Raw genomic sequence first — 130065 nt, 5'->3', positions numbered from 1 at the left:
ATGAAATGACAAATATTGGCTCATGCAATTAAATCTTGAAGGCTCTGAGGAGAGTCCAGCTTTGTCTGGACTGCAAAATAAATATTCTAAAGGCAAGTTTGACTCCGGAAAATTAAACTAGTGAAGCTAAAATATGCTAAGTTGTGCAATGTTCCGCATGTCATGTTTGCAAATTAATAGGTTGCATTTGCAAAAACATTCTACCAGAGATATTTTCTCTTGCAACTCCTTGCTTGTTCCTCCTTGTTACTCCTTGTTACAAATATAACTCCATGGGAAATATCTGACTGTATGAATTGTATGTGGAAAGTCTGGTATTAGTCTGGACCAAAATCTAATGCAAAAATTCAGAGAAAAATAGAATGATCAAAGTGAGTAAAATAAAAATAAAAACATGCATATCTTTACTTCTGAGTGAAAATGGAAACATAAAACAGTTTCTTTAAAATTAAATCTTCTGACACAATGAACATTTCAACATTATTATGGCCCACAGCAGCAGTCACTGACTGCAAGGACCATATTGTTTTCGCAGATGGAACGACAACTTTGCGGCCTTTCAGCGAGAATGTGACCCCCGCCGCATGCTCGAAAAGTCACCAAAACGTGCACACATCTGGGATAAATTGCAAATGAATTTTCCACAAAGTCAACGTCACCCCCCCGAAGACGATGACATCACGGCCAGCGATCCCGTCAAAAAAATGAATGGACCGAAAATCGTGTATGGGGCCCAACAAAATGTACTTCAAAATACAGTCGCGAAACCAAAACACACGTGTCGGGGATATCCCAAAGAAGTTTTGAAATCATTACGGGGCGGCCACACGACCTACGGCTTGGCGGCCATTTTGTGGCGAACTCTGAGAATTGGCGATTTTCGTGTTTTCCCACGATATGGGGAAACGACACTTTTGTTTGAGCGATTTTCACGCAATTGCACACACTTGCTGCCAGCTCCAGTCTACAAACACTACAGAAGTGTCGTTGACCTTTGACCTTGGGAAAAGGCCGCCATCTGTAATTTTCTCAAAAAAGCACCTTTAGCACCAGATTCAATCGTAAACTTGTCGTTGGAATTTTCAGCGATCGTCTCGAAACTTTTTCCGGCATCATCGGCAAGCTACTCTGGAAGAAATGTTGCAATCAGAAGTTGTAGATTTTGAACGGCGTCTGCGTGGCGAGCTCGCAAAGTCCCGCACTGTTATAACTCCCATGCTTTTCATTGGAATACAGTGAAAATTGAATGCATGCATCCATAGCAGGGACTGAACACAATTAAAAACACTGGATATGGACATATAAGGAATGTGGGCGTGGTTAACATGACACTACTGTTGCTAACGACAACTAAAAGTTTACTTTTGCCGATTCGTCTGAAACCACCGTCGATCTGTTCGTCATCAAAAGGCGACCAAAACACAAAATGGTTGCTATGGAGATAAAATCAACAGAAAAGCCGCCATTTTGGAAAAAGTCGTTTTTTTATCAACTTATGACATATAGCTTTCACCAATGGAGGAATGTGTTTTACTGAGTCGATTGATGATGCTGATTGCTATGCTAGCACTTTTAGCTATGTTAGCATAACTAGCATAGTTAGCATAATTAGCATTTTAGGTAATGTGTTTTTCTGAGTTAGTTAATGATGCTAATCGCTATGCTAGCAATTTTACCCACATTAGCATAGCTAGCATAGTTAGCATAATTAGCATTTTAGATAATGTGTTTTTCTGAGTCAGTTGATGATGCTGATCGCAATGCTAGCAATTTTAACCACATTAGCATAGCTAGCATAGTTTGCAGAATTAGCAAATGCAGTTTTGACTAGCCCTTAATATGTGGGCGGTGAGGGCGGTGAGGGCGGTGAAGGCGGCGTTGGTGCGTAGAGTTGGGCGTGGAAGGCGGGTTGTGTCTGCGGGCCATACAACGCCGCTTGCGGCTTTAATTTTTCTTTTTTTTTCTTTTTTACAGTTTTAGGACTTACATGAATTCTACAATTTAGTTTTTGTAAACCAAAACTTCCATTTATGTTTTCCCTTAAATGACACTGGGGTGGATTTCTATTAAAAATTAGTCACAGTGTCATGGTTTGAGTTTGTTTTGTCTTGGTTTTTGCTTTTGTTCTTGTTCTGTCTTGTTTGGTTCTGTTTCCTGTTTTATTTTGAAAGGGATCCTGTCTTGTCATGTCTTGAGTTGTACTTCCTTTGGTCCCCATCTGCCCTGATCGTGTTCACCTGTGTCTTGTCTGCCCTGCCTGTATATAAGTCTTGTCTCTGCCTTCCTCTTGTGCTGGTCCATTAACTTCTGCTCATGTTGTTAACGTCTCCTTGTCTAGCATCCCTGTTTCATGTCCCTTGCCACGCCACAGTAAGTTTTTGTTTTGTTTGGTCATCCTGCTCGGCAGCGCTTTTTGTTAATTAAACCTCTAGTCCTGAACCCGTTGGCCTCCCGTCTCTGCGTCTGGGTCCTTCCGGCTCTCGAGCCTCCCCGCACATGACACACAGTTAAGATCAAAATAATTATATATTTTATTTGAAGTGCCTGTTTTACGTATTTAAAGCACACAGAATGTATTCTATGAAAAAATATGTTTAAAAAGATTTCCTGTCATCAATCAGCCGTTACAGGGTTTTTGTCAGTTGGTCATGATTGCTGAGTTTTCCTCCTTAATGGAAGCTTTCATTCAACAATAGTTTGGTTTGATGTTTCAGCAGGTCATTACAAGGGTCTGACCTTAACTGGAGGGGCTGTAGTCTATGAGTGAAACCAAATAACCGAAGGGAGCAACCGTACATGTCCGCCATTGCTGGCATAATTCATACAGCTCTGATTCTAGCATAGCTGTTTTTAGTAACACATACGACACATGCAAGATAAAACCAACAAGCATCTCTTGCTTTAGTTCTCTATAGACAACTGCAGTTTTGTGGTCAACTTTCTAAATGCTCAAGGCTAAAATAACAACGATGAAAAAGACAATTATACATAATTTTTTCTTATTTGATAAAATGTTTGCCCACACATTCAGGGACAGCTGCTACAAATAAACTCAGTGGAACATCAGATACCACTTTTGATGTGGTGGTTCTTGTAAAATCACACACCAGATGATTTAGTGCAATAATGCAAAAAACATTCTTCGTAAAGTCTTCTAACAGGCTTAATTCAAACTATTTGTATGCTAAACAAACAGCACAAAAGTTGACGCAAATACGCCATAAATCTTTACAACTATTTGGCAAGCTGGATGCTCAGCACAGTGCTATATTCTACCATAAATAAATCTACACAAATTCACAATAGTTAATAAAAAAAATAACTTAAAAGTTCCTCATTTCTTGTGTTGAATTCTTGCAATCCTAACTGCTCTTGGTTAGACATTTATCCTCCCTGATTATCAGTGAGAACAGCCTGATCCCTTACATCCACCAATCTTGCTCACTTGCAACACTTTCTGATTCAAAGTTGACCTTTCACCCTTTAAACCGTGTAATAGTTGAAAGATGATGTGTGTGAGTATGCGATGAGAGGAGCGAGAGGGTAACCTGGAGAAGTGTGTCTGTGTGTGTGTAGGTGTGTGTGTGTGTGTCTGGCTGTCAGTGACTGCATGAAAGCAGGTGTTACTGATCTCAGACTTCTCTGGTTCCTGTGCAGGAGCTGCAGAAGGCTCAGCAGCCAAGGTCAGGAAGTCACTGCTGGTTGCTTCAGAAAGCATTGACATGCTGTACCAGCACGCAACATGCAGTGGACTAGTTTGCTTTTGCTAAGAGTTAACACTAATCCTCACATTCATTTTAACGTGGATCAGGGGTGGCAGCTACTTCTCTTCGGTTATAGTTCTGTGATAACGTTAATTTAAACTTTTTAAAATAATATCTTCTTGACCTGGGTTTTTTATAGAGGTTTTTTGAGAGGGTCTATGTAAAGTAGACCTACAACAGACAGAAACTGAAATGTTTCAACCTGTGACAACTTAAATGAAAGAGAATCATGACTTAGCCATTAAATTCCACTTTTAATAATGCATCCCAACATCTGATTTATTAACAGTCTATGTGATAGTGCTTTTTTGTGTTTAGGCATTGATCATGCTTGCAGAGAGGAGATAATGGAGCACAATGAAGCCTGCAGTCAGATTCATTGGGAGGGGATGGTGCTCAGAGCACAGGTTTTCAGACGAATACTAAGAAATGTGTCGATGGATCAAAATACCGCATTGGGGTTGTTTTTTGTGATGAATGAACATTACAATACACAAAAAAGCTAAAAAAATAATAATATTGCAAGATATAGGCCAAATTATTTGCTCGGTTTGATGCTTTCCTTGTGCATCACCTTGAGAGCACCTCAGCTGTGAACAGCCACTTTACAAACAAATCTGTGAGGATTTGTTGGGTCATGTTCTCATGGCACTCTGATCTTCAGGGCAACTGGACTTTAAAGGTTGATCAAGAACACTTTTCACTCCGTTTATAAATAACTTGAGCTAACCAAGCCTAGCTGACAAAATTCCCCAACCATTGTCAGAGCAGACCAATCATTGTCACAGCAGAAATCAATCCATTAATCCTTGTGCTATCTTAGATGACCCCACCCTTCCATTGACGTGTTCTCCCTACCATGACAAAGGTGGATAAAGGTGGAAAGATTTCTTGTTATCCATGGACACCAGTGAAGATCACAAATCATTGAAGAAAAAAGGTTCAGAGCATTGTCTAGTGGGTCTATATGACCCAACTCCCAATGTTAAAGTGCCTAGGATAGCACAAGGGATAAAATGTTCAGACTCTCTTGATTTTTTCAAAATTGCTCATAAGAAAAATGCTTCCCTCTATTTTGTTCCTTCTTCTTTCTCAAAACAACAAAACTCATCTGGGATAAAACGAATGCCAACAATCTCACCTTGTAGATTTCTTTATCATTTAAACATCACTGATACACTTTCAAAAAAAACCAGCGTTTTCCATCTCGTGCTTTCAGTTTCAACCTTTCCAGTATCTGGTTTCTGTGGATTAGGTTGATCTCAAAAGGTCATGAACAGGCTGTTCAAAGAAAATCTGGACAGAGTTTTATCAAAAGTTCTAAACAGCCCACGCAGATACACATCAGCTGTCAGACTAACAGCTGCCCCCTCTGAAGATTTGCCACTTTAAAATCAGCACTCGATAATACGTGAGGATTTGCTGTGTTGCTGTTCAACTTATCGTTCCCCATCAAACGGCTATTTTATGAGCAGCTTGCATATTGTGTATCATTTCCCCCCAATTCTTGATCAACATCTGATACGTGAGCAAAAGCATGGGTGGAAGGGGTCTTCACGCTGTCTGATGGTGGTGTTGATTAATGGTGTTCATGATTTAGCACCTGCTGCTTTGATGCAGGCAGTGAGAACCTGTTCTCAACTCGCTCACATGAGCCCTGTCCGCAAATTAAATGCTTGCCTCAATTTATCGGCTTTGTGTCTCTTGAGTCCATCTGTGATACGGATATAACTACAATTGCACAGAAAAATTACTTTTTTGAATTATGTTTTTTGTATAAAATTTATTTTTGATTTGTTACTTTAGTTTAGAAAAGTTTTCATTTATAACCACAAAAAGGATGTAACTGTATCTAATGAATATGTGCTTGAGTCATAAAGAAACAGAGATCTTGTTTATATGACACAACTAGGAATATTTTTCAATTTTATTTTACTTCATGTGTCTTTTTACAGACAATTTCCCAAAAATGTAATACTCTTATTATGTAATAATCCATTTGTTTTCTTATATTTGGTCATATTTATCAATGCTGGTCCTCAAGATATTTATGTTTAAAAGAAGCCAGTCGGTTCTCAGGATTTTATTTAATAAGGGTCACACATATAAAAGCTTGGGTGAAGTTTCATAAGCTGATCAGAAATCTTACATCATGTTTGTTTTTATGTTTAGTCCTAACACAAAAATAACTACAGCTGTTCAGCAAATGCAGAGGAGTGCATTCTTTCCCACTAAAATGCAGTGTAGTATTAGAGGACATAAAGTGATACACATAGAAATACAAACACAAAGTGAAAAAGTTCCAAAAACTGAACTTTGTTTCAAAAAAGTGTTAAAATTGGGTTCTTCTTGTGCTCTTGGGACAGTTTTTTCCCTTTAATGTGTGTTCTTTACTTTGCCGCAGGCAGGAGTAAACGTTGAAAGGGGGACAAAGATTTAGTATTGGCGGCCTCTGTCCTTGATACTGCTGTCGGTGTGCCCTCTACACGCAGCAACTGTTAGCCCACCCCCCGCCGCCTGGCTGCATACCACCAATCTGGGGTCCTGTCCAGGAACAACACTTGTGTCTTAAAAAACCTAGACAGACACCCAACAACTGGGTCATCTTTTCGCAGGACACCCTGATTCAGCATTTCTCTCTCTTCAACACCAAACAGTCGCTTACTTTGTGTTCCTCAACTTTTGTTTTAACAGTGGCTGAAGGTTTGATGTGAGCCCAGCATCAAAAAATATGATCAGGACAAACATCTGCAACGGAAGGCATGGCCTTCTTTTGGCTGAGTGGCACTCACTGATGGCGAATACTTCTGTCCATCATGTTGACAGTTGTTTCAGTGAGTGGGAACAGCCCTGAAGGCATGCTTGCATGCGAAATTGTTACAAGCTTCATCGTGGTCAAATGTAGAGAGGCTTAGGCACTTGGTTCAGATTATCCAATGTTATGTGACAATCTATGTTTCCCAAAACTTTTACATTTTAAATAATGATTTTTACTCTCAGCACTGCTCAGAAATGAGCAAGACTCAATGCTGTTTTTTTCTTCCTATTTTGTATATAAGTACTCGGAGATTGTCCATGAGACCAGAGATCAGCTGTAAAACTGACCAAGTCTATATTATGCTGTTGAGTAGTATCATCACAGAAAAATAATCTCTTAAGTATTTTTGGCTGCACTACCCCAAAACCATGTAATTTAAGGTAAAGGAAAGATTTACAACTTATCTTGTAAAACAAATATTTTGCTTTAAAATGTCCTTGTAATGGAGCTCTTATTTCTCTGCCGTGTCCTTAATAATTTTAAACTTTTCAACCATCCAGAAAGAACTGCCTACATTTTTATCAGTATAATTTTTATAAATTACATTTTCACAACAAAATATGGTGTACTCCACATAATTAGTTCCATTCTACAGAGCACCTGTAGGGATATTGAAGAAGAAAAAAACCTTCGTAAAAAAAAAATCTAAGTTAAGAAAAAAAGAAAAAACAAACTAGTTAGTCTACTATGGAGCCCCTAAAGGTACATTTTAGGGCAGGGGTCGGGAACCTATGGCTCGCGAGCCATATATGGCTATTTTGATGGTCACATGTGGCTCGCAGACAAATCTTTAGTTATACTTTTATTTCATTAGACCAGTCCCTCTCGGGCGCGATGCGATGCAAGAGGCGCGCAGTAGTGGTGGTGCTTGGAGAGAAAAATCTGCGCCAGCATTTTCAGTTTACTATTATCTATTATTTCACAGAGTTTGCACCAGCCGGAAACCTGTGAATTGACGTGCCTAAAACTGCGCGCTCCCGTCTCTGAGAAAGAGCGCAATTGCGGGGACGGGACGTCTGAGGAAGAAAGCAGAGGGTGGGGCTGAGGTGTTGTGGGGACCGGCAGCAGGTGAATCGCGCAGGGATTGTAAAAACGTAAAACCCGCTTCCCGTCACTCACTGCAGCGTGTCAGTGTGTGTTTGGCTCCGCGTCTGCATGTGATAAGAATGTCTCACATCTACAGAACATTCAGACCTACGATCACGTTTAAAGTCTCAACGCCTGCGTGAAGCAGAAACTCACCACGTATCAACCGGACTAAACCATCAGCAAAACCACCACGAGAAATACTCATCATTTATTAGCAACAGCATAACAATGTTTTTAAAAAGAATCCACAGACTTATTGTACTTTAAAAATGTTGAAATTACATCAAAGCACACATTCACTTGTATAATTAGTTTTAAACATATTGTCGCGGTCTGAGTTGGGCTGGGTGGCTGTTGGGCCGCGTTAAAAGTTCTGGAGTTCATTGAACGCATCAAGCAGAGATCTGATTGGCCCTCAGTTCTGTCGCTCAGCCTGTTGTTAGGTAATTTGGACCAATGGGGTTCAGCTACGGGCCAAATAAGGAAAATGGGAGGGCTGGAGCGGGAGCAGGGGAATAAAGTTGGGAGAAGTGCTCTCGTCTCAGCGGGAGAGATTCAGGAGTTGCTGAATTAATTGTACGGCGTTTGTTGCGGTCTGCAGTAACCAGAATAAAAAAACCTTAAAAAAGGGTAGGGTTTCCGTGCCTCAGTGTGGGAAAGGGACACTACATTGTTGTATGGCTCTTTCGAAATTACATTTCAAAATATGTGGCGTTTATGGCTCTCTCGGCCAAAAAGGTTCCCGACCCCTGTTTTAGGGGAAAAAAAACAATTAAAGTAAAAAAAAATCTAAGTGGTGCTCACCAGTTAGGTTTTTTTTACCTTGATTGTTTTTTTTATTTAATTTTTTTAAACTTTGATTTTTTTTTTCTTCAATGTTCCTTTAAGGGCTCCAAACATTTCCGCTTTTCAACCTAAATCAAAGTACATTAGGATTAGAATATTATTTCGTCCCCAGCAGGGGAGTGATTCCAGATTCTGTGCTCCTGTACTTGGCTGTGGACGTCGTTTTGCGCCCCCAGCCGTCCCCCAACTCCATCTGGATGAAGCTCATCTGCTGGACTATTTAAACGTAGAGTTAGATAAGCTAAATCCTCTGCAGGAGGAGTTCTGGCACATCGCCTGTCTGTCTTGGGGAAGGATCCCTCCTTCATGTTGACACCCCTGATGTTTCTTCTTTTTACCAGAATCCGTTTATTTAGAAGGTTTTCCTTACTGCGAAGGAGGGTCGAAGGACATAAGTGTGTCTTTTGTTTCAAAAATAAAAGCGCCCTGAAGTGGAGCTGTTCTTCCAGGAGTGCTGAAAACGTTTATTCAGCAAATCAAAACTTAAAATCCTTTTCTCCATCTTGGTGGACTGTCATTCTCCTCTCTGTGTGTTTATCTCTATCTGCACCCCCACCCACCCCAACACTCAGACATTCACGCAGGACCTCCCCATGCCCACCCCCCACGCCCCCTCCCGGTTTCCCGTCGCCCCCAGCTTGCAGAGTTTTCCGTCCAGTGTCAGAGTAACATCGTAAACGAGGACCACCTGACGGTAATATCCCGGCCTGAATGGAAGCAGCGGAGGAAACTCTCACTTACCGAGATGACACCGGACTTCACGGGAAGCTGCACAAGAAGGGCAATCCGAAAGCCAGGAGCCCCGCCGCCGCCGAGACGAACCGCGCCGAGTCCAACTATGTGGATCTGGACATGAGAGCTGGGGGGCCCACCACGGTTAAAGTCACTTTCACCGGCGAGGGGAACCAGCTGTCCGTTATCAAGTGCCCGAAGCCCGAGGAGAAGAAAGAGATCACCGAGGAGGAGGAGCCGTCAGAGGACAGTCTGGAGCGCGGCCCCGGGACGCAGCCGGTGCTGGAAACTCTGACCAAACTTCCCGATGTGGACTCCGGGAACAACAAGGAGCCAAGCGGGTGCAGCGAGGATCTGCAGTACACCGACATTTATCTGAACAGCAAGACAGATTCGGACGACGCGCTGTCCGAGCATTGCGGCTCCGACGCCGTGGAGGATGAGTCCCACTATATCACGACGCACGAAATCCAGCTGACCGAGCTCGACCACGACGTGGATTACGACTTGGGCAGAGGAGCCTGCTGGGACTTTGAAGACGACAACCTTGTCTATTCTTTTGTGGATTATGCTTCATTTGAAAGCGACGACACCCAGGAGGGAACTTTGGTTCTGGAGGGAAGGAGTCAGGCCAAACAAGTGCTGTCCACTCTGACCGGAACAGTCAGCACCGAGCAGGAGGACAGTGATCTCTGTGACTCGGATAAGTGCATCAGCTCTGATGAAAGTGTGAGCAAAAGCCTGAGGGAAGACACGGGGAAAATTCACCTGTCCATACAAACCTCCTCCAGAGGTGGGAATGACCCCACGGGTGCTTTTGACGACAGAACCCAGGGGTACGCAGCGCACTTTGGAGACAGACGACATTTCTCTTTAGTGAGCTCTGGCGCCAGAGCAGGGCCCCTGTGCGATAGGGGCCAATATTTCATCCCCGCTCCAGGCCGTCAGCACCTTGCAACGAAGCTGAGACGGAACGATATCAATGACTACTCCAGCGGAGCGTCCAGCTCCATCAGTGAACTGGACGACGCTGATAAAGAGGTGCGTAACTTGACAGCAAAGTCTTTCCGAAGCCTGGCGTGTCCCTACTTTGATGCCATTAATTTTAGCACGTCAAGCGAGTCCTCCTTGTCGGAATATGGTCTGAATAAATGGTCAGCTTACGTGGATTGGAATTGTGGAAACATGCGCGCTAAAGAGCGCAGCGTCATTGCGCAAAAGAGCACAACTCTAGAAATGAATAGGACTGTGGAAAATAGGAGACATGATTCTAGGGGCGGAATGGAAGCTCCACAAACCAAAGTGGAGGCCCTGAACAAAAGTACATATTCCAAACAGCCTGCGTCCTCTACTCAGAAGATCCATCTGACAGATCCCCAGCAGGTGCAGCGTGGAGTCACGTTCAATTTCCGCTGTAATGTTGAATCTCCAAACGCACACAGGGACTCCAAATGCTCCGTGAAGGCGCGCTCGGGTTGTGCTTTGCAATATCGAAGCACAGACAGCACGGGGGACACGCACAAGAAGGCAATTTTTGCATCGAGTCTGTTGAAAAACGTAATTTCTAAAAAGATGCAGTTTGAGCAGGAACGCAAGATGGAGAGGGGAGAAATCTGTGATACACACCCAGCAGTCTCCCCTTGTTTGCATATAAAAGACCCAGATCAGCCGAGAGACAAATGCAGATGTGTACACAGGCAAATGTCAGAAACAGGCTCAGCTTTTACTGTAAACTCTCTTGATGAGGGAGGCAGACTCAGCTCCTTTGGGTCTACAGAGGAGACCACAGACAACAAAACTTCCGAAAGGCGAGAAGATGATTTAAAAACAGCTGCAGCCGAAAGCCAAAGTTATTCGTTTAATGAATATAAAGAAGACGATCCACCGCCTGGAAAAGAGGTTTCTTCTGTGGGTGATGCACAGACAACAGGAAATGAAAGACTGGACTCCAGCAGCATGCTGACCAAACTGCTTTTTGTGCCCAGCTGCCAACTCCTAACAAAGGACAGGGACATCACTGGCGATCTGACACAACACACGTGTGATAAGGGTGCAGTAAATGAGCTCAAAAAGAGAAATGAAGGAAGCCCGCAAGGCAAAGAGGGAAAGGAGAAGAACTCACCTGAAATAAAAATATGCCTTAGGAGTATGAAAGAAGACAAAGGCTGCACACTAAACATTGCACATCTATTGACCCCCCAAATTAGTAGTAATATTAACACCCTTAGGGTTGGAGATGATAATAAATCCCACGTTTTAACTGCAGGCGATAAAGTTCCAAACTTCACTGTAAGAGATATAAGAGACACCAAGTGTAAGTTCCAGACGCCGATCTATCATGTTAGGGATGTGCGGAAATTGGTCAAAAGCTCATATCGCTTCATTTCGTTGGATAAAAGTGACAATAAATGTGAAAAGGTGGAACCGAAGGTCCAAACGGAGCCAGCAAAAAATGGGTTACCCTCTACAATAAGGATCAAATGCAACTCTGTAAAAACAAACATTCAATCAGAGACAAGTCAGGCATCACACAGACAAGAAGCAGACAGGCAACACGAAAAACCCCAAAGTGACAATAACCCTTTGGCTTGTAGCAGTGGCAGACTGCCCACAGCACCAAACAAGCAGGTCAACTTGGATCCATTTGAGTCTAATCCTGAGGTCAAACTGGCAAAACAAAAGCAGGACACGTTTCTTTGTGAGACAGCAGAGAAGAGAAGTGAGGCTCCAGTAAAGCAGGGTGCACTGGAGAAGCTAAAAGCTGCAGTCAAAACAATGGAGCAGCTTTATGTTTTTGATCGAAACGAATGGAAGCGCAAAACTCAAGCCCCGCACCCGGTAACTCGCAGCCACGTTCTGTCAGTTATTACCAGTGAGGAGCCTGAGAATGCTGAAAGAACTCCCCAGTCTTTGATCAATACTACAGAAACAGAAAAGAGAAGTACAAACATCATACATGTTCCATACTATAATGACACATTTAAGACAATTCCCCAGGAAAACAAAACTTTTACAAACAAAAGCATCCTTCATTTTGGAAACAGAACCTCTGTCGGCGTTAACTCAGAAAGTGTTCCCGATCCATCAAGGTCTCCTCTGCAAACACCACCTGCTATTAAAAACTCCAAGACACCAACGGCTCCACTGTCGGTGAAAATAGAGCCGGCGAAACATGGCAAGGTGGAGCAGGGACAGTCCAAAATCAGCCCCAGTAATCCCACTGTCACACAAGGCTGCTCGGACTCTGAGAACTATTTAACCATTCCCGGGCTGGGCCATGCAAATGAAACCAAACTGCTAAATCGAGAGTCTGCTTTGATGGAGGGGTCTTCAGGCCTTGGTTGTGCTGGTGCAGATCCTTTAAAGGGATCTGAGACAAAGAAGTCTCCTTTGTTCTTGGAGCATCCTGCTGCGTCGATCTACCATCGTTCCACAGCAGTGACAAGCCCGCAGAAACAGCACCAGGTGTTATGTTTCACTTCTTCTGCCCTGAACGTCTCCCCCACACCGTCTGCTGGAGACGCAGCCCCGCAGACCCAGAGGAAGATGCTTTTAGATCCCACAACTGGACATTATTACCTGGTGGACACCCCCTTACAGGTCACCACAAAGAAACTGTTTGACCCTGATACGGGCCAGTATGTGGAGGTGCCTATGCCCCACTCACCTGTGGCTCCTGTTACACCCGTGCATCTCTCCTTGTCCCCTTTAGCCCTCAGCCCACCAGCATACACCCCCACTTACATGATCTATCCCGGCTTCATCCCCTCTCCCACCTTAGCAACTCAGGCGATGATGTCACAGTCGCCGTGTCACTCAGAGGAAGCAGCTGGAGAAAATGTCAAAAACTCCAAAGATGCATGGCTGGAGAGTGCCGCTGCAGGGGCAGAAAGCGCATATTATAGTGCAACAAGAGAAGCTCACCAAGGGCCGCTACACTTACCCGTAAGCCTGGGACACGTAACAGCCAGAGGAGACGCAGCGAGGTCGGACAGAAAGCCGCTGATCAGCATCACAACGCAACAAGGTCCAAGGATTGTCGCTCCTCCTTCATTTGATGGGAAGACAATGAGCTTTGTAGTCGAGCATCGGTGACCAAGAGACGTTGTCTTCATACATGTAAGTAAATCAACTCTGCAAGATAGTTCAGAGCATATGTTTACTGAATGCTCAGCAGTGTTTCCTCAAGTGACCTTTCTTTTGAATGATGATCAGAAAAAATTTTCATAGCTATGATGATGATGGCTGTGATAATGATGATAATCTTTTATTTCTGACATATACTTTAAAAAGGAAAATAAGACAAGAAAATAATACAAGAAATATTGAAAGGGAGTGAGAAGTTGTAAAATTATTATAAATTCTCTCCCACACGGCCCAACTTATTACCACACACGATATTTATTATAGTCCTGTTCCCTCTCTAATAAGTTCAAATTTAGTTTCAGATACCCATATACACACATAAACTACACATATAGATAAATATACACACGGAAACATCCGGCACTCATTCTGTCATGATGAACACTCATTTTGTTCCCTTTAAATATTTTTCCCCAACAAGTGCACCCACACATGATTCAAATTTATATTCACAATTATTTACAGATATATCACAGTTGATTTAAATATTGTGTATGTAAATATTTATTAATCACATATCTATATTTGTTCTTAAACTCATTTATGTTTGGATATTATTTCAACTTTATACTGGTTCTGTTCTACATATGATGCAGAACAATTTAATCACAGCTGAGCCTTGAGACCTTTCAAAGTATTAGTTAGGACTAGAAAAGTACTGAATTATCTTTTATCAAATTTTCTAACTAAAAAAAATAACCTCATGTCTAGACTTTTAAAATTAGGAGTCATTGCTAATATGACAACTTGCACGTTTCATAGGAAGCATTGTTCTAAAAACATTTCACCCCTTAAACAATTGAAAGGTTTACAAATATTAGGGCGAGTAGAAAAAGATATCACTCGTTTCCAATCAGCTTGACCTAAACTATCAAGCAAGTAAAACACAAAAGATACATAAAAAGAGAAATAAACATGTAAACCAAGGAAAGCATCACATGTTAAGATTAAAAATGTGTCACGAGAAAGAAAGAAAGAGAGAAAGAAAGGGCAAAAAAGTATTTTTTTGGTCAACAAATAAAAAAATGTGACAAAAGGAAGTAAAAAATCCCACTATGATCATATATTTTCTAAAAATAAATAAAATCAGCAAGAATTACTTTATTTAGGCAAAAATAAGAAATTAATAGAACCAAAATGAGCTATATTTGTACATTTTACAAACTTAGCCATTTTAACAGCAGCATGCCAGGCTAATAGAAATGCAGTAGCTTCTTGACAGGTAATCTGATTCCTCTGAGCTGTTGGGAGATTGGGTTTTCATGCAGTGCTCTGAACTTTTTCTGCTGTTCCCATCTGCGGTGTATTTTACTTGTGTGCAATGTGTTTGTTAACGACACCTTCCTACGTTATAATCAGTTGCTGCTCAGTAGTTTGAAAAGACTGACCTAAAACTTTATACTTCATTATTAATCTACTGCAAGTGTCCATCATAACAGGTGAAGATGTGTTGATTTAATCCAGGGTACACCAATCCCCACTAACACTCAGTTTTCATCTTATTTACTACAAGATTTTACATAATTGTAATGTTTATTATTATTTTTAGGATGCAATATTGTGAGAAAAGATTATGCAAACTGTACAGCCAGAAAAAATATTTGCATTTTAAGATTCTTTCTGCAAAATTGAAGTTTAAAACTTGGAATATACTTCAATATCTCAAATGTTGAAGCATATTATACTAACTAAGATAAAGAAGAAGTAAGATGGATTAGCAAGTTTTTTGAGATAAAAAAAACTTTCGGTGTTAGTGTTGTAGGCACTGTATGGTACACCACTTTGGACTGCAATTACATTTTGTGTGGTACTTTAACTTGTGTTGGCATTCAGGTCAAATATTTACAGATGAAAACACAAGTAATATTTTGCTATTGTTTGGACACTTTAAAATACAAAAACCCTGTAATTGAGAATTTTTTTTAAAGGAATACATTTTGCAAGACATAAATCAACCTATAATGTGGCTCAACAGTTTCATGAACTGAGATGACACTATGCTGATTATTGCTAATTCATTCACACACCAACATACTGAGCATGCTTACAGTCTCGCTATGTTTGCCCCCAGATCTAGTTTCAAATTCATCTGATCAAGCTTTTCCCTGCAAACGTCCTCCGTTTTTTGGCTCATTTTGCTACACTGAATTGGCGATAAATAAAAAATCTCTTTCGAATTTAACCATTATTAATATTATCATACTATTATGAGCATAAAATCAAGAAACATTGCACAACTTCAACTTTTATTTAACATCTCGCGCTATACTTCTTTATGCTGCCATATTTTGTCACACTGCTGCACGCTGCAGGCTAACCCCCCCCCCCCCCCCGGAAATTCAAATCAATTCTCACTTTCTGACGCCATCACATATGTACACGCACACATACACAGAAGTCCGTTTTGAGCTAATGCGTCAGAGCAATAACACAACTGTATGAGCCTGGGGGGGATACATGTCAGCTGGGTGCGTGGTAGGGAGGGGCCTTGTGGGAGCTGAGTAGAGGTGTGAGGGGAACACGGCTTGTGTGTGCGTTCACGGCGATGTGGCGGGTGGAGTGACACGGGGGCATGGCTGGGATAGTGATGCAGGTGGAAAAGGTCAGGCAATGCAAAGTATTTGTTGTGCTGATGCAAAAGCTGGGACAGCTGCTCGGGGAGATCAGATGCGGCTGCAGCTCCAGCTTGGAAGTGAGTCCACCCGACTGTGAGGGGGTCTACTTTTTATAGCCCCCTCCCCCTAGTCCTATTCCATAATGGGAAGAGGGAGGTGGAGTTCACTGCTGACCTCCATAACTTCTGTGTAATCAAATTGAGCAGCAGTTTCTCAACTGTATTTGGATAAAATTAGTTAAAATGTGTTGTCATTTCAAGAGTGTCTGATTTATTTCTTTTTTTTCTGTCTTTAGATAAATCTGCTGACGAATATATCCTCACTCACTGTAAGTGCAGTTCACCCCCCCCCCCCCCCCCCCCCCCATTGGGATCAACTCCCGGGACTGCACCAACCCGCTTTACTTTTTTTTTTATGACGTTTATCAATGTTTTTTGTGTGCAATGCAATACTTTGAAATAGCAAAATGTCAAGTCCTCCCATTGATATTCTCTGGCTTTGTGACAATTTCCATTCAGGCGCTGTCTGGGTCTCTGATTTCTGTTTCAATGCTATTTCTGCCCTTCAGTCAGTTCAAAAGGAAACAAGGCAGCGTGTTATAGTGAAGTGTTGATATATTTTAGCCAAGCTACCTCTCAATGAGATTATTGTTACCACACATTACAAAACAATCATGTAATTCATCTAAAGCATTAAATATGATTTAGTATTTCCTAAAAGATGAACACAGTGTTTGAGTAATAAAGCGGTGTAAGTCAAAACACTTCAGTGAATGTCCATTTGTTAGTACATTTACTGACTGACGTTGTAATGATGGATCAACTACTATTTACTGTTAAGAGACTTGAGTTATCAGAGAAATATGGATTATTGTGAGAAGCACCTTCTTAATGTTTGTTTCCTGCAACAAACTGTAGCGTTATTCTACAGAAGCATATTGTATTCAATAAAAAAAGGTGTTTTTGTTTTTGTTTTAAAAAGCAGAGAGCTACAAACGGGCTGGCTACCAACCTCATCTGCTCATGAAAGCCATAAGATGACCTGAAACTTGAAGTTAAAAAGCCACTATGTGTCTGTGTCCTCGACATGATCCGTGTCCGTTTTGTTAATGTGCTCGCCACAATATCGACAGTCTGTTTTGTCCTTCCTAATTACTTCATCCACGAACATTACCAAGCAAAATTTTGGGGAACCATTAAATACAGAATTCACCTGTATGAACAGTTTATTTTTGTTTAGGGTGATGCTGAAAACGAGTTACAGCCAGAGTTTTTCGATAAATAGGATCTGCTTGTTTAAAGCTGTGAGGTTTGGAGTGATTTGGAAAATGTTCAATGAAATATCTTGAAAAAACAGCAGAATTATTTAAAAAGAAATTAACAAATTATCATGAAAAAAAAACATATCAAAAAACAAACAAAAAAAAGAATCTCATAAACCAGAAAAAAATGATGACAAAAAGTTATAAAAAATATCTCGAAATACAAAAAGATCTAGAAAATCATCGCAAAAATATCTTAAAAAACAGGCTGCATGCTCTGTAATGTTTGTGGATGAAGTAAATAGGAGGAATGAAACAGGCTGGTGATGTCATGACCCACACATAATAAACAAACGGGACACGGATCGCGTCTTACACAGACACTTTGTGGCTTTTAAGCTTTTAAGTCCAGCTCATCTTATATTTTTCATGAACAGATGAGGTTAGTGCCCAGCCGGTTTGTAGTTTTTTTGTTGTTCATAAAAAATAGCTCAAAAAATCATAACAAAAAACACCTGTTTTTTTATTACATGTATTGAATATAACACGCTTCCATATTATTCTTTCCTGTCCTTTCAAATTGAAATACCAAATTCGAATTTTACCGGTTGAACACGAATGCAACGGCGAAGAAAGTCAGCAAAGCTCAATGACCATGTGATTCTTATTTGGTACCATTTCTAATTCATCACTTTAGCATTCCTTTTTGTGGTACAGAGAGCAGCCACATAAAATCCCGTAAAGTCGCACTGGCCTTCTTGTCAATTACTATCAACAGTTTGGTGCAAAAGTGTCAATTTGTGCCCGGGTTTATGCTGAGTCTGTATAGTTTGATCGAAGAACAATGAAGACTGTATGCTAGCATAGATTTTGTTTGTTTGTTTGTTGTTGTTGTTTAACAATATGTTATCAGTTCAGCTTGTTTTGATAGGTAGATGTTGGTGACCTTCAGATATGTAGTGCGTTGATGTGAAAGCTAAAAAAAATCTGGTTTCATTTTGAAATAGTGCCAACATTTCCAGCCAGACATGTTTGTTTGGGTTCTAAAAAGTCCAGAATGTTATTGTTTCTTTTTTTTTAAAATCTGAAATACAATGTGGACATTTGACGGCTTGTTCAGATATTTGATAAAGACGTCAAAGAGCACACCCAGAAAACCCTAAAGGGAAGACGTGCCCTATTGCTTCAGGGTCCTTCAATGGAATTGTTTTGTATTTTTCCTTCCCCTTGGCAGTGGATGACTGAGGAAATTGAAAACAAGTAGCAAGATCAGTTAGGGATCTGTTTATTTTATAGATTTAAAAGATCATAGATTAGGAGGAACAGAAAAACATTGCCTTTGTTTAAGATTAGATTCCGGCATTTTCAATTAAAAACAAAAAAAATAGTGCAAGATCAACTTCAAGATTAGGGTCATGGAGAAAGAAAATTTCTGAGTTTTTCTCAGAACTCTGAGATTATAGTCAGAATTTTTTTCTTTCTCCATGGTCCTAATCGTCTTCCGTAGTCAGATGTTACACCACTTTTTTAAAATATGGTTTTAACTTCACAGCACTGATTCAGTTACATATCTAAGCAGAGGGACCATTAGTCTGCAATGAGTGTCAAGTCCTACTAATAAAAAAACTGATGCATTTCAAATGAAAAATTGCAGTAATAAGCACTTAATTAATTAAAAATTTGTTTGAAAAAAATGATTTATGTAAGTGAGTAATGGAGCTACATAACATGTGTATCATGTTGCCACGCAAACGTTCACATAAGATTTCCATGTCACTCGGTGGCTCAGGTTCTACCTTAAGTAAGCTCTTTGTCGTGACTTGCAAAATGCCACTAATTCCTGCTAAATATTTTGTGGGTTTACACTTTAAAGCACACTCCTTATAAGGGACAGGGGAGAGAGAAAATTAAAATATAAGTGAGCAGTTAGAATACACTGAGTTGATCCTGATTAGTGGTTCATGGCCCATTTAAAGTTGAAGCAAAAAGAAGTGCAGATAATTTTCTCCATTTTTCTTTCTGTAATTAAATATGAGCAAATGTGTCCATGGTTGTTTGCGGTGAGCTATGTTCGGCATTCAGGCATTCTGTGAGTACTGTTTGCTGCAAACAGGGTCACAGACTAAACAAGTGTGAAGTGTGACTTTACACACCACGCGGTAATGAAGGTTTTCTGGATTTTATTTTTATTTTTTTTGTGTGTCTGAGAAAACAAAGAAATGTCCTGGCCACAAAGACTCCCCCATTTAAAAAAATGTCTTTAATGACTTTCCCTTGCACAGATACACATTGTCTGTCCTGTTTCCATTTGAAAATACTGCTGGGCTTTATTTGGCATTTTTGTTTCATTTAGGTTTTTTAACCTCTCGTGTAGAAATAAAGACTGCAGTTTTACTATTTCTCTAGTGCATGTGAAAACTATAAAGAAAGGTATGTGGAGCTGCTGGTCAGTCTATGTACTTCATGTATATTTAATCATTTTGCCTCAGTGAGAACTTGTTTTACAGAAATGAACTTCGCATATTTAACTGTTAACAATACTCTTGAAAAGACTATTGTTAACAGTTAAATATGTTTTATCCTTCAAGCTAAGTCATGTTGCAGTATAAGTAGATAGAGGGCTTTGTTTGATTAAGAGTTTAGATAAAACTCCACTGAAGATAAACTCTTTTATTTTATACTTTTAAAAAATTTGAATTTACAAAAAAACAACCAAAACCAAACAGACATTTTTTTAATTAAGTTTTTTTTTCAATATTTTAAGTAGCATAACAATAAATATTACAGTTTTTAAAATCTTTTTTTGATGCAGTGTTAGCTTCTTGATGAAAGCACTTAATGCAATTTACAGTACCACCGAAGTTAAATCCTGTATATGTAGATGATCAGGGGCAATTGATGATTTCTTATAAAAAATGTCATGGATATTTTGCACAGCAGAACAGGTGGTGTTATGTGGTTTAAACCGTCATATAATGCATTATTTATAAATAGCAGACCAGCCCAAGCACATTTCTCATGTTATTTTACAGCATAAAATGACATACGAGATTGTTAGCAATAAAATAAAGCTGATGGCAGGCTGTCATGATATATACAGGTATATAAAATGACAACATTTATGAGCAATGAGTAATTTACACAATATGTCCTAATTCCTTGATGGAATTTTTAGGCCAAAAAAACTGATAATAATAGTATTTTTATATTTAAGAGGGCTGAGTTTAGGTAGAATGAATTGGTTAGAGAGAAGTTAGTGTCTTTGGAACATAAGCTCGTGTTTGAATGACGTGTACTGATGGCTATAAATTCATGCACTGGAGAAGTCTGTTTTAATGACACTGTGGACTGTGACACGTGGCTGCCTCGGAAAAAGTAGGAGGTCAGGATGGAAGTGGAGGGAGGACTTGTCATGAGAAGTGAGTGTAGTGTTTGCACAAAAATGGAATGAAAGTAAGAGTTATGGCGAATGCGTGTTATGTAGACTGATAAGCCTACATATCCTTGTAATAAAGATTCATTTAAAATACAAGCAGTGCCTACATTTTTGTCTATGTTAATCAGTTAAAGGCCTTCTTGAAATAAAAACAGATGTTTGGTTTTTTTTGTTCAAGAGATAGGTGTGGTTTTCATGAAATATGAAGAAGTATTATTTTAACAAACTATATTCTTTAAATTGGAACCACAAGAGAAGGTAAAATCAGAGAAACAGGTAAAATATTAGGTATCCTTTTTCCAATTAAACTTTAGGTTTTTACTGCAAAATCTATCTATGCTCTGACAGTCAATCAATTGTACTTTTTTTTCAATCCTATGTCCTAACTTTAAAAAATAATTTATATTCCTATATATTTGTATGGACTGGTACATGGGAAACCAGGGTTCAAATCCCAGGGTGTGCAATGACCTTCATCCAATGTTGGTCCTTGGGCAAGACCCTTTGCGCCACTGCCTGATGTAGCCACAAGGGGGCCCAAATCTGGGCCTCCCTGTGCCGGTCCCCAGTCTGAATAAAATACATCGTTGTGTCAGGAGGGGCATCCGGCATAAAAAAAAATCTCTACCAGACCACCTGTGGAGATCCCTGAAAGGAATAAGTTGAAAGGCAAACGATAGCATTATATAACATATATTTATTTGTGCACTCAAATGACCTAGTACGCAAAAGTTAGTGTCATTAAAAAGTTAAATGTTGCCCAGGAAAACTTCAAAAAGTTACAGAAATTTAATTTGGTTTGATAATTTTTTGTAAAGGTTTACAGCATTTTGACCCCTCTTGTAGATGGAAACTGTCAAGACTTGGTTGTGAAGGACCCAGATTCAGGAGACTTGCTGACATGACCAGAAAAAAACCACAAAAAAAAAACGAAAACATTACATTTCAAAAGAAAATTAAACACAAGCACCAATACTAACAGGAACTGTTCAATTCCAAATAGGACCAAGCTAAAATGTTCAGTCAATTTTCAATAAAAGTATACGCATATTTTATACATGAAAAGCTTCATCTTGCCAACTTTATTTCGTCTGCTGCATCACATCCATCCCTGCATTCCAGGTCTGCAAAGACTCTGTGCCAACAAAAGTTCCCATCAGGCATGTGGATGCGTGCAAGGTTAGCTTTCGGGTGACACTGAAACATCACCCAACGAGGCTTAAGTTTAACCTGACAGTTTGCTGCTGTGTTGACTTGGTTGCCATGGTTGCCAGGAGACTGGCAGACACTTGTTTGCCCCCAGCTGCTCTCTGTGCTTTCTAAAGAATCTACATTAGGGCCCAGTTGTTGCGCTCGGATGCCAGCAGGGGCTCTGATGTCACAGTTATGACATGGGAAGAGTCAAGATTAATGGCCTCACCTGGACCAAGAAGCAAGTGTCGTATTTAAGCCGGCGAAGAACATTCGGACCTTCAAGACCTCTTAAAACAACCAATGTAAAAGGAACTTATACCTTTCCTTGAGACAGAAGTGGTAATAAAATGTGTACTTTTTGTGCACATTTTAGAATCCTCAACTTTGTTTATATAGTCCAATAACGTAGCAAAAGAGGAACATCGTCCAGAACATTTTTACTGGGGTGAGCAAATCGGGCCTTAGATTTGTTTTACTAAAATTGCAAATTTTATTTATTGTTAAAAAACATAAATCTGTAATATTGTTGTTCAAAATGTTGCCCCACTTTAACCAATGCACAGAATCGTTTAAAATACAAATTAAACTTTTAAATATTTTGTTTAATTCTGCAAGTGGATGCAAAATATTAATTAAAAAAAACACCTCACTTGGTTCACACAGTGCTGCATGTAAAAAGCTGACAGTGAGTCTTTAATTTAAAATAAAAAAGTGGAACGGGGATCACAATTCACAGCACTGCTGCCAAATGCCTGTAGATGTAAACATTCAGGTTTTCAAGCAAAACAGAAGCAAGAATCATTTATCAAATGAGGAAACATGAGGAAATCCCTTTAAAGATCTACTCTGATGTAAATTTTGTTTTTTGTATTTTTAACATCGAGGCATTTTTCTGATGATGGAGGACATATATTAAGAAAATTAAGCTTTAAATTGCATTCCTGAGTATATCTTTGCTTGAATGTGAATCGGGAGCTGTTAGACCTTAAGATTGGTCCACAGCAGAAGAAAAATAGGATAAATGGTATAACTTGGTATACTTGTATAATGCTTTTCTACCTTCCTCGAGGGCCCAAAGCACTTTACAGTCACAGGCCCATTCACCCATTCACACACACATTCACACACTGATGGTGGTTCCACTGCCGAACACTGGCGCCGACCTTCCACCAGAGGCAAGGTGGGGTTCAATGTGTGGGCGGGCAAGGAGGGAATCGAATCTCTTCCGATCAGAGGTCAGGCAGGTTAGGGTTGGAGATGGAATTGTGAGTTAAAAGGGGCCTAGTTTCTAGATGTACATGCTGTTGACTTGTTAGGTACCGCTTTTCTGTTTTTGCAAGGCAAGGATTAGTTTGGGTCATACTCAAAGTTCTAAATATCAATTTGAGTTTTCACCAAATTCAGCAAAATGTTTTGCCAACAAATTAGATAAGAATTGTAGATTGAGATATCATTGAGTCCTTTTTTTTTCCTCCAATGCCTATCTTCCGATAGTTGCACATTGATTGTAGGTCTTAAGGCTTTCCAGAAATTCACACATCCTGTTTCATGAGAAATTTGAGGCTTCCAAGACAATCAGAGTTTGTTTTTTCATTTAAATTATGTCTTTCAAACTAATCCATCTGTTGTAAATTATAGATAGAAAATCTTTATTTAAATGTTATATTTTATTAAGACACAAAAAAGAAGTTTCCAGGGCACATTTATTATCAGGTGATGATAAATATAAAATAAATCTAAAAATAGGGAAACAAAAAGTAATACACTTCAAAATATCTTAAGACAAAGAGCAATTATGGCTATTTGAAAATTAGAGCTAATTCATAGGCTTTACCTTTTTAGATTCAAGTTTCCGTTTCACATCTTGAATAAAGTTAAGACAATATCCACCCATATTCTGTACCCAATCCAATAAAAAAGCAGGATTAAACAAATCATACATCATAAAACAAATGTAGGTGATGTCTGCATTTCTGAGGCTCAAGTTAAGGATATAAACAGTGATCCAGTGGCGGAATAGTGTTCCCACTTCTACAAATGTTACAGCTGAAACCACAGGCATGGTGGCAGATCCAGCATTTTTGTTCATTACAACTTTAGTTTATCGTCTCCAGTGTGAGATTTAAGAAACCCGTTTTTGCTGTAACCTTGCTAAGACTAGTTGCAGTGGTGCTGTTCATGTCCAATACTACACATCAAAATATACATCCTGTATGTGCCCTTTCATAAATACATTTTTTACAGGAACCAATAAAAAGTCAAGGCCAAAAATGTTGAGTTGTAATGACTTAAATACTTGCTGGAATGTAAACATTGCCTGTGTCACATCAAAGAAAATATTTACCACTTTTAATTGGTATTTTTTAACTGCTTGAGTAAAAAAAAAAATGTGAATGTGTTGCTTTAGTCCCTGAAAGCAATAAACGTTTTAGTAGAAATAGTTCATGATGTTCTCTCTACCAGCTGGAGTCAAAAACTCTCTTGCACATGTTTGAGTTTTCCTGATGCAGAGGGAATTCAGAGCCAGAGACGATCAGCCTCCTCTGCTTTCGCAGCTGAGAGCTCTTCCCTGAGGACACGTGCTCGTACTTGGTAAGATATTCCCTAAAAGAAAAAAAGAAAAACAAAGAGTTGGAGATTGACAGTTCATTTAGGAGCAATTGGTGAATTTTTTTTTAAAATATATTTTAACAGTACCTGACTGGGAAGGTAGCTTTGTCCATCTGCATGCACACCAGAAAAGGGTATTCTGAGAACTGGACAGTGGTGATGAAGTCCAACGAAGCCTCAGTTTCGAAGCTGACCTCCATGCCTGCCCTTAAGAAGTCCATGTCCACAGTCACATTGCCAGTAACCACTAACGCGCCCCTAGAATGGCAACCAAAGAGAACTACTGTCAACACATTTGACAACACTTGAGTCATGCATGTTTGTGTCACCTGTTGTTTTTCCTTTTAAAACTTCAAAATTGGCAATGTGAGGTGATCTATTGGTTCAAACCTACATGGTACCTCTGGTACCCAAATAGATCAGATTCCTGTTATTGATAAGTGGGGCAGCAAAGATTTGATCATGTACAAAAAGGAAACAGCAGCCCTTGTGGTATAATATTATATTGTTTTAAAAAATAATGTCATTTAACAAAAATGATGGATGTTTAAACACTTCTGAACAGCAAAACTTTAAAATTCCCAACCTACTTTTTAGAGTATTCAGTTTTCCGAATAATCTTTTTTATTTAAAACCAGGAAAATAAAAAAGCTTGAAATATTATCTTTTGACATGTCAGGTCTTTAGTTGCCATTTTTAATGATCATTTATCTACTCAATTTTTCATGAGACATAGTAAGGTCACTCAGAACAGTCACTCATAATTAGGATTTTTTTTTAAATCTAATTTGTGACTCAACAGCACCAAAAAGTGCAGTGTAGTTTACCTTACTATGCTACTGAGCTTCTTCTCCATGTTTCAATTGAAAGTGCAGAAAATCTAGCCTCTGTCACTTTGTCCAGAGAAACATGCTTTGGAAAAAATGCCTGTGTGGTTTGTTCTGCCTCTATAGATAGCCCGCTCTACTATTATCAGAGTGGAAGAGGTACAACTGTGCTGAGCCATTCACCTGCTTCTGTCATTCTTCTGCACACAAGCGATCTTAAACTCTAATTTGAAGACATGAAAAAAGTTTTTCCGCCGTCTAGAAGTTGGAGTAAATGGGTAAGTAAGTCAAAAATGTGTTTGATCTGTTTCTTTAAGGGACTTTCTCTGAATTTACAACATAGTGCAGCTGGATACCTGGGTAATTTCCAAAATTGGAACAAACAATGAGCCCTACCCGCATTATGGATCAGTCATCTGCAGAAAAACCCAATTTATTTTTTGAATGTGAAAAACCGGCAGCATTACGGCTAAGCCCTGTTTCATTACCAGCTGACATGTGCCGTCTGATTCCAGAATGATGATGTGCTGCAATTTCAACTGCTGCGTGTTGACCGTGACGTATTAAAATAGAGAAAGCAAACACAACTGATGTCACTGTCACACGAGGTGAGGAGGCGTCACTGGAACATCTGAATCAGACGACACTTATAGACCCAGCCGGGTTCCCTTGTGTCCAGCATCAATGATCCTAGCTGGAGCAAAAATAATTTCCCATTTAGTGACTAAGATTATTTTCTGAGAAATATCTGCCCATCAAAAAGACCTTTGACCTGCAAGTATGTTACATCATACAGTACATAGTGTACTTTGGGCAAGATAATCCAACATGTGTGTACATACACATGTTGTCCTGGTTGTTTGTGAAAGCCTTACAGTCACTCACTTAAAATGAATACTGAACGCTTTTGAACCATACCTGTTGTTGACGCTGGTCTTGGACTCCCTGTACCAGAGGCTTATCTCCATCCCTCCAGAAATGTCAATGGCTAACCCTCCTTGAAACTCTGCATTGGCCTTCAGACCAGATTGCAACTGAAGCACCTGCAGAAGGACAGATTGGGAATAAAGCAACACAAACACGTTTTTAAATCATTTTACTTTACAACGGAAAGATAAATGAAATTCAAGAAATGTATTTAGAAAAGTCCTTGTTCAGTGTGCACACATTTCCTCCCGGTCATTACTCAACCTGACAACTGCAATGCAAAACAACTGTTGGTGAAACTGCCACAGACAGCAATGGTGTCAATGTCATGTAATACTTGATGCTGCAAATAATCCAACTTTCCCTGGGGAAATGCAGGATGTTTGAATGTCTGGTTCTCTATTCAGTCTGTAACCCAAGTGATCTCTGCTAGTATAACAAGTACTCTTTAACTATGTAAAGTCTATTTGTTATAGAAGGAGGCAGCCAAACATATCTTTTTTACTTACTGACCTAACTGCAAAAGATTCAACAGAGTTAAGATTTAGTTTTTTTTTTGTGGCTTTGGAGTGAAAAAAAAGTTTATAAGGTTTATTTGCACATTCCATGTTAAACACAAACAGAAATGGCAAGATACATTTTAAAGTTTTGTGTGTGGAATTTAACTTTTTTTTTTGTAATTTTTGCTTTCTCAAATATTTTAGATAATTTTATGAAAATTAAGACCACCTTAAAAATAAAAAATAAATGTCTCATCTGAAATTATTACTTTATTATTGTAAAATATTGACTGTTGTACTCATAATTCTATAAGTTTATTCTTGTAATAGGTTGACAGTTTTTCTTCCTATACAACTTTATTCTTGTAAATTTTTTACTTTTTCTCAAATTACGACTTCTTGCAAAATTATGACTTTTTTCTCTTAATTTAACTTGTAATTTTTTAACTTTTTAAAATAACATTTCGATTTTATTCTTTTAAATTTACAACTTTTATTCTCATAATTTCATATATTTATTCTCATCAAATCCTTTGTTTTTATTTTTATCTTGGCTCTCTTCCTCTGTTGTAATTTTTTTTTCCTATTCTGCTTTGCTGAAAATGACATAAACATTCTCTTGGTAGCTCAGTAAGACTGCCATAAATGTACAGTCAGCTTGTCACTGTTTCGTGTGCAAAAGTCAGATTCAGGTTTAAATAACAGCAAAACATGAGTGCTTAATGAAAAACACAACTTTTTCAGTGAACCTGCAAATGTAAAAAACCCCTTATATGACAACTGTGCTGTCCCGTGTTTTTTTCTCTGTTCTGGTACCTCAGAGTGATCAGTCAGCAGGATCAGTCCCTTCACTACATTCATGGGATCTCCAGTCATGGAGAACATTTTGGCCATGAGGTCGCTATAACCTTTGAAGAAAGTGACAGGGCGAAGCTGAACATCAAACAGTAGAGCTGACATCCCAGCAAACGACTCCAGCTCTTCCTCTCCTTCATCAGGCGTTGCAGCAATGAGGGACTCCAGACCCTGGGCCTCAATCGCCACCTGAGAAACAGGTTTAACAGCCGATGTTTATTACCTTGTGTTGGTGTGCAATTATGCTGTACATTTTTGAGATCTGAATAGTGTGTATACCTGCAATCCATGAAGCATTGCATCTTTACTAGCACCATAAATATTCATGTTGCTTCTTCTCAGGATCCCAGAGCCTGAATACAGGATGTCCAAACTGTATGTGGAGGTTAAGTCGCCCGATCCTGCAAGAAAAGGACTGATTTAACTAATAAAGCAAGAAAAATATACTATTTTGTGTTTTTTAAAAGGAGTGGATTTAGTTGAATTACACTTAAAGCAAACGTTTTTTAAAATAAATTCAGAGACAGTTTTAATGAAGAAATATTGGAAAAGACTTTGTATATCCTAATTAAAAATAAGAAGAGATGGAAAAGTATGTTGTCATTCTATTCTTTGCCAGGCATGTATCGAAGGAATCTTTTCACTTTTATTCTTCACTGGTTTGATTTAGTTTCTTTTATGTTCAAGAACTGGCCCCTGTTTTAGGAGAATCATGTTCTAGTAAGAAGCAAACTCCTGTTTCAAGGAGTTCAAGCAATCTGGTTCAAATGAAAATGTAACTGTGTGCTACTGTGAGTTTATCTGAATTAGTATGTATTCTTTTCCATCTGCATTTGCTTGTATGTGTATGCCAAGACACTTGATTTAAATTTACAAATACATTTACTAAAGTCTAAATTTCAAAATGGCTGGAGGTTATAATTTTTTAAATATATGCAAGTTAGATAAGATCATCTGGACCGGGTATTGAACATTTCAGTCAATGAAGAAGAGTTTATGAGTTTAAATGCAAATTGAAATGATAGTATACAAGATGTTATAAATATTTATATTGCATATTTGAGCATACATTATTTTGTTAAAAGTTATTTATAAGGAATCTACACATAAGGGGACAAAGCTTCATATTTGTATAATTAAACACATGTAGCTTTGCTGTTACCATCTATGTTTAAAATGTTTCCACATTAGTTGCAGAAAAAATGAAAAACTAATGATGTCTATTAAAAAATATTCGTATTCTTTTTTTACTTACGTGCCATGAATCCTGAAAATGCAGAAGATGACCCAACTTTAGAAAAGCGATCATAGTTATGGGAAACCATGTCCTTCAGAGCTTGTCGTATGACCTTACTGCAAAAACACAATATTTTATTATTCACAATGGTCACATTATTGCACATTTTCATTTATGTTCAGCTTCATAACAAAGTAGCTTGTGTTAATTGTCTTTTCCCTCTAGCACACCTTGCAGGAAGCTGGAAGCGAAGATTGTCTTGGATTTTTGACAGCATGTATTTGTTCATTTCATGAGGCAAGTTTCCGATGGACAGGAGCAGATTTTTCACCTCCATGTAGGAGGGGTTGCTGCTGAGAATAACATCAGCAGCAGCGACTCTGACGTTTTTCTCATAGATCCTCTGAGTCTGGTGGTAAATCCTGTTGACTGTCCTTTTGACCTGAAAGAGGGTTTTCCCATTTGTCCAGCTGCTTTCATTCTAAAATTCCTTAAAAGTTAGCTTTACCGTCACTCACCTCGCTGGTTATGAGACTGACGTCATATCTCTGCAGGGCTGTCAGTGCGATGGTGTTGTAAGATCCCACCTCTGACTCAGCATATTTGGTAAAAATTGGAATGGCTTCTGGCAGAAGAGAATTCTTCAGGGCCAGAAGGTAAACCTGGACCTTAGACTCAACTTTTGTGTTGTCCGGCCCCTCTAAGATCATTTTCTTCACCTGTACCACTGTCTGATAGGAAGACATTCAACAGAAAGTCATTTATCTGCTCTTTTCTTGCCAAATTTGGACATGTTATCGGTAAAGGTTGCAAGAAAATAAAAACAGTAATGTGTTCCTCACTGGTAAGTTGCAGCCTCCTTTCAAACAGAGCTTATGGACCAGAGCTCCCATAATGATCACAACGGATTCTTTGATCTCTTCACTGCCAATCTTTCCTTTGGAAATATCCTAAATAAGGGCAGAGAGTAAATCACACATATAAAATCGATAACTAAAAACAATTTAAAGGTAATGCAGTTTAGAATGTGTATACTGTTTTTACAGCAGTTTTTTTCCTAAAACAAAAAAATGCCATGTAAGGGCTTTGAAAGACCCACTCCAGTCGTGTTTTAAACTATATTAAAAGCACTCCCAGTGGTTTTTCAAATTATGATTTGCTAATTTTAGCCGAAAGTTTTCAAAAACTGTTTGTTTTCTGAAAAGTGGCAGTTGTTTATTAGAATTTCGGCTCTCAGTTGTGGGCGGGACATCTGATGCAGAGCAACCCCGCCCCCTTTCACCTCCTTTGTTACTGAGAGCTTGGAGTTTGGAGAGTTTGTGGTCCACTCAGTATATTTTCTATGTCCCAAATAAATTCTTTTTTAAACTGCATTTTTGCGTCTGCTCCTGATTCACAATGATTTAAATAAAGAAATACTCAGAAATACAATTTTAAGCCTAATTTTCTTTGCATGTGTCCTCTATCATCAGAAAAATTCCACAATATCAAATTAAAAAGACGATTTTCACAGCAGTGGGTCTTTAAGAACTGATAAAAAAGTATTTCTAACTTTACCTTGGTTTTTGCATAAAATTTTTAAACTAAGGAATAACGGTAAATTAAAAGGATTAAAACGCAGCATTTTAACACAAACTCACCAGCAAAGCATGAAGCATCCTCTCATTGGGATGGGAGGCAAAGCCACACGCATAAAGAAATCTCTCCTGCAGAACCAGGCCCTTTGCGTCGGTGAAGTTCAGAAACTCAATCATGGCATCCAGAGACTCTGGAGTTTGGGAGGAGGTCACGGCGTCGACCACCTGGGGTCTGATGTCAGCAGAGAGCAATCAAACAAAACAGCGCAGAGATAACAGCATCCATCAACCTGCAGTCTTCGAAGTTTAAACAATTTCAGCTGACAGCACGATGCCAGTAGAAGAAAACATGATATTGCATGAGGTGAGGGATGGTTTACAGAGAAGTCTTGCTGGCACTCTTCAGCACTTTTAGGATCTCGTCCTTGGACGCCTTCCTAATGCTCTGGATCAGGGCCAGGAAGCTGCGAGGAGCCGACGCTTTGGACAGGCTCGCTGGCTCCAGCTGCTTCTGTTCGGCCTGCCAATGCTCAAAAAGCTAAGGGGGGGAATTAAAATGGGACAGGGGATTGGAGGACATATCATCTTCAGTCAGTAATTAAAATACAAAAATTCACAGTATCTGGTTACTAATGTGCAGCTATCAGGAGTAAATTTGTAAATAACTTGAGCAGCTCATCCACACTTTTGTGCAGCCAGTTGGAAATAAGAATGTTTCCTGAAGAAAAAATAGCTATTTTATTAGTGCAACTGCTTAAGCTCCTAGTATACTTATAATAATGATTTAAGTTACATTTTTGCTGTTTTGGGGTTTCTACTGAACAGCAATGTCCATAAGATGATCTACTGAAATGCACTTATGAAATGTAGTCTACACTTCAATTAAATAAAAATTTATAGCTTCCAGGATTAAACCTTAAACATGTTTTTTGCTAATCAAAAATTGGTAATTACACAAAAAAATGTGATAGTTTGTGGGGGGGTTTCAGAAATTTTCAACAATTTACTTTGTCTTTTGCATTTCCTTCAGGCTCCCAAGTGTGGGTATATGACCTAATACACAAATCTGTCTAGGAAAGCAAAAGGGTAAAGAATAAATACACACCGTTGGACAGCCTTTGCACTTTGATTTGACTTTCTCCGCCACAATTCCAACAGCAGCGAGTTTGCCATCAACTGACTTCACAACGCTGGCAACATCTTTCCCAGCAACCTCCGGTGGGCCGGCCTCCTTACCAGTCTTGACGAGGGTTTGCCTAGAAAGGTGATAGACATGTATTTAAAAGATTAATAAGGTATTGAAGGATCCATGAATACTCATTTGTGCAAATCCAACAAGAGGAGGGATTTAAACTACTGTGGAAAAAAAGCAGTGATGGAAATCTATTTTGATAGGTAATTTCTTAGCTGGTTTAGTGCTTAATGGTGGTCTTTTGATAATTTTTTCCTGAAAGATCACAAGTTTTCCCTACCTGGACACAACTTTGGCTGCAGTGGATCTGCGAGCGTTGACAGCCAGTGAGTGCGTTTCTTCAGCCACAGCAGAACGGATAAAACCATCTTCTAGGGTGAACACCGTAACAGAGCTGGACTTCCTGCCCACACCCAACACCTGGAATGGTCATTAGAAAAAAACAAAATTAGCGACTTTTCAAACAAAACATGAAAGAAGAAAAGAATGATAAGTTGGTTTTGGTTTTTGACAAACCTTACTATGTGTGGTAAATCCAGTTTCTGAAGTCTTGCATGCGTCCAGGATCTTGGTTCTTGTGATTTGATCTTTAGCTGCCTGGTACTGGACAGTACATCTTCCAGAAATGTCATTCTGTTAAACAACATTACTAGTTTGATTAGTTGCATTCATTAAAACCTTTCTTTTTCTTTTTATCTCTTAGGTGTCTTAAATCAATTGAGTTATTATCATTCTACAATTATATACAAAGAAAGAAGTATGTAGTTTACCTCAACAACCTTCCCAGTTTGGAGCTGAAATTGCAATAAGCTAGCCAGGCCTCTTTTTAGGTTCTTGATAACTGCAGGTTCTGTCCAGTAAGAGTAAAACGCTTTTGTCTGCAAAGGAGATAATCAATAAAAGCAAGTAGTTTAATCCAACAGCCACAGTTTAAATCAATTATACCACCCTATTCTAAAACAGGGGACAATAAAACTTCATTATCAATTCCTTCCTGAATTGCATTGGTTATTATTCTATTGTGTGCAGGAAAACATTATTTTAACAAACTAGCTTTTGAAATACTTCAAGAACAAGAAATTATTACACTACGCAAACACTTCAATTCCATCAATGGTTTGGTGTTTTGTTAAAAAGTGAAAAATTAGTTTCCAAAGGAATGAATAGAATCCAAACGTTCTGTTATCAAGTAGTTTTTGGGACTAAAGTGATTGAAATTGTAACATTCTCTTGTTTTATTCACTCCACATCAAAATTGGTTAATAAGGCATCCTTAATAGGGTCACGGGACTCCTCTATTACTGCAGTGCAGTCTATGTTTCTAGGTCCTTCTACATTTTTAACAACAGTTCCAGTTAAAACAATCATGCATGCAAGTGAAAACAGCCCATGACAATAAAATTCAGTGTTTTGAAACAAATCTGTGGCTCCTAGTTACATTATCAGCTAGGACCAAAACTGAACCTATAAGAGCCTTTTTCCTCAAATTCTAACACAGAGGAAACCAACGCAGTAACACCAACGGAGACGCAGAGCTTAACGTCACATTGAACCAGACATCAAATCTTTTATAAAATGTCTCCATAAATGATGTTTGAAGTATTTTTTACTGAAAGTAAAAGAAAACCTTGATGCCTCTCCACACATCCAACACCCTTAAAAAACATACATGAAACAACCTGTTGATGGTTAATAAATACTTAAATTGATAAAAATGTGTGTTTCAATCCATTTACAGTGAAAAATACTGATAAGAAAAGATAAACGTTTTTATGAAAGTAATTTTTGCTTTTAAGGTTGAGGTTAACCCAACATTCAGACACAGTAAAGTAAAATATTAACAAACAATTAATCTGACAAAAGGGTTACCAGGCTATTTATTTTGCTTTGCAAAGCTGCAGGTACACTAAAATGCTTACACAAGCACTAACAAAACTCATTTCCTTCATTTTTAGACTAATAGTCACTTATTTCATTTCTCAAACGCAGGTTTGTCTGTCAGGATGAACTGAATTAATCGAAAAACACTGTTATGACACTATAGCGAGCAAACGCAGATGCCGCCCCAACCTCCAGTTATTTTTTTACTGCGACTATTTCAGCTAATAACCCTCTGAACCTTCTGACCTTTGCACAAACACACACACACACAAACATACACATTTCTCCATGGTATTTCCCCTGCCAGCGTCATCACTGCATTAAGAGAAAATAAGTACACTTTCATTATCTGAGCTTCTGATAAAACACTCACTTCCCACCATCCCATTATTTTTTAGAGGCTTCATAATGAGAGCTGGTTAAAAAAACGCTTAGATTTTTGGAAATAACTTATCTTAACTAATCTTTGTGTTCTGATTTTTAATAATCAATTAGAAGTGTTAATGTTCTTACCTTTCCATTTTTCAGATGCACCAGGAAAGGCTTGGTCAGAGCTGCCAGTTTGTTTTTTCCCAAAATGCTTTCAACCGTGGATCCTTGGAGGATGTTTTTCTTCCCTGATCTTGGCGACACGTGATCGATCCTCACGTTTGAGATCTGTTGAGTTGAGCAAAAGTCTTGAATAGCATTGTTTGTGTCTGCAGAAATCTCAGCCCTCCAACCAAACATTACGTTTCTTTTAGCATAATCAGTTAGAAAAAGGCAGAGGTGTGATGTAAAGTGGTGTGAGTGCTAATGTAGCGTTTACACTATTGCGTTTTCCAGGCGCAGGTAAAATCATTAGCATCCTTTTAGCATTGTAAGACATTTAACTTCCAGGAGAGTCCTGCCTATACTTTAGCTTATTTTTAATTATGTATTTTATAAATGAAAATGTTTTAAGCTGCTCAGTGTAAATGAATGGAGACTCTTAAAATCATCACATTACTTTTTGTTCTTTAAAGAATAAAACCTTCAACAGACTTTCAGCTATAAACTGCAATCAAATTTTTAAAAATACAGCAATAGTTTACTCTGTTTGACCTCAATAATGTAATGTTAGATCTATAAACTGTTTCAAAAAACCATTCTAGTTGGCTTTCATCCGTTTTCATTAACTTTCAGCCCACATACAGCCAGTTGAATCAGCTGGTCATCCTTGCTGCTTGGATCCCTCCAGACCAGGTTGATGTTGACCTCAGAGGAGATTTTGTAGCCAGCCCCGCCCTCTTTTGACCCCTTGGCCTTGTCCAGCAGGACCTCAGTGGTGTAGCTGAATTTGTACAGCTGGTTGTTGTGGAGCCGAGGTCCAGCAGCAGCACCTGAAGAAACAAAGGAAAAAGTCCTCTGTTAAAAAAAATGTACCAAACACACATGTGGGCAAAAAAAATCCTTCAAATGTCATTTTGTTTTGAATTTTATCTCAATTCTATCGACTGATGACAAATTTCTCACCTCTACCAGTTAAATAGGGTCATGAAAAACAAGACATTAGGGCAGAAGTGATTCAATCATGAGCCATTTGCTTTAGTGTTCCAGGTGAGGGAGATAAAAGCCCTTCCTGATAGATGAGAGATTCAGCCGTGAGGAGAGGATGACTGACGTGTCATTTTCTGATTTCATCAGTTTCACGTGTAGCTTCAGCTTGCTTCATCAAACAGCAACATTTAGAATTCTCCATAGATCAAAAAGGTAACTACCGATCAAATCCATTCATTTGAGGATTTGAGCCTTTGAAACTGAAAAGTATGGAAGGTTATAGAAGTGAAACCAAGTTTTCCTTAAGATGTATACCAGTTTTTTGTTGAATTACACACGTTTTCTGAAACCTATCAAACACTATGTCATTTCATTAAACCTCCAGCTCTGCTAAATGCTTCCGCACAATGTCCACTAACAAAACAAAAACAAACTTACTTTTGGCAGATGCTGAGACACAGGAGGCAGCACAAAGCAGGAACAGAACCACAGCAAACATTGTAAGCTCTCCCTGCAGCCAGATTGTTCAAACCACGAGAGAGGGTGGCTGGAGGGCTCCAACAAGGCCAAAAAAAAGAGAGGAGCAAAGCGAGTCTGAGCCTCTCCTGTTCCGCTTTATCTGCAGGGAGGGCAGACTCCAAACTCCACGCTCAAGTACTAAGTACGAGATAATGAGCAAATCATTAACGTCCTTCTGCATAGATTTGACCGGAACTGCTGCTATTGATACCAATGACAGTGATTAGTCCGCCTTCAGGTGTCCTCTTTCTTAAAGGTGAGGGGGCGGCATCTGCGTTTGCTTGCAATAGTGTCATAACAGTGTTTTTTGATTAATTCAGTTCATCCTTTCAGACAAACCGGCATTTGAGGAATGAAATAAGTGACTATTAGTCTGACAAACTCCAATGAGACTTGAGAGAAGCAGTTTTTGATCGTTCAATAATGTATCTAAACGTGTCTTGGAGTTACCAGCAGCTGGCAGAGAGACGTCCTCATGTCACGCACCTTTCACCCACTTTCCTCTCCGGATAAACGGTCGGTCTGTCATGTGCTGATTGGAGGAAATCACTAACATTGTCAAAAATAAATAAATAAGCTTGCCAGTCCTGTTGTTAAAATGCATCTTCGAATTTTTAACTATTGTTAACAGTGTATCAAGCAAACACAAGCATTTATACTGTTTATCTTTGGTTGTGACTTGGTGACCTCTCAACCCCTAATTCTTATCTAAATTATTTATTTTATTACAAGTACATCACTTAATGAAAATACAATAAAGCTTTAAGTTATGACAGTTTAAAAAAACACGTGAATACTATACTATAATATTTTTGCCTTATCAAGTAAACATTAATATGAATGGGTGATTAATGATGTTGTCATGCATAGTAGGCATTATTTTAGCACTGCTGTTTATTAAAGAAAACCTGTTTAATATAATTCTACTTTTTTTAAAGAAATGTTGATTAGTCACAGTTTATTGCATGGAAGAATGTGATCAAACAGCCACTAGGTGTCAGTGTTTGTTTCCTGACCCTCTCATAGAAATCTCATCATCTGATAGAAATTCCCATCAGTTTTTTGTGTGAAGACTTCAGAGAGCTATACCTCCAACAGCCTGGAAAATACAATGGTCAAAAGGTAGTGAAGACAATGTGAGCTTTTTGGGGCGGCCGTGGTGCAAAGATAGAGCGGTCGACCTCTGATCGGAAGGCTGCAGGTTCGGTTCCCAGTCTGCAATCCGATGAGTCGAAGTGTCCATGGGCAACACACTGAACCCTACATTGCTCCTGGTGGTTATAAGTTTATGCCAGTGTTCGTTAGCAAAGCTGCTTTCAGTGTGTGAAAGTGTGTGTGCATGGGTGAATGGGAGTGGGACTGTAAAGAGCTTTGGGCCTTCTGAAAAGGCAGTAAGCACTATATAAGTATACACCATTTAAAAACAAATTAACCATTTCTCTGATACTTCATGCATCTTACATTATGATTAATACAATTTAGAGAATTAAAAAGTGTTATTTAGACATCAGAAAAGCCTTTGTGAAAAAATATTTTTTATATCTTAACGATTAGCATCAACAATAAAAAAAACTTGCATTTTACAAGCAAATTTGAGGTATTTTAAACTCAGATACGTCTATTAAGAACTACTCAAGGATTCGATTTAGTTAATTTGATAATATATCTAATCATTTTCAAAGGGACATTTTCAATTATCAGTGAAGTTTGGAGACAAGTGTGTGTGTAACAATATTTTTATTAACAAGGACGCTATTCTGAATTATAGAGAAAACACAAAAGCGACTGAGCAAAGGTTGCTTCACAATTTTTCAGATAACGCAGCGTGCACACTGTATGGATATCAATTGAAAATTGTCATTGCATTACAGAAAGAGTGTGTGTTTACAAATAATTTGAATGGTTTTTTTGTGTGAAAGGAGGTTTTTAATGTAATTACAATCAACAGAAAAAATATGCTCTAAATTAATTATTGAGAACCTTTAAAACCTCTTTTTAGGTTTCACGGTTGTCCTTACCCCTTGTGCAGTTTACATTGGCAGTGAGGTCATCTAGACCCACTAGACAGTGCGCTAAACTTTTTTCTTCAATGACTTGTGATCTTCACTGGTGTCCATGGATTACATGAAATCCTCTTTCCCTTTATCCACCTGTGTCACTGTGGGGATTACAGGTCAATTCACAAACTATTTTTCAAACCAGAGCACATTTGAATGATTATGGAACCATGTGTGGCTCTAAATAAAAGAAACATAGGTATATGTATATATATAGGGTATACAGACCTCAGTAGAGGCTCGGCCAGGCAGGGAAGTGTTTTTTTTTCTTATGGGGTCATCTGGACTCCATAAGATGGCACAAGGGTTATTAGAGAACCATGAATTCAAAGCCTGGTTTTATGTCTTAGTTTGCTTTATTGCTACGCATAAAAGGTAAAAACGCTGGATAAACAGTTCATAAAGCCACATTTCTTTTAAATCAATTCTCTTAAAAAAAAACAGACCAAAAGTATACAAAGCACCAAATTTATTCAGAGTCTGCATATTTACATCTCCAACCAGTTCTTTACAGGAATAACAAGGACATAATACAAAAAGAAGGACTTATAATACTATGTAGGAAATCACAAACTTGGCACTAGATGGAGATAAAGAGTGTAGGAAGTCAACACAATCATGTGAATCTGCTATAGAAAAAGAACATCTGACACAATCTGCCTTGTAGAGCTCACAATTCTAAAGTATTCAACATAAGGAGAAAATCTGTGAAACCTGCTGAGATTTTACCATCCATCTGTGTGAGAAACCAGAAAATACACTGACTGGTAAGGTAAAAATACAAGGAAGAAGCTTCATGATACAGTCTCATGGCAATGTTTGCATCAACAAAAACTGCTGGTGGCAGAGCCGGTGTGCTCTGCTTTCAAGTACTGCATGTAAGAAGGCTTTACATTAACTGTACACTCACTTCAGTGTCATTAAGAGGAGTCAACATGCTGCTGAAAATCACTTGTATCCAGTAACAACTTGCATTTTGAAAGCCAATAAAAGGTACAGAAGCAAAAGTGGCTGATATAACCGATAAGGCATGGCACCAGATTCATTTTTTTACAGAGCTGCTTTTGGTCAAACATGATAAATATTTAGAAATCAAATAATTTTTAGGAGGTGCCACCTTCCAAACTGTTTCTGACCAAGTAAAATAGCCAGTAATAAGCAAAGATGAATGACCGCTGTGAGGCTTTTGATTAAAGTGCTTAAGTTGGTATTTTCTGTACATGCAACATCAGTGTATTTGATTTTTTTTTGTTTCTGACAGACCGCCCTTTAAATTCTACATTATAAACAAACGCGTTATTGAATCTTAACTGAATGCTTCATAGCTTTAGGGAAAGCATATTTAAGCAGCCAACAAAGTGCTTATCAGTCAGTTCACTCGAATACATTAAACAAAACCTGTAAAACGCTTCATGGAATTCTTTTGAATGAGCCGATGTCTCATCAGTGCACAAAAGGCGTTCAGTGCATTTCCAGAATTTTCTTTGCGTTTGGACACGATCCTTTCATGCAGCTGTTTAAAGTGCAGCTGTGAAGACTTATAAAGCTAACACTCATGTGTAACGCAGCACAACGCCTTCATTCCTCCACACAGCTGCTACCATCAGAGCTGTGGAACTGTGACGAATTGAACTGCATTTGTTTACATTATAACATATCAGAGGTACACTTCATGTTCAGAGGTTGCACTTCTTCAAGAAAATCTCTATAAGTTCTTATTTAATTTCTATATACATATGATTTACTTTTCTTTTTGCCTCTCATTGCTGACATCCAGACTGCACAAAGTTCTGTGGGTAAAAAAAAAAACCTTAGCTCACAGATCCAATAAGTTTGCTGGTTGGTTAAAATGCTGGTTGAATATAAGATCTGTTATTTCTTACCTTATTACATCCACTTTGCTGACCAAAGGTTTGTTAAGGTCTTAGGTGTATAAACTGCACAAAGAAAGAGAATGATTAACAATGGGTACCTATAAGGAGCAGAATGGGGCAAAAGAATGTGATCAAATCAGGAATGTGGATTAGATTTTGTTCGGTCATGTGAAATTTATGGACGAGTAAACCATCCAGGCTGCATCATGCCTTTCCCCAACAATGGCTAGGATAGGCACCAGCATCCCTGTGACTCCAATAGGGATTAAATGGGTTTGGATGGATGGCTGGATGGATGTGCTACTGATTCATCACCGCCAATGTGCGTTCAAGCAGCCATTTCCAATAAAAAGGCAATGTACGTGTGTTTAAAAATGCGCGTTTAGGGCTTCCGTGTTTAAAACTCTTGGGTTCACGCTTGACTCCACAAGCTTTTACGTATGTTTTAACAAAACGCATGGCCATTTATTGGGCGTTAAATGTTAAACTAGTTGAACTTTGACCAATCAGGGACTCGGATTTGATAGTGACATATGGATGGCGCCCCCTTTCAAACAAAAATATATATTTTTAACCTCCTGTCTTTTTTTCTTTAGTTAACCAAAAACATTCACGCCTGCCTGTTAAGCTCCAGTAAATTTGCCACCATACTTTGTGTTAAGCCCATTATTTTCTTGAATATTAACAAACTAACTGATTTATCTGTCGATGGACTTTGCCCAACAGTAGCTGGCTCTTTGATCCTGAAAGCAACTTAGGGGGACTAAAGATGAATGGATGGATCCGTCAATAGAACCCGTACATTTCTAAATAAGTAATGTATTGGGCTAATAAAATCAGTCATCAGTGGTTGGTTCCTAGAAAAGATTTCATCTTTTTTTTAATTTGTAGAAACCATTAAGAAGCTTTAAGGATGAAGTAACATTAATAATCATTATCTCCAAATATCTACCTTATTTTTTACCTTCTCAAGGTCTATTGGCATATTTGTCATTTGGCAGTGTGAAGGTAACGGGACCTCAATGACCTCTCTCTCAAAAAGGATGTTTTAAAACTCAGTATCCTCGCATCCACTTTAAAAGCTGCCAAATCGGATTCATGGGTCTAGAATGAGGAAATCTGCCGGAGCATGAAGTGAAGGGACATATATGCAGATATATTTTATTTTCCAAGTGTGTAAAACTGCTCCGTTGTTCTACTAAAGTCAAACCCATTTTTTTATATTTTCACCGACTTGACATTTTTCTGAAAACTTTGCTAAAAGACAGTTAGCTAATGCTTAATGCCATCAGCCGACTGTAGTGACGTGTTCATGGTGTCATCAAGGAAATCATTTCTGATGGTGAATGAGTTTAGCTGCCAGGTTATCTATTCCCACTAACACTCTATAAGTCTGATAACTAATCAAGATTGCACCATGGGTGAGTAATGTGCATCTACCAGAGTTGGATCTGAACTTGGAACCTATGACATCACTATTAGATGCAACCCACAGTGTTTGAATCCACTTTTTTTTATTGTGTTACATACCTAATTGCACAGACAGAACAAATGCATAATATTGCGTCGCCTGGATGTTTTCATTTACTTCAGTAGTGAATACTGTGGCCAAAAACCTGGGACTCTGTTTGTAAAACTAAGAACCTCTTCACAATGTGTTATTTGGGCTGAACTACAGTTCATTCATTGAGATAATTTGCTTTATGACCAAATAGAAGTGTGTAAGTTATGTAAATGTATCAAGCAAACCCAAACAACTATTTGCAAAATTCAATCCATCCCAGCTGTCTGTAAAGGCATCATGCACCCTGGATCAACCTCCAGTTCATTACAGATTTAGAAAAGATCTTGTTGAAAAAGGTGGTGCAGGATCGAAGAAAGGCCCTTAGCAGTGCATGATTATTAGCTAGCTGGTTTTCTTAATCACATTTCCTAAAACAAGCACGGGTTATAAAATGTTTCTAGAGTAGCCTGCTCTCGACAGTGCAGTGTAAGAGTCAAAAAATGAAAATATTAGGCGTCATTGGAATTTTCCACACAAAAAAAGGGTCTGGCAGACTATTCCAGAGTGTTAGGCCGGAAACTAACAACCTGGCTGTAGGCTTAGGCCTAAAGACTTTGTTTAAACTCACAAAAATTAACTGCTGAGCATTTCAAACGACAAGCCAGTTCCTGTTGATCAGTAATCAATTAGGAGCTTTTTAGTTTTTTTGCTCATCACTTTGTAACATTATATGATCATTTGAAAGCAAAAATGAGGCATAGAGGCAGAAAAATAAAGTCTGAACTGAAAATAATGCAATTTAATATTTTTAACAGAACATTCTGATGCTTATGGCATTTCAGGGTCACTGATACATTATTGCTTAGTTTCTAAATAAAACAGAGTTTGTGAAAATAAATAATTATCACATACCAACTCTCTCTCACAGCCTCAATGTCGCTCACAAGATTCTGTGCCAAACATATGCCGAATATCTAAAACAAGATAGAAATCAGATATATTAGGGGCATTTTAAGTATTACAGGAGAAGAAATGCCAGCTAGTACACCAGTATTACCTGTAGTAATGCAATTCCAATAAAGATGCCTGCCACCACGGTCAGGTTGTCCTGAAGCCATTTCTCAAACTGGGGAACACAGCCTTTTATGTAAATGAAGGTCCTCTGCTCGGAGTCCTGACAGAAAAATTCAAGACTTCAACAACCAGTCATGCCTCGCATGTTTAATGAACGCTCCCCTTTTTCACACTGAGGTCTCCTCTAAAGTCTTTTGTTGTATAGCCCCATAAAAAAGAACTTCATACTTACTGAAAGTCAGGAGTTTGTTCTTACATATGGTACAGTGGAGACTGGCCAAAGAGAATGATGGGGGGAGGGGGTTCAATTAGTGTCACATTGCTGCTGTATGAGCAATCCCAAAGTACCAATGCAGGCAGCTGCTGTGTTTTGGAAAGTGAGGAGCTGGAAACCCCTCTGCAACGGGGGTGTAACGGATGACATCATGCAGTCTAGCCAACAGCCTTATAGGCAAAGTATGCTGAAGTGCGTCAATATGACTCCTTTAGACCCATGGTAACGTGTCTGATGAAAGCCTATCTTGTATTTCTAGAATTGACTTTATCACTCACTGTTTTTGCGCGGATGTCGTATCCACACTGAGTGTTGATGACATCCTCCTGCAAAGAAAACCTTTTCAGAATATGATCATATTAAGTGGAAAATTACACTAAAAAAATCAGAAATATGAAATATATCTTTTTTCTTTATTAAAATAAAACCAATGTGATTTTTTTTTAAAACAAAGGACTTTAATATGATAAATTGGTCAAGAAAACCATTAAAATCTAATGAAATTATGTTCTACACTATCATTTTTAATCAGTTTTGGATTCTGTCACTTGCTAAAAGATTTCATTTCCGTGTGAAAAATCTATTTGAAATGGTTTATATGCAGAAGAAACATAAGCAGCCATAAAATGAAGATTGACATGGTTAGTGTGCGACTTAAACAGTTTTTTTTTAATTAAAATATGTTTTTTTTTCTTTTTTTTCTGTCAGAGCATGACCTCCGTGGAACAGGATGTTCTCAGCTCATCAGTAGAATTCTCACGGCAACTCTTATTAGAAATAAATGTTTTTCTTCTTAGTTTTACAATGAAAGGCAGTATTTTTTTTCTGCAAAAACATTTTCTTTAGGGTCTTTTCCCTTCCGCCTTCAGGCTTTGCTGTGCTGGCAGAGTAAAGGAGGATTAAACACTGAAAACTCTGCGTCTTGGACGCCAGCCGTGACAGTTGACAACGTCAGGCTGCCTTTTGGAGATAAGAAGGCTATCTGTCACCAGAAAGACAACGTCCTGTGCAGCTAGCAGCGCTCTGGAAATGTAGCAACTCAGCAAGTTAGTAGAAATGGGCCTCCAGTGCAGCACAAAGGCGTACCGCTGGATCTTTGGTGCAGCAGGAAAACGGCACTCCGCATTTCTCACGGCTTGGATTTGAGTCTGTGCAGTTAAAGTAGATGTTCAAATTCCAGTCATCAGCTCCGAAAGCCCCACAGCACTCCCACTACAACGTTGAAGAGAAACTTGCATGTAAATCAGTACATGCGGAATACTAAACAGAAGAAACCTGCAAATATTAGACTTAAATCAACCAAAAGAATGAAGAAACTGCTCTCACGTATTCCTGGGTGAAGTCAATAAGGTTTTGCAAATCAATGTCATCCCTGTAAGCTCGGATGTTGTTGTTGATGAAAAAGTTCAGCTGATCCTTGATCCAGTCTTTGAAAACAAAAGCAAGGACTCCAGCAGTCAGCTCCAGAAAGAAGATGATACCCAAGAAGACGGAGAACTAAAAAAAAAATAATAATAAAATACCAGAAATATCAGAAATCTACAGTTTCCATCAGAAAACATTGCCGAAAAATATGAAACCAAAGAGGAACATACAAACTTGAGCAGAAATGAGTTTTCCCGTAACGCTCCTATACAACCGGCAAAACCGAGGATGAACATGACACCACCCACCACGAGGAAGAGCCAGACGGGGTCAAAGCCCCCCAGATCAGTAATGGAAGAGATGTTAGAGAGAACTCCCTGGTAAGGAAGGGAAGAAAAAAGGCTAAAGTGGTTAAAAAGTAATGACATGCTATAAAATTCCACTGTTGTTTTTTCACAGTATGCAGCTGTGGGTGTCTGAGGTTCCTCGGAGGTTTGTGTTGGTCCCTTCTTTGAAAATTCTACCACTGTCCTAAATCTGATAAAACTGATGTCTTCAATTCATGAGTTACCTCCTCCTACAATCGTTTTGTATCTTAGTGGTTGTAAAAAGAAATTAGTCATTAGAATGTTGCTTTAAACTGAACAGACAGAGGAATCAGAGAGAAAAAATAACATTTTTAAATAAATTGTTATAAAGTAAATAAAACATAAATCCCTGAAGTAGCTACAGTATATCTAATGATTTTTTTAAAAAAATATATAAAAAATATATAAAAAGAAACATGAAGGAATTTTGTGTCTCTTTACAAAATCAGAAAAGCAAAATATCTGATATCCCTTTTGTCCAAAAATTAAAAAACAAAAAGATATAATTATCAGTTGTTTCATGTTGTAACATTTTTATAAGGATAGAAAATTGGAATTACCAATAAAGCTAAGATATCTATGTTTTTGAATTAATATTATCTTTTATTTTCTTGCAAGAAAGACATTAATAGCTGACTAAAGTTTTCACAACATTCATGATCACATGAAAAAAGATCATTTTTAAAATTGGTAAAGTTCAGTAAAGTCTGAGTCCTGTTATGAGACAGCAAATGAATGCCTGAACGGTGTCACATACACTATGGCCGCCTTTACACTGCATGGTTCAAGTGACCCAATTCCGATTTTTTCCTCTCACGTGGCACAGATCGGATATGATCGGTGAAAGTGTAAGCAGGACAAAAGCGCATGGATTCCGTTTTTCTCAGATCGGATACAGGCCTCTCTCATATGTGGAAATAAATCAGAAACGAATCGGATACATGCATTTGCGTGTGCCATGTAAGCAGACAGATCGGATATTCCCCAGTAAATGCGAGTCGTACGTCAGTGACGTCAATTCAGGACACCACCAACTGAGATCACATGACTTATTAAGGTGCTTTTTGTGCGCTGATTTTGCTGTCAGCGTGTTACCTTTCAGCCTCAGGCTTCAGACCGTAGTTGGAAACTGCTGTTATGTCCGGTTCGGACGCAAACGGTAACTAATGAAGCGAGCGGGACACCGTTGCTATGGAAAAGGCTAGAAGCCGTTTATTTCTTTGGGGGCGTGTATGAAGGGGACCGTGTGTGTGTGTGAGCGCGCGCGCGCGCGCGCGTGCGTGCGTGCGTGCGTGCGTGCGTGCGTGCGTGCGTGCGTGCGTGTGTGTGTGTGTGTGTGTGTGTGTGTGTGTGTGTGTGTAAGGAGAGAGGGGGGGGGGGGGGGGTGAGCGCGGATCGGGGGACTGTCGGAGAACCGTAAATCAAAAATAAGGTGTCTCGCCCAAAAGTTTTGGAGTCTTTCTTAACCCACTCTGGAGGCTGAGGGTTCAGAACGGAAAAGTGAACCCCGAGGAAATCTCCCGTGTGTTTCTGACTACGTTCAGAAAAGAGAAGTCATCGCGCAGGAAAGGTTCAACACTTGGATCAAACTGTTAGTACAGCACGTCTGCAAACACTTCCTCAATCAAAACTCAGAGAGAGCACATAAGACGGCCGACCAGCCCTCCTTTTTACACCCCGTGACTCCCCTCTGGAGCGCCCAAGGCAACGCCTCCTTCCATCGCCGCCTTGCCTCCATGACAACCGCAATCACAACAGTCTGAAGGAGGTCCGCGGAAGGCGGAAATACTGCTACGTTGTCCTCAGAACGTCTACGTTTGATAGTTTCAGCATTGTATAGTGTAAATGCAAAAATCAGATACGGGTCACTTTTAAAAGATGATGTAAGCGGGTCGTCAAAAAAATCGGATATAGTCAGAAAATCGGATATGAGCATCAAGACCTGCAGTGTAAAGCCGGCCTTAGACTCCATTGTTTCCACGGAAAACATGACATTCCTGTCTGACTCAGGAAAGGCTCTCTGGCATTCAACGAAGACGGACATGCATGAATGAGAAAGAACCCTACGGCAGGAACCCTACGGCATGCTGGTTATGTGCAGGTGTGAAAGAGAAGACAACTAAACAACAACAGATGTGTCATGCCCACCTTTTCACTCCATGCCCACAATCCAATGCCAAGGAACGCCACACCGAGGAACTGACAGAGAAGAGGAGACAAGGACAGCCGCGTTATTATGCAGCATGAATTCATCCCACCATAACATATGGGGAAAAGCCTCAAAGTTTCCAGGCAATGCTCCATATTTCCTGTCTATTAGCAGAACATGGAGGACTCTAAAACATGAGAAAGCATTCTCAAATAATTACAGAAACAATCACTCCCAGCAATCAATATATATATAAAAAAATATATATATATAAAAAATCTTATTCAAATCTACTTAAGTTTTTCTCCGTAAATACTTCAAGACAGCTAAGCTCATTTACTTAAATTTTCAATTTCTAAGGCGCGAATATTTTTACATGGAAAAGAAAATGTATATATTAAAGGTGTAAGGATCCATTTTAACAACAATTTGATTTATATCATCGTTAGTCGGTTTCCGATCCAATTCATAGTTCATAATTATTCATTTTGAATGATCCGATTGACTGACCTAAAATGGACTCAGGACATATTTAGCTAAAACCTCAGTCAGTGTGACTCAGAAAAAAATACCTGGGTACTTAACAGTGCAGGTGAAGTTTTCCCACATTTCGTGCAAGATATTTAGGTTTAAATTAAATGTGGGTACAAGTAACCCTTGTGCTATCTTAGATGACCCCCCCCCCACCCCTTACTTTGACGTGTTCTCCCTACCATGACAAAGGTGGATAAAGGTGGAAAGATTTCATGTAATCCATGGACACCAGTGAAGATCACAAATCATTGAAGAAAAAAGATTCAGCGCACTGTCTAGTGGGTCTAGATGACCCAACTCCCAATGTTAAAGTGCCTAGGATAGCACAAGGGTTAAGCAAGAATTAATGGCAAATCCATTCACATTTTAGTTTCCTGAAGTTCAATCCACTTGTTTTTCCACATCCAAACAGAACAGAATTTGAACATTCAAAGTGTTTCCACACATTGGACTGGAATGATGGCTTGATCAGTTTTTGCTCTCATCACGTGTGTTGTCTGCTGTGATTTTTAAAGTAGAATAAACCTGTGTCTCAATCTAAATGGTATTTTCTAGTATCGATTCATTTCAATTTTAAAAGCATTTCTGATGGTTTAGGTCGATTTAGTTATTAAATTGTTTTAGACAGATCGATCTGATTGGATCGAATGAATATAAATAATATCCTCAACTCAGTTTATTTGATAATAGGCCCTCTTCCATTTACCATAAGAAGGGGGGGGGGGGACTATGAATGGAATGACTGAAGCAGAAACGCTGATCAGCTAAAACAACACGCCGCCAGGTGGGTTTAAATTAAAGCTGCTGACAGCTGAAGGCCCCGCAGTGAAACGCTCCCCACGCACGACAGGACAGGAGGCGTTTGTTTTCCTTCGCAGGTTTCCCACGAACGATGACAGCCGTTTTCTCCGGCCTGCTCCCACAACAAAAGCCCAGGAGTGTCATCGTGGATGGAGGGATGTTGGGTGGATTAGGAAAAATGACCATTAGGAAAACAAAATCCCCTTTATTTAAGAAAAAGAAAAATAAAGTAACGTCGAGTTTATGCTTAACGAGGCCCCGAAGACCCAAAACAAGAGACTTACCCAGAATATAATGTTGAATCCGAAGATGAAGTACTTGATGCAGCAGCTCACCTCGTGAGCCTTGAAATGCTTTCCCGAGATCATCTGGAAGGATCTGCTCTGGTCCTCGCGCCAGGAACGGATCACATCGAAGCCTCGGTATTGTTTGACAGGTTGCTGGAGGAAACACCCTTTGGTGTAATGATGATGATGATGATGGTCAGCAAAGAAACGCACTGTCAGTTCATTTAGCGCCTCGATGGGAGCATTGCGCTGATCCCGCAAAAAAAGAAGGGGGGGGGCACAGTCAGAGCCCGTAGAGCTGCCCAGAAGAGTCCCGCGGAGGTTCTTACCGTGACATGAATCCACCCCGTGATCCAAACCCACGGACTTCCATCTGACCCGCAGTTTCCACAACAGACATGGCTGATGTTAAAGCGACATCTGCTGCAGCCAATCAGAGTCTTTCTTAGTCTGAGTGGGTGGGACTTCCTCTCTTCTGTGCGTTAGCATTGAAATAGATCACAAACGTGTTTAAAATGAAAAACAGGTGCAAATCTAAGGAAAAATAAAAAAAACAGCTTTACTAATTTCATAACCTAAATTTTCTATTTTAACAAATAAGACATTTTTCTTTTGAAAAAATCTAAAATTTGAAGTGTATTTATCAACTCAATAGACTTCTAAAGACAGTAATTCTTTTTTAACACATTCGGCCAAAAAACAAAAATGCAAATCACAAAAAACGTATGTATTTAGGGACATCACCAGGTGGGACACAATCAGTGAGATGTGAAATGACTGTGGAAACTAGGAGTTTTCTTTTTACACATGGCAATCACCCATTTAGACCTGATTTCAATTGGGTTTTATTTTGACTTTCCAAATAATCAGATCTGTCTGGAGCTTATTTTGTGACAATCCCAGGTGGGACACTAGAAGTGAAATGACTCTGTGGAAACTAGGAGTTTTTTGTTTTGTTTTTTAGAAATATGTGAACATATGAGTCAATAACACCATAAGGTGCCTTTGAGACTTCCCAATTACCCACCCAAAAATTATGTGCTGTTTTTTTTCATTTAACTTCACATTTATTGAGTGAATGTTGTGCTGTTAGAAATGCATGTTGGTCAAGCTCTCACACTTTTTTATAAATTAACTCCAAGCAGAAAATGCAAAAACAAACTGCAAAAAATGTCCACCCTGTCATGGATATTTTCAAATGAGAATAAATACATTGTAAGATTGTGGATTTACAATGTATATTTTCAGAAAGCTACTTAGTCCTTTTGTCAACACTGTGTATAAGCTAATGAGAAAAGTTTTTGGATAGTATAGAAATTAGGGCAAACAGTTTGTTTCTACACAAAATCAGCGAGAATTGCACTTTCTTTTCTAAATAAAATCTAAAAACAAAGATGTTTAGTGAAAATTTCAACCAATACTATTTGGCCCATATATTCATAAAGGAATCACACAGACAGTTTTGCTAACTTGTGAAAATAAATTGTTTATTGTCTTAGAAAAAAGAAATAAACAGAGTGGACAGTAACACGACAGGGTGGACCCTGGGCATAACAGGATTGACACATTGTAAAAGATCACTGAATGTTGGCCTCATTTAGCAATTATTAAAAGGAAATTACTACCAGAAGTCCTTTTCCCACGTAGGGTGAAATTATCAGGTGAACAGAATGGTTTTAAACCACTCTGCCTTTGTGCAGCAAAACACCAAAAAGAGCCATTGATGTTGCATTATCAATATAAACTGTGAACATCAATGTGCACAGTGAAAGTCAAACCTTCAACTGTAAAATGAGAAGAAAAGTGTTTCTTTAAGGGGAGAATGATTGGTTTGAAAATGCACAATATCACTGAGACACATCTCCAAGCAGTCTCCCTTTCTGTGGAGGAATGACTCAATTAGTTTCTGCTCAACATACTTCCATGCAGATGCCTCAGTCCGTAAAAAGCGCTTGTTCAGAGCTTGTGGTTCTGGTATTAGGCAAAGTACCTGCTGGTCATGGTACTAACAGATGTCGTCCTGGAGACATGGCCAGTGGAACATAATGCCATGGCGGGGCATACACTGAACTTTTAACATTGTGCTCTTCATCTCTGATGACACCTGCGTATGCTTCATTGTCGTAATTATCAAAGCACCCCTCTACAAAGTGGTTTACCTCAATCACTTCTGGTCTCCAAGGATTATCTGCTGTCTTTCCACATGCTTGAGACTCGTTGGAAGGAACAGGAACATCAGCTAGAGTGACCTCTTAAAGGTTAAAGCGGGGACAATCTAAAATACCTTCCCCCCATTTTACACAGACATGAAATGTTTGTATTTTAGTTGCCCGAGTTTTCGACTGATTATTTGGCAGATTCTCATAGTGCCTTTTATGGCAGCTGTTGCAGGTGCCTCAGTCCTCTCTCTCTCAATATCACTCTCTCACAAGCTCTGGGAATCAGGAATGTCTCCTCCATGGGCTACAATCCTGTCTACTGACCTCTGGAGGGCTCCATCCACACCTTCTGGTGCACCCTTGCCATGACTAACCTCAAAGAAATTCCATGTTATTTGTTTGAACCCATAGTTGTGGGGTTCTGTTGAGCAAAGAAATTTCCTTTTTTTTTTCTATACTGCTTTGCAAGCCCATCGCTGAAAAAATGAAGTATGCTGATTAGTAGGTGTCTTTCTCTCAGCATCTTCAGAACTGAATCAAGGTGGGCCCAGATGACGACAGGGTCATGTCTTCTTGAGGGTGATATGGAGCAGAAGATGTGTGGTGGTTGTTCACCAAGCATGTGCTTGTAAAACCTCCAAAATGCAGATTGTATAGCTTCACTGAACTGGCATGAGTCATTTTTGCTAAAATCTAAATGCAAGAGGGACTCATTTTGCGTCAAGCTGCAACTGAGCTTCCTGTAGGCATCAAACTGCCATTTTATGTTGGAAACATGACAGCTAAAATGGAGTAGCCTCTCTTGGAAATCTGTGTTGCAATCATACTCTGTAGTTGTCTCCCTTTTCACTGTGATACTACCCAAAAGGGTTTGAGACGGCAAAAGGAGGTGTATGAAATGTGGCCAATTTGCTTAGAGACAAATCTCATACATAAATTCTTCATTGTCTCAGTAAGCAACCTTTACTGATATAAACTGTTATTGATATAAAATGTCAGTAGGAGCTGTTGTAATGTGACATTATCAGCTTGTGACATTATCAGCAAAATGTCCTTCCTGTCCTGAACCATATCCACCCTGTTATAAGGCTTGCTGACAGGGTGGACACTGGCAGGGTGGGACATTTTTGGTTAATGTTAGCATTTATTGAGAACATTGTGGATCTTAACTAAGCTACATTATTCAGTTCGCAAGAAGACTGTGTACTGTTTCCCTCATATTTTGAATTCAGGAAAGGCTTTTTTATTAAATTATATTTCAACATAACAGGGTGGATATGTTAAGCTTGACAACATCTGACTACACACCTACGGTAATATGATTAAAATTACTAAACAAAAGTGTAAATATTTACTCTGCAACTAGCCACTGGTTCAGTCTCCAGTGAAGAAAGACAATGGTTGTGATGTAAATAAAAACATTAGCAGGTTTTTTAAAGAGACTGTTATCCCAAAATGACACGGTGGACAGCAATGTCAGGGACTATGGAGTCCTATACTGTTCATAATTAAATAAATAAATATCATGACCTCATGCAAATACACAATCAAATCTCTTATAAATATATAAAAAGATCATGAAATTGTGAAAAACCTGCACACAGATTTTAAATTAGCCATTATATTATTCAATATATTTAATTTTGCTTTAAAAACCTGTTCATTATTTTAAAACAGCATTTTGAAATAATCATTTTTTTAGAAGTTCAGATTTCAAAATCAATATTTTCCTAAGTATCTTTGTTTTTATTTAACATTGCTGTTTTTCAGAATGACTTATTTATTTCATGAAGATCTTTTTCATCAGAATAAGTCTGTCTATCAATCAGTGAAAGTGGGCGGGATCTATCGCACATTGGCTGATTCCTGGAAATCGACTCATATTCCTAGATACCTGCTCAGCGATGTGCCAGTCAGAGAGATAACATACTTCAGCGATATCCACACGGCTTTGCTAACATTAGAGGATCAAATGGAGACAAACTATTTGTCTGCTGCAGAAGATGCAAACATGGACGACTCTGTTTTTGTAGTTTGAGTCAGGAGTCTCGTGACTCTTGTTCTCATGCCATTCAGAGCTCTTCTCTGCTCTGCAGCTAACACAGCTCTGCTTTTTTTTTCTAATCAACTTTATTGCACATTATGCCATTTTAAAAGGATGTACTTTTAGGTATGCAATAAAAAACACAACTGCAAATATCAAATTCACATCTGTAACAACACAGCTCTGCTGTCTGTGCTCACAGATCTATTCTGACGTCACATCGTGCCTTACACTGTGTCGGCTCACAGGAGGCGAGCTGGTGGACCAACAGTCAGACCAGGCAGCTGCGGAAAGCGGAACAAGCCTGCTCGGGCCTCCTGAACCTTCTGATGTCTGTTTCTCTTTCGGCTCTTTCCCATCAGGGGTCGCCACAGCGAACGGGTTGCATGGTAAACTTGGCAATGTTTTACGCCGGATGCCCTTCCTGACGCAACCTTCTCAAAGCAACCGGGCTTGGGACCAGCACAGAAGTAGAGAAGGGAACAGGGAGCAGCCCGGATTCGAACCGTGGTTACACGGACAGAAGGCGCCGCAAACCATGAGCTAAACTTGCTATTTGTGTAACACAGATGGTATGGTGTCGGGTTTCAAGCAAACAGTCTGGCCTCTTATCTAAATGTGTTTCCACAAATGTTTTGAACAGATCCAGACTGTATTGCTAGTTGGTAATCACAGTGATCCATCTGGGTTAGCTTTTTTGATAGCCAAGATCCACTTTTTCCTTAAGTTTGAATCCATTGGAAACCTGCAAAAAAATTCAGTCACTGAGTCAGAAATGTATAAATCTATATTACTATAATAGCCTAGTATGCTGTATACAGGTTTAGCAAAATAAAATGTGCATTTATGTCGACAGCAAATTATCCGTACATCATGCAGCATGTTATAACAGCCCTGCAGCGTCATGCATGTCAACATGTGTATGATTAATGAAGCCCCTGCAGCATTAAAAGATTAAAATTATAGTACTTACCTGTGAAATGATATACCTTCCTCCTTCATGGACTCAGTTCTCTGATTTTGGCAGTTGAAACCCGCACAATGAACTGGTATTATGCAAAAAATGTGTTCACATGCATGCACTGCAGTAGTAACTTGACCTCACCAAGATGGCGTTGCTCTCCTCCCACGAGGAACCACGTGATGTCTCCTCTAGTGATATAACTCATTGGGATTAACATATTTGATTTGACTGTCAGGCTCTTTCTTACACAGCCTACGGGCATTAAAGACAGGAAAATCCACAAAGAAAAAGTAAAAGAAAGAATTTGAGTAATGTGTCTTAAGTTCATTGAGAGGCTACACACTTTTAAATGTTGCTAATTTTCATGGGAGCTGTGTGGAAGTTAATGACAATATGAACAACACATATTTTTTAGAACGTTTTACGCAAATAGTTTTGACATATAAATGAGCTAGATTATCCTACTTTACCCATAATGCCTATCACCCGGAAGAGTCCTCTTCTTCTGCGTTTTTCTCCGTCCTCTTGTTTAGAAACATGGCGGCGTCCGGGCAGTCGACAGTTCCAGACTCAAACATCCCTGAATATGAATACATTGGCGTTAACACCAAACCGTTTCGCATCGGCTCTGTGCGAGACGAATGGCTGACAAGACTGAGGCCCAAGGATTATTCATACCAACAAGAAGACAAAGACACATTTGAAGCTAACTTTGCAGAGGCGATGGGGATCAGTGAGGAGACCATGGCTGAGCTCAGATCCGTCTGCAGGTAGACACAGCTACCTTTTTTTACGTTTTTCAGTGTGTTTTTTGTAAAAAGTAATTTTTTTTCATATGAATAAGTATTAAAGTTGTAAAATAAACCAAGTGGCAGTCAAAGAATGCGAGTTGCGTTGATGCGCTTAAGCTAACAAACAGGAAGTGAATTACAAAAGTGTCTTTTCAACTTAAAATTAATATTTTTAACATAATTTGACTCCAAATCAAGCAACTAAATATTTAAGAGTTATTCATTTAAATAACACTTGTGTATTCACGTTTGGATGAATAAAGACTATTATTTGTAACACATCATGAGTAATATTAAAAAAATACCTATTACAAATCGTTTTAAATCGCCTTCTGTTGGAATTTTCTCCACAATCCAACAGGAAGTAGCTTGACTTCTATCAAAAAGCTAATAAGCTTGAGGACATTCTCTTATTTTTGACGACTTTATCCCAATCAGATGTCAGAATTTTCTTTTTTTTCACAGCCTGGATTCCCTTCGTTGCCATGCTGAAGATGAGCTGCCTGATACAGAAGTTGTTCCTCCAGACTCAACACTGAAAACTCTGATGTAAAAACATCTCACTGATATATCTGCTGTTTTAAGCTCCAATGCTGCTTGATGAAGTATCTGTTCTCTTTCCTCTAACAGACAAAGAAAAAAAAGGCAAGATCACAAAGCTTCTCTAAAGGTCAACAAGAACCGACATGATCTCTATGCTGATGAGCTGGTGGGTTACTTTAAAGTCATTCAAGCTAACTTGATGTTAGGGGATGAGAAAATTCACTTCAGAGTTAGATTTAGATTTGCTTTATTTTCATTGTGTATAGTGCAATGAGATTTAAGCATCGCCATCAGTGCAAAGAACAGCAAGGAAGGGAAAAACAAAAAACATCGTAATACAATAAAATCAAACAAACAAACAGTATGTACAAGTGTGCAAATGTACACTGTAATGAAGAGTGCCGAATAATTGTGCAAAATTGTGTACAAAAACTGTGTGTAAACATGTCAAAAATGCAAGAGGTGGTAATGAGGTAGAGAGTTGACACTGTGGACAGAGCAGGTAAGCAGGAATATGGATTTTATCTGTGCATTTGGGAATAGAGGATGGTTATTGCCTGTGGAAAGAAGCTGTTTTTCAGTCTGTTCGTTTTGCTTCTGATGCCTCTGTAGCGCCTCCCAGAGGGCAGCAGGTGGAACAGTCCTTTAGTCCTTCTCTGTGCTCCGATTTCCTTAAATATGGGTACGGTTGTTGATCGACTTGCATGTGAAATCGATCTTAACCCCCATTTTAATCTGCCTCTACAAAAGCCTGAGATCCTGCCAGTGTCTGCTGTGAAGGAAGGCAGACTGCTGGACCGTCCTCCAGTGTAGCAAATATCAGACTTTCTATCAGTGAAATAGTCATTTTGGTAGGTTTTTTTGGGGGGAAAGAATAGGTAAAGAATGCCAGTTTCCAATATCTGCAGGGGTAAGTCATACGTCGTAAGCAACAAAAACATTTGGAACAAAAACCCACTATTTAGCATTAGAAAAACAACCACAAGCTGAGAATGCAGCATTTGCAGTAGCTGCGTTTACATGGGCAAAAGTAATCGAAAGACCGCCTGATCAGAAGAAAAATGCGTCATGTAAACACGCCGTTCGGAATACTCTGCCCCGATCAGATATGTTCGGATCAAAATTTCTTTCCGATCCATCAAGATAGGTGGGTTATGCCGATTGTTTATCCAATCGTGTGTCACTACTGCTCTGGTTTAACGTCATGCATAGGCGGTGTTTCGCTCCAGAGAAAGCTTTGGAGCTCAAACAGGACCGACCAGCTGCTCTGCAGAGGCCCGGTGTGAAGCTGGCTATTCGCCTATCTCCTCTTAAACCCCTCACGAGGGGGTGCGCTTTGTGCCCCGTGACGTCTGAACCCTGCGCGGTCCGGGCTCGGGTGCCGGTGGACCGTGCGAACTGTGTCTCAGAGCAGAGCAGCTGGATTAATAACTTTGTGTTTTAGGGGAAGGGAGGATGCTTTGTTACTTGTGCGTTTTATTGTTTTGTTATGTGTGGAAGAATTTGGACTGCAATCTGGGTTAGCGGCTGCCGGACTCAGGATAACCGTGTGTCCGAGCAGAGGTCGGAGTCGGACCGCCAGGTCACACACAGCGGCTTTGTGGCGGTGAGTGAACTTTTTAAAGCAGAAATGTCGCTCAGTCCTTAGAAACCGTTCAAACAATCACGTGGATTTGTGTTTCCAGTCGTGTCCTGACAAAGTAAAGGCTGATGATATTCCCACATATTTACGTGCAGCCAAGATGCAGATTGCAGCGTTTCCCGCATGGATTTTGTGTTCATCAAACAAGGCTAATTTTGTTAGCGCGTGTGTTAGCCTCTCGTGGGAGCTGGAAGAACCCTGGGTTCCTCCAGTTCCTCCATCTTCCACAAGAAAAGCACTGACCACACGTATTAAAAATAAAATGATGAGCGAACAGGCGCTTCATAATATCATAACATTAATAAAAGCAGGTTTAGAAGATCATCTCGAATATTACCGAGCTGCCAGTTATCTGCTGTGGCAGTTTGATTACAACGGGACTCATTTCCCCTTTTCCGGTATTTTCAACACTACTACGCATACCCAAATGATTTATTCCGACCAAAAGCGTGACCATGTGAACGTTCATTCTAATCGGAAAAAAGTTTTCTGGGCCCGTGTACATGGTTGAATTCTAATCTGACCACTGATCCAATCAAGATATTTTGCCCATGTAACCGCGGCTAGTGATCAGGCTACGACCAAGGGAGGAAGAAGCAGAGGTACAGTCAGCGTCTCTTGATCTTATGGCAGTGAAGTGAGCAAAGCTACAATGAGGAAACTTGAAGTGTTTGTGGAATACAAGTCTTTTTTAAAAAAACCTTCAGAAACTGGAATCAGCAGATCAGCCTTGTTCTAGGGTGAAGACATGTTTAAAAAAATGTGAGTCCCATTTGTGCAAAGTGTGTTATTTGAGAAGAGTAATCTAAGACTCTTCTGTCTGTGTGAAAACCAGGAGCGTCTAATTGTTGGCCGGACACCAAAAACAGAGAGTGACCGGATTCCTGAAGGGGAAATCATTCTGACCATCAACGTCTACTACCCTGCTGTTTTTGAGAAGGTACATTTTAGTCGTCTCTGACTTACAGTCTGACAAGAAAAAAAACATTTTTTTGGGATTCCTGAGAAGCAGATCACCATTAGTTTATCTTCCACAGTTTAATTACATCAGACCCCACATGACTCTGCTGATGACGGGCTCCCACAACCTCACCGAGCTCAGAGATGCTATCTGCTGCATCAGCGACTTGCAAGTGTGCGGCGAGTTCAGCAGGACACCAGACATGGCTCCAGATTTCCTCTGCAAGGTGACTCTGATCTGACTTTACACCAAACTGCTGCGGTGATTGTGATACTTGAAAAGAAGCTTAACCTGAAGGTAATACTTTGACATATTCTGTTTCAGGATCATTTCAAGTCCGCCTTTTTTTTCTTTGAGGGAGTTTTCTACAATGACATGAGATTCCCAGAGTGCCAAGACATCAGCATGTATGTGTTGTCGTCACACATAACAACAAAACAAACTTTTTTTTTAATTTATTTTAAAATTAATTAAAAAGCAATAAAGTCTGTTAGTAGAAATGCTCCCAAAGATGTTTAAACAAACCTCAAAATGCAGAAGTACATCATATTTAAAGCAGTTCTGTTGGTGAACTTTCTATTTATTGTGGTGCAGAACTACTATAAATTGGGCCAAATCCCATAACTTCCCACCATTCACTCAAGCCAAGATGGAGGACACGCTGCTCCAGGATCTGAAGCTGAAGGTGGGCTTCCCGTACCTGTACTGCCATCAGGGGGACTGTGAACATCTGGTCATCATCACAGACGTCAGGTCGGTGCTTCCAGTGTTGCTCAGCAGCCGCTTTCACTTCAAGAAGGCTCCACCTCTTTTCATTAGTAGAAGTGGCATTTCACTGGAGCTCCAGCTGATGCCAATAACTGACGCCGGATGCCCTTCCTGACACAATGCCACTCTGGACATGCCTTACCTCACTCAGGTTAAGTAGGACTGGACCAGGTTAGTCCTCAAAGAGCAGACAATCTGGGACTACCACATGCAGTAAGTTACAGGGACCACATGGGGGCACTCTCCCATGCTTACATGTGCCAGGGGGTTGAGTCAGGAAGTGCATCCGCTCTCCAACTGAAGCCCAAACACAAGAGTGAATTCTGGTGTGATTGATGGTGACAAACCACTGAAGGAAGGCGCTGAAAGAAAACCCAGTAAACAGTAAACTGTTGAGTTTTGGCACACTGGCTTGGTTTGGTCTCATTGGTTTTCTTTGTTGGTTGTGGCGTAAATGAGCAAAAGCTGAAGTGAAGCTGCCTTGCATTCATCTAACCACAGCTGAAAGCAGCTCTTGGAATCGTGGAAGTGAACACCTCAAAATCCTAACTTTCTTGACTCATTACAGGCTGGTCCACAAATACGATTGCTTGGATAAGAAGCTGTACCCTATGCTCACACACAAACACAAAGTCCTCACACAGAAGTGTGCCGTCTGCCATCTCTTTATTGCCAGGTTTGGAAAAACAAACATTCCCAGTAATATTAGTCTTTTCTTAAACTAATAATTCCATCTTTTTGACACTTCTAGATGGTACACCACTAGTGACCAGTTTGCTCCCAGCGACCCGTGTCTCTTTTGTGACAAATGCTTCCGGATGCTGCATTACGATGCTGACGGCAACAAACTGGGAGAGTTTTCAGCTTATCCTTATGTGGATCGAGGTGCTTTAAACTAAAGCTTTTCTGTGCTGAAGCCTCAAGGAATTATGTTTGACTGTTGAGCAGTAAAATCTTCTTTATTTCTGAAGGAAATGTTTGTTTTTGTCTTCTAACAGGCTGTAGTAACATTTTTCCAATAAAGTTATTTTGTTTCTACACTTGTTTTTCTGTAACATTAATAAACATCAGCAAAAACATCTTTGTTGTTTTGGGGTCACCTTAGGTTAAAATTTTAGTTTAGGGATTTACTGTGAGGCAAAATAAGAATGTTATGACTTTATTTCAGAAGGACACAAACACAAGTCTTAAGTACATCTACGTTGAAAACAAAACTTGTACATGGTTTAAAAAAATAGCTTTGACTTTGGCAGTTCCACAGTTGTACATCCATCAAAGTGCTCATCCAGCAACCGTTCAGACATTCTCATGAATTCCAGATCATGTGAACTGAAGGCCAGAGCAGATTCAGCAGGAAAAACCATGCATCCAAAAACAGGAAGTGCACGGCTCTAACAGACCAATCAGGTTCCTGATCACAAACATTCTGCACATTCACTCATTTCTGCTGTGGGTTAACTATGTAAGGTAACATAATAAGGTGTCTACAAGTTTATTTCCAACAAATATGCAGTCAGTCATTGGGGGGGTTGCTGGTTCATGTAGTGACACCTCAAAGCAGCAACTCTTTATCTGGAACCCAGTTCTAGAAAATGTGGTGTCAGCACAGCAGCCAACCTCTGCAGGTGAGCCAGATGCTCAGGTGGCCTCTTCTTGAGCCTTTGGACCTCTAGAGTAAAAAAAAAAAAAAAGATACAAAAATATATCCTATATTACCAAACGTATTTGCTCACGTGCCTTTACTCCCACATGAACTGAAGTGCCACCCCATTCCTAGCCCCCTATTACACCTTCATCTCTTCTGGGAAGACTGTCTAGAAGGTTGAAGAGTGTGTTTATGGGAATATTGGACCATTCTTCCAATGAGGTCACACACTGATGTTGGTGGAGAAGGCCTGGCTCTCAGTCTTGGCTCTACGAACTGTTCCCACAAGGTTGAGAGCATGGAACTGTCCAAAATGTTTTGGTATCCTGAAGCATTCAGAGTTCTGTTCACCAGAATTAAGAGGCCAAGCCCAAGTCCTGAAAAACAGGCCCACACCATAATTCCTCCACCACCAAAATTTCTCACTGGGATTTGTTGCACAGGTGGAGTCCTATGACAGTTCCACTCTGGAATACACAGAGCTCCTGAGAGCGGCCCATTCTTTCACAGATGTTTGTAAAAACAGTCTGCATGCAGAAGTGTTTGACTTTATGCAGAAGTGTTTGACTAAGTGATTAGAAAACTGATTCTGATCATTTGGATGGCTGAGCCAATACTTTTGGTAATATAGTGTAGGCACTAATGGAAAAAGAGGATAAGGCTAAAACAAATGTCCTTTAACATTTAGGATCCATTTATTGAACACTGAAGTTTTCCATCAAACATCAGTGGTTTTCTGCTGCTGAGGAGTCTTCCAGGAACTTCTCCTGCTCCATCTCTTCCTTCTTTTCTGCAGGACTCATCTCACCGTTGGTCACCTTGTCAGTAGAGTCTGAAACAATCACCACTTCAGTCTTGATGAAATGTCATTTCACAATTCCAACTACCACAGAAAGAAAAGCATGTGATAACACATGCAGCACTCCAGACTTCCATTCAAGTGAATGATTTTACACCAATTAGCTAAGCTTTGAACCCAAAAAAAAGACCTCTGACTAAACTATGGACCCGTGTTGGAAAAACTGAATTCCAGCAAGGATGTGGCTGGAAATCTTTGAACTGCCTCTGCCTGCAAACCACAGAGACCTTCTGATCTCCCCTGGAAGAGGACAGGAAACTGCATGAGGCACTTTAAAGGTTTCTGGTCTTTGGCTGGTTTAGATATGACTTACTGCTCATAATTGATTTGTCACTAAAGAACATCCTTTTTTCTATAAAAACATTTTCATCCAAAGTTTGTTTTGGCACAAATAAACTTCTAAAAAACCATTTGTTTGATGAAATGTCACAATTTCTTTTACTTTAGTTTCCTGCATTGTTTTGTTAATTAAAAAACTGACATTTTTCTCTAATTGAGAAATGTTCCTGTCCTACTGTTATAATCAGACAGCAACAACAAAGAAGAAAGTGAGATTCAGATGGATGTTTCTAAACTCACAGAAGTATTTGAATGTAACAAAAAGAAAACAGTAAATCTATATTTTGTACCTGCAGCATTTTCTTTGACTTGCTCAGCTTTCTTCAGCGCCCCTTTCTTTGCTTCCTCGTATTGCCGCTGTTCAGCTAAAGACTTGTTGAGCACTTGGCTGAGCACACAGTCCCCTTCTCCAACCAGGAACATGCTCTTGAACTTGTTATACAGCATGGTGGCTTTGTCCATTATGTCTTGGCTAGCTTTAAATCGGCGGATCTAAAACACGAATCCCGTTTTTTGTCAGCAGTGGGATGAGATTTAAAACATTTTCTTTAGAGGTTTACCTTTTTGAGTGTGGAAATGAGATCACTGTGTTTCTGAAGATGCTGAGTCGTGACCTGAAGAGAGCTGATCTCATCTAAAGCATCCAAGCATTTCTTCACATCCTGGTAGGGGGAAAGGCAGGACCCAACATCAGACCAATGAAAGTGCATTTCAGGTCAACATAAAGAAAAGGAAATGTGGTTAAGCTGTAAGGAAACAGCACAAGATGCTTTCCTTCATTCCAGGGTAACACTCTGGTTTGAAAAGATCAAAGGAGTTTTAGCATGTGATATAGATTCAACAAATTACCGGGTTGTCTATTTTCAGGGACATTTTGATCTGCGTGTGGAGCCTCTGGAGCTTCATGTCAGTAGACATCTCTGAGTAGAGGAAAGAAACCAGACAAATTACTTAGAAAAACCAAATTTACTGACTTCAGACGACAGACGCTTAGGTTCTGAACTGAAATGCCAAAAAGATTAAACTCCTGCACACCTTTTTTCTTGACCCCTGCCTCAGTTTTCTTTGCGCCGTCTTTGTTTGGTCTGAAAATCAAAAAGAATCTCTCATAATCCAGAGTTTAGGTGGAAGTGCAAAAGATAAGACACTAGTTGTCTCATTATTGGAGAAAATGTATGTTTCATTTCTCATTTCTGCTTTTTCAATAACCATCACCTCTGCAGCCTCATCTAAGTCTTTGAATTGTATGAAATAGCCATTTGTGACCTTTATGTAATCCTAGTTCTAGCACAGATACAGACTCAGAATGCAGAATTTACATTTTAGTTTTACAAACAACTGATTTTTACTCTTTACCTAAAAGGAAAAAAACTATAACAAATCACAATATTAAATCAAATTTGATTGAATTAGAACGCTATTCAACTAAAGACCTGATTGCTTTTGCATCAAGCAGTTTAGTAACTAAGTCCAAATGGAACTATCAATAACTGTCATTAAGAAATGAATTATCAGTCATTGTGAACTAACTACTTCTGCTTGAACTACAAAGTAAAAACACGGGGGCTTTTAGATTTCACTGAATATTCTTCACATACTTACTCTTTCCCTTCATCAGCTTTCTGCCGACGCACGTCTTTGTCCATTTCTGAGTTTTGTTGTTTTTTATTATTACCTTTGTTTTCCTAAGATAAAAATAAAATGGATGGCAGGAGAATATTAACCAAGAATGTCTTCATGTGATGAGCATAAGTCATCGTGTGTGTGATCATGCTGAGTTGCCTCGTCATCGTCAGAGCCAGACGAGCCGTCGTCTTTGGTCTGCCTCTTCTTCTTGGCTTCCGGCTCTTTGCATTCCAACTCCTTGCCTTTACTACCTTCCCTCTTCTTCCTCCTTTCTTCTTCACTGTGGGTCTTGTCCTCCGATGCCCTCTTCCTCTTCTTCTCTGGTTCTGCTGTTTCCCTAAGAAAAGATGCAAAGCTTTACTGACCCATAGAAGGACAGCAGTTGTACACTTGTATTTGTCTGCATCATTTGAACATTAGATATGGAAGTATGTTGGAAATGCAGCACTTCTTTTTTGGGAGGTACTGACATTTCACTTCCTGATCCGTGATGGTCTTGTTGCTGAAGCAAATGTAACTTCTCACTTTTGGGCTTCCTGCCTCGTCGTTTAAGAGGATCTCCACCTAAAAACACCAAGAAACACATTCAGAAAATACTTCCACTTTATGGATAATTGCAATAATTATGAGAAATTTTCATTGAAATCTGCTTTGAGTTTTTAGTGTTTGTTATTCCATTCTCCTGCAGCAGATCTAAACTATTCTGCTGTGGACTTCAATGGGCCTTTTTAACACCGGGAAGATGTCAGCATTGCACATCACACTTACCAGACGGACTAACAGGACTTGCAGGGGCTTCATCTTTTTCATTTTCTTGTTCTGAGTCACTCTGGAAAGTAGTTAATGTTCTCCTTAGAAAGATTTCCAACTCTTTCATAGAGACAAAAGTAGAAATGTTCATGACCAACCTTTTTCTTTCTTCCTCTCTTGGCTTTTGAAGCATCTGTTGATTCTTTCTGAGATGATCCCTGAAAGATTAAATTATTAATGATTAAATTGTCTTCTTCCCGTCTGTTCCTTGTGAGCTACTGCCCTGCATGCTTTGCAGCTAACCCCGCTGCATTTATAACTGGTCACCTGGATCAGGTGAGCTCAGTCACGCAGAAAATGGGAACTCTCAATCCAGCTCACCAGCATTTGCTGAAGCAGGGTTAGCTGCAGAACAAGCAGGGCAGCAGCTCACAAGGAACAGGACGGGAGACGCCTGAGACTGATTACAGATCAACAACGCCCTCTGGTGTTTAGCTGGTGCATAACAGTGGAGCTGTATCCCATCATGCATCACACATATCCCATGTGGCATGTACCAACTAGCCTTCTGATGTAAAATGACTGCTAAGGAGTATAATGCTTTTGTAGAGCTTTTTAAAATGTATAAATCTGATCTCTAAACATCATCCGTGTCTTCCATGCAATGTAATGAGACACACAGACAGAAATGTGAAGGTGTCTGCTGTAAATATAACTATTGCTCACATCCATGTTTATGAATGACTAATCATTTCATTCACACAAATTAATTATAGTGTGGGAACAAGATATTTATTATTTTACCCATGTCAGTTCACGGGCTCCTTAGTAAGACAATAAAAAGAAGAACTATTTTTAAAAAATACCAAAAGCCTAAACAACCCATGTATAGAATACAAGCTTTGATAAAGAAAAGACACCAAGGCTAGAAACAGACAGTTCTTTGTGGCTGCCAGCAATAACTGACATATTATTAAAAAAGACTGAAGCATCAGCAAGTGTCATGCGCTTTGATGAAAGGTTTGCACCACTTTATGCTATCCCAGCATGCAAAGCACGTACATCCTGACTCTGAGACTCAGATATCAGACACCTCTCCTCTTCGTCATCCTCCTCCTCCTCTTCATTCTCATGCTCAGCCTCACTTCCTGGAACCTGCATGCAGAGACACAGCATGGGATGGTGGGATTAATGAAGTCATCAAAGGGAGAACAGTTAGCAACTTTTGTTCAGCATCATCCAAACTTACATGACATTCATTCTAATGCAGAATAATGGTCCCATTTCTACTAAGGCTGGGTTGATAAAAATCGATCTGAATCGATCCAAGATTAACAGATCAATAATCGATCCGTAAAAGTAGAGATCGATCTTTTCTGCCTTTCCTTTTACGGTGACCTAACAGCAGTAAAGCCAAAGCCTTCTAGCTTGATAACGTATAACGGAACTTCCCATTGGACGGCTAATGCTAACGCTCGGTCTTCCTAAACATACATTTGCTGACTAAATGAACAGCTTTATATACTCACAGGCATAAATTTTCCAAACTTTTAATGAAATGTTTTTTTTAAGTAACCTTTTGTGGTCTAAGCACAGTTTTTGTCTCCAATCTTCTGGAATAAATCATAATACTAAAGCGCGAGCTCCATCTACCTAGTGGCCAAACAGAAACAGGAGACATCCAGAAGAGGCAGAACATTTATTTTTGTAATCTGTTAATGATCTGTACATTTTTGTTGGAGCTTCTCCATTTGAGAAACCATGGAACACCGTATGGAGTTAAAAATCTCATTGATTTATTATTGTTTTACATTTATACAGGATGTAAACTGTATTAGGTCAATAGAAAAACATATGTAGATTATTAATGTATTTCTAGACAAATATGACTAAATGTGTCAAAATTGAATCCAATCAATCCAGGCTCTGGTGAATCGCATTTAAATCAATTCTGGAAATTATTGATTCTATTAATTATAGCCCTTATTCCTACAGCATGTCAGCTAGTTCCTGCTGTCATATGGAATTCATTTGGATGTAAAAATCACATTTAAATAAGCTCTGAGGGGAAAAAAGTGAGATGAATTTCTAAACCTTACTTTGGATTTGACTTTTTTGTCACCTGCATCCTCCTCTGCCTCTGGACTGCTGTCTGAGTCCTTTTCCATAAAAGAGTGGGGGGGAACCGGCTGAAAAACATAACGCTCATCAGAACATCTGTGCATGTTTGCAAAGCTCAGATAAGGTGACAGTGTCAATGGTGAAGTAATGATGGAGGAATAAATTGTTAGATTATTTAGCTTAAAACATGAGATAGATGCAAACTGGAGTTTGATCAATGTTAACTACAATCAAACCAGCTTTTCTTAGAGAAATTCATGTGCAATGATTTTATGCATTGATTTGATTTTCACAGACAGAAGACATTTTAGAAAACTCATAGTTTTGTTGAAATACCGTATTTGTTTACAAACTATCTTAATCTGAAATCAATGGACACATTTTGAAAACTACCAAACAATAAAACAGAAATAAGAATATGGAAAAGATTGTGTGTTTTTAAAATGACAGAATGATATCCTGGGTCAAATCTGAGATCTTCTGTCAGGGTTTCTTGGGTCACAGAAACTGTTAGCTGTTATTTTTCTTTCATGAATTCATGTTTGTTTGTTTTTTAAAGTATTTATTTAAAAGAAAATACCCATTTATTGGCAGAATGGTAAAAACACAAGCATGCTATATGTTTTAAAGTGCCTCACAATGGTTCTAATGTGGAAAATAGACACTGTCTGGTTATGATGAATGTCTGACAGCCAAGAAAAAAAACATTTCTGTTAGCAAAACTATGATTGTGTTCATTTACATGAATAATTAAACTAGAACCGGTTAACTCTTTCATTTACAATCAAAGCCTCCCTGAACCTTAAAGCAAGAATTAGTGCAAAAGAAACACCTTGGGTGCTGTAAGCTCAACTTTTGGGTTATTCTCAATCTCCCACAATCCTTCATTGAAGCCTTTTCTTTTGTTGGGCTTTGCATACTTCTCTTTGTTGAGCAAGTACGGGAAGATGTCTTTTGGACCAAGAAACGCTCTGTAAAAAAGAAAATATCAGGTATGAAAAGACTTTCAGTAGCTTCTGCCTCATCACATAGATGTGTGTGTTTGTGCATGTAAAAATGTTCAGTTTAGCGAGAAGACGGTCATTTGTTAGCAGATAAAGGTTAAGTAAAGGAACAACACAGCAAGTTCGTATCTGTTGAAAGACATTGAATTTGAAAGACATATTTGTATGTCCTTTTTGCTTCCACATTAAGTATTTATTACTTTTCTAATAATAAATAATTAGATGCATTGGATACACAAAAAGAGTTTCCTGAGAGTTTTGTTTTTGTATTTTAGTGTATCCAGGTAAACAGTGCATGACAGAACAAAAATACAAAGAACAGGACACATCTCAAAGATCACTTTCTAATGAATGCAGCTTAGCATCATGTTGTCACTAATACTACATTCTTATGACTAAGAATCACTTTAATAGCAAATCAAAGTTATGTCTTGGTTAGCCTGGTAATTATGTCCAGATCTCCCCACAGAAACTGTAAGATAATATTTCTATAGTGTCAAGATATAAGTATGCAATACGTTTTATTTGTAAAAACGACCAGGCAATGAGAGCTGACTCCATGGCTAGGAATCTATTTTGTCACAACAGTCGAAACTTCTGGAAAGAAGTGAAAGTTAATACTGCTGGCATAAAAACAATTCCCTCTGTGGTAGACGGGGCCTCTGGCACTGAAAATATTTTAGAGCTATGGCGACAACACTACATAAGAATATTTAAATGTGTCCAGAGTGATATTTATGTAGCCAATGATGCTGATACCACTGGTATAATCACAACACATAATGTTCACCAAGCCATCTCCAGACTGTCTAATAACAAAGCTACTGGACTTGATGGGGTATCTTCTGAGCATGTGAAGTTTGCCAGTACAAGGGTAGCTCCACTACTTGCCATGTGCTTTACACCTTTTCTTGTTCATGGATTTTTACCAGATTCTATGATAGCTGTAATGCTAGTACCAGTGTTAAAAAACAAAGCTGGAAAGATTGGTTGCACTGAAAACTGCAGACCAATTGCTCTGGCTAGTATATTATCTAAACTCTTTGAAATAATCCTGCTGGACATGATTACAGAGTTTGTGAAAACGACTCACAATCAATTTGGGTTTAAAGAAAAGCTTGGTACTGACATGTGTATATATTCTCTTAAAGAAATGATTCACAAATATAGGAGTCTAAATTCCTCTGTTTTTTGTGTTTTTTAGATGTCTCTAAAGCATTTGACAGGCTAAATCATAAGAAATTATTTATGAAACTGACGAAGAGAGGTGTACCCAAATGTGTGGTGCGTATTCTGGTATATTTGTATGCTCAACAGACAATGCAGGTTAAATGGGGAAACCAGGTGTCAGAACCTTTTAAATCCACCAACGGGGTGAGACAAGGGGGCATTCTCTCTCCTATTTTGTTTAATTTATATTTGGATGAATTGTCTCTTAAACTTAATGCCTGTCGCACTGGCTGTGTGGCTGGAGATCTAATTATCAACCATTTGATGTATGCTGACAATATAGTTGTGTTGAGTCCAAGTACTGGTGGCCTTCAACAATTGCTAAACATCTGTTCAGCTTATGGGCTTGATAATGACATCATTTTTAATGCACAAAAAAGTCTGATTGTGATCTCTCGGACAAAAGAAGACAAAAACCAAAAATTCCCTGATTTTTACCTGTCAGATGCTGTGCTTGTGTGTACTAATAAGATCAAGTATCTTGGGCACATCATTTCGGAGGACTTGTCAGATGACGCAGACATCTACAGGCAGTGTCGTGTGGTATATGGCCAAGCCAACACTCTTTCCCGAAAGTTTGGTATGTGTACAGAAGGAGTCAAGGTGACATTATGTAAAGCTATTTGCACTCCTCTGTATACAGCTCATCTTTGGGCGAATTATAAAAGTGCCAGTATGAGAAGGCTGCAGGTGGCGTACAATGATGCTCTAAGAGTGCTTTTTAATAAGCCAAGGAGGACAAGTGCTAGTGAGCTTTTCGTTTCACTCAGAATTAACACTCTCTGGGCTTACATGCGCTCGCTGATGTTCAAATGTATCTGCAGATTAAACGCTTCAGAGAATACTCTCATCCTGGCTATAAGCAACATTAGATTTAGTGCAATACGTTTCCGGTCAAATCTATGGAAACACTGGAGGGACTGTCTTTTTACTTGTCTTTGTAATTAAGGTTTTATAGTGTGGTATGTATATGTAATCTTTTTATCTTGGTATTTATTCTTATCCTTGTTAATTAATCTAGTTTTTTATTAAGTATTTTTTATTAACTTTTTTATTAATTGTAACTATACACTGTACCTCAGCTCGTGTATTTCTTTTTAAATGTGGTGGGTTTGTGTACTCCTTTTTACTGATTGGACCATGAGTCTGGAATAAATTCTATCTATCTATCTATCTATCTGTCTATCTATCTATCTATCTGTCACCTAATGGAAAGAGTCAAAGTATCATGCAGTGAGTCATGCAGTGAACAAATCCAAATCTATTTGACCATGTCATATTATGCACATGTTATATTGCTCTTTGGTTTGACCTCATTTTACATATTGTATTGAAGTGTGGGGAAATACATATGAAACTAATAGAATGGCCTTAATTCTATTACAAAAGAGAGCTATTCCAAGTATTCACAAAGCTAAAGTTAGAGATCACACAAATGAACTTTTCACTAAACCAGGTATATTGAAATTTAAAAATGTAATTGAATTGCAGAAACAGAGATTTAACAGAAGACTTACACAAGCTTTTTAGTTTTACTACAGCAGATGAAAATCATAGCAGAAGATTTGATTTCAAACCACAGTTTGCTCGAACAACACTAAAGCAAAAGTGTTTGTCTATAGCAGGGGTAAAAATGTGAAATTCCCAGGAGATTCAGTTAAAAGATTGTTAAAACATTATTCAATTTAAACGGATGTATAAAACTAAACAAATTAGATTGTACAAACTTGATAGTTGAATGTATGTAGTAAATGAAGGGAATGGATTTACTGTGTTTATTTGAACTGTACATGGTGATGTGTGAGAAATGTAAATATGATGCAATGTTTAAAAGGGAACAGACAATTATAAGAATTGTATTCTTCAATTCTGCTCCTTTCCAATCATGAAAACTTTCAATATTGTACAACAAACATTTTGAACCATTAATATTTTCATTAAAGTGAAGAAATAAATGAATGAAAAGAAAATGAGTTGTAACAAGTGAAAGTGTGTTTCTAAATCTCATTTGTGAAAAGAACATCTGTGTCTGAACTGCATTACAATTGTGCAAAGTTTGAGTTTTTGCATTTTGACTTGAACAGAATAAGATTAAACATGAACTGTTCTGAAGTAAAATCGTTTTTTCTTCCTTTGAGATTTAATATTTTGTTGTCACTTAAAAGCAAACTCATAAGCAAGATAAATGTTGTACACTGCTCTACATAAATGGGTGCAAAGCCATCAAAAGGGTGTTTCACCTACGTTTCATGGGTGCCAAAGAAAAATATGGGGTACTTGACGTTGGATGGCTTTACAGCCCCATCCGGGACCTCATCGATCTGGAAAGACAACAGTTGATATTCCACACACCGGCGTTTTGCTAAATGATAGAAAAGTGTCGAGTTGTTTTATATTTGCTTTGGACTTACTCTTGCAGGCCAGTGAGGATACCCCTTCATTTTAGCAAAAATAAGGTCCCCTGGTTTCCAGTCTTGAGCCATGCTGCCGGACGTGATGAGAAGCTGGAGAATAAATAAACACGCCAAAATGCGATGAAATTCTGCTTCGTTAATGGTTTGACACGAACGCGTAGACCGTGTGGCAGCGATGTTCACAACAGAAATTTTAAACATGCAATGTTAGTAAAGCTTAAATGCTTAAACATTTCTTAAATACATTAAGGTGCAATGGAAGGGTTGTTTACGGTGGCTTTATCAGCAATGAACAGCTAGGAGCTAGCTAGCTTGTCTGCATGGGGATTTCTTAACTAACTGGTGTAAATTGTCTTTACGATTCAAGAATCAAGGACGGTGTTTGCGACACCTAATAGTACGGCAGGTTCTTCAAAAATGTATATTTTATGTGAAAATGCACCGCTACCTACCTCTTCCTTTCTCCGCCGGATGCACGTTTTCTGCTCCCGCGCGGAACCTCAACAGACTGTACCATCACATGGTTTCAATTAGGGGTGTTTCAATGGTCCGTTGCCGAAAGTGCTCAAATGCACGAACATTTAGCAAAAACAAGTAGAACAAAAAAAATGTATTTTTCATAAAATAAATGCCAGGAACATTTCTCAAATTTTTATTTATTTATTTTCTACAGTACATAAGTAGATGTTAAAAAAGAGACCACCAGACTATAACACAGTTATAGTTAGGACCATCTGTTGAAACATGTTTGTAAACCCTAATTTCTGATGTAGTCTCATCAAAATAAAAATAACTTTTGAAATTTACATTGCATTAACACTTAACTTGAACAGAATGAAAGGCGAGTCAGATAAGAAACTGGACTAATTGAGACAAGGACCAAATTTGTAATTATAAAGCCAAGACTCATCCTGTAATATCAAAATCAGAAATATTTTGTGGATCCCTCACGTGGGAAAAGTGTTCGTTACCGTAGCAGTAAAAGAAGAATAGTAGGCATGCATTGATGACGCTGAAGTTTTTTGTTTTTTTTGAAAGACAAAAGTTTATTAACCCTTGTTAAATGACCCCACCCGTACATTGACGTTTTCTCCCTACCATGATAAATTTGGATAAAGCTGGAGAGGATTTCATGTAGTCCATGGACACCAGTGAAGATCACAAATCATTGAAGAAAAAAGGTTCAGCGGGCTGTCTAGTGCAGTGATTGCCTCAAAAGGTTGTGCAACAAAATATTAAGTTATGGGTACCATCATTTCTGTCCAGCCCTATTTCATTCGTTTTTTTTTTTTAATAATTCTGTTAATCAGCAACTCAAAAGTAATGGCTGATTTTGATTATTTAATTTTCAATACATTTTTATTTATTGTTACTTTTGTATGGTGTCAATATAGTGTTTAAAGAATTGCGCAGCAAAACAGTAAAATCGCGTATCAAAACTTCAAATCTGAGAATAAAAATGCATAAATTGAGAACCGAAACCTATAATTTGCAACCAAAAGCTATAACCCAAAGCACAATCATATTTCTCAGTTCCCGATTTGTTTTCTCGCCTTTCTGAAATCCTGTTTTTGAGTTGCAGTTTTATTTTGAAGTCGTCTTTTTGAGTTGCGCTTTTATTTTTTTAGTTGGGCTTTTATTTTTTTGCGGTTTTGATTCTAAAACCTGTCGACACGTAAAAACTTTGTCATGTCAGTCAAGGGGAGGGGTGGTGGGACATCACTGACATCCAGAACCTCATTGGATACCGAATAACACTGAGTCTTACTGTAAGTGTCACTGAAAAGGTTACAAGATTAGTTAATTTTTGGTTTAAAGGAAGAAATACCTTTGGTTGAAAATTGTGATATTAAAATGTGTAAATTGTGTTTTATTTGATTTTATACTGTTTAGTACTGTTATATTACAATGTTATATGAAGTTGTGTATAACGCTAATAACGCGAGAGTTCCTGAGAACTCGCGTGATTTGATGTTGCGCTTTTTTTTTCAACAAACTTTATTGCAAATTCTTCAATTTACAGAACTTCACAGTCACTTGCACAATAACAATTGTTAATATCAAACACACATATAAGACCGAAAAAACAGTAAAATTTTTAACAATGTATGTACCTCTTTGTTTTTTTTTTGTTTGTTTTTTTTGTTTTTTTTATAAATGTACATATACAAACCAAGTTAGGGTGAACAAACATTATAAATGTACATATAGAAAAAAGAAATAAAATTAAAATAATAGGCAAAGGCAAGGCAAAAACAATTCAAAATAATAGTACTTTTGATATATTTTGATAAATTGCTGTAGTTTTCTTGTTTTTGTTAGGAATGCATTTAAGACACTTATAATAATCAGAAAAATAATTTAAAAAAATACTAAACAAAGGGCATGTATTTTTCCATTTACATAAATGAATTAAATGTTTGCATAAAATAATAACAACATTAATGACATCAGAAATTCCTGGGGCCAGATTTTCCATATAGAAAAGAACATCACATTAGGAAAAAAAGGAAAATTTAAAATTTTGAGTGACAACCAATCGTGTAATCAGACCAAAATATTTTAACCTGGTTGCAACTGTTAAAAAGATGTTCTAATGTTTCAGTTTCAGATGAACAGAATATGCATGGTTCGGATTCAAATTTGAATCTTTTATGTAAAAAAATCTCCAGCAGGGTAAATTTTAGATATTATTTTAAAATGTGTTTCCTTCATTTTAGGTGGAAGTGGGTACTTTGTGTATAAAGAAAAAGATTTTTTTCATTTGGGTGCTTTCTAACTCGTATCTATTGTTTATACTAAAGTTGCAGAAAATTAATTGTTTAAATGTTAGAGTTATTAATTTATTGTTGCATTTTTTATCTTTTAGGGGAATATTGTTAATTTTCAGCTCTGAAAATTGTGGTTTGATTTCATTGTATTGTAGTATGTTATGAATAAGATTAAGTAGAGGTATGGGAATTGCTTTACAGACTTTGTTATAACAGTTACTAGAATCCTTAATTTTGTATTTAGTTACTAACTCATAGTATGATAACAGCCTTCCATCAGTACGCATCAAGTCATGAACAAAACACACACCATTATCATACCATTCAGACATAAACAAGGATTTCTTGTTTACAGTTATAAATCTGTTGTTCCACAAAACAGTGTTGTGAGGGGAGAAGTTATGGTTGAAAAGCATCTTCCCAAATTCTAAGGCTTGCTTGTAAAAGTTTGATAGTTTCATTGGTATTTTTGATGTATTATAATCACACTTCAGCAAAAACTCCAGTCCCCCGACCTGACCGAAAGGTTTGTTTGGGATATGATACCACATAGAATTAGGCTGGGAAATACAGCCTTTCAAACATTTCATTCTAAACGCTACAATCTGTGATTCGACATCTAAAGCATTTAAGCCGCCATTTTTACAATCTCTGACCAATTGTGATTTTCGTATATAGTGAGTCTTAGTTTTCCAAATAAATTTAAAGAGAATAGAATTAGACAACTTGATGTTTTTTGGGGATATATATAATGAGTGGAAGGGATACACAAGTCTTGACAAACCTTCCGCTTTGGATAATACAATGCGGCCAAATATTCATAGGCCACGTCCCAACCATTGATTTAAAGTTTTCTGTATTGTTTTTAGTCTGGGAGTGATATTTACACTTTCTCTATCATTACTGTTTTTTGTTATTATTAGACCAAGATATTTCACTTCACTTTTTACAGGTATGTTTTAATAATACTTTGATTGCAGGTATGTATAGGTAAGATTTCACATTTTTTGAGATTAAGGGTAAGGCCAGATGCTCTTGAAAACAAAAGTATTTTATTGACAGGTACCATATTTTTATTCTTTAAAAATAAAGCGGTGTCATCAGCAAATTGACTAATTTTAAGTTCCATGTCTAAAATGTTAATACCCTCAAAATCTGGAGAATGTTTAAGAAAGATAGCTAGTAATTCCACAAAAATTATAAACAACAGCGGGCTAATTGGACATTCTTGGCGAACACCTCTATTAACAGGAAAACTGTTTGAGAAACCTCGGTTGATGGCAATGTTGCTATTTATGTCTTTGTAAAACTGATATGGTGCCGCTGTCAGACTCCTCCCCCTCTCCTCTCCACTTGGCTGTTTCTCCATCCCAGCTGCTGCCACTTACTTCATCACCTCTTCTGCCTTCATAAGGAGCCTCTGGATCACCAATCTTCGCCAGTCCGTTGCCCCTGATGGGATCCATTGTCACAAGTGGTCGCCTGCATCAACCTCTGTCTGGAACCTTCCCTCCGTTCGCTCCTGCTGGTCCCACCTCGAGCCTCTGCCGTCTTCTGCCATCTCTTGGACCCCCTCCGACGTCAACTCCTTCCGACTGCCTGCAGAAAGATCCAGCAGTGACGCCACTCAAGTTCGATCTTCACTCTCTGGGAACCCTAGATCCTGCCCACGGTTTTCTGTCTGTTCACTATTAAAACCTCTTACCTGCCACGCTCGTCCTCCTCTGTGTTTCTTCCGGGTTCCAGCGTCTGGGTCGAAAAGTGTTCTGTAGCCATGACAAAAACATTTTTATTATGTTACAAAATTTTGATTCAAAGCCAAAGGTTTTCAAGGCATTAAACAAAAAGGCGTGTTCTAATGAGTCGAAAGCCTTAAAAAAATCCAAAAAAAGGATAAGACTTTCCTGAGGAATAATTTGGTTGTAGTCTAATACATCTAAGATTAAGCGAATGTGGTGATGAATATGTCTCCCCTTAATAAAGGCTGATTGTGATTCGTCTATGATCTGAGATATTCCTGATTTCAGTCTGTTAGCATAGATATGTGCTAGTATTTTATAGTCACAACAAAGAAGTGTGATTGGTCTCCAATTATCAATTAATAACACATCTTTGCCTGGTTTGGGTAAAAGGGAAATAATGCCTCTTTTCATTGTAGGTGATAACATATGTTCATCGATGCATTCATTGAATGCCTCAAACAACATTTCTCTGATGTCAGTCCAAAAGTGATTATAGAACTCAGCTGTGATTCCATCAGGTCCGGGTGATTTACCACTGGCCATCTGGGAAACAGCTTTATTAAGCTCATCTATAGTAAGTTCAGATTCCATGAGATCTCTGAATGTCTTGTCTATTTTAGGGACTTTATCATAAATTAACCTTTCAAATAAAAGTGTGTTTTGATTTAAATATTGACTAGTGTAAAGGTTTTTATAGAAGTTAGTGATATAATCTTTAATATTGTTTTGATCTTCTACTAGAGAGTTTTCTATCTGTAACTTAGTGATTGTTTTTTTCCTTTGTCTACTTTTTTCCCAAGTTAAAAAAGTAAGTCGAATTTTTTTCTCCATCTTCCATCCACTTTGCCTTTGAACGAATAAATGCTCCTTTGGCTTTTTCGGTATAGAGTTCAGATAATTATGGCCCGCAGCAGCAGTCACTGACTGCAAGGACCATATTGTTTTCGCAGTTGGAACGACGACTTCGCCGCCTTTCAGCGAGAATGTGACCCCCACCGCATGCTCGAAAAGTCACCAAAACGTGCACACACCTGGGATAAATTGCGAATGAATTTTCCACAAAGTCAACGTCACCCCCCCAAAGACGATGACATCACGGCCAGCGATCCCGTCAAAAAAATGAATGGGCCGAAAATCGCGTATGGGGCCGAACAAAATGTACTTCAGAATACAGTTGCGAAACCCAAACACACGTGTTGGGGATATCCCAAAGAAGTTTTGAAATCATTACGGGACGGCCACACGACCTACGGCCTGGCGGCCATTTTGTGGCGAACTCTGAGAATTGGCGATTTTTGTGTTTTCCCATGATATGGGAAAACAACACTTTTGTTTGAGCGATTTTCACGAAATTGCACACACATGCTACCAGTATGGTTCTACAACTACCAAAGAAGTTTCATTGACCTTTGACCTTGGGAAGAGGCAGCCATCTTGATTTCTTTTTAAAAAGCACCTTTAGAAACGTGTACAAACGAAAACTCGTCCTAGGGATTTTTATCGATCTTCTTGAAACTTCTCGGCATCAATGGCAAGCTATGGACAAAATGTTGGAATTAGAAGTTGTAGATTTTGAAAGGCGTGCGTGTGGCGAATTCGCAACCGTCGCCGTTTTAGCTAGCTTGCACATATTTTATCGGAATGTTGTGAAAATGAAATATGCGATCCCCTGGCCCACACTGAACAAAATTATGTCACATACGACAAAATCGATAAAGGAATGTGGGCAGGGGAAACAAAAAACGATCGCAAAAAAAAGTGCTGACTCGGCAAAAAAAAAAAAATCAAGAAACCAAGAATCGTCTAACGAAACCCAGATAACTTTGTCAGGTATATCCAGACAAAATTTTGAAAGAATTACGTGAAGGCGACACGACCTACGGTTTGGCGGCCATTTTGTGCCAAAATCTGCCATTTTGAGATTTTTGCGTTTTTACACAATATGGAAAAAGGAACTTTTTTTCGAGCGATTTTCACGAAATTTTGACTCGCGTGTCCCTAGCCTAAGTCTACAATAGCCTCTGGAGTTTCGTCGACCTTTGACCTCGGGAAAAGGCTGCCATCTCGAATTTTCTATAAAAAACACCTTTAACACTGGATTCAATCGTAAACTTCTCGTTGGAATTTTCAGCGATCGTCTCGAAACCTTTTGGACATCAACGGCAAGTTGCTCTGGAAAAAATGTTGCAATCAGAAGTTGTAGATTTTGAACGGCGTCCGCGTGGCGAGCTCGCAAAGTCGCGCACTGCTATTCCTCATACCTTATTATGGCATTATGGAATTAGAAGTTGTAGATTTTGAACGGCGTGCCCTTGGCAAGCTAGCAAAGTGGCGCACTGTTATAACTTCTATGCTTTTCATTGGAATACAGTGAAATTGAATGCATGCATCCATGCCTGAAATTGAATACATTGAAACACACTGGATATGGACATATAAGGAATGTGGGCGTGGTTAGCATAAAACCACTGTTGCTAAGGACAACAAAAACTTTACTTTTGTAACTTGTTTAACAGCATCTTTGTTCTGTTGCAGTTGAAACTCATATCCTTTCAGATATTCGCTTTGAGTGTCAAACTTGAACTCCTCCTTGCGTTCTTGTGGAGCATTCTTTTTAATCTTTTTAGGGTTTGGGCTTTCTACCGGTGTGTGGTGTCTGTTGACTCTCGTCTGATCTTGTGAGGTGTCTTCCTGTTCCTCCATCCATTCAACTTCTCCCTCGCTGCATGTCTGTCCTGAAGCCACTAGATGGTACTCATGGTCTATGCTAGTGTTAGCCATTTCTTCTATCACGTCGAAGTTTGAAAAATATAACAAAAACAGTGGTAAACCTCTTTCAAGCTGAATCGGTTTGAGAGTTCTTTGCTGGTATTTTCTTTAGCTTTGATTGAACTTCTCACATGGAAAGAATTGTTATTTCAGGTGAAGCGTCTGAGCCCCGAAAAAAGTAACCGCTTATTCCGTCATCTTGGTAACACCCCCCTTTGATGTTGGGCTGAGGAGTTTATTCTCACATCATAATAGCCTACGTGCACAATATAACTTCCGGTTAACTTCCGTGTTTCGAGTGTAAGGCCGACAACTTCCTGTTGGTCGTGTTATTGTTGTGAGGAGTTTTGTTGAGTTGCTTGTCTTGAGTAAATAGGAGCGGATTTTGGGTAAAAGACAGGCGTTTGGTGTTTCAACGCGTGACAAAGACATCACAACATTGTTATGTAACCGTGTGCGAATTTGTCAAAGTACAACAGTACTATAAGCTTTCATAGCTTTCCAGTATATGTGTCGGTGAGAGCCGAATGGATGGTGAACACGGCGGGAGGACTTCACCCCAAGCAAGACGAGTCGTGTTTTGTATTTCTCAGCAATCGGAAAGAAAATGCGTCATGTAAACACGCCGTTTGGAATACTTTGCCCCGGTCAGACTCGTTCGGATCAAAATTTCTTTCCGATCGAGATAGCTGGGTATACCGATCGTTGTTCATGTAAACGGTCATTCAGATCGTGTGTCACTACTGCTCTGGTTTACATCATGCATAGACGCTGTTTCGCTGAGAGAAAGCTTTGGAGCTCATACGGGACCGACCAGCTGCTCTGTGGACGCCCCGCGTAAAGCGCCGCTCCGCTCTCGCCCCGCTGGCTCTTCGCCTCTCTTACACCCCTCACGAGGGAGATGCGGAGGGATGCGTGTCCACTGACGTCTGGACCCGGCATCCGAGCTCTGCGTTCGGGCTCCGGTGCCAGTGGACCGAGTGAACCTCTCTGAGCAGAGCAGCTGGATTTATTAATGTGTTTGAGGGGAGGGTGCTTTGTTACGTGTAAGTTTTGTTATGTGTGAGAATTTGGACTGCGAGCCGAACCGCTGCTCTGGGTTAGCGGCTGCCGGACTCGCGAGGACAGAGCAGAGCACACAGTGTGTGTGAGCTTTTCAGAGCAGAAATGCAGCTCAGTCCTTAGAAACTGTTCAAAAAATCACTTGGAATTGTGTTTCTAGTTGTGCCCAGACAAAATAAAGGCTGATGTTATTCCCAGACATTTACGTGCAGCCAAGATGAAGATTGCAGCTTTTCCCGCATGGTTTGTCCAGGATTTTGTGTCAATCAAAAGGCTAATGTTGTTAGCCCGTGTTGTTAGCCTATCCTAACACTGGGTTCTTCTTCCAGCTCCGTACTTCTTCCACAAAAAAAGCACTGACCACAAGGATTAAATGTTAAATGATGAGCCAACAGGCACTTCATAATATTCATAACATTAATAAAAGCATGTTTGGAAGATCGCCTCGTACCGAGCTGCTGCATAAATATATGTGACAGCAAAGGTTTGTTTACAACGGGACACATTTCCCTTCCGGTATTTTCGACACTATATTTTTTCGACACGATATTTTGCCCATGTAACCACGCACTGGTCGACAATCCTGTGGATGTCGTTCACGTCGATATTCGGGAGACCTTGTAGACAACGGGTGAAATATGCCATCTTTCGCAATCAAAATCTGCCGTGTCGCTGCTATAAAAGTCGCAAGCTGGAAATGGTCGGCCTCACACTCAAGGCGGCGGAAGTAGAACTCCTTAGTTACGTGCACGGAGCCTATAGACTTTGAACCAAGATCCATGCAAAAAGGCAGCTTGGAAAAGGAGTCAACCAGCTGTGAAAAGTTGATTACACACTGGTAATTCATCAAAGACCTCTGAAGTGACAGGCAGCCACGAGGTAGTTAACTTGTTATGTATTTTCTGGTAAAACTGTAAATGTCAAGTCTAACGGTATTTGTACAACTCTGTTATGTAGTTTTCACAGCGTTACATGGAGTGAAGACATTAAAATGCGCCTGTTCTCAAGAATACCGTGTCCAGCATTGTCATTGAGGAGGAACAGTGAAGAAAACTCTACAGTGAAAACTCTTCGAGCCAAGCGGCGGTGAGAAGCTCGAGAGACGGACGGCACAACAGCGGCAGTTGGTCGATAACAGCGGCAGTTGGTCGATAACCGACGCACATCACAAGAGGGCGCCGTTACACCAGCTCAACGTTCCCCAGCAACAGTGCTTCGTTGATTAAGGACAATTTCATAAAGTAAAGTAGGAAATAAGAAAAGAATTGTGCTCTAAGGAAATAAGGGTGGTTTAAAAGAAGTTAAACTGCACAAAGTTATTTCAGCACATTAATCCAAAAGCTAATTATTGTCTATTTAACTTTGTGGTAATTTGTTTGTTCTAATTACTGAAGTCTGTACATTTTGTTTGAAGTTAAAACCATATTCAAGGTTACTTGAAGTAATATAAGTGAATGTATCCTATTTATGTTAAGAAGTTAATTAACTAATGTTATTTACTAAGAAATAACAATTTGAAGGTAATATTTGAGTCATTTGGGATCAGAAGTGAGATTATAACTGTAGGACTCGACTCACAAGATGACTGACGTATCTAATGATCTAGATCAGGGGTCAGCAACCCATGGCTCCGGAGCCACGTGTGGCTCTTTCATCCTTCTGTTGTGGCTCCTTGTGACTTTGGAAAATAATGAGTATTTTATAATAATTAAATTTTATTTTAGTTTGTTCATTTTTCATGGCATTTCAAAGGCGCTGATGGCTCCGCACGAAGCGCGAGCCACGTAAAAAAACAGCTTCGTAATGAGCTCATATTTATCGGGCGAGAACTACAGAGCTGATAGCAGGAGGAGACACGCGGGGCGGCTTCAATAAACACTCCGATCTTCTGCCGGGAACTTGATGTGCTGCGGGGCAGAGACCAACTCGCTGATGACAGAGTTCGCGCCAGTGTTGCCAGATAGAGTCACAGTTTTCCAGCCCAAAAGTCATCTGAAAACCGCCAGACCCAGCCAAAAACCGCCCAACACAGCTTTTGTTGATGTTTTTTTTTCGTACTGGACTGATGAAATAAAAGATTTTTCGAAATAAAAGATAGTTCAGACTATTAATAAAATGTGTACAATATTGAATATTTCCTCAGCGGGCCGCCTTCTTCCATTCATTTGCTTAACACGCTCTGTACCCGCTATAACCTCCGTCCGGTTCTTTCATCCTTGTGCTGCGCTGGACCTTGTGCCCGATTATCGTATTTTGTGCTCTCTGTGTAGGACACACTGAGGAGCACGGGGGAAACAACTCTCAGCTGCAGATGATGTGAACAGGTGAACAGGTAGAGAGGAAAAGCAGGTGGAGAGGCGGAGGAGGGGTTTTAGCTTCAAACTCTGTCAGAGAGATGCAAACATGGCGTCAGATTGAGACGCAGCTTTCCCTGCGGGAGTTGAAGCAGAGACTTTCCCTGGGATGATTTTATAAACCCAAACATGGAAACATGATTACCAAGTAGAACTCTTCAAAATAACAAACCTGATCTCTCCACATTCTCAGTGTCTACCATGCATTGATAAACACATCGCTCCATGCAGCGATCAGACCAGAACCAATAGCTCCTCCCACACGCGGCCGCGGTATCATCCTTTAAAGAACATAATGTGCATTTGCAGCAACGTATGCTTCAGAAGATGTCCGATTGGCCAATCTACATGTCAATCAAGTTCCGTACTTCTCAGTGAGGATTTTGATTGGCTGGTGGATTTTAAAGAAGTACTTTTTTTTTTTTAATCTTTTCTGGCCCGCGATCTACACTCATGTCATTGAAGATCGACCGGTCTGTCGCGATCGACGTAATGAGCACCTTTGAATAATATATACATGCATAATATATATAATGATGTCAAAACGGGTTGTGGCTCCGGGTGCTTTGTTTTTTATTAGGGGCGGTCCCAAATGGCTCTTTGAGTAAAAAAGGTTGCTGACCCCTGATCTAGATACTCAAACAAATATTCGCAAAAGTGAAAGAACAAGAACACTGACTGAAAAGGGAAATGAGCTTCAAGAAGAGAAGCTCAAAGCTCTGCAACGTAAATACAAAATTTCTTATGAAAAATGGAGATATGAAGCAAGATTAAGCAAAGTAATACTGACTGACACAGCCACTGAGAGTGAGTTAACAGAGTTGATGAACAACATAATATTAACTTGCCAAAATGTTCAAGCTATTTACAATGAGATCCGGCAAATACATGCTCCGGATCCAGACATGAGCTGCAAGGTTGATGCATGCACAACCCTTTCAGATTTCATTGTTAAAAGAGCTGAAAGGTGGCTAGAAGGAAAGTCCGAAGAGGACCAAGAACCATGGCCAGATGTTACATCGTGTTTGGCTTCAGAAAGATCTAATTCCAGGTCAAAAACACAAAAGTCTAATAGCTCATTGCTGTCATGCGCACAGTCAATCAAAAAGGTTTAAGCAGCGGAGGAACAAGAAAGGTACACAAGCAAATTACAAAAACTTGAAGTTGAAACTTTAATGAGACAACAAGCAATGGAGGAACAACGCAGGAAAATAGAACGTTTGGAAGAGATTAAAAAACTTAATGCTGCCAAAGCCAGAGTGAAGATCTATAATGAAGCTGAAAACAGCTACAAAAGTTACAGTTCGACAAGCAGCAACAAACTGGCGGATGAACTTAATGAAATTCCCATCACACCAATTACACTCTTTCAAGGTTCAAACACAGCACAAGTTCTAAATGCAACAAGCCCTGCATTTGTTCCACATGCTAACACAGTAGTAAAAAGTCAAATAATTCAAGAATCAAGTCCGCCATTTGTTCCTACAGAAATACAAGTCTCCATAGCTAACACACAACTTCAGCATAATTCTGATTTAGTGAGCATCTTGGCAGAAGCCATATGTGCCAATCGGCTTCCAACTCCAGAACCTGCAGTGTTTACTGGAGACCCTCTAAAGTTTAAAGACTGGCAGTTGTCCTTCAAAACATTAATTGAAAGAAAAAATATTCCCAAAAACGAAAGGCTGTACTACCTCAGAAAGTACATTGGTGGATCTGCAAAAAAGGCAGTCGAAGGATTTCTCCTAATAGGCACAGACAAAGCATACGACTCCACAGTTGGCCTAAAATAAACTCCAAGGATGGATGTGAATTACGAGAAATTGCAGACTTCCTTAAAAGTTGTGAAGCAGCAATGCCACATATCAAGACTCTGGAAGTTCTCAATGATTGTATGGAGAACCAAAGGATACTGTTAAAACTGGCAGATTGGCTTGTGTCAAGATGGAACCGCAAAGCTAAGGAAATAAGGCAAATCAGTGGCTATTACCCATCGTTCCAGATGTTTGTGGAATTCATGTCAGCTGAAGCAGACTTGGCCTGCGACCCCATAACCTCAATACAAGCATTCAAAGGTTTAGAATCAGAAAACCCCAAACACAAAAAAACTCAAGTCATTCAAGCCAAAACTCTAACAACAAACTCAGATAACTCAGTGCCACAACGTGCATATTTTGCAAAAGGTCTGGTCACTCTCTCAATAAGTGTCGCAAGTTTACAGAGAAAACTGTACAAGATCGTGTCAAGTTTGTACAAACAGAGAAGCTTTTTTTTGGATGTTTAATGACAGGGCATCACTCCAAGAAGTGTGACAAGAGAAGCACATGTGATAGGTGTCAAAGGAAACTGTCATGGTGCCCGACTCAGTTCCCCTCCCCTCCTCCAGCTGCTCCTCTCCTAACCACCACCAGCTGTCGTCACTCAACCTCATCAAACCCTGCTGTTCAATGGAGACCTCATCCACCAGTTCATCGCCAGATCGTTACCCCTTATGGTGACTAAGCCTGTTCTCAAGTCAGATTTTGCTTTGCTCTCTGTCTTGCATCTCGCCTTTGACTAACCTTGCTCTCCTGCTTCAGGAAACCTTTGCCACGAGTGACGTCAGTGGAACTCAGGACCCGCTTCATGGAGCACCGCTGGAGAAATCCCAACACGCCGACCGCGTTCGTACCTCCAGCCACGCCACCAACCACAGCTGCCTCTGGATCACCCTCGTACCTTCGGACCTCCTGGGAGAAAATAATAAATAACCTTCTTAGCTGTCACTTACCTGTCTCGTTCTCTGGGTTCCAGCACTTGGGTCTGCCACGCTAAGGAAATCATGACAGAACGATCTGGCCTAACTCCGGACCCAGCTGACCCAGAGGGACTCCGCTTCGCCGTCAGCCAACAAGGCATCGCCCTGGGCCGTCAAGCCGCCGCGCTGGATCAGATCGCTTCCGCCCAACAGGAGCTTTTTCGTCGGCTGGACGGACTTAGCCAAACGCTAAAGGAGGCTACAGGTCAGTCAGCTTTCCCGGTTACCACGGCTACACTTCCGGCGCCCAACAACGTTGTCACTTCCGCTTCCGCCGAATCTCCGGAAAACATCCGCCTACAGCCAGAGCCGTTTTTCGGCGACGTAGAGGCCTGCGGCGGTTTTCTGCTCCAGTGTAATCTGATCTTCCAGCAAGCCCCGAGGTATTACCTTTCAGACCACAGCAAAATCACGCTCATTATCAACTCCCTTTGCAATAAAGCTTTACAGTGGGCTCAAGCTTTCTTGGCAGTCCATCCCATATCCCATCTCAGTCTTATGAACATTTCCTAGGGGAATTCCAGCTGGTTTTTGACCGACCCAAGAAAGAAGAGGAAGCCGCACGTAAACTGCTGGCGCTCAAGAAACGTAACCGTCCTGTTTCTGATCATGTTATCGATTTCAGAATCCTGGCTGTGGAGGCTGGATGGTCAGATCCCGCTCTCAAGGGAGTTTTCTACCAATCCCTCAACGAAAACATTAAAGATCATCTCTGCACACAACCTGAGACCTACACCTTCGAGGAGCTCGTCACGGCCGCCCTTCGCACCACCCCCTTCTCGCAAAAGTCCCATCAGATCACCACTCAATGATCCACCACACATTCTTCCGAGCCCACCTTCCGACTCTCATTACAGTTCGGGGGAGGAACCCATGCAGATCGGACATTCCAGGCTAACCCCAGAGGAAGGACAGACGTCGCTTGGAAGGTGCGTGTTTCTACTGTGGAAAGACGGGCACCAGATAAACCAATGCCAAGCACGGTTAAACTCCAGAGCCCCCCGTTAGATGACAGGCCACGGGTGGGTGAAATTTCCTCGGTTAATAAACCTTTTCTTCACGTTCCTGTCAAATTAGTTCACGGTCCCGGAATTATTGATTTACAGGCTATAATAGACTCTGGAGCTGAACACAGCCTGATCGATCATAGCATTGTTACTCTTTTATCTTTACCTACCGAGCGCCTTCAGTCCCCTGTTAAAGCGGCCGGCCTGGGCGGTCAACATCTATCAATCATCACGCATTGCGCTAAACCTGTACTAGTCATTGCCTCAGGTAAGAATTACATTCAAGAGGCGCTTTCCTCGGGACACATTCGTCCCTCGTCCTCTCCTGTTGGCGCTGGGTTCTTTTTTGTTCAAAAGAAGGATAAATCACTACGTCCTTGCGTCGATTACCGCGAACTGAACCAAATCACCATTAAGGACAAATACTCTCTTCCATTGATTTCGTCTGTTTTTGACTCTATTCAGGAGGCCCGTATCTTCTCCAAACTGGATTTACGTAATGCGTATAATCTCGTCAGAATAAAAGAAGGTGACGAATGGAAAACCGCCTTTAACACCCCCTTAGGCCACTACGAGTATCTCGTCATGCCTTTTGGGCTTACTAACGCCCCTGCGGTTTTCCAGCGTCTAGTAAATGATGTTCTCCGGGATTTCATTAATCGCTTTGTGTTTGTTTACCTCGACGACATCCTGATTTACTCCAAAGATCTGGTTCAACACCAGGAACATGTGCGGCAGGTTCTTCAGAGGCTTTTCGAAAACCAGCTTTTCGTCAAAGCTGAGAAGTGCCAATTCCACATCTCTGTCATTCCCTTTCTCGGGTATATTTTCGAGTCTGGTTGCATCCGTCCTGATCCCGCTAAGATTGAGGCTGGTACGTCTTGGGAACCGCCACCCACACGCAAAAAACTCCAGCAGTTCTTAGGGTTCGCAAATTTTTATCGTAGATTCATCAGGAACTACAGTGCCATTGCCGCCCCACTCACCCAACTCACGTCCACCCTCAAGTCCTACGTCTGGAATGACGCTGCTCAGGACGCCTTCGAAACTCTAAAAAAACTCTTTATAACAGCTCCCATTCTCATACAACCCGACCCCGCTAGACAATTCGTGGTCGAAGTGGACGCTTCGGACTATGGCGTAGGGGCCGTCCTCTCGCAACGTGAGGAGAAGACGGGCAAGTTAAAACCCTGTGCCTTCTTCACTAAGAAGCTCACCCCAGCCGAGCGTAACTACGATGTCGGAAACCGGGAGCTTCTAGCTATCAAACTAGCTATTGAGGAGTGGCGCCATTGGCTGGAGGGAGCGGTCCATCCTTTTGTCGTCTGGACAGACGACAAAAATCTTGCTTATCTACGCTCTGCCAAAAGATTAAATTTTCGCCAGGCTCATTGGTGTCTGTTCTTCGACCGTTTTAACTTCGTCATCACATACCGACCAGGGAGTCGCAATGTTAAGCCGGACGCCCTCTCTAGGATGTACTCCTCTTCTGACGACCATGACACTACTGACTCCCATATCATCCCCGGCACCTGTATCATCGGAAACCTAACATGGGACATAGAACCAAGGTCATATAGGCCCAAGGTGAGGAACCAAACCATCCCGATCCTCCCGTTGGTACCCTGTATGTTCCTGAATCCCATAGGTCCGAAGCCATAACCTGGGCCCACGCATCCCGTATTGCCTGCCACGGGGGTGTCGCCAGGACACTCAACCTCCTCCGCCGACGGTTCTTCTGGCCCTCTATGGGCAAAGACGTCAAGGCGTACGTAGCTGCATGTACCACCTGCGCTCGCTCCAAGTCGTCCAGTTCTCCGCACTTAGGTCTGCTCCATCCTCTTCCCACTCCCAGTCGCCCCTGGTCGCACATCGCCGTCAACTTCGTCACTGGACTCCCCATGTCTCAGGGTAATTCTGCTATACTCACGGTCATTGATCGTTTCACCAAGTTCGTTCACTTCATTCCCCTGTCCAAGCTCCCATCTGCCTCAGAAACTGCGGAGGTCCTGGTCCAGTATGTCTTCCGTCATCATGGGATCCCGTCCGACATCGTTTCCGACCGAGGCCCCCAGTTCGTGTCCCAAGTCTGGAAGTCCGTCTTTTCCGCCCTGGGGGCCTCGGTCAGTCTCACCTCCGGTTACCACCCGCAATCTAACGGGCAGGCTGAAAGGGCCAATCAGGAACTGGAGTCCTCCCTTCGTTGCCTGGCGGATCGCAATTCCTCGGACTGGCCCAGGTTTCTGGTTTGGGCTGAGTATGCGCATAACACGCATCCCTCCTCTGCCACAGGTCTATCTCCGTTTGAGGCTGCCCTCGGGTACCCACCACCCTTGTTCCCCTCTCAGGAGCTGGATCTGGCTGTGCCCTCCGTGCAGGAACACCTCCGGAGGTGCCAGGACATTTGGCAGCAAACCAAGGCCGCGCTCCTCCGAACCAAGGAGAGGAACTGCCGATCCGCCAATCGCCACAGGGTGGTGGGTCCCAGCTACCAACCAGGTCAGAAGGTATGGCTTTCCTCGCGGAATATTCCTATTCAGGCCACCTCGCGTAAACTGGCGCCCCGTTATATTGGACCATATGTCATTGACAAAATCATAAATCCCACCTGCGTCCGTCTCCGGCTCCCCTCAAGGTCCATCCTACCTTCCACATTTCCCAGATCAAGCCTGTCATGGACAGCGTGCTTTGCCCGCCTTCCGCTTCCCCGCCACCCGCCCGGCTCATCGACGGCGCTCCTGCCTACACGGTCAGTCGTGTTTTGGACATTGGACGCCGGGGCCGTGGTCATCAGTATTTGGTGGACTGGGATGGTTACGGTCATGAGGAGCGCTTTTAGGTCTCCCGCTCCCTGATTTTGGACCGTCCCCTCCTTGATGACTTTTTTCTCGCCCACCCGGACCGGCGTCCTGGACCGCCTGGAGGCGGTCGTTGGGGGGGGGTACTGTCATGGTGCCCGGATCAGTTCCCCTCCTCTTCTCCAGCTGCTCCTCTCCTAACCACCACCAGCTGTCGTCACTCAACCTCATCAAACCCTGCTGTTCAATGGAGACCTCATCCACCAGTTCATCGCCAGATCGTTACCCCTTATGGTGACTAAGCCTGGTCTCAAGTCAGATTTTGCTTTGCTCTCTGTCTTGCATCTCGCCTTTGACTAACCTTGCTCTCCTGCTTCAGGAAACCTTTGCCACGAGTGACGTCAGTGGAACTCAGGACCCGCTTCACGGAGCACCGCTGGAGAAATCCCAACACGCCGACCGCGTTCGTACCTCCAGCCACGCCACCAACCACAGCTGCCTCTGGATCACCCTCGTACCTTCGGACCTCCTGGGAGAAAATAATAAATAACCTTCTTAGCTGTCACTTACCTGTCTCGTTCTCTGGGTTCCAGCACTTGGGTCTGCCACGCAGACCTTGTTTGATTCTGACAAGCGCGTAAATACTTGCTCTCTTCTTCTGAGTGAAATGCGACTTTAAGAAGCGTAAAGTTGCGCAGCGCCACCTTGTGTACAGGAGTATTTCTGTTTTACATTAAGCGCCATCTAATGTCAGGGAATGAAATTGCATGTTTGCTCGGCTCATCGTCAGCGAAAATCGCCTGGGTGTAAACACAAAAAAAATGGCAAAACGCTGGCGAATAACGCCTGGCGAAAATTTGTCCCGGTGTGCACGGGCCTTAAGACCATGTATTTTTCAAACATTTCGCTCCGCGGCCGCCATATCGCTCAAAGAAAAGTTCAGGGATTTTTTTCCTTGCCTGACTTTCATCACTGATGACAGTCCAACAAACCAGGCAGAGCAGGAAAATGTTGGAGTTGTTGTTCCCTCTGTGATGTGTCCTCTCTCCTCTGAGACCTGTCCCATCTGTTCAACCCTTGTGGGACATCGAAAAACTATGGCCAAGATATTTATTTGTCTGTACTGAACTAAGCATGTCATCACAGCAGGATGTAACAAAAAGTAACAATATGAACAGATCTCATCTGCCTTACAAAATACTGCCCCCCTTTAAGAAAATAAATGGCTTATAATCACCACTGGTATTTTGTAAAGCTTCACTTTTTAATGTTGGACCATTAAATGTGTTTTGTACAAAAGACTGATGGTTTTCCAAAGATCTTTGAAACACAGAGTCAAGTGCATCAGATTCTTTGAAATTTTGAACCACAATTCAAAGAAATTAAAATAACTGTTTTTAAAACTCCTCAAAAGACTTGAGGTGGAAAAGTCACTGTTTTTGTGCAGGCAATGAGAAATGGGAAGCAGGCAGTGTGCCTGGGAATGTTGTCAATGCAATCATGGTCAAACTGGACAACTATTTTAAATGCTTCTCTCTCAGTTAACAGGGGATGTCTGTGAGCCAGCCAGCCAGCCTTTGCATCACACCGGGGACGTCTTAGGGGCCTGCATCTTGAAAGAAACAAAAACAGCAAAGTCAATTAACCAAAAAAAGAAGAGAAAAATTAAGATTAAAATTGTTTCCATGATTTTCAAGAAGTTGTAGACAACCACGTCGTAGCTGGCTCAGGATTTCTGCCTTTTCCGTTATGGCATTCATAACAACGGCCCTTATAGAAAACAACAGACATACAGGAATAGTCAATTTTAGATAGAGAGATGATGACTTTATTAATCCCACAATGGGGAAATTTCATATATCTGTGGCAGCAAAAGCAACATTCAGAAACAATCTATATAATATACTATCAAAAAAGGACATAAAAAATGACATGTTAAATTATTAAAAAATATAAACTTATTAAAAATTATTATTACAATTATCATTGAAATTATTATCGAAAATTAGATTCATATTAAATAAATACATATTAAATAATAATAATAATAATAACCACAGTAATGAAAATAAAACCACAACCTAATAAAAGGAGTGCTTTGATTCACTCACACCAGAATGCTGCCAGTCTGCATAGTGGAGACGCATACATTTTGTAAATATGGTACAATATGTTGCTCTGTTCAATTCCCTCTGTAACCTCTAAAAAATGTTGTAGGGAACTGGGGGTTGGCCCTGCCTTCAGCCCCAAAGGCTCATGGGAAGTGGGGAGCTTTTGGGTGAAACCTTGAGTCAGAGGGTTGTGAACTTAAGTGACCCTCCATGCTGTTTGGCTGTTTGTGAGTGTTTGGAATAAACAGGCTAGATGCTCAAAAGGCAACATTGTCTCTCGTCTTGTATATTCTGCTTGAGACTGTCCGGGGTCGTGCGGTGTATGGGGCACGGACAGCTCTCTAACAAAGACATCTAAATTAGCAGTTGGCTTTAGCTACCCCACGAAAGTGACGGTTCAGCTGGATCTCGTCACATTGGTGCCAGAAGTGGGATGCTAAGCCACTGCTACATCATGGAGAGCAGTGTGGTGGATGCATGAGATCCCGGAGGTGGTTCGGGACAACGGAGGAGCAAAGGCGAAGCCATCTCCGTGATGGAGCGAGTACCCACCGTCGTCGGCAGCCTGGCCCTGCCCGACGCCAGCGCTAGATCATCCAGACCAGACGGTGATGACAGTGCGCAGCCCAGCTGAACCTTATCGACTCAATGGCTTCACACCGCTGGAACTACACCTGGCTCAGGTCAACCTGGCGACCGGCCATGAGGGCTGGACGCCGAAGGGGACTTCTCACACACCCAGGCCTGGCGTTAGAGGGCGCTACACTGCTGGACCTCCCACCTGCGGAGCTGCGAGACCTGTCAGCGCGGACAGCAGAGCTTCGCTTTTGGGAGGAGGGTTCGACGAAACGGATCCGTCAGCAGCTGGAATCTCGTCGCCGTAGTGACGACCACGAATGCCTGGGATGCTTGGAGACCGTTGCTGCTGATGTGCAGCTCTTTGCTTGAAGAGAGTCTGCTCCCCCATGGTGACGTGCACCTTGATGGTGGTGCTTCCACGGAGGCGGGGACTGATTCTCCTGGCTTGGCACATACTGACATGGGACTGTGTCGGTTGCAGATGTGTTAACCCAGCCAGTTAAGAGGAGGACTGTACACGGTGGCGGACGAAACCCAGGATTGTGTGACGGAGTCTTCAGCTAGTGTGTTCCTGTGTTTTGCTAATTGTGTTGTGTTGTTCAGTTATGCAGTTATGTGAGGGTTGTGGGGACACTAACCCTCTTAGGTGGGGGCAGTGTAGCGACATGTTGCTCTGTTCAATTCCCTCTGTAACCTCTAAAAAATATTGTAGCGACCTGGGGGTTGGCCCTGCCTTCAGCCCCAAAGGCTCATGGGAAGTGGGGAGCTTTTGGGTGAAACCTTGAGTCAGAGGGTTGTGAACTTAAGTGACCCTCCATGCTGTTTGGCTGTTTGTGAGTGTTTGGAATAAACAGGCTAGATGCTCAAAAGGCAACATTGTCTCTCGTCTTGTATATTCTGCTTGAGACTGTCCGGGGTCGTGCGGTGTATGGGGCACGGACAGCTCTCTAACAAAGACATCTAAATTAGCAGTTGGCTTTAGCTACCCCACGAAAGTGACGGTTCAGCTGGATCTCGTCACATTGGTGCCAGAAGTGGGATGCTAAGCCACTGCTACATCATGGAGAGCAGTGTGGTGGATGCATGAGATCCCGGAGGTGGTTCGGGACAACGGAGGAGCAAAGGCGAAGCCATCTCCGTGATGGAGCGAGTACCCACCGTCGTCGGCAGCCTGGCCCTGCCCGACGCCAGCGCTAGATCATCCAGACCAGACGGTGATGACAGTGCGCAGCCCAGCTGAACCTTATCGACTCAATGGCTTCACACCGCTGGAACTACACCTGGCTCAGGTCAACCTGGCGACCGGCCATGAGGGCTGGACGCCGAAGGGGACTTCTCACACACCCAGGCCTGGCGTTAGAGGGCGCTACACTGCTGGACCTCCCACCTGCGGAGCTGCGAGACCTGTCAGCGCGGACAGCAGAGCTTCGCTTTTGGGAGGAGGGTTCGACGAAACGGATCCGTCAGCAGCTGGAATCTCGTCGCCGTAGTGACGACCACGAATGCCTGGGATGCTTGGAGACCGTTGCTGCTGATGTGCAGCTCTTTGCTTGAAGAGAGTCTGCTCCCCCATGGTGACGTGCACCTTGATGGTGGTGCTTCCACGGAGGCGGGGACTGATTCTCCTGGCTTGGCACATACTGACATGGGACTGTGTCGGTTGCAGATGTGTTAACCCAGCCAGTTAAGAGGAGGACTGTACACGGTGGCGGACGAAACCCAGGATTGTGTGACGGAGTCTTCAGCTAGTGTGTTCCTGTGTTTTGCTAATTGTGTTGTGTTGTTCAGTTATGCAGTTATGTGAGGGTTGTGGGGACACTAACCCTCTTAGGTGGGGGCAGTGTAGCGACATGTTGCTCTGTTCAATTCCCTCTGTAACCTCTAAAAAATATTGTAGCGACCTGGGGGTTGGCCCTGCCTTCAGCCCCAAAGGCTCATGGGAAGTGGGGAGCTTTTGGGTGAAACCTTGAGTCAGAGGGTTGTGAACATAAGTGACCCTCCATGCTGTTTGGCTGTTTGTGAGTGCTTGGAATAAAGGGGCTAGATGCTCAAAAGGGAACATTGTCTCTCCTCCTGTTTATTCTGCTTGATTTTCCAGGGTCGTGCGGCGGATGGGGCACTGACAGCTCTCCAACGAAGCCATCTAAATTAGCAGTTGGCTTTAGCTACCCCAGGGACGGTCCGGCTGGATCGTTACAATATTGAGAAACCTTGTAGGTAATAAAATATTTGATTATTCCTAGTGACAATTCACGGGCAATTATTCCCAGGTTTGACATGACTGATCCTGACACTGTGGTAAAGAATCGACTGTTTAATCCATAAAAGTCATGAAAAGAGCTGGAAACCTCGATAGCATTGAGCTAGCTAGCATGCTAACACAGGTGAACATTGGTGGTAGTTCTTCCTGCAACGTCTTACTTTCTTTTTTCACTAGCAGCTACTGGTGGAGCTCCTCATCTGACTTTGCTGGCGTCCTCTGGTTAAAGTTCAATTTGATAGTTTAATATAGTTAAAGATTTGAAAAACATGAAAAACTTACCGGCACATTCTAAACTGGTCTGTTGGCGTAAGACTCAGTGTTATTCGGTAGCCAATGAGCTTCTGGATGTCAGGGATGTCCCGCCAACCCTCCCCTTGACTGACATGACACTGTTTTTACGTGTCGACAGGTTTTAGAATCAAAACCGCAAAAAATAAAAGCACTACTCAAAAAATAAAAGTGCAACTCAAAAAGACTATTTCAAAATAAAACTGCAATTAAAAAACAGGATTTCAGAATGGCGAGAAAACAAATCAGGAACTGAGAAATATGATTGTGCTTTGGGTTATAGCTTTTGGTTGCAATTTATAGGTTTCGGTTCTCAATTTATGCATTTTGATTCTCAGATTTGAAGTTTTGATGCGCAGTTTTACTGTTTTGCTGCGCAATTCTTTAGACACTATATTGACACCATACTTTTGAACGTTTCAAGTCATTTCAGTGAGCATTGTGGACTTTCTTTAACTGAGGTCTACAAACAATTTTGTCCACCATTGTAATTGTGGTTCAAAATAAAGGATTTCTATTTAAGTTATGAGCTACAGAGCCCGTGTCCTGACATTAAGATATTAAAATATATCTTGTTCCCACAGATTAATATCTTGTTCCCTCAGATTAATATCTCGTTCCCTCAAAGTACCTTTCCGTTCCCTCGAAATGATTAACTCGTGCGAACGCAATAATTATTTTGTTCGAACGCAATAATTAATCCATTCGAACGCAATAATTATTCATGTCATGAGTCATTCACGCGGATATGCTCTCTGTACGCCGGCAAAAGCCGCTTTCAGCGGTAATTTCCGTGTCTATGTGACCCATATTCGTTCAAAAAAGGAACATGAAAGACAAAAATGATCACTTTATTACTGTCATAATGAATATAAAAAAATATCAAAAGATTTATGATAACTAGGCTGCTTTGTCATACGATAGCTCCTGCTAGGCTACTACTAGCTCCACCGCAGAGCTCTTTGATGTATGCCGGCATTTGGGAAACTGGCTGGTCGGTTGACAGACAGACAGCTGATATTGTAGTTTAGGGTCGAAGAGGAATAATAATATTCAGGACTTTTCTTTTATTAACTTTAGCAGTCAGTCGCTTTACATTCGAAGGCTATTAGGCTACATGATAACTAAGTAGCCGATCATTTATCCTGTTATTAATTTACTTCATAGATTTACATCAGATACCTTCAGATTTGTGGCTGTGTGTGTCTCATTACATTGCATTGAAGACACGGAGGATGTTTAGGGAACAGATTTATTTATTTTAAAAAGCACAAAAGCATCCATCATATTCACGTTCTGGTACGCCCTCCGTCATCTTGCTGCAAAAGCCGCTTCCTGCCGCTACTTCCGTGTCTCTGTGAGCATTCAATTGGGGTAAAAATAAAAGCAAGAATGGTCGATCTGTTATTGTCTAGATGAAAATCTGAAAAATATCATATTAAGCTGGCTGCTTCGCCTAATGCACTTACCTTAAGCTCGTAGCATAACAACAATAGAAATACGTCACGTTTCCCAGCATCCATTGCGGCCAATCGCCGTGTCCCTGTAACCAAGGTGTAACAACAAGACCAATGATGACGACTTTGGACCTGATTTTTTGGCGTTTTGACGGGTTTTTTTGACGTTTTGGACCTTTTTGAGTGTTCGACCCTCGAAGCAGTTACAATATGGTCTTTGCAGTCTGTTACTGCTGCGGGCCATAATTATAATGATGAAACAGAGCAGATACAATATAGAAGTTTTTGCAGTCAGGTTTCCTATGTATTTCAATGCAGCCTGTCTTACTATAGGCCGGGCATGTCTGGGGTTTTATACCCTTCGTTTGAGGGCTTTTTGGGGCTTTTTTTGTGTTTTTGTCGTAATTTTTGCTATTACAATTTTGATGTTTTTGCGGTGGTGTTGTGTGTGTGTGTGTGTATTTTTGTTGCGTTACACAATTGTCGTGTCGTTTTGTGCTTTGGCTCAAATTTTGACGTGATGTTCTGGCGTTTTGACGCCTTTTTTTGACGTTTTGAACCTTTTTGAATGTTTGACCCTTGTAGCAGTTACAATATGGTCCTTGCAGTCTGTGACTGCTGTGGGCCATAAATATGTTTTTTATAGCAGCTTTTAAAAGAAATCACCAAGTCAACTCTTCTGAGGGTGAAACAAAGAACTCCAGAACAATGAAGCCACTTCTACAAAGTCTCTGTCACTTTAAGTTTTAAACAAGTTCTCTGAACATCCACCACACATTGGTCATATGTACTCAGAGACCTGCTAAAAGTGCACATTTGCAAAAGGTCTTTTAAATTGACAACTGCAGGTAGATCCTGTGTGATGGAAATAGGGCAGAGGAGGAGAAAGATGAGGTTGATTCATTGATCATGCCTACAGCGCCCCCTTTTGGTGAAAATAGGAATTCAGCCAAATACTTGGAAATTGTGAACACAGAAGCCTTTTGCAGATGTTTTTTTGCGGTTTCGGAAGATTAGGTTGCAGTCGTGAGGCCGTGACTTGGATGTCGAATTACCGAATGCGACGTCTCGACGCTTCCTTTGTGCAAAGCGGGTGGTTGGGGCAACGCAAAATGGCTTAAGCAGGACGTTGCTCGTGGGGCGGTCGGGCTCGGGCCCATTTAATGCTACTTGTAGCTTTAATTTCACCTTGAAGTGCATTTAAACACGTTTTCTATTTAAAATAAGCAGAAATATGTTTTCAGATGTAAAAAATCCTTTTTCTTGTCAAACTTAGATATAAACAAAGCTTTACCAACAATACAAATAATCATTAAAACACATTTTACTTCTTTATCACATGTTTTGTTGTTTTTGTGTGTTTGTTTGTAGACAGAAGCACACTTGAGTAGACAAACTTGGATGTGACCAAACGTGTAGATCTTCATAGTTCATAATCTAGCTCTATTAAATGTTTATATTTGCATTTCAGTAAAAAACAACACTTTACCTTATTTCACTTTTCAAAATATCCAAACCTTTTAAAGAAAGATTTGTCTTTTTACAAACGGTTAAAAACTGCCACGGTGTTAATGCTCTGAAAGAGTCCTGTATGTAAGGAGAAAAAATAGTCAAATCATTTGTGTTATATTTTATTTGTAACTCATACAATACATCTTGTGTATAACTGTGTGTACCTACAATTGTGCGTTCACATGTACGCCCAAATACGAAATACCATTTATGCACGCACAACTTTAAATGACGCCTAATTGCAAATTTATGCAAACCAAAACTGCTCCTATGCCTACTAATCTCGATACACACAGACAAAACCACACCTATGCACAGATAAGGGTTACAAGTGCACGAGGGGTTGTGAGACTTTTTCACTTCAGTCAGTTGGTTTAATTTCAAGTTGTGCATGTGTAAATTATGTTGTAATTTTGTACGGTTTTGAAATTTGCATGTAAATACACTGCAAGTACACAATTACAGATAAAATGTATAAGTTACAAATCAAATATTATGCACAGAAAAACCCAAAGCTACACACAACCAGGTAGACACAAGTTACAAATCAAGTGTTATGCACACACAAATGAGTGTCACGGTTTTAGGTTCTTTGCTTTTATGTTCTAGTTGTTTTATGTTCGGGCCTGTTTGAGTTACTTCCTGTTTTATTTTGTAGCATTTCCTGTTTTGTTGTTGTTTCGATTTTTTATTCTGCTCTTCCCGTGTCTCGAGTCTTTCGAGGTTTGCCTGCCAGTTGCAGTGGTTTTGTTTTGTAGTTTTGTTTAGTTATTAAAGCTTCTCATCCACCTGCTGCTATAGAGGACCAAAAGGACTTGTTATTGGGACTGGCTTATTGTGTACCCAGTATTCATGGAGCGTTTTTCATGGACTTCTAATGGTTTATTAAAGGCTTAAATATCCTCGTCTCTCTCCCTCTCTGCTTTCCTTCACCACTGAGCATTGTCCGTAAGGAACCTCAGAGCAAACGTCACTTTACTCCATTCAGAGGAAAACTCTCTTGGGTTGAAGTCGAAGTGCAGTTGGCCGGAGATAAACAAGGCACAGTTGTCCTCAGCAGACCCATCAAAAGGATCAGGAGCACCAAGTCTAATCTGCTTAGAAGAACATGAAGTATTCTCCAGACGAGATGAGTGTCCATGCTCGACATCCAGTTTCTCAGATCCCAGAAGAAACCCATCCTGCGGTAAATCCCCCTAAGTCAGGGGTGTCAAACATGCGGCCCGCGGGCCTTATCCGGCCCGCCAGGTGGTTTACTCCGGCCCACACATGAAGAGTATAAATCATAAGGATGATTTAAAAAGAAAACAAGTTTCTAGTCCATTCCTGTAGCGAGTTATGTTTTTTAAAGAAATATCCGAAATGTGCAATGAGGATGATCAGTAGCAACAACCTAATGACCAAAATGTTGTCAAATGTGAAGTGGAGTGAAGAGCCTTCCAGGAAAAATGGACAGTCTTTTCTTTGACGAAGCTGAATGCAAAACCCAAATGCTTTGTATGTCATCAACATCGCAGTGCTCAAAGAATATGACATTCAGCACTACTAAGAGACTTACCATTAAGAAAAGTTTCTGGATTGCTTCAGTGTCAGTTGTAAAATATTCAGTCTGTATTGATTTGAATAGACCAACTTTTCTTTAATTTAAATTAATTTTATTTGACATCCATTGGTCCTAAGTGATTAGGCTACTATGTTGTTTAAGGCATTTTTTCCAACTGAGTACAAAAATAAAACAAAGCTGTTATTTTGCTTTTACGTTGCTGGTCCGGCCCACTTGAGATCAGACGGGTTAAATGTGGCCCCTGAACCAAAATGAGTGTGAAACCCCTGCCTTAAGTAGACAACAGGATAGCAGAGAAAAATCCAGCTTGTCCTGTTGGGTCCATCATGGTCAGAAAGTAATTTAACTGGGAACAAAAAAGACCCAAATGCAGGAAGGTCAGCTTCCAAACCACTTTATTAACCAAAACATAGGAAACCAACCAAAACTGCGCATCCTGTTATTTGCTAAAACTTGATCTTGGTTGATTTTCAACTTTGAATTCAATCATTTTACTGAAAGCTCAACCCCCAATACAGTATCTTTGATCTAAAATTGATCCACAAACGTGGAGAGTGGTTTGAACAACAGCGAAAACCTGTTATTTTTATAGTTGTGAAGTTTGGCTTCTCTGTAAAGCAATGTTTCCCAACTTTAGTCCCCGACACTGTTCTGCATTTCTTCAATCCAACCTCAAACACACCTGTCTTTGTTGACTGTCGTTGTCAGGCTTCTTCGTTTTTTCCGGAATCCGTTTTTTTAGGAGTTTTTCCTTACCGCGAAGAGGGGTCTAAGGGCAGGGATGTCCAGTTTAGCTTAGTCAGATTGCTAGTTCAATTTAGTATTTTTCTATTGAATTCTATGTATTCATGATCCTTTTGATTTTATGATTTTATCCTTTTTTGTATGGGGTCTATGGTCACATGTCACACATGTCACATGTGACATCATCATGATGTCACATGTGACATCATCGTGATGTCACATGTGACATCATCGTGATGTCACATGTGACATCATGATGATTTCACTGTGACATCATCACACGTCTCACTATGACATCGTCATATTTCACATTGTGACATCAGCACACACTACCATGTGACATGTGACTTCATAATTGCATGTTTTGATGTCACCACCACCACCACAACATACAACCCTGTGACATCATGTGACTTCATAATTGCATGTTTTAATGTTCCCAGCACCACAACATACAACCCTGTGACATCATTTGATATCACATTTGACCAAATTACATCATTTGCGTACTACTTAGAAATCTATAAATACACCAAATGTTCCTTAGTGTTTTTCAAGAACCAAGGTCTCAGGCATAAGGACACAACTGAGCTTTTAGACATGGCACAAAAGTATTGGGACTTCAAAGGCGAAACCCTCCCTCATCACATCACTCGCCAAACGTCCCAGTTTCAATTAAAAGAAGCAAAGCCTCACCCACATGAGCTTCCAAAAGGGAGACAAATGGACCTAAGGACAGGTCGCACACTCAAGCTGCCTAAGATTTCTCAAAAAGAAACAAAAAGTAACAGGATCTTAGACATGGCGCAAGAGTATTGCGACGTCTATGGCGACACTCTCCCACATCACATCACTAGCCAAACGTCCCTTGTGAAAAGTAGGCAGGTAGCACACTCCCCCCCTTTACCGCTATCGGATCGCAATAATCCTATGGCGAGAAATCGTTTGGCTGGCATGAAGCAAGCAGAAATGGCCAAACGAGAGAAAGCTCAGGAAATGCACAGTGAAGGCCAGTTTCAATTCAATGAAGCAAAGCCTCACCCACCTGAGGTTCTTAAAGGGAGACAAATGGACCTGAGGACAGGTCGGACACTCAAGCTGCCTAAGATTTCTCAAAAAGAAACAAAAAGTAACAGGATCTTAGACATGGCGCAAGAGTATTGCGACGTCTATGGTGAAACCCTCCCTCATCACATCACTAGCCAAACGTCCCTTGTGAAAAGTAGGCAGGTAGCACACTCCCCCCCATTACCGTTATTGGATCGCCGTAATCCTATGGCGAGAAATCGTTTGGCTGGCACAAAGCAAGCAGAAATGGCCAAACGAGAGAAAGCTCAGGAAATGCACAGTGAAGGCCAGTTTCAATTCAATAAAGCAAAGCCTCACCCACCTGAGGTTCTAAAAGGGAGACAAATGGACCTAAGGACAGGTTGGACACTCAAGCTGCCTAAGATTTCTCAAAAAGAAACAAAAAGTAACAGGACCTTAGACATGGCGCAAGAGTATTGCGACGTCTATGGCGAAACCCTCCCTCATCACATCACTCGCCAAACGTCCCTTGTGAAAAGTAGGCAGGTAGCACACTCCCCCCCTTTACCGCTATCGGATCGCCATAATCCTATGGCGAGAAATCGTTTGGCTGGCATAAAGCAAGCAGAAACGGCCAAACAAGAGAAAGCTCAGGAAATGCACAGTGAAGGCCAGTTTCAATTCAATGAAGCTAAGCCTCACCCACCTGAGGTTCTTAAAGGGAGACAAATGGACCTAAGGACAGGTCGGACACTCAAGCTGCCTAAGATTTCTCAAAAAGAAACAAAAAGTAACAGGATCTTAGACATGGCGCAAGAGTATTGTGACGTCTATGGCGAAACCCTCCCTCATCACATCACTCGCCAAACGTCCCTTGTGAAAAGTAGGCAGGAAGCACACTCCCCCCCTTTGCCGCTATTGGATCGCCATAATCCTATAGCGAGAAATCGTTTGGCTGGCATAAAGCAAGCAGAAAGGGCCAAACGAGAGAAAACTGAACAGACTTACAGGAATCTGACAGTTGAAACAAACAAGAGACCTGTAACCTCACAGTATGTGTGCGGAAGGATAGAGTAACCATGTTTAGCTAATGTGTAGGAGTTTTTGTAGGATTTTTTAGTATTAGACAATTAATTAGAATTAAAGAATGTATTAAATTTGTATATTTGTAGGAACTGTTTGCATTTAAAATGAGTACATTTAAAAAAAAATAAATAAATAAAAAAGGACATTTAAAACTTGAAACAGCCTCCTTCTGTGTATAGTTAGCATGTTTTTCTGATGCATGTGTGGGATTTCTCCAGGCACTCTGGTTTCTTTGTCCCAAAAGTATTTTGTAGGGTTGATTATTGACATTCAATTCAAATTAAAGATTGCATAAAATTATTATTTGTAGGAACTGTTTATGTTTAAAAGGGCACAAACTTGATACATCAACTTGAACCATTAAAAGCATATGATGTTCAGATCTTAGGACTTGACGTGTATCAGAAAGATACAGGGGTGCCAGACCATTCAAACATTTAGAAACTAGAAGTAAAATCTTGATTCTAAAAGTCACAGGCGGCCAGTGATAGCATAATATTGAAGTGATATGCTCCTACCGGTTGGTCCCTGTTAACAGGCGAGCAGATGAATTTTGAACCAGGAGACAGTGGAGCAGAGAGTGGGCAATGCAACTGTACAAAAAGTTAATGGCTTAACTTTGCTGATTAGCCTCATATAATAAAAACTAGATTGGACTACAGCACTGACCTTTTAATCAAATTTTAAAAAGATTCCTAATGAAAGGAGCATCTGAAAGGTCCAGGGGGCCAACAGCACTACAGAAACCTGTTAGCAGATCAGTCTTTTCAAAAAGAAAAACCTCTGTCTTGATTTCATTCAGACATAGGAAGTCAGGCTCCATCCAGGATTTTATGTCTGCTAAGCCCTTCTCTAAATTGTTGATACATCCCGTTTCTTCAGATTTTAAAGGTAGATAGATCTGAATGTCATCAGCGTAGCACTGGAATGACACTGCAACGCTGTGCAGAAGACCTGTTGGAGATAAGCGTAAATGTGGTTTGGGTGGCAGTCGCAAGCGGGTGCCTCAACAACCCAACTCAACCAGTGTTTTTCAAAATAAGTTACACGTTTTCCTTGACGAAAGTCACAAGGCACACCAGCAACCAAAAACATTTAAAAAAAGAAACTCTGTAGTCTGTATTAATGATGTACCACTCTCTCCAGGATGTAATTGCGTGTTTTGTAATAGTTAAGATACAAAAAGCTTAAAGTTGCAATTGTTTTTCTATTTAAAAGCTGCAGTAAAAGTAGGCATAGTTTTCAATCGAATTTTATCATCTGTATAGGGATGCACAACATTTTAACCCTTGTGCTATCTTAGATGACCCCACCCTTACATTGACGCGTTCTCCCTACCATGACAAAGGTGGACAAAGGTGGAAAGATTTCATGTAATCCATGGACACCAGTGAAGATCACAAATCATTGAAGAAAAAAGGTTCAGCACACTGTCTAGTGGGTCTAGATGACCCAACACCCAATGTTAAAGTACCTAGGATAGCACAAGGGTTACAGCAGCTGTTTTTCTCTCCAGTTTATTAAAATGCAATTTTATGTAAACTAACAAAGAACCAATTAAAAAACACAATGACCCCCCCCCCCCCCCCCCCCCACACACACACACACAGACGCACACATTTCTGACAACATTCTTTTGTATTTCCTATTTTTATTTGGTAATTATGCACAAAAAAGGGATGAACTTTATATACTGGTATTACAGCGGTGCCAAACACAGCTGCACAGGGGGCCCAAATCCAAAACACACTGGAGGTAAACTTTTAAACATTTAAAACTTAACTTTTTGAACATGAATATAGATTAAAAAAAAGACAGGTTATCACTTTTTAACGCACAACCAGCAGCCAATCAGAATCGAATTCACCCGGACACTGGTATAAAAAATTAACTTACAACATGAAACAATAATTCACAATATGATACAGTAACTCACAACACAGAACAATGACTCACAACACGAAACCATTAACTCACAACACAAAAAAAATAATAACTCACAACACAAAAGAATTAACTCAAAACACCACCAAATCAACTCACACCACAACACTTTGTCTCAAAACGGAAGTATACCTGCAACGGATGCTCTGCTTTTATTCTGAAATTTCCACTGGGCTAAAACATCGTAAATCATGTACCATTCAGGGTTTCTTGAGATCATTCAAAGAATTTCCCAATAGCGGCAGCTTCTCTCCCACTCTGTGTGAGAGCTGTCTGTGTGAATCATATTTTACCTTACCGTCACATTTTTTGAAAAAAGGTTTTTGTTTTCTCTCTGCCAAGACTGTGTGTTTCTGTGTCTGTGTGAGTTTGTTAAATTAGAAAGATATTCACAGATTTGGACTTCCAACCTCAATGACTGTTCTGATAAACGTTCAAATGTGACGGCAAGTATTTCAATCATTTTGTATTAACACATAGAGTGATCTACATGTGGCAACACGAGCGGTTCAGGCACACACAAAAAAAATTGAGTGCTCAATTAGGTGGAGACGTGGTTTCAACTTAAAAAAATATTTTTAATATAAATAATTAAAAACAGAGTAAAATCAGATTAAAACAAATAAAAACATTAAGGGCCTCAAGCCCACCTGCAAATAGCGCTGGTACACATAAACAAAACAGAACAAAAATACCCCATTAACAAGCAGGAGTATATGGTGCAAGCAAGTGCTTGAGATGGAAAAGATTTTAGATCAAACCCAAGACTAAATGCTTTGCAAAGATAAATCAATTACTATAAAACATTTTCTCATGTCATGTCTAAATAGTATATTTCTTTTGCAACATTTTAATGGGAAAAGGTTTTCAATCAGAGATGCTCAATATTTTATATTTTGTAATCTAATCCTTTCTTCAATAACTCCCAAACCGCCTGACCCAAAGATATGAAACCTATGCCGAATTGTTGTACTGACATCCCAACATCAGACACACCACTTTGTTTTGTAATCAAAGATGTTATTTATTTTATATGAATTTTTATATCAAAAATTCCAAAGGTTTGCATATGAAAGTTGGTCATTTTTTTCAATAGCTCCTAAACCGTACGATCCAAAGAGATGAAACCTATGCCGAATTGTTGTACAGACTTTCATATGGAAACCTATGGAATTTCCATATGATAATTCATATAAAATATTTCACATCTTTGATTACAAAACAAAGAGCTGTGTCTGCTGTTGGGATGTCAGTACAACAATTCGGCATAGGTTTCATAACTTTGGGTCGCACGGTTTGGGAGCTATTGAAAAAAATTACAAACTTTCATATGCAAACTGGAATTTTGATACAATAATTCATATAAAATATTTCACATCTTTGGTTACAAAACAAAGTGGTGTGTCTGATGTTGGGGTGTCAGTACAACAATTTGGCACAGGTTTTATATCTTTGGGTCTAGCGGTTTGGGAGCTATTGAAAAAATGGACCAACTTTCACATGCAAACCTCCTATTCCGATTTTCTCAGAACGGAATCAGGCCTCATTCATATGTGGAAATAAATCGGATACGAGTCGGATACATGCATTTGTGTGTGCCAGGTAAGCATACAAATCGGATATTCCCAAGTAAATGCGAGTCGTACGTCAGTGATGTCAACTCACGACACCACCAACTGAGATCACATGACTTATTAAGGTGCTTTTGGGCGCTGATTTTGCTGTTTGAGGACAGCTGGAGCCCCATCAGCGTGTTCCCTTTCAGCGTCAGGCTTCAGACCGTAGTCGGAAACCGCTGTTATTTCCGGTCCGGTCCCGGTCGGGATGCAAACGGTAACTAATCAAGCGGGACACCGTTGCTCTGGAACAGGCTAGAAGGCGTTTATTTCTTTGCTTGGATCAAACTGTCAGTCCAGCACGCCTGCAAACACTTCCTCATTCATAACTCAGAGAGAGGACATGAGCCGGCCGAGCAGCCCTCCTTTTTCCTCTCCCGCGCATCCCCCCTCCTGCCTCATCCAGGAGCGCTCAAGGTAACGCCTCCTTCAGTCGCTGTGTTGCCTCCATGACAACCGCAGTCACACAAAAGAAACACAACAAAAAGGGGATGGGGGGAACGTTTGAGCCAACACGCATCTTCTAAATGTGTTTTTATTACCATTATAATTATTATTAAGGGCCTGCTCGCTCATAATTTTTTAAATCCGTGTGGTCAGTGCTCAGGTCCAAGGAAGGCGAAAATGCTGCTTTGTTTACGTAGTTCTCAGAACGGCTACGTTTGATAGTTTCAGCATTGTATAGTGTAAATGCTAAAATCGGATACGAGTCACTTTTAACCTTTGTGCTATTTTAGATGACCCCACCCTTATATTGACATGTTCTCCCTACCACAGGGGTCTCAAACTCGTGGCCCGCGGGCTATTTGCGGCCCCCGCCTTAATATGAAAGCTTAATGTTAATGCGGCCAGCCAGTTTGTATGAATTAAATATTTTCGGTTTTGTGCGCGGAGCTGAAGAACCAACCAATCACAGTGGGGTAAATGACTCTTGGGGGCGGGACATTGACCGGGCTTGAAAGCAGGAGAACATTTAATTCAGGTAACCTGTCAGCCCCCTCCCCGGACCACTTAAGGAGTTCCTTACTTTACTTTTTAGAACGTATCTTAATACATGCAGTCAGTGCTGAACTTTTCTCTGGGCTGCACAGACCCGGAGGAGGGCTGAGGTTATTGTTACGGTTACGCGCGCGCAGCGTATTAACCCCAACACGGGTCTCTCCGCTCCCGCAGGAGATGGGTCGCTGCGGAGAATAAATGTCCCACACCGACTTGCGTGACAGCTAAAGGGGCTTTAGCATTAAACACGTGCGAGCGACAACACGATGTAGTCTGAGACGCACTGAGAATTGTGGGGAAAATGCAACGATAGACATGAGATGAACCAGTGGCTCGCTTGGATCCGCAAGGGGAGAGGAGGGATGAAACGGAGGCGAAGCTGCAGTGAGATTGAAGGGGAACAGGAAGTTGGAGATGTCGCTAACATTTAATTTAGTTTTAATGTGCCTCTCCCCCTAAGTATGATCTGTGTTGTTATATCTTTTATATTTGTTGTAATGTTTTGTAATACATGTAGCCTTTTTTAATCAATAGGTATTTTAAATGATTTTAAATGATCACTCAACTACAAAAACCGTCAAAAGAGATTTCCCATAATGCATTGTTTTGTAGTCTTTTGCGGTTTGCAGTCAGTACAGTACTAAGTTTCCAGCTGTGTTCGCTCAGGTTGGCGCCTTGCTCCCGCCCCTTTCTGGTGATATTTTTGTGATGTTGGAGCAAAAACAAAAACATACGTCACACACCAGGGGCCTGTTTCAGAAAGGAGGTTTAGTGTAAACTCTGAGTGCGTTAACCCTGAAATCAGGGAAACCCTTGGTTTTCCGTTTCAGAATGGGAGGTTTGTTAAACCAGAGTAAGCAGAGTAAGTCAAACCCGTTTCTGAAATAGAGGTAACTTATACTCGGAGTCAGTGTCCATGGTTACTTATGCTGTGAACCTAACCTGGTCGGGAGCAGGTTTTATTCTCTAAACTCAAGGTTTCTGCCGGTCCCCTCCCCTTTTTAAAGACGAAGCGGTATTTTTCGCTTTAACCTTCATTGCCCAAATTTCCGTCACACAGAGACGGTCCAAGTGACAAGAATAGCTTGTCCTTTTTTGGAGGACCCAATAGACGAGGAGGCTGCATTAATTCGTAGAGAATTACATTTACGTCGTGCGAGGATTTTGAGACCTACACTCAATTTTTTGTCATTTCCCCAAACGTTTTTGTTTGAGCGTTACCGTTTTTCGTTGCAGTCAATTACATATATACAATGAAAAAAACATTAGATATTGCTATGTAGATGTTTCATATGTCAAATATTGTCAACAAAGCCTACATCCATGACATGCTCAAATTTTACCTGATTGAATTATGTTTTTATACTTCATTTTTAGCTGCTGCTTTTAATTCCTGCAGGATTGCATCTACATGAAAATGAAATCAGGGACATTGAAATAGATTAAAGTAACAATTACTTTTTGGAAACACAATTTGCTAGTACTGCTTACTTTCTTAATCCCATATAAACTTATACCACTTGATCAATATAAGGGTAGACAAAAGTTCACTTTTAAAAACACAATTGCATGGATTAATATTAAACTGACCAACGTTTGCAAGAGGGGAAGGTTAACAGAAAAAGTCCTCTAAACATTATCGACGTTAAATGCATTTTTCTCCCAGATTGGTTCTGCACACTATGCAGCAATTCATGCAATTACACCAGGAATAACACTTCAAAAGTACACCTAAATGTCGCCATTTTTTATTTCACACCTTACGCTATTTAAAAAGTTATTAAAGCCAATATTTTACAAAAATTATTTAAATGCAAACTTACGCATTAACTTGAGCAGCTATGTTTTCCCACGCTAACTGTCTCTGTTTTGCAGATGCAGCGGTGTTGCTTTTCTTCTGGAATATGTGCTCATATTCACTGTAACTCTGCAGCAGCACGTCAAGTTCAGCTGGCGAAAAATATGCAGATCTCTTTTTTTTCCACAGTTGCCATGGTGACTCGTAATATCTGCGCTCCATTGATAATGGCTTCTTATAGTCGCGGTGCGCACGCTTACCTCCGAATCAGTCCACTCAGAGTTGATTAACCTAACTCCGATCAGCTTCTCTGAAACAGAAAACTCAGAGTTGTTAATCTCTCGATTGACCAACTGAGAGTTCAAGTTTAACCTCTGAGTTGGTTGAACCTCCTTTCTGAAACAGGCCCCAGGTGATCTGTGCAGCGTTTCATCCACCTGGGTGATCTCAAACAGGCTTATTGTGCATCTTGGCTACACCTGTTTGGTGTCACAAACATTAATTTCCATCTGTTTTTTATGAAAATATAGGAGTTGCTGACAGGCTGCTCTACAATAGCTTGTGACCAGGGTTTAAATGTGCAAAATGTCATAAGAAAGAAAATCCAAAAATGGTTACCGAATTTTGTTTCTCCTTTACTGATTTGTGTTTTAAAAAGTAAACTAAAAAAAAAAATTTCAACACAGATTCAAAATAGGGAGCAGATCCTCTCTGACGTCTCCACCTTAAATTTCAATAATTCCAAGTCCAGTCCAGATTTACTGACAATCATCTTCATCCACTCTGAGGGTCTCAGCTGTTTGGGAGGAAGTGCTGCCAAGTGTCCATCAGTGAGAAAACAAGAGAACCATGTTCAGAAGAACACAATGATGGAGGTTAAAGAACTGTGAGCTTACCTTAAGCTCGTAGCATAACAACAATAGAAGTGCGTCACGTTTCTCAGCATCCTTTGCGGCCAATCATTGGCCGATCACCGTGTCCCTGTAACCAAGGTGTAACAACAAGACCAATGATGACGACTTTGGACCTGATTTTTTGGCGTTTTGACGGGTTTTTTTGACGTTTTGGACCTTTTTGAGTGTTCGACCCTCGAAGCAGTTACAATATGGTCTTTGCAGTCTGTTACTGCTGCGGGCCATAATTATAATGATGAAACAGAGCAGATACAATATAGAAGTTTTTGCAGTCAGGTTTCCTATGTATTTCAATGCAGCCTGTCTTTTACTATAGGCCGGGCATGTCTGGGGTTTTATACCCTTCGTTTGAGGGCTTTTTGGGGCTTTTTTTGTGTTTTTGTCGTAATTTTTGCTATTACAATTTTGATGTTTTTGCGGTGGTGTTGTGTGTGTGTGTGTGTATTTTTGTTGCGTTACACAATTGTCGTGTCGTTTTGTGCTTTGGCTCAAATTTTGACGTGATGTTCTGGCGTTTTGACGCCTTTTTTTGACGTTTTGAACCTTTTTGAATGTTTGACCCTTGTAGCAGTTACAATATGGTCCTTGCAGTCTGTGACTGCTGTGGGCCATAAATATGTTTTTTATAGCAGCTTTTAAAAGAAATCACCAAGTCAACTCTTCTGAGGGTGAAACAAAGAACTCCAGAACAATGAAGCCACTTCGACAAAGTCTCTGTCACTTTAAGTTTTAAACAAGTTCTCTGAACATCCACCACACATTGGTCATATGTACTCAGAGACCTGCTAAAAGTGCACATTTGCAAAAGGTCTTTTAAATTGACAACTGCAGGTAGATCCTGTGTGATGGAAATAGGGCAGAGGAGGAGAAAGATGAGGTTGATTCATTGATCATGCCTACAGCGCCCCCTTTTGGTGAAAATAGGAATTCAGCCAAATACTTGGAAATTGTGAACACAGAAGCCTTTTGCAGATGTTTTTTTGCGGTTTCGGAAGATTAGGTTGCAGTCGTGAGTCCGTGACTTGGATGTCGAATTACCGAATGCGACGTCTCGACGCTTCCTTTGTGCAAAGCGGGTGGTTGGGGCAACGCAAAATGGCTTAAGCAGGACGTTGCTCGTGGGGCGGTCGGGCTCGGGCCCATTAAATGCTACTTGTAGCTTTAATTTCACCTTGAAGTGCATTTAAACACGTTTTCTATTTAAAATAAGCAGAAATATGTTTTCAGATGTAAAAAATCCTTTTTCTTGTCAAACTTAGATATAAACAAAGCTTTACCAACAATACAAATAATCATTAAAACACATTTTACTTCTTTATCACATGTTTTGTTGTTTTTGTGTGTTTGTTTGTAGACAGAAGCACACTTGAGTAGACAAACTTGGATGTGACCAAACGTGTAGATCTTCATAGTTCATAATCTAGCTCTATTAAATGTTTATATTTGCATTTCAGTAAAAAACAACACTTTACCTTATTTCACTTTTCAAAATATCCAAACCTTTTAAAGAAAGATTTGTCTTTTTACAAACGGTTAAAAACTGCCACGGTGTTAATGCTCTGAAAGAGTCCTGTATGTAAGGAGAAAAAATAGTCAAATCATTTGTGTTATATTTTATTTGTAACTCATACAATACATCTTGTGTATAACTGTGTGTACCTACAATTGTGCGTTCACATGTACGCCCAAATACGAAATACCATTTATGCACGCACAACTTTAAATGACGCCTAATTGCAAATTTATGCAAACCAAAACTGCTCCTATGCCTACTAATCTCGATACACACAGACAAAACCACACCTATGCACAGATAAGGGTTACAAGTGCACGAGGGGTTTTGAGACTTTTTCACTTCAGTCAGTTGGTTTAATTTCAAGTTGTGCATGTGTAAATTATGTTGTAATTTTGTACGGTTTTGAAATTTGCATGTAAATACACTGCAAGTACACAATTACAGATAAAATGTATAAGTTACAAATCAAATATTATGCACAGAAAAACCCAAAGCTACACACAACCAGGTAGACACAAGTTACAAATCAAGTGTTATGCACACACAAATGAGTGTCACGGTTTTAGGTTCTTTGCTTTTATGTTCTAGTTGTTTTATGTTCGGGCCTGTTTGAGTTACTTCCTGTTTTATTTTGTAGCATTTTCTGTTTTGTTGTTGTTTCGATTTTTTATTCTGCTCTTCCCGTGTCTCGAGTCTTTCGAGGTTTGCCTGCCAGTTGCAGTGGTTTTGTTTTGTAGTTTTGTTTAGTTATTAAAGCTTCTCATCCACCTGCTGCTATAGAGGACCAAAAGGACTTGTTATTGGGACTGGCTTATTGTGTACCCAGTATTCATGGAGCGTTTTTCATGGACTTCTAATGGTTTATTAAAGGCTTAAATATCCTCGTCTCTCTCCCTCTCTGCTTTCCTTCACCACTGAGCATTGTCCGTAAGGAACCTCAGAGCAAACGTCACTTTACTCCATTCAGAGGAAAACTCTCTTGGGTTGAAGTCGAAGTGCAGTTGGCCGGAGATAAACAAGGCACAGTTGTCCTCAGCAGACCCATCAAAAGGATCAGGAGCACCAAGTCTAATCTGCTTGGAAGGACATGAAGTATTCTCCAGACGAGAGGAGTGTCCATGCTCGACATCCAGTTTCTCAGATCCCAGAAGAAACCCATCCTGCGGTAGATCCCCCTAAGTCAGGGGTGTCAAACATGCGGCCCGCGGGCCTTATCCGGCCCGCCAGGTGGTTTACTCCGGCCCACACATGAAGAGTATAAATCATAAGGATGATTTAAAAAGAAAACAAGTTTCTAGTCCATTCCTGTAGCGAGTTATGTTTTTTAAAGAAATATCCGAAATGTGCAATGAGGATGATCAGTAGCAACAACCTAATGACCAAAATGTTGTCAAATGTGAAGTGGAGTGAAGAGCCTTCCAGGAAAAATGGACAGTCTTTTCTTTGACGAAGCTGAATGCAAAACCCAAATGCTTTGTATGTCATCAACATCGCAGTGCTCAAAGAATATGACATTCAGCACTACTAAGAGACTTACCATTAAGAAAAGTTTCTGGATTGCTTCAGTGTCAGTTGTAAAATATTCAGTCTGTATTGATTTGAATAGACCAACTTTTCTTTAATTTAAATTAATTTTATTTGACATCCATTGGTCCCAAGTGATTAGGCTACTATGTTGTTTAAGGCATTTTTTCCAACTGAGTACAAAAATAAAACAAAGCTGTTATTTTGCTTTTACGTTGCTGGTCCGGCCCACTTGAGATCAGACGGGTTAAATGTGGCCCCCGAACCAAAATGAGTGTGAAACCCCTGCCTTAAGTAGACAACAGGATAGCAGAGAAAAATCCAGCTTGTCCTGTTGGGTCCATCATGGTCAGAAAGTAATTTAACTGGGAACAAAAAAGACCCAAATGCAGGAAGGTCAGCTTCCAAACCACTTTATTAACCAAAACATAGGAAACCAACCAAAACTGCGCATCCTGTTATTTGCTAAAACTTGATCTTGGTTGATTTTCAACTTTGAATTCAATCATTTTACTGAAAGCTCAACCCCCAATACAGTATCTTTGATCTAAAATTGATCCACAAACGTGGAGAGTGGTTTGAACAACAGCGAAAACCTGTTATTTTTATAGTTGTGAAGTTTGGCTTCTCTGTAAAGCAATGTTTCCCAACTTTAGTCCCCGACACTGTTCTGCATTTCTTCAATCCAACCTCAAACACACCTGTCTTTGTTGACTGTCGTTGTCAGGCTTCTTCGTTTTTTCCGGAATCCGTTTTTTTAGGAGTTTTTCCTTACCGCGAAGAGGGGTCTAAGGGCAGGGATGTCCAGTTTAGCTTAGTCAGATTGCTAGTTCAATTTAGTATTTTTCTATTGAATTCTATGTATTCATGATCCTTTTGATTTTATGATTTTATCCTTTTTTGTATGGGGTCTATGGTCACATGTCACACATGTCACATGTGACATCATCGTGATGTCACATGTGACATCATCGTGATGTCACATGTGACATCATGATGATTTCACTGTGACATCATCACACGTCTCACTATGACATCGTCATATTTCACATTGTGACATCAGCACACACTACCATGTGACATGTGACTTCATAATTGCATGTTTTGATGTCACCACCACCACCACAACATACAACCCTGTGACATCATGTGACTTCATAATTGCATGTTTTAATGTTCCCAGCACCACAACATACAACCCTGTGACATCATTTGATATCACATTTGACCAAATTACATCATTTGCGTACTACTTAGAAATCTATAAATACACCAAATGTTCCTTAGTGTTTTTCAAGAACCAAGGTCTCAGGCATAAGGACACAACTGAGCTTTTAGACATGGCACAAAAGTATTGGGACTTCAAAGGCGAAACCCTCCCTCATCACATCACTCGCCAAACGTCCCAGTTTCAATTAAAAGAAGCAAAGCCTCACCCACATGAGCTTCCAAAAGGGAGACAAATGGACCTAAGGACAGGTCGCACACTCAAGCTGCCTAAGATTTCTCAAAAAGAAACAAAAAGTAACAGGATCTTAGACATGGCGCAAGAGTATTGCGACGTCTATGGCGACACTCTCCCACATCACATCACTAGCCAAACGTCCCTTGTGAAAAGTAGGCAGGTAGCACACTCCCCCCCTTTACCGCTATCGGATCGCAATAATCCTATGGCGAGAAATCGTTTGGCTGGCATGAAGCAAGCAGAAATGGCCAAACGAGAGAAAGCTCAGGAAATGCACAGTGAAGGCCAGTTTCAATTCAATGAAGCAAAGCCTCACCCACCTGAGGTTCTTAAAGGGAGACAAATGGACCTGAGGACAGGTCGGACACTCAAGCTGCCTAAGATTTCTCAAAAAGAAACAAAAAGTAACAGGATCTTAGACATGGCGCAAGAGTATTGCGACGTCTATGGTGAAACCCTCCCTCATCACATCACTAGCCAAACGTCCCTTGTGAAAAGTAGGCAGGTAGCACACTCCCCCCCATTACCGTTATTGGATCGCCGTAATCCTATGGCGAGAAATCGTTTGGCTGGCACAAAGCAAGCAGAAATGGCCAAACGAGAGAAAGCTCAGGAAATGCACAGTGAAGGCCAGTTTCAATTCAATAAAGCAAAGCCTCACCCACCTGAGGTTCTAAAAGGGAGACAAATGGACCTAAGGACAGGTTGGACACTCAAGCTGCCTAAGATTTCTCAAAAAGAAACAAAAAGTAACAGGACCTTAGACATGGCGCAAGAGTATTGCGACGTCTATGGCGAAACCCTCCCTCATCACATCACTCGCCAAACGTCCCTTGTGAAAAGTAGGCAGGTAGCACACTCCCCCCCTTTACCGCTATCGGATCGCCATAATCCTATGGCGAGAAATCGTTTGGCTGGCATAAAGCAAGCAGAAACGGCCAAACAAGAGAAAGCTCAGGAAATGCACAGTGAAGGCCAGTTTCAATTCAATGAAGCTAAGCCTCACCCACCTGAGGTTCTTAAAGGGAGACAAATGGACCTAAGGACAGGTCGGACACTCAAGCTGCCTAAGATTTCTCAAAAAGAAACAAAAAGTAACAGGATCTTAGACATGGCGCAAGAGTATTGTGACGTCTATGGCGAAACCCTCCCTCATCACATCACTCGCCAAACGTCCCTTGTGAAAAGTAGGCAGGAAGCACACTCCCCCCCTTTGCCGCTATTGGATCGCCATAATCCTATAGCGAGAAATCGTTTGGCTGGCATAAAGCAAGCAGAAAGGGCCAAACGAGAGAAAACTGAACAGACTTACAGGAATCTGACAGTTGAAACAAACAAGAGACCTGTAACCTCACAGTATGTGTGCGGAAGGATAGAGTAACCATGTTTAGCTAATGTGTAGGAGTTTTTGTAGGATTTTTTAGTATTAGACAATTAATTAGAATTAAAGAATGTATTAAATTTGTATATTTGTAGGAACTGTTTGCATTTAAAATGAGTACATTTAAAAAAAAAAAAATAAATAAAAAAGGACATTTAAAACTTGAAACAGCCTCCTTCTGTGTATAGTTAGCATGTTTTTCTGATGCATGTGTGGGATTTCTCCAGGCACTCTGGTTTCTTTGTCCCAAAAGTATTTTGTAGGGTTGATTATTGACATTCAATTCAAATTAAAGATTGCATAAAATTATTATTTGTAGGAACTGTTTATGTTTAAAAGGGCACAAACTTGATACATCAACTTGAACCATTAAAAGCATATGATGTTCAGATCTTAGGACTTGACGTGTATCAGAAAGATACAGGGGTGCCAGACCATTCAAACATTTAGAAACTAGAAGTAAAATCTTGATTCTAAAAGTCACAGGCGGCCAGTGATAGCATAATATTGAAGTGATATGCTCCTACCGGTTGGTCCCTGTTAACAGGCGAGCAGATGAATTTTGAACCAGGAGACAGTGGAGCAGAGAGTGGGCAATGCAACTGTACAAAAAGTTAATGGCTTAACTTTGCTGATTAGCCTCATATAATAAAAACTAGATTGGACTACAGCACTGACCTTTTAATCAAATTTTAAAAAGATTCCTAATGAAAGGAGCATCTGAAAGGTCCAGGGGGCCAACAGCACTACAGAAACCTGTTAGCAGATCAGTCTTTTCAAAAAGAAAAACCTCTGTCTTGATTTCATTCAGACATAGGAAGTCAGGCTCCATCCAGGATTTTATGTCTGCTAAGCCCTTCTCTAAATTGTTGATACATCCCGTTTCTTCAGATTTTAAAGGTAGATAGATCTGAATGTCATCAGCGTAGCACTGGAATGACACTGCAACGCTGTGCAGAAGACCTGTTGGAGATAAGCGTAAATGTGGTTTGGGTGGCAGTCGCAAGCGGGTGCCTCAACAACCCAACTCAACCAGTGTTTTTCAAAATAAGTTACACGTTTTCCTTGACGAAAGTCACAAGGCACACCAGCAACCAAAAACATTTAAAAAAAGAAACTCTGTAGTCTGTATTAATGATGTACCACTCTCTCCAGGATGTAATTGCGTGTTTTGTAATAGTTAAGATACAAAAAGCTTAAAGTTGCAATTGTTTTTCTATTTAAAAGCTGCAGTAAAAGTAGGCATAGTTTTCAATCGAATTTTATCATCTGTATAGGGATGCACAACATTTTAACCCTTGTGCTATCTTAGATGACCCCACCCTTACATTGACGCGTTCTCCCTACCATGACAAAGGTGGACAAAGGTGGAAAGATTTCATGTAATCCATGGACACCAGTGAAGATCACAAATCATTGAAGAAAAAAGGTTCAGCACACTGTCTAGTGGGTCTAGATGACCCAACACCCAATGTTAAAGTACCTAGGATAGCACAAGGGTTACAGCAGCTGTTTTTCTCTCCAGTTTATTAAAATGCAATTTTATGTAAACTAACAAAGAACCGATTAAAAAACACAATGACCCCCCCCCCCCCACACACACACACACACACACACAGACGCACACATTTCTGACAACATTCTTTTGTATTTCCTATTTTTATTTGGTAATTATGCACAAAAAAGGGATGAACTTTATATACTGGTATTACAGCGGTGCCAAACACAGCTGCACAGGGGGCCCAAATCCAAAACACACTGGAGGTAAACTTTTAAACATTTAAAACTTAACTTTTTGAACATGAATATAGATTAAAAAAAAGACAGGTTATCACTTTTTAACGCACAACCAGCAGCCAATCAGAATCGAATTCACCCGGACACTGGTATAAAAAATTAACTTACAACATGAAACAATAATTCACAATATGATACAGTAACTCACAACACAGAACAATGACTCACAACACGAAACCATTAACTCACAACACAAAAAAAATAATAACTCACAACACAAAAGAATTAACTCAAAACACCACCAAATCAACTCACACCACAACACTTTGTCTCAAAACGGAAGTATACCTGCAACGGATGCTCTGCTTTTATTCTGAAATTTCCACTGGGCTAAAACATCGTAAATCATGTACCATTCAGGGTTTCTTGAGATCATTCAAAGAATTTCCCAATAGCGGCAGCTTCTCTCCCACTCTGTGTGAGAGCTGTCTGTGTGAATCATATTTTACCTTACCGTCACATTTTTTGAAAAAAGGTTTTTGTTTTCTCTCTGCCAAGACTGTGTGTTTCTGTGTCTGTGTGAGTTTGTTAAATTAGAAAGATATTCACAGATTTGGACTTCCAACCTCAATGACTGTTCTGATAAACGTTCAAATGTGACGGCAAGTATTTCAATCATTTTGTATTAACACATAGAGTGATCTACATGTGGCAACACGAGCGGTTCAGGCACACACAAAAAAAATTGAGTGCTCAATTAGGTGGAGACGTGGTTTCAACTTAAAAAAATATTTTTAATATAAATAATTAAAAACAGAGTAAAATCAGATTAAAACAAATAAAAACATTAAGGGCCTCAAGCCCACCTGCAAATAGCGCTGGTACACATAAACAAAACAGAACAAAAATACCCCATTAACAAGCAGGAGTATATGGTGCAAGCAAGTGCTTGAGATGGAAAAGATTTTAGATCAAACCCAAGACTAAATGCTTTGCAAAGATAAATCAATTACTATAAAACATTTTCTCATGTCATGTCTAAATAGTATATTTCTTTTGCAACATTTTAATGGGAAAAGGTTTTCAATCAGAGATGCTCAATATTTTATATTTTGTAATCTAATCCTTTCTTCAATAACTCCCAAACCGCCTGACCCAAAGATATGAAACCTATGCCGAATTGTTGTACTGACATCCCAACATCAGACACACCACTTTGTTTTGTAATCAAAGATGTTATTTATTTTATATGAATTTTTATATCAAAAATTCCAAAGGTTTGCATATGAAAGTTGGTCATTTTTTTCAATAGCTCCTAAACCGTACGATCCAAAGAGATGAAACCTATGCCGAATTGTTGTACAGACTTTCATATGGAAACCTATGGAATTTCCATATGATAATTCATATAAAATATTTCACATCTTTGATTACAAAACAAAGAGCTGTGTCTGCTGTTGGGATGTCAGTACAACAATTCGGCATAGGTTTCATAACTTTGGGTCGCACGGTTTGGGAGCTATTGAAAAAAATTACAAACTTTCATATGCAAACTGGAATTTTGATACAATAATTCATATAAAATATTTCACATCTTTGGTTACAAAACAAAGTGGTGTGTCTGATGTTGGGGTGTCAGTACAACAATTTGGCACAGGTTTTATATCTTTGGGTCTAGCGGTTTGGGAGCTATTGAAAAAATGGACCAACTTTCACATGCAAACCTCCTATTCCGATTTTCTCAGAACGGAATCAGGCCTCATTCATATGTGGAAATAAATCGGATACGAGTCGGATACATGCATTTGTGTGTGCCAGGTAAGCATACAAATCGGATATTCCCAAGTAAATGCGAGTCGTACGTCAGTGATGTCAACTCACGACACCACCAACTGAGATCACATGACTTATTAAGGTGCTTTTGGGCGCTGATTTTGCTGTTTGAGGACAGCTGGAGCCCCATCAGCGTGTTCCCTTTCAGCGTCAGGCTTCAGACCGTAGTCGGAAACCGCTGTTATTTCCGGTCCGGTCCCGGTCGGGATGCAAACGGTAACTAATCAAGCGGGACACCGTTGCTCTGGAACAGGCTAGAAGGCGTTTATTTCTTTGCTTGGATCAAACTGTCAGTCCAGCACGCCTGCAAACACTTCCTCATTCATAACTCAGAGAGAGGACATGAGCCGGCCGAGCAGCCCTCCTTTTTCCTCTCCCGCGCATCCCCCCTCCTGCCTCATCCAGGAGCGCTCAAGGTAACGCCTCCTTCAGTCGCTGTGTTGCCTCCATGACAACCGCAGTCACACAAAAGAAACACAACAAAAGGGGATGGGGGGAACGTTTGAGCCAACACGCATCTTCTAAATGTGTTTTTATTACCATTATAATTATTATTAAGGGCCTGCTCGCTCATAATTTTTTAAATCCGTGTGGTCAGTGCTCAGGTCCAAGGAAGGCGAAAATGCTGCTTTGTTTACGTAGTTCTCAGAACGGCTACGTTTGATAGTTTCAGCATTGTATAGTGTAAATGCTAAAATCGGATACGAGTCACTTTTAACCTTTGTGCTATTTTAGATGACCCCACCCTTATATTGACATGTTCTCCCTACCACAGGGGTCTCAAACTCGTGGCCCGCGGGCTATTTGCGGCCCCCAAGATGATATGTTGCGGCCCCCGCCTTAATATGAAAGCTTAATGTTAATGCGGCCAGCCAGTTTGTATGAATTAAATATTTTCGGTTTTGTGCGCGGAGCTGAAGAACCAACCAATCACAGTGGGGTAAATGACTCTTGGGGGCGGGACATTGACCGGGCTTGAAAGCAGGAGAACATTTAATTCAGGTAACCTGTCAGCCCCCTCCCCGGACCACTTAAGGAGTTCCTTACTTTACTTTTTAGAACGTATCTTAATACATGCAGTCAGTGCTGAACTTTTCTCTGGGCTGCACAGACCCGGAGGAGGGCTGAGGTTATTGTTACGGTTACGCGCGCGCAGCGTATTAACCCCAACACGGGTCTCTCCGCTCCCGCAGGAGATGGGTCGCTGCGGAGAATAAATGTCCCACACCGACTTGCGTGACAGCTAAAGGGGCTTTAGCATTAAACACGTGCGAGCGACAACACGATGTAGTCTGAGACGCACTGAGAATTGTGGGGAAAATGCAACGATAGACATGAGATGAACCAGTGGCTCGCTTGGATCCGCAAGGGGAGAGGAGGGATGAAACGGAGGCGAAGCTGCAGTGAGATTGAAGGGGAACAGGAAGTTGGAGATGTCGCTAACATTTAATTTAGTTTTAATGTGCCTCTCCCCCTAAGTATGATCTGTGTTGTTATATCTTTTATATTTGTTGTAATGTTTTGTAATACATGTAGCCTTTTTTAATCAATAGGTATTTTAAATGATTTTAAATGATCACTCAACTACAAAAACCGTCAAAAGAGATTTCCCATAATGCATTGTTTTGTAGTCTTTTGCGGTTTGCAGTCAGTACAGTACTAAGTTTCCAGCTGTGTTCGCTCAGGTTGCCGCCTTGCTCCCGCCCCTTTCTGGTGATATTTTTGTGATGTTGGAGCAAAAACAAAAACATACGTCACACACCAGGGGCCTGTTTCAGAAAGGAGGTTTAGTGTAAACTCTGAGTGCGTTAACCCTGAAATCAGGGAAACCCTTGGTTTTCCGTTTCAGAATGGGAGGTTTGTTAAACCAGAGTAAGCAGAGTAAGTCAAACCCGTTTCTGAAATAGAGGTAACTTATACTCGGAGTCAGTGTCCATGGTTACTTATGCTGTGAACCTAACCTGGTCGGGAGCAGGTTTTATTCTCTAAACTCAAGGTTTCTGCCGGTCCCCTCCCCTTTTTAAAGACGAAGCGGTATTTTTCGCTTTAACCTTCATTGCCCAAATTTCCGTCACACAGAGACGGTCCAAGTGACAAGAATAGCTTGTCCTTTTTTGGAGGACCCAATAGACGAGGAGGCTGCATTAATTCGTAGAGAATTACATTTACGTCGTGCGAGGATTTTGAGACCTACACTCAATTTTTTGTCATTTCCCCAAACGTTTTTGTTTGAGCGTTACCGTTTTTCGTTGCAGTCAATTACATATATACAATGAAAAAAACATTAGATATTGCTATGTAGATGTTTCATATGTCAAATATTGTCAACAAAGCCTACATCCATGACATGCTCAAATTTTACCTGATTGAATTATGTTTTTATACTTCATTTTTAGCTGCTGCTTTTAATTCCTGCAGGATTGCATCTACATGAAAAGGAAATCAGGGACATTGAAATAGATTAAAGTAACAATTACTTTTTGGAAACACAATTTGCTAGTACTGCTTACTTTCTTAATCCCATATAAACTTATACCACTTGATCAATATAAGGGTAGACAAAAGTTCACTTTTAAAAACACAATTGCATGGATTAATATTAAACTGACCAACGTTTGCAAGAGGGGAAGGTTAACAGAAAAAGTCCTCTAAACATTATCGACGTTAAATGCATTTTTCTCCCAGATTGGTTCTGCACACTATGCAGCAATTCATGCAATTACACCAGGAATAACACTTCAAAAGTACACCTAAATGTCGCCATTTTTTATTTCACACCTTACGCTATTTAAAAAGTTATTAAAGCCAATATTTTACAAAAATTATTTAAATGCAAACTTACGCATTAACTTGAGCAGCTATGTTTTCCCACGCTAACTGTCTCTGTTTTGCAGATGCAGCGGTGTTGCTTTTCTTCTGGAATATGTGCTCATATTCACTGTAACTCTGCAGCAGCACGTCAAGTTCAGCTGGCGAAAAATATGCAGATCTCTTTTTTTTCCACAGTTGCCATGGTGACTCGTAATATCTGCGCTCCATTGATAATGGCTTCTTATAGTCGCGGTGCGCACGCTTACCTCCGAATCAGTCCACTCAGAGTTGATTAACCTAACTCCGATCAGCTTCTCTGAAACAGAAAACTCAGAGTTGTTAATCTCTCGATTGACCAACTGAGAGTTCAAGTTTAACCTCTGAGTTGGTTGAACCTCCTTTCTGAAACAGGCCCCAGGTGATCTGTGCAGCGTTTCATCCACCTGGGTGATCTCAAACAGGCTTATTGTGCATCTTGGCTACACCTGTTTGGTGTCACAAACATTAATTTCCATCTGTTTTTTATGAAAATATAGGAGTTGCTGACAGGCTGCTCTACAATAGCTTGTGACCAGGGTTTAAATGTGCAAAATGTCATAAGAAAGAAAATCCAAAAATGGTTACCGAATTTTGTTTCTCCTTTACTGATTTGTGTTTTAAAAAGTAAACTAAAAAAAAAAATTTCAACACAGATTCAAAATAGGGAGCAGATCCTCTCTGACGTCTCCACCTTAAATTTCAATAATTCCAAGTCCAGTCCAGATTTACTGACAATCATCTTCATCCACTCTGAGGGTCTCAGCTGTTTGGGAGGAAGTGCTGCCAAGTGTCCATCAGTGAGAAGACAAGAGAACCATGTTCAGAAGAACACAATGATGGAGGTTAAAGAACTGTGAGCTTACCTTAAGCTCGTAGCATAACAACAATAGAAGTGCGTCACGTTTCTCAGCATCCTTTGCGGCCAATCATTGGCCGATCACCGTGTCCCTGTAACCAAGGTGTAACAACAAGACCAATGATGACGACTTTGGACCTGATTTTTTGGCGTTTTGACGGGTTTTTTTGACGTTTTGGACCTTTTTGAGTGTTCGACCCTCGAAGCAGTTACAATATGGTCTTTGCAGTCTGTTACTGCTGCGGGCCATAATTATAATGATGAAACAGAGCAGATACAATATAGAAGTTTTTGCAGTCAGGTTTCCTATGTATTTCAATGCAGCCTGTCTTTTACTATAGGCCGGGCATGTCTGGGGTTTTATACCCTTCGTTTGAGGGCTTTTTGGGGCTTTTTTTGTGTTTTTGTCGTAATTTTTGCTATTACAATTTTGATGTTTTTGCGGTGGTGTTGTGTGTGTGTGTGTGTGTATTTTTGTTGCGTTACACAATTGTCGTGTCGTTTTGTGCTTTGGCTCAAATTTTGACGTGATGTTCTGGCGTTTTGACGCCTTTTTTTGACGTTTTGAACCTTTTTGAATGTTTGACCCTTGTAGCAGTTACAATATGGTCCTTGCAGTCTGTGACTGCTGTGGGCCATAAATATGTTTTTTATAGCAGCTTTTAAAAGAAATCACCAAGTCAACTCTTCTGAGGGTGAAACAAAGAACTCCAGAACAATGAAGCCACTTCGACAAAGTCTCTGTCACTTTAAGTTTTAAACAAGTTCTCTGAACATCCACCACACATTGGTCATATGTACTCAGAGACCTGCTAAAAGTGCACATTTGCAAAAGGTCTTTTAAATTGACAACTGCAGGTAGATCCTGTGTGATGGAAATAGGGCAGAGGAGGAGAAAGATGAGGTTGATTCATTGATCATGCCTACAGCGCCCCCTTTTGGTGAAAATAGGAATTCAGCCAAATACTTGGAAATTGTGAACACAGAAGCCTTTTGCAGATGTTTTTTTGCGGTTTCGGAAGATTAGGTTGCAGTCGTGAGTCCGTGACTTGGATGTCGAATTACCGAATGCGACGTCTCGACGCTTCCTTTGTGCAAAGCGGGTGGTTGGGGCAACGCAAAATGGCTTAAGCAGGACGTTGCTCGTGGGGCGGTCGGGCTCGGGCCCATTAAATGCTACTTGTAGCTTTAATTTCACCTTGAAGTGCATTTAAACACGTTTTCTATTTAAAATAAGCAGAAATATGTTTTCAGATGTAAAAAATCCTTTTTCTTGTCAAACTTAGATATAAACAAAGCTTTACCAACAATACAAATAATCATTAAAACACATTTTACTTCTTTATCACATGTTTTGTTGTTTTTGTGTGTTTGTTTGTAGACAGAAGCACACTTGAGTAGACAAACTTGGATGTGACCAAACGTGTAGATCTTCATAGTTCATAATCTAGCTCTATTAAATGTTTATATTTGCATTTCAGTAAAAAACAACACTTTACCTTATTTCACTTTTCAAAATATCCAAACCTTTTAAAGAAAGATTTGTCTTTTTACAAACGGTTAAAAACTGCCACGGTGTTAATGCTCTGAAAGAGTCCTGTATGTAAGGAGAAAAAATAGTCAAATCATTTGTGTTATATTTTATTTGTAACTCATACAATACATCTTGTGTATAACTGTGTGTACCTACAATTGTGCGTTCACATGTACGCCCAAATACGAAATACCATTTATGCACGCACAACTTTAAATGACGCCTAATTGCAAATTTATGCAAACCAAAACTGCTCCTATGCCTACTAATCTCGATACACACAGACAAAACCACACCTATGCACAGATAAGGGTTACAAGTGCACGAGGGGTTTTGAGACTTTTTCACTTCAGTCAGTTGGTTTAATTTCAAGTTGTGCATGTGTAAATTATGTTGTAATTTTGTACGGTTTTGAAATTTGCATGTAAATACACTGCAAGTACACAATTACAGATAAAATGTATAAGTTACAAATCAAATATTATGCACAGAAAAACCCAAAGCTACACACAACCAGGTAGACACAAGTTACAAATCAAGTGTTATGCACACACAAATGAGTGTCACGGTTTTAGGTTCTTTGCTTTTATGTTCTAGTTGTTTTATGTTCGGGCCTGTTTGAGTTACTTCCTGTTTTATTTTGTAGCATTTTCTGTTTTGTTGTTGTTTCGATTTTTTATTCTGCTCTTCCCGTGTCTCGAGTCTTTCGAGGTTTGCCTGCCAGTTGCAGTGGTTTTGTTTTGTAGTTTTGTTTAGTTATTAAAGCTTCTCATCCACCTGCTGCTATAGAGGACCAAAAGGACTTGTTATTGGGACTGGCTTATTGTGTACCCAGTATTCATGGAGCGTTTTTCATGGACTTCTAATGGTTTATTAAAGGCTTAAATATCCTCGTCTCTCTCCCTCTCTGCTTTCCTTCACCACTGAGCATTGTCCGTAAGGAACCTCAGAGCAAACGTCACTTTACTCCATTCAGAGGAAAACTCTCTTGGGTTGAAGTCGAAGTGCAGTTGGCCGGAGATAAACAAGGCACAGTTGTCCTCAGCAGACCCATCAAAAGGATCAGGAGCACCAAGTCTAATCTGCTTGGAAGGACATGAAGTATTCTCCAGACGAGAGGAGTGTCCATGCTCGACATCCAGTTTCTCAGATCCCAGAAGAAACCCATCCTGCGGTAGATCCCCCTAAGTCAGGGGTGTCAAACATGCGGCCCGCGGGCCTTATCCGGCCCGCCAGGTGGTTTACTCCGGCCCACACATGAAGAGTATAAATCATAAGGATGATTTAAAAAGAAAACAAGTTTCTAGTCCATTCCTGTAGCGAGTTATGTTTTTTAAAGAAATATCCGAAATGTGCAATGAGGATGATCAGTAGCAACAACCTAATGACCAAAATGTTGTCAAATGTGAAGTGGAGTGAAGAGCCTTCCAGGAAAAATGGACAGTCTTTTCTTTGACGAAGCTGAATGCAAAACCCAAATGCTTTGTATGTCATCAACATCGCAGTGCTCAAAGAATATGACATTCAGCACTACTAAGAGACTTACCATTAAGAAAAGTTTCTGGATTGCTTCAGTGTCAGTTGTAAAATATTCAGTCTGTATTGATTTGAATAGACCAACTTTTCTTTAATTTAAATTAATTTTATTTGACATCCATTGGTCCCAAGTGATTAGGCTACTATGTTGTTTAAGGCATTTTTTCCAACTGAGTACAAAAATAAAACAAAGCTGTTATTTTGCTTTTACGTTGCTGGTCCGGCCCACTTGAGATCAGACGGGTTAAATGTGGCCCCCGAACCAAAATGAGTGTGAAACCCCTGCCTTAAGTAGACAACAGGATAGCAGAGAAAAATCCAGCTTGTCCTGTTGGGTCCATCATGGTCAGAAAGTAATTTAACTGGGAACAAAAAAGACCCAAATGCAGGAAGGTCAGCTTCCAAACCACTTTATTAACCAAAACATAGGAAACCAACCAAAACTGCGCATCCTGTTATTTGCTAAAACTTGATCTTGGTTGATTTTCAACTTTGAATTCAATCATTTTACTGAAAGCTCAACCCCCAATACAGTATCTTTGATCTAAAATTGATCCACAAACGTGGAGAGTGGTTTGAACAACAGCGAAAACCTGTTATTTTTATAGTTGTGAAGTTTGGCTTCTCTGTAAAGCAATGTTTCCCAACTTTAGTCCCCGACACTGTTCTGCATTTCTTCAATCCAACCTCAAACACACCTGTCTTTGTTGACTGTCGTTGTCAGGCTTCTTCGTTTTTTCCGGAATCCGTTTTTTTAGGAGTTTTTCCTTACCGCGAAGAGGGGTCTAAGGGCAGGGATGTCCAGTTTAGCTTAGTCAGATTGCTAGTTCAATTTAGTATTTTTCTATTGAATTCTATGTATTCATGATCCTTTTGATTTTATGATTTTATCCTTTTTTGTATGGGGTCTATGGTCACATGTCACACATGTCACATGTGACATCATCGTGATGTCACATGTGACATCATCGTGATGTCACATGTGACATCATGATGATTTCACTGTGACATCATCACACGTCTCACTATGACATCGTCATATTTCACATTGTGACATCAGCACACACTACCATGTGACATGTGACTTCATAATTGCATGTTTTGATGTCACCACCACCACCACAACATACAACCCTGTGACATCATGTGACTTCATAATTGCATGTTTTAATGTTCCCAGCACCACAACATACAACCCTGTGACATCATTTGATATCACATTTGACCAAATTACATCATTTGCGTACTACTTAGAAATCTATAAATACACCAAATGTTCCTTAGTGTTTTTCAAGAACCAAGGTCTCAGGCATAAGGACACAACTGAGCTTTTAGACATGGCACAAAAGTATTGGGACTTCAAAGGCGAAACCCTCCCTCATCACATCACTCGCCAAACGTCCCAGTTTCAATTAAAAGAAGCAAAGCCTCACCCACATGAGCTTCCAAAAGGGAGACAAATGGACCTAAGGACAGGTCGCACACTCAAGCTGCCTAAGATTTCTCAAAAAGAAACAAAAAGTAACAGGATCTTAGACATGGCGCAAGAGTATTGCGACGTCTATGGCGACACCCTCCCACATCACATCACTAGCCAAACGTCCCTTGTGAAAAGTAGGCAGGTAGCACACTCCCCCCCTTTACCGCTATCGGATCGCAATAATCCTATGGCGAGAAATCGTTTGGCTGGCATGAAGCAAGCAGAAATGGCCAAACGAGAGAAAGCTCAGGAAATGCACAGTGAAGGCCAGTTTCAATTCAATGAAGCAAAGCCTCACCCACCTGAGGTTCTTAAAGGGAGACAAATGGACCTGAGGACAGGTCGGACACTCAAGCTGCCTAAGATTTCTCAAAAAGAAACAAAAAGTAACAGGATCTTAGACATGGCGCAAGAGTATTGCGACGTCTATGGTGAAACCCTCCCTCATCACATCACTAGCCAAACGTCCCTTGTGAAAAGTAGGCAGGTAGCACACTCCCCCCCATTACCGTTATTGGATCGCCGTAATCCTATGGCGAGAAATCGTTTGGCTGGCATAAAGCAAGCAGAAACGGCCAAACGAGAGAAAGCTCAGGAAATGCACAGTGAAGGCCAGTTTCAATTCAATGAAGCAAAGCCTCACCCACCTGAGGTTTTTAAAGGGAGACAAATGGACCTAAGGACAGGTCGGACACTCAAGCTGTCTAAGATTTCTCAAGAAGAAACAAAAAGTAACAGGATCTTAGACATGGCGCAAGGGTATTGCGACGTCTATGGCGAAACCCTCCCTCATCACATCACTCGCCAAACGTCCCTTGTGAAAAGTAGGCAGGTAGCACACTCCCCCCCTTTACCGCTATTGGATCGCCATAATCCTGTGGCGAGAAATCGTTTGGCTGGCACAAAGCAAGCAGAAAGGGCCAAACGAGAGAAAGCTCAGGAAATGCACAGTGAAGGCCAGTTTCAATTCAATAAAGCAAAGCCTCACCCACCTGAGGTTCTAAAAGGGAGACAAATGGACCTAAGGACAGGTTGGACACTCAAGCTGCCTAAGATTTCTCAAAAAGAAACAAAAAGTAACAGGACCTTAGACATGGCGCAAGAGTATTGCGACGTCTATGGCGAAACCCTCCCTCATCACATCACTCGCCAAACGTCCCTTGTGAAAAGTAGGCAGGTAGCACACTCCCCCCCTTTACCGCTATCGGATCGCCATAATCCTATGGCGAGAAATCGTTTGGCTGGCATAAAGCAAGCAGAAACGGCCAAACAAGAGAAAGCTCAGGAAATGCACAGTGAAGGCCAGTTTCAATTCAATGAAGCTAAGCCTCACCCACCTGAGGTTCTTAAAGGGAGACAAATGGACCTAAAGACAGGTCGGACACTCAAGCTGCCTAAGATTTCTCAAAAAGAAACAAAAAGTAACAGGATCTTAGACATGGCGCAAGAGTATTGTGACGTCTATGGCGAAACCCTCCCTCATCACATCACTCACCAAACGTCCCTTGTGAAAAGTAGGCAGGAAGCACACTCCCCCCCTTTGCCGCTATTGGATCGCCATAATCCTATAGCGAGAAATCGTTTGGCTGGCATAAAGCAAGCAGAAAGGGCCAAACGAGAGAAAACTGAACAGACTTACAGGAATCTGACAGTTGAAACAAACAAGAGACCTGTAACCTCACAGTATGTGTGCGGAAGGATAGAGTAACCATGTTTAGCTAATGTGTAGGAGTTTTTGTAGGATTTTTTAGTATTAGACAATTAATTAGAATTAAAGAATGTATTAAATTTGTATATTTGTAGGAACTGTTTGCATTTAAAATGAGTACATTTAAAAAAAATAAAAAAAATAAAAAAGGACATTTAAAACTTGAAACAGCCTCCTTCTGTGTATAGTTAGCATGTTTTTCTGATGCATGTGTGGGATTTCTCCAGGCACTCTGGTTTCTTTGTCCCAAAAGTATTTTGTAGGGTTGATTATTGACATTCAATTCAAATTAAAGATTGCATAAAATTATTATTTGTAGGAACTGTTTATGTTTAAAAGGGCACAAACTTGATACATCAACTTGAACCATTAAAAGCATATGATGTTCAGATCTTAGGACTTGACGTGTATCAGAAAGATACAGGGGTGCCAGACCATTCAAACATTTAGAAACTAGAAGTAAAATCTTGATTCTAAAAGTCACAGGCGGCCAGTGATAGCATAATATTGAAGTGATATGCTCCTACCGGTTGGTCCCTGTTAACAGGCGAGCAGATGAATTTTGAACCAGGAGACAGTGGAGCAGAGAGTGGGCAATGCAACTGTACAAAAAGTTAATGGCTTAACTTTGCTGATTAGCCTCATATAATAAAAACTAGATTGGACTACAGCACTGACCTTTTAATCAAATTTTAAAAAGATTCCTAATGAAAGGAGCATCTGAAAGGTCCAGGGGGCCAACAGCACTACAGAAACCTGTTAGCAGATCAGTCTTTTCAAAAAGAAAAACCTCTGTCTTGATTTCATTCAGACATAGGAAGTCAGGCTCCATCCAGGATTTTATGTCTGCTAAGCCCTTCTCTAAATTGTTGATACATCCCGCTCCTTCAGATTTTAAAGGTAGATAGATCTGAATGTCATCAGCGTAGCACTGGAATGACACTGCAACGCTGTGCAGAAGACCTGTTGGAGATAAGCGTAAATGTGGTTTGGGTGGCAGTCGCAAGCGGGTGCCTCAACAACCCAACTCAACCAGTGTTTTTCAAAATAAGTTACACGTTTTCCTTGACGAAAGTCACAAGGCACACCAGCAACCAAAAACATTTAAAAAAAGAAACTCTGTAGTCTGTATTAATGATGTACCACTCTCTCCAGGATGTAATTGCGTGTTTTGTAATAGTTAAGATACAAAAAGCTTAAAGTTGCAATTGTTTTTCTATTTAAAAGCTGCAGTAAAAGTAGGCATAGTTTTCAATCGAATTTTATCATCTGTATAGGGATGCACAACATTTTAACCCTTGTGCTATCTTAGATGACCCCACCCTTACATTGACGCGTTCTCCCTACCATGACAAAGGTGGACAAAGGTGGAAAGATTTCATGTAATCCATGGACACCAGTGAAGATCACAAATCATTGAAGAAAAAAGGTTCAGCACACTGTCTAGTGGGTCTAGATGACCCAACACCCAATGTTAAAGTACCTAGGATAGCACAAGGGTTACAGCAGCTGTTTTTCTCTCCAGTTTATTAAAATGCAATTTTATGTAAACTAACAAAGAACCAATTAAAAAACACAATGACCCCCCCCCCCCCCCACACACACACACAGACGCACACATTTCTGACAACATTCTTTTGTATTTCCTATTTTTATTTGGTAATTATGCACAAAAAAGGGATGAACTTTATATACTGGTATTACAGCGGTGCCAAACACAGCTGCACAGGGGGCCCAAATCCAAAACACACTGGAGGTAAACTTTTAAACATTTAAAACTTAACTTTTTGAACATGAATATAGATTAAAAAAAAGACAGGTTATCACTTTTTAACGCACAACCAGCAGCCAATCAGAATCGAATTCACCCGGACACTGGTATAAAAAATTAACTTACAACATGAAACAATAATTCACAATATGATACAGTAACTCACAACACAGAACAATGACTCACAACATGAAACCATTAACTCACAACACAAAAAAAAAATAACTCACAACACAAAAGAATTAACTCAAAACACCACCAAATCAACTCACACCACAACACTTTGTCTCAAAACGGAAGTATACCTGCAACGGATGCTCTGCTTTTATTCTGAAATTTCCACTGGGCTAAAACATCGTAAATCATGTACCATTCAGGGTTTCTTGAGATCATTCAAAGAATTTCCCAATAGCGGCAGCTTCTCTCCCACTCTGTGTGAGAGCTGTCTGTGTGAATCATATTTTACCTTACCGTCACATTTTTTGAAAAAAGGTTTTTGTTTTCTCTCTGCCAAGACTGTGTGTTTCTGTGTCTGTGTGAGTTTGTTAAATTAGAAAGATATTCACAGATTTGGACTTCCAACCTCAATGACTGTTCTGATAAACGTTCAAATGTGACGGCAAGTATTTCAATCATTTTGTATTAACACATAGAGTGATCTACATGTGGCAACACGAGCGGTTCAGGCACACACAAAAAAAATTGAGTGCTCAATTAGGTGGAGACGTGGTTTCAACTTAAAAAAATATTTTTAATATAAATAATTAAAAACAGAGTAAAATCAGATTAAAACAAATAAAAACATTAAGGGCCTCAAGCCCACCTGCAAATAGCGCTGGTACACATAAACAAAACAGAACAAAAATACCCCATTAACAAGCAGGAGTATATGGTGCAAGCAAGTGCTTGAGATGGAAAAGATTTTAGATCAAACCCAAGACTAAATGCTTTGCAAAGATAAATCAATTACTATAAAACATTTTCTCATGTCATGTCTAAATAGTATATTTCTTTTGCAACATTTTAATGGGAAAAGGTTTTCAATCAGAGATGCTCAATATTTTATATTTTGTAATCTAATCCTTTCTTCAATAACTCCCAAACCGCCTGACCCAAAGATATGAAACCTATGCCGAATTGTTGTACTGACATCCCAACATCAGACACACCACTTTGTTTTGTAATCAAAGATGTTATTTATTTTATATGAATTTTTATATCAAAAATTCCAAAGGTTTGCATATGAAAGTTGGTCATTTTTTTCAATAGCTCCTAAACCGTACGATCCAAAGAGATGAAACCTATGCCGAATTGTTGTACAGACTTTCATATGGAAACCTATGGAATTTCCATATGATAATTCATATAAAATATTTCACATCTTTGATTACAAAACAAAGAGCTGTGTCTGCTGTTGGGATGTCAGTACAACAATTCGGCATAGGTTTCATAACTTTGGGTCGCACGGTTTGGGAGCTATTGAAAAAAATTACAAACTTTCATATGCAAACTGGAATTTTGATACAATAATTCATATAAAATATTTCACATCTTTGGTTACAAAACAAAGTGGTGTGTCTGATGTTGGGGTGTCAGTACAACAATTTGGCACAGGTTTTATATCTTTGGGTCTAGCGGTTTGGGAGCTATTGAAAAAATGGACCAACTTTCACATGCAAACCTCCTATTCCGATTTTCTCAGAACGGAATCAGGCCTCATTCATATGTGGAAATAAATCGGATACGAGTCGGATACATGCATTTGTGTGTGCCAGGTAAGCATACAAATCGGATATTCCCAAGTAAATGCGAGTCGTACGTCAGTGATGTCAACTCACGACACCACCAACTGAGATCACATGACTTATTAAGGTGCTTTTGGGCGCTGATTTTGCTGTTTGAGGACAGCTGGAGCCCCATCAGCGTGTTCCCTTTCAGCGTCAGGCTTCAGACCGTAGTCGGAAACCGCTGTTATTTCC

At 40.2% G+C, this 130065-nt stretch overlaps 5 protein-coding genes and 1 long non-coding RNA gene across 8 annotated transcripts; 2 read left to right on the top strand and 4 right to left on the bottom strand.

The window, feature by feature from the left end:
• The first annotated feature begins 9164 nt into the window (after nt 1-9164).
• Nucleotides 9165-16771, top strand: LOC144991054 (uncharacterized protein C4orf54-like). The gene is made up of 2 exons (XM_078944763.1): nt 9165-13368; nt 16306-16771. The coding sequence occupies exon 1, from the start codon at nt 9229-9231 to the stop codon at nt 13342-13344; it is 4116 nt and encodes a 1371-aa protein (XP_078800889.1). The 5' UTR covers nt 9165-9228; the 3' UTR covers nt 13345-13368; nt 16306-16771.
• Nucleotides 16772-23549: 6778 nt separating this feature from the next.
• On the bottom strand, nt 23550-35769 carry LOC101169409 (microsomal triglyceride transfer protein). The gene is made up of 18 exons (XM_004084287.5): nt 35464-35769; nt 34681-34868; nt 34021-34164; nt 32397-32504; nt 32143-32259; nt 31907-32046; nt 31540-31690; nt 30815-30972; nt 30498-30666; nt 29700-29807; nt 29376-29588; nt 29088-29299; nt 28876-28973; nt 27900-28021; nt 27582-27809; nt 26257-26381; nt 24599-24769; nt 23550-24505 (listed from the first exon to the last, which is right to left on the bottom strand). The coding sequence occupies exons 1-18, from the start codon at nt 35522-35524 to the stop codon at nt 24358-24360; spliced, it is 2661 nt and encodes an 886-aa protein (XP_004084335.3). The 5' UTR covers nt 35525-35769; the 3' UTR covers nt 23550-24357.
• A 2286-nt stretch (nt 35770-38055) lies between these two features.
• LOC144981284 (tetraspanin-5) lies at nt 38056-48303 on the bottom strand. Of its 2 annotated transcripts, XM_078944757.1 has the most exons (11): nt 48161-48303; nt 47829-48080; nt 46209-46259; nt 43923-44069; nt 43654-43824; nt 43414-43539; nt 42606-42653; nt 42037-42153; nt 41892-41953; nt 39485-39538; nt 38056-39391 (listed from the first exon to the last, which is right to left on the bottom strand). In XM_078944757.1, the coding sequence occupies exons 2-10, from the start codon at nt 47910-47912 to the stop codon at nt 39526-39528; spliced, it is 819 nt and encodes a 272-aa protein (XP_078800883.1). In that variant the 5' UTR covers nt 47913-48080; nt 48161-48303; the 3' UTR covers nt 38056-39391; nt 39485-39525. The 2 variants fall into 2 exon arrangements, with proteins under 2 accessions (XP_078800883.1, XP_078800880.1); XM_078944754.1 differs by lacking the exon at nt 43923-44069 and having other exon boundaries at nt 48161-48295.
• Nucleotides 48304-52101: 3798 nt separating this feature from the next.
• LOC144991052 (uncharacterized) lies at nt 52102-53144 on the bottom strand. The gene is made up of 2 exons (XR_013654972.1): nt 53008-53144; nt 52102-52779 (listed from the first exon to the last, which is right to left on the bottom strand). It is a non-coding gene; the product is annotated as an uncharacterized LOC144991052 (long non-coding RNA).
• Nucleotides 53145-53497: 353 nt separating this feature from the next.
• Nucleotides 53498-58739, top strand: LOC144991051 (snRNA-activating protein complex subunit 3-like). The gene is made up of 9 exons (XM_078944741.1): nt 53498-53768; nt 54255-54338; nt 54420-54498; nt 56810-56914; nt 57012-57161; nt 57260-57342; nt 57530-57688; nt 58272-58379; nt 58455-58739. The coding sequence occupies exons 1-9, from the start codon at nt 53536-53538 to the stop codon at nt 58600-58602; spliced, it is 1149 nt and encodes a 382-aa protein (XP_078800867.1). The 5' UTR covers nt 53498-53535; the 3' UTR covers nt 58603-58739.
• A 105-nt stretch (nt 58740-58844) lies between these two features.
• Nucleotides 58845-70223, bottom strand: LOC144991049 (PC4 and SFRS1-interacting protein-like). 2 transcript variants are annotated; one of them, XM_078944727.1, is made up of 17 exons: nt 70144-70223; nt 69689-69781; nt 69522-69598; nt 65876-66014; nt 65022-65111; nt 63985-64077; nt 63081-63140; nt 62941-63001; nt 62643-62736; nt 62329-62509; nt 62149-62231; nt 61582-61631; nt 61396-61466; nt 61107-61208; nt 60837-61038; nt 60073-60180; nt 58845-59370 (listed from the first exon to the last, which is right to left on the bottom strand). In XM_078944727.1, the coding sequence occupies exons 2-16, from the start codon at nt 69758-69760 to the stop codon at nt 60074-60076; spliced, it is 1482 nt and encodes a 493-aa protein (XP_078800853.1). In that variant the 5' UTR covers nt 69761-69781; nt 70144-70223; the 3' UTR covers nt 58845-59370; nt 60073. The 2 variants fall into 2 exon arrangements, with proteins under 2 accessions (XP_078800853.1, XP_078800843.1); XM_078944717.1 differs by having other exon boundaries at nt 58845-60180.
• Nucleotides 70224-130065: the final 59842 nt, after the last annotated feature.

The sequence above is a fragment of the Oryzias latipes genome, chromosome 1 (genome assembly GCF_053564925.1).
Source record: "Oryzias latipes strain Hd-rR chromosome 1, Olatipes_Hd-rR_3.1".
In the NCBI taxonomy this organism is placed as follows: Eukaryota; Metazoa; Chordata; class Actinopteri; order Beloniformes; family Adrianichthyidae; genus Oryzias; species Oryzias latipes.
The sequence above is the reverse complement of the archived record's forward strand: the minus strand, read 5'-3'. Positions and strand labels throughout refer to the sequence as shown.

Bases quoted from the DNA above. Each gene is read 5' to 3' on its own strand.
- LOC144991054 (XM_078944763.1), top strand. From the start codon at position 9,229: ATGGAAGCAGCGGAGGAAACTCTCACTTACCGAGATGACACCGGACTT.
- LOC101169409 (XM_004084287.5), bottom strand. From the start codon at position 35,524: ATGTTTGCTGTGGTTCTGTTCCTGCTTTGTGCTGCCTCCTGTGTCTCA. The intron at 26,382-27,581 runs GTACCAGAACAG...GTCCTTCTGCAG, and splicing joins TGCTGACTGATCACTCTGAG to GTGCTTCAGTTGCAATCTGG. The intron at 24,506-24,598 runs GTACTGTTAAAA...TTTTTCTTTTAG, and splicing joins AAAGCTACCTTCCCAGTCAG to GGAATATCTTACCAAGTACG.
- LOC144981284 (XM_078944757.1), bottom strand. From the start codon at position 47,912: ATGATCTCGGGAAAGCATTTCAAGGCTCACGAGGTGAGCTGCTGCATC. The intron at 44,070-46,208 runs GTGGGCATGACA...CTTCCTTACCAG, and splicing joins TGTGGGCATGGAGTGAAAAG to GGAGTTCTCTCTAACATCTC. The intron at 42,154-42,605 runs GTGAGTGATAAA...TTTTTCTGTCAG, and splicing joins ACGACATCCGCGCAAAAACA to GACTCCGAGCAGAGGACCTT.
- LOC144991051 (XM_078944741.1), top strand. From the start codon at position 53,536: ATGGCGGCGTCCGGGCAGTCGACAGTTCCAGACTCAAACATCCCTGAA. The intron at 53,769-54,254 runs GTAGACACAGCT...TTTTTTTCACAG, and splicing joins GAGCTCAGATCCGTCTGCAG to CCTGGATTCCCTTCGTTGCC. The intron at 57,343-57,529 runs GTATGTGTTGTC...ATTGTGGTGCAG, and splicing joins GAGTGCCAAGACATCAGCAT to AACTACTATAAATTGGGCCA.
- LOC144991049 (XM_078944717.1), bottom strand. From the start codon at position 69,760: ATGGCTCAAGACTGGAAACCAGGGGACCTTATTTTTGCTAAAATGAAG. The intron at 62,510-62,642 runs GTCAGTACCTCC...ATCTTTTCTTAG, and splicing joins CACGGATCAGGAAGTGAAAT to GGAAACAGCAGAACCAGAGA. The intron at 61,039-61,106 runs GTAAACCTCTAA...TTCGTGTTTTAG, and splicing joins TCATTTCCACACTCAAAAAG to ATCCGCCGATTTAAAGCTAG.